A 121,896-nucleotide genomic window follows, 5' to 3' on the forward strand; every position below is an offset into this window, starting at 1 on the left:
AGAAGTGTGTGAAGTTTCAATCCATTCCCATCAGTGGGTACTGAGCTAGCAGCTTACATACAAAATTAAATAAAAATGCAAAGTCGAAAAAGGGGCATAACTTTGTAAAAATGCAAAGTAGAGTTATGGAATTTGTAGTTTAACATAGTGAATAAGTGGGTGAAGTTTAAATCAATTCCCACAAGTTGGTACTGAGATTCCAGCTTACATACAAAAACTTAACGCAATCGGAATGCCGACGCACGGGTTAGTCCAAATTCGAAAAGTCGAGCTAAAAATTGACAAAGCTTGATCCAGAGCCCGTGTGTGTGATGCATGCTCAGCCAACTAAAATAGCGAATGGTGGTCTAATGGTAACACACTTTATTGTCAATCCAGAGGTTCAGGGTTCGAAACCAGGTCCAAGCAATGGGAATTTCTGGGATACTTTGGAACGTCTCATACCCAGCTAAGAGATAATTACTGGTTCTTCCCAGGAAAGAGGGCACCGTGTGTATCGGTGCGTGAAGGAATACGATCGTCTATGCTAAGTTAGTATGTCTTGAATTTCTCTCTGTTATTGGTCTGTGGTATTTGACTCTCTACGTCTCAGGCCAGATCACTCTATACCTTCAGTGATACAGGATAAAGGAGAAGGTTCACTTCTGCACCAAAATGGCCTAAAAACAGAAATCTCTAAATGGAGTAAACATTGTCAACATGTTTTCTTTCATCAAGAAATATTGTTTTATCAAAATGCACAAAATATTTTACAATATATTCATTATAGAAGAAAATATCGGACGTAACTGAAAATACTTTTAACATTATGGGTATGGGAAACATTCAGTTTTTAACCGAATTTTTAACAAATCTGAAATTTTCGCTACGAGCACAGCTGTCGACCACAATCAAAAAATGACCATAAATTCTGTGAAAGAAGCTGGACCTATGGTCAAAATATGTTTGTGGACCTTGAGTGTGCTCACTACTAAAAACACTCCCATACGACCTGATTATGGTAACAAATGCCCGTTTCCCCAAAATTATGCGATTTCAGCATTATTCAGTGACATTTTTTGAACAAAATAATAAACAACTAAATTCCTTATAGTAGATAAACATTCTGGTAGCAAACAATATATAGTTTTTCAAATTATAGCCTATTAGAAAATTTTCAAAATTGCATAGGCCATATAAGGCTTAAGTGAACTTTGTCCTTTGTGCGGTGAGTAGCTGCCTATGTCTGAACGTGTTTGGGACTTACAGGGGAAGGAAGTATAATATACTACAGTCTTTCGGATGTGACTATAAATCGAGGTGCACATACGTTACAGAACCGAAAAAATCGTCGGCAATGTGAGTATCTTCGCTTCGAACTATCCTTCAAAACTTAAAATGACTAAAAGTCTCGCAGAGGAGTCGACTTATTTGAGTTTTTTAGTGATTTTGCTCTGCATTAAAATTTTCGAAAACAACTTTTCATCAAATTTTGACTTGAAACTTATCTTCGGATAGAGACTGATCTAAGTAAACCAGTGCTCACATGTTTCGTTCAGAAAAAAGACTTATCGGTGAACAAAATGATAGATGTGTGATCGTCTCGGATAAACCAATCAGCTTGCTTGAATTAATAGATATTGGAATTATTGGTATGTGAACTTTAATTTGGCACGTGATTGTAACTATGGAACCGTCTTCTACCAATGCAGATAACAAGTCATTCTCTCGCTGGATCCATGCATTGTATACATTTTTTGTATGCAATCTTTTTATTGAAACAATTGTGAAAAGAAAAATAAAAAGCGTTAAGTTCAGAAAACTCATTTGCAGTTATGGCGTCAGTTACGCTAAAGACGTCAGTCTTGACGCAAATAACGTTGGTACGTCAGAGTATTGGCGTCTTGTTGCTAACGAAGACCAACATGACGAGATGGAGGACAGAGACAGAAACGGTTTGAAATTATATTGTTAATAAATAGTTTGTTTAATTTATTTTCATTTCATTGTATCAATTTGAGCAAAGTTAACTCGTCGAGGCCATTATCAGCATGTAAAACCGTAGCATTAATAATACACTCTGTACCTCTCCGTACAAACTTCACAAGAAAAGTACGTATTGGCATTCAACAGAAATTTTAGAAGAATTTCAAAAACATTTTTTGCTTTTAAAAAACAGATAAAAGTATGAACTCTACTTGACACAGTGACTTTGTTTTTCAAGGAAGTGTTCGGTTTTGTGCCATGAAAGCCATCGCAGTCCCCGTTCGACGATTTCTCTTGATTGTGATATGTAATTATATACGCCATTGATCAAGAGCGTTTCGAATAAAAACCAAACTAAGTTCGTTGACTTTTTTTGCAGGAATACAAATTGGACTACTACATAAGAGTATTTGAACGGTTTCTTATTAGAATTAACGAAGAGTGGGGGATGGGGGCGGGAGGTGAATGTATGACGGGTTAATCTGCAATAGATTTTGTTTGGATATTTTATGTACTATCCTCTTTTTTTGCATTTCAGGTTGGGGTTCTTTTTTAAAAATGTTCAGGAGAAAAAAGAAGACGAAAGCTCACCTGCTTCGTAAGTTTACATTGAAATTATTGGAGTGCCGCAAACCCAGGAGTTTCAAACCATAGTTTTAACAACGCCAGGTGTATGTAATATGGACGTATTTCGAGTCTACTGCCAAGGAGCATATTTCGGATCGCTGTCACTTTTTATAAACTATGTTAAATTTGAACAATATGTTTTATTTAACTTTAGAGTATACAAAAATATTAGTACATGTAACTTAAAATTTCCAACATTAATAATTTGCCAAGGAGTGATTTGCCTCATAACGCGCAATTTGTAACATACGTTGCAAAGTCGGCGATACTGTAAGGGCTTTATTTAAGGAATAACTGATAAAAAAAATAACTGCGGATATAAATCTTTTTTAGTTTTTCAAAATACCTTGATTAAATTTATTTTGAATTTAAGATGAAAAAAGAAAGATTGTGGTGGCGGTATTTTCGATTTGTAAATTTCGGCTATTTTGGTCACCTTTTTTAAATTTAGATTTTAGCTTCATTTGTTAATTATTCAGTACATCTTTGTTATAGGCAACAAATCCATTCAAAATTTTTGTTTCAATAAAAAACAACTATTATTTCGAAATTTTGATAATGTCCGATTTTTACAATTGGGAAATATAGACATTCTTAAAGATATTATGAAAATTAAAAATACCTAAATAGTACTTTACCCTCGGACACCTTTAGAATGATACATAGAATTATATCTGGATCATAAAATAAAGCTTCATTTCGCGAAAAAAAAAATAAAGCTTCATTTCGTGAAAAAAATAAAGCTTCATTACGCGAAAAAAATTCTTTAACGGAATAGACGGAACAGACAGTAATTCGCGATATCTGTAAGAACTTCCGGAAGGTGGCAAAGACTTATGAAATAGTGACATACCATGTAAGTTATACAAACGATGCAAACCTTAACATACCTAGCTGGAATTGATCTAATTTTCTGTATTACATTATCAGATTCTTTGAAACAGTTGTCATTGACAACAGAAGAACAGATTTCTGTAATCCAAGCGCTCACGGAACAAAACAAACAATATCAAGATGTGAGGCAGATGCAAGAAACAATACTAAACATGACACCAGAGCTTCAGAAATTAAAAGGTAGCTGCCGTTGTCTTAAAGCCCTGCTCCGCGTCTATTCAAATTCCATTGTGTGCATGATTACAATAGGTAACAGTTGACGGCCACGCGCCACACTTTAGCACGCAAAACCACAGGTATTTTATATAGAATTTTATATAAAATAGACTCTATTATATAGTCACTGTTCATAGTCAGGATTTTCATGCTTTTTCAGTGACAATTTAAGGTTAAAAGGTAGGACTGGATCAGGTCTTTAAAGGGACGAGTCTCCAAATCTGTGCCTGTTTCGAAATTGCGCCACAACTCATCATGAAAATTTTATATGGAGTTTTATTGACTTTAAACGTTATGAGTGAGCCCGAAAAACAGTTTATGAACATGTACGGGAATAGTGTGCAGTGTAAGTTGCAACCCTGCCTGTGACTTTGACTTCTCGAGGCACAGACCAGAATCTTCCTCGCGACACACCTTTTGATTATTTTTTAACATTTAGTCGGACACATGAAATACTGCAGTACTGTATTAGATTTCGTTTGAAAACTAGAAATGCCCTTGTCTGAGACATAGACTGAAGCAAAAGGAATGGCTCTTGCGTGCAACACATCTAAGCATGCTTAACATTTATGTCAAGTTTCATTTGAACCCTATCATTATTTAAAAGTTATATTCGATACAGCTGACAGATAATTTAAAGTAAATGAAAATTCAAATTAAAAACAAATACTACGGACCTTCCCTCGGGGGCGTAAAAACTGTTCTCAGAACTGATAAATCAAACAGTAGTATAAAAGGAATTGTACACTAGGCATATCGAGCCCACAGATAGAAATGGGCAGAATTTCCTTCATGGCTGTTTTTATTTTTTGTTTTCTGATATGTCTTCAGACCAGAATGCAGTTCTTCAAGAAAAACTAGAAACTACTATGAGGCAGTTAATGAAAACCGAACAGAACTTAGAATTAAGAGAAGAAAAAGAAGATTGGTTAGTGGAAATTAACGATAAACTCTCACGTGACCTGAGAAAATTAGAGAGAAACGTTGGGGAGTTGCAAACACATGCTGCTGTATATCAAGGTATCTAAGTTTTGTACGAATTTCCTATTTTCCAGGAACCGCAGGGTCGCGCAATATTTCCAATGTGTGGCGTGAATTTCCTATTTTCAGGTACCATAGTATCGCGTGAGTTCCAAATAGCTTCCTAAAAACAACAGATTGCTTTCGTCAGCTAAGTCATTTTCACTTGCTAGTAGACAGTCGTTTCGGCAAGACTACTCCGTGCACTACGCAATGCTTTATAATTGAGCATATACTTCTGCTATGGTGCCAACACAGGAAAAAGCTGCTTGCTTTTATTCAACTATACCAACAATTAACGTAGTAAAATATTCTGAACATTGGTAATTAAACAGGAACATTTTTTTTATAATCTGATACATTAAGCCTAGCCGCTACGTTTTCCGAAGTAATGCACACTGAATAATATTTTACTGTCAAATAGCGTCGCTGTATATACACGAGTCACCTGCTGTCTTTCAGAAAGATTAAGACATATCGACGAACAGAATAAAACTCTCCGGGCATCATCCGAAAAGTTTAAGGACGAGCTGGAAGCGACAAAATCAAAATACGACGAGGTGAACTTAAAATCAAAGTTGCTGGAACAGGAGTTCGCATATAACACAGGTAATCACATTTTGTCGCGTTTTATTATTACTTTGAACAGGACGTCGCGTTGCGCGTAGGAAACATGACGTAACACCAAAACTTAGAATTAAGAAATATACCACCTTGCATGTCAATTACTGTGAAATCATTATTATTCGTGGATTTCGTGGGTCAGCCCAACCACAAAATTAAGTCCCAAACGAACAAATTGTGCCCAAGATAATATAAATTAATCGTACTCAATGTCGCCAAAAAAGACACCATAGCCGTCCAATCCGGTCCGTGGTTGAGTGTACTGACCTGCAGCTTTCCTAACTGTCTTTCAAGGTGAATGCATACATAAGGTGGCTGCTTAAGATAGTAGATCGTAACGGAAATCGGCACTTTCCGTTTGATTACATAATCTCCGTATGCGCTTTCGGCATTCTCCGGCGGGTACGGAAATTGAACTGCAGTAACGACCAAAAAATACCGAAATAAGATTCGGAGATGACCGATAATTGCGTGGAAATTGCCGGGTATCATTACGGATCCGATACGAGGATCTTGATTAGCTCTTTAACCGTGTTACGATATTAGAGACAATTCGTTAGTATTTTGTACTTGTTACGGATGTATAGCCAGATCGGCACAAAATGCTTGTAGTTGGAGTTTTTTTTCCAGAAATCATTGAATTCGGGAACAAAGCTCGTGCAGAATTAGAGCACCAACTTGAAGATTTACGTGAAACTCTGAGCGAAGAAAGAACCAGGGCATGTAAAGTGGAGCTCAGCTTAGACGCTGAAAATGAATGTCTCAAGTTTGAAGTTATTTCATTGTCAAGTATGTTTTCTTAAATTAGGTTAATGGACTGATGTATTAAGGAGATAATTAGATTGAAATATTTTTTACAAAACAAAAACAACACTATAAAGTATCTATAAATCTAAACAAGTGATCACGGAGTGATCTTGGTGCCCACCATTGAGCCATTTTTGAATGTTCCAAATTTCAAAACTAGCTTAGGTCAAAATTAAGGTCAAAGTTCATTTCGATACACAAACCAGTGCATGTGGTCCAAATCTGAAAGCTGTAGCTTAAGAAATATGAAAGTAGGTCACTAGATCAATTTCAAGATCAAAGTTCATTTCAGTACACAAAACTAAGCATGTTGTCCAAACTTGAAGGCTGTAGCTTGAGAATGTGAAAGTAGGTCACTAGGTCAAAATCAAGGTCAAATTTTATTTCGGAAAACAAAATTATCCATGTGGTCTACATTGGAAGCCTTTACCTTCAAAAATGTGAAAGTAGGTCACTAGGTCAATGTCAGAGTCAAAGTTCATTTCGGTACACAGAACTAAGCATGTTGTCCAAACTTGAAGGTTGTAGCTTGATAAATGTGAAAGTAGGTCACTAGGTCAAGATCAAGATCAAAGTACATTTCGGAACACAAAGTTGCATGTGGTCCGAATCTGAAGCCTTTACCTTCAAAAATGTGAAAGTAGGTCACTAGGTCAATGTCAAGGTCAAAGTTCATTTTGGTACACAAAACTATGCATGTGGTCTAAATTTAAGGCTGTAGCTTGAGAAATGTGAAAGTAGGTCACTAGGTCAAAATCAAGGTCAAATTTCATTTCGGAATACAAAACTATTTATGTGATCCAAATTTGAAGCCTGTACCTTTAAAAATGTGAAAGTAGGTCACTAGGTCAGTGTCAAGGTCAAAGTTTATTTCGGAACACAAACCTATGCATGTGGTCCAAATATGAAGGCTGTAGCTACAGAAATGTGAAAGTAGGTCACTAGGTCAAGATCAAGGTCAACTCATGCCAAGATTAATCTAGCCACTCAAAACTATACATGTGGTCCAAATTTGAATGTTGTAGGTTAAAGACAAAAATATTTTTAAAGCTTTTCCCTATATAAGTCTATAAAAACAATGTGACCCCCGGGGCGGGGCCATATTTGACACTAGCGAAATAATTTGAAAGAGATCTTGGTAGCTAGAGGACCACTAGATGATGCTACATACCAAATATCAAAGCCCTAGGCCCTGTGGTTTTGGACAATAAGACTTTCAAAGTTTTTCCCTATATAAATCTATGTGAATTATAAAAATAAATAAACCCAGAAATTTGAGTACTAAACAAATTAATAATCAATCTACTAGGCTAGTCCATCCACTGCTGAGGTGTAATAGGAAAATAATGAACAACTTGAATCATTATCTCATAGTGTCTGCACACTTTATGACCCTTCTACAAGTAAGGCCATAAAAAAACAATTAACTACTTGGAGGGCCACTAGATATAAAATTATATTAGAAATCAAAATAAACAAAGGGCCATAACTCATTCAAAAATTGTTGAACCAGTCTGATTTTCAGGGGGACACAACTAGGGTACCAATGCATCATTCTGACAAAGTTTGGTCAAAATCCACTCAGTAGTTTCTAAGGAGATGCGATAACGAGAAATTGTTAACGGACGGACGGACCACGGACGCAGACTGATTTGAATAGCCATCATCATCAGATGGTGGGCTAAAAAACCCACACATACACCAGTATGTCACTTCTGTCATTAAAGAACTTAGAAGAGTACATGTACTTGTGCAAATACGACCCAGCAAACACACCACGTTGTTACAACGTTGTTATGACGTCTTTTCCTGACGTTGTAACAACGTTGTTTTTTGGTTGATAATGAAAGGTGCGTTGACGTCTTGTCACAACGTTGGAAAGACTCTTTTTGCAACATTGGAAAGACGTCTTGTCCACAACGTTTGGAAAGACGTTGTTTTTTGGTTGATAATGAAAGGTGTGTTTGAACGTTTTTTTCACAACGTTTGGAAAGGCGTTTTTTTTCAAAACTTGGACAAACGTTGTTTTTTGGTTGATAAAAAAAGGGTGCGTTGACGTCTTTTTTGCCACCTTGGAAAGACGTCTTTTTCACAACGTTGAAAGACATAGTTTTTTTCTTTGATTGTAAAAGGCGTTTTGACGTCTTCTGCAGTGTTGGAACGACATATTTTTAAAAACTTTTGAAAGATGTATTTTTACATTTGAATGACATCTTTTCTAAATGTTTTTTTCGTCTAAAAGCACAAAAAAAACCCCCAACAGTCTGTGGTTTTTAAACAAAAGTGTACTGAATAATAGAATAGTCACAAGACGTATCTTAACATACTGGGTCTAGTAAGAAAACATACTAAATATGATTCAACTGAAATGTTTTATTAAAAAGTACATATACCATTCAATCAAAAATAAATTTGTTGATGCATTAATCTGTAAAAAGAGCGTTTCAGGGACAGCAACAGTCAATCGACTATTAAATACTTTTTTAACAAAATATTTCATAAATGAATACAACGATAAACACTTGTGGAAATGGCAACCATTTTGCTTGAATGTAATAAAGTGTCCATAGCATATAAAACAAGAGCTGTCATAGAAGCAGCATGTTTAACTATTTTAAACTTGATACTAAGTGAAGAAACATTATCTTGAATTCTAGCATAAAACTGCTGTTATTGTCACTTTTCGGGGTGGTCTTAACAGAGAGAAAACGTGTATTAACAGAGAGATTCTCGCGCTCACATGCTGTTGTAACACCTTTTTATTTATGCGCGTTCCGTGGCAAAGCGTAAACGATTACGGCCCGAAAACGAATAATTCAAAAGGAAATACGTGAACGTGATAAAACAAACTTTACCCCGCATTTCATGAAATTTAATGACGTTGAGGACAATATATTCATTTACTTGGTTTTGCGTTTAAATGCCAGAATAGCATTAACGCATGTTTTTTTTCGTGTTATAACATCAACAGAATCCCTTGGGAATCATTGGTACCGGGCTTGGGTACCACCCAACCCCCGGGATTCTTGGAGATGTTGTAGCACAAAAACATGCGTTATCCCTACAAAATTATTTTAAATTTTGAACAAAAGCACTGAATAATAGCCAAAAATGAGTGAAACTGCCTAAAATTCCTTTAAATAATTAAAGAAATACTGGTTCGATACCACACTTTGGTCCTGTAAAAATCTGATCTTAGATGCGACAGAAAACAAGTGGGATAGCTCTGCATATAGTTTGTACAGTCTAGCTAAATTTTAAAGTTACTCACCCACAGTTTGGGTAAAATTTTTTCAACATCTTCCTTTCAAAAAGTTTAGCAGAGAATGTGTATTTGACCCAGAAATGTGATCTAAAACGGTTGAGAAAAATTTAGATATTGGTAAAAATGCAACAGAATGTAAATTTTCCTGAAAATATTTCAAATTTAGTATACTACATTCTGCACAAATTATTGTTATTTAAGGGAATGTCTTGCTTAATCATTCCAAAAAGTTTGACTGAACCAATTTCCAACTCCAAAAAAGACCATAATTATCCAAACTCTTTGACAGAGTTATCTCTCTTGCCTACAGATGGAAATCAATGATAATAAGTAAGTAATGTTCAAATTTCAAACCATAGTCAAATAGTTTGACAAAAAACTACTTGTACCAAACTGAACCAATTTCTAAGTACAAAAAGGCCATAATTCAGCCAAAATAGTTGACAGAGTTATGAACACTTACTTACAGATGGCGATCATATAAAAAACAAGTGTTAAAAGTTTCAAAGCCACACACAAACAGTTTTCACAAAACATGGACTGGTAAGAAATTGTACCAATTTCCAAGCCCAAAAAAAGATCAAAATTTTTAGCCAAAATACTTGTAACATTTTATGTACTTCTACCTACAGATACAGACTATGGTATATATAATTCAAGTGATAAAAGTTTCAATGCCCATATGCCCAAACAGTTTACACAAAAATATGAACTAGAAAGGAATAAAAGGTACCCTAATTCAGAAAAAGCCCTTTTGATAGAGTTAGGTGCCCTTGCCTAAAATTGGATAATGGTGATGATAACAAGTGTTTGAAATTTTTTAAACACAAAGGTTTTGCAAAAAGTAAACTGGTACCAAGAACTTAACCAAGGTGTGACGCAAAGCTGATGCCGTACCCGATAGGATAGCTATTCTTATAGTTTCAAATAGTAAAGTTATAAAGGCCCCAATTGCGGCATCTTTTATGCAGTTTCCGAAAATGTTTTTAATAAAAAATCTTGCAAAAAGTTCTATGTAGAACAATCTGAACAAAATACATTTTTTTTCATATATAATTTTTCAGCCAGGTCATTTAATATTGATTTATGTGACAAATTATTTAATTATTCTCAAAATCACTACAAATGGATAAAGTCTGCCATCACTTAGTTTGAGACAACATTAACCTTAACCAACAAATTCTTGTTTTTGCCATGGAATGAGTAATTTTAATCCATTCAAAAAAATATTAAGAATAAATAAAGTAAAGTTTAAGTGAAAATGGACTGGCAAAACAATGAACAAACAACTGCAAATTTTTGAAAAACAATTCATTGTGCAAACTTTTTTTTCTTTAGATACTATTTGAAATTTCTTCACCTTCTAAAATTTTTTAAATTACTGAAAAAAATTCCAATAACACTGTGCATCCAGAAAATAAATTTTGGATACAATTTTCTTCATTTTTTGTATACAACAAAAATCAAACTTAACTTGCACTTTTTTTCACACATTTCATGTATATCACTTTTCAGCTGCATTTAGAATTTACTGAAAAGATTCATTTTGTAAGTAGACGTTTTGCATTTAACACATTTAAATTCAAATGTTTGTTTTTTTAGAGCAGATTACACAGTATGTAAGTCATGATTCTGCTATTTCACTATTTCAGATTTCCTTTTGAACTGGATTTCTATCTGATTTCGTGATAGTGCATATATCAGTCACAGGCACTTCTCCCCCCTCCTAGCTCCCCCTTTCCCGGGCCTATGTCTACGCAGGCTGAAAATATACATTTTAAAAAACACATTGTAAACTTAAACGTTTTGTTAAAAAATAGAAGATGATCACAAAATTAGAATTATGTAATAAGTTAAATGTATGGTAAGGTGACGGGGTATCATTTTTAATGCATGACATACTAATTCTTTACTTTATCACAAAGTTTATACGGTAAAACAGTGGGTGGGATGCGCGATGTCGTGAATTCATTTTGGACATACTGAGTTTTCAAAATTTCTGGAGCCCTGAATACATTGGGCAGGTTCATTCAAAAGCTAAATTTTCTATTCTTACTAACACCATTCTCACGTAAGTATGATCAAATATCATTCTTAAATATTACCCTTCAAATCGAAAACAATGTTGTCCTTTCTTCTCCCATTTGCGTTTCCTCTGATGTTAACATGGTCATTAGTTTCACTGTCCCTCAACCTGTGAAACAAAAGAATTTGGTGATAAAAAGTTAATAAAAAAGGTAAAAATTTTAATCTATATCACTAAAAATTAAAACAATAAACAAGTATGCCAAGGAGCAGAGTGTTTTAGCCCGCCAGCTGTCAAGTGGACCTTGGACCTAGGGACCTGGTTCTTGCGCATGAACACTCCGTCCATAATGGAAACATTCATGCCAAGTTTTCATCAAAATCCCACCCCTGCATGAAGAAGAAATGCTCTGGGGAAACTTCAGTATGACCGTAGGCCTCTTACTGTGCCTTGACCTTTTTAGACAGGAACTGGGTTTACCATGGCCCACCTTTTCATTTAGGTAAACATTCCCTGCCAAAAATAAACAAGATTGGTTCATGCAGTATAAGTTATGGTCCGGAAAAAAAACAACAACACACCACATACATCGAAAGTGGCGACTATATCGAGCTTACCGTAAGTGGGGTTTAACAAAAACTTGACACAAACAAATACAACTCTTGCATAATTATTATTTTTCATTCTCTTAAAGTATTCTTCTAAAAATTTTAAAAAATGCACAAAAAATGCTTGTGAAACACGATTCAGGTGAGTTTTAGTTAAGTTCACCGCATATTTTTTAAATTTAAGAGGAAGTAAAAACAGGTAATAAATTTATGGAAACTTTATTCCAATATTACTTACTTATCAAACACCATGATATCCTTGTACAGCTAGAAATTGTAAACCCCTGGCCCATGATAAGTTTGTATATAAGCAGAAAATAAAGATTCTATTCACAGTCCCTCATAGATGTTCTTCCAACAGCAGACAACATGGAAACCTGTCAAAAGCAAAAAATTTCAAATTAGAGCTACTTTGTAATAATCTACATTTTAAGCACACACAACAGTAGTACACCCATGCATAAAATAAATTTTGAGAATTTACTGTCTTGCATTTTAGATGTAAAAAAACCTTGAATCAGTTTCACAACTAGTTTACATTAAACCTTTAGCCTACTACAACAGTGATTCTTTTGCGCCAGTGCAACCAAGATCACCTGCACATCTGTGCAGCTGATCAAGGTCTGCACTGTTCGCTATTCAGTCCCGTAAATTTTCCGTGAACACCCCTTCGAAAAATAGATGTACTGTCCAAACTGAACGATGGATCATTCATTTAGAAACTTAGCAGGTAAAGGTTAATGAAAACTTATGCCTGACTAAACTCGACATACCAAAGTCTTTGTAAAACAGATCCTAGGTTTTTTTGCACGAGGCATATATGTTACTATCAAAATAATTCGCCGTTCAGATTGTTTTATATTTGTGACGGCAAGCTAAACGTCAAAAATTTGAAGGACCAAAATAATGGAATATAAATCACAGTACACATCATGTAAAGTTATTTTGGTTTTTTTCGTTTTCCCCATATTTGCATGTAGAGACACGGTAAACTTTAATCGTTTACAGTACATCCCTACATTTAAATCACCAAAAATAAGTAATTTTGGGTATTTTTTGATAATTTTGGCATAAATCATTGAGAAATTGCAGAGCCCCCAATAAGATTTTAGGTTAAAGGGTATTTTACCCCCCCATTTTTTTTTCAAAGGGTATTTTCTCCTAGATGTTTTTCCAAAGGGTATTTTAGAATTCTAAATGGTTTTTCAGAATTCGAAATCATTTAAAAGGGTAATAATAATAACTGTTCGTTTGATAATTTTCTGATATTCATGTGCTCCGCTGAAGTGCCTTTGTCGACCAATGCTGTTTTCCTGAATATTTTTTAGCCTTCATTTAAATAGTTTTAAACATTTTTTTTACGCATACATTACAACTTACACTACATCTTAATTTCAGTTACTGACCACTGCGATATATCAACAGCCATGATACTTTGACTGTCAATGTTTTTCTCAGAACACCAACATGTATGGTGCTTCGGCTTTTTCAACAGTTACCCATTAATATCATAGATCACGTGCTTAGCGATAGGCATTGTCCGAGTCATCTCTTGTCACACACTAAATACTTGAAGAAGAAAATGGCATTACTTTACGATATCTTTACGTTTTTCTTTTATGAGACAACCATTTTTTGTTTGTTGTACTCGATTACAAAAGGTGTGCTTGATTTACATAAATTGGATTACGCACTTAAATCGAGTAAAATACGTATCCCTTTTTTTCAATGCGTATCAGTACGCGTAGGTTTGATTTTAAATGCGTTTTTTGTAAATTTCAAAACGTATTTACGCAAATACGCATCTTATCTGGAGCTCTGAATTGAATCCCCGTTCAATACATGTAAGTTTATTTGAATTTATGACTAATGTTTGAAAATAATCGGCATTTAAACCTATAGCATGTAAAGCGTTGGCAGCGATGAAAATTTCATTGGAAATTGCTTCAACTATTTTTGGTCTTTCGAGTGTTTGACGCAAGTGGGGATACTGCCCATATGAAAAGATTATCCCAACATTCCTAGGATCGCATCAAAATCATTTTGGGCTATTATGTTACTTCTGAAGAGAATCAACAGGGATCAAACGTATGTTAAGCAGTATAATAAATATATATTATATGGAGATGTCCAAATACAACGTAACAGATGTTTCGGGACAGTGTGATAACTTGACTGTCGCTGTCTCAACATGTCTAAACTTATTTGGCACGTTTTCGTTCAGGAAATCTCTAAAACATGTGACGTCATGCAATGGCTTTGACTACAAACAAAATGTTAAAACTGTTGATTTTATGTTAGTCAATATGGTGACAGCGACAAGTAAGCATAGTTCCGGCTATATTTCTGTTGCCTTTAGATAATGGAACAACCTGTTCACACTGGCACTTCTGTTAAATTTTCTTGTTGTATGGTGGATGGCATGTGAATGCATTGCACATTATTATGCAGAAGGGGGGATGGGCAGGGACTTTTTTCATATACAGACTTTTAGTGGCTTGATAGAATTTTGATCAGAATTGATAAAAAAAAATATTGATAGAATCTGTGTTTTAAGAATATTGATGCAGTTAGAAAAACATCACTGTTTACAAAAAAACATGGACGTCTAGCCGCTCACTGTCTTATCAGTTCTAAAAATAGAAACTACAATGGATTTGTTTACAAACACCATCTAGTCTAGTCCTATATCATGACCCGCATGAAATTAGTTTGACTACCACACCCCTAGCCGCTTCGAACAAGTAATGCTGTTTGGTGACAGATATCAACATACAAATGGCATGTAACTGTTAGACACTAAGCATACGTGAATTTATAAACTAAAAACCCTTTGTCAAAACCTTTATAATTTATGGAAAGTTCTAACTATTTTTTGCACTGTAAACAGTAAAAGACTGCAAAATGTTGACAGTCTGATCTTCATCGCATGCAAGATATTTTAAGTAAGTCCATTTCTAGCCTAAAATGCATAATTAATTTATCCTCATGCAGCACAACAATGTCAACATACAAATTACCGGTAATAGGCCTACCGCGAAAATATATGACAATATAAGTTATAGCTATAACTTCAACAGTTTTAAAAACGTCATGACAAAAAATAACTGCTGTAAAAACTAACAACATACTTACAGGTGGAGAAGCCATGATTTGACATATAATCTGTACAGGGCGCTTTTTAAATACTTCCACGAATTTTCAAAACTCCGATCAACAACATGAACGAGCGCAAAAAGGCACGTGAGCTAGACCTGTTTTGATTGGTCAATTTCGAATACATGTCGGAAATCATGGGACGGAACTCTTTCGAGTTAATGTTTGATGGTTAATGTTACTAACCTCACGACATGACGAATAGCGCTAAACGACAAAAATGCAATAAAGTATTCACGCAATGAAATTATTTTTGCAGCTTGAAATATTTTAAAGTTTCAGTAGATCTAATGACGTTGTTCCAACGTTTTTACAACGTCGGAATAGCGATCGATGTCGGATTTTGGTCGCTGTAAAGCCGTTGGAACAACGTCGGAATTAGCGACGTCGGATTTTGGTCGCTGTAAAGCCGTTGGAACAACGTCGGGATAGCGACGTCGGACTTTGGTCGGTGTAAAGTCGTTGGAACAACGTCGGATTCTGGTCACCGACGTCGCGACCCCAAAACAACTATAAAAAGACGTCTTTGCGACGTCGTGTGTTTGCTGGGGACATATTCTAAATTTCAAAAACTATGTGACGGAACATACTTTTGTATGTGCTTTGTTTTATCTAATAATTGCACATACATGAAACAGTCTAATGCTTCATTTTTAGAGATATAGGGTAAAATGGGGTAACTGGGACAATGGGGAAACTGGGACACTTTACACTTTTCATTAAATTGGGGTAAATATTGGTTACGTTCCCTAAATAAGATCATATGTTGAAAAAGGACATTCAGTGTTAAAGCCTAATATGACAAAACTTTTCTGCCGATGGATTGGAAAATATTTTAAGAATCGATTTTCTTAGACATATGTTGAGGGTATTACTAATTAAATAAAAATAAGAAAACATAAAATTACACGCTGTAAATAATTATGCCTATTTTTTCAGATGGTGCATTAAAATATTCTCGTTATGTTCCTGTCTAGTGAAACGCACAGTAGAAATAGTCGTCTGACTTTATAGATGTATTTGCTTATATGTGGTCGGTATATCAATAAGATCTTAAAGATATTTAATTTCGGTACCGTAACGGCTTGATCATAAATGTGACGTCAATTTTGACGCAAGAAGCTGGTTCTCGTATACACAAAATATCGCATTTAACTTGTTTGAAATATTGAAGCGTATTATGTATCATTGCAAATCAAGGACATGGCATTATTTTTTTAAAATTCTATAAAAAAAAGTATAATGATTTTGTTTTATTGACTTTCATTTTGAAAAATAAAGTGGCCTGTCATGAACCGTTGCGTTGACGTCAGACAACGACGTTATAAAACAGGTGCTTGTTTGTGAAATATGGCATGTCCAAAATACTTATATTAGTATGTGTTGATACCTTCAGTTATGGGAAGAGTTGCAAAACTGTAGGTATCACATTACTATTTTATACAATGGGATTTGTTTTTGAGAAATTACAACACACTTTATTTTTGAACGTTCCTTTTCAGAAGTGTCCCACTTACCCTAATGTGTTGGGGCAAGTTGGACACTGTCGTTAAGAACAAAGTTCTCCATGATTTTATTTTTGAACAAACTGGATGCTGGAAGAAAATGGGGATATGCTCCAATGGACAGTACATAAAATGTTGTACATAACTGGACATAACCACTATAAATTGTCAACTTTTAATCTTTTTCCACAAATGAAATGAAAATAGGAAAGAAAGTCTAGTTATGACGAAACTCTGATATTTTGTAAGTATACCACTAGTTCACAGGCGTGGTCATAATATACATTAGCTTAACTCTGGTGCAACTTCTGAATTTTCTACCCGATACCAAGTTTACATGATCTAAGTCACTGTTTAGTCACATACGTTTATTTAAAGGGAGATCGTTCCGTGAACCCCTCCCACTCATTCCGCGTAAAATCTGGTGAGTTTAGAATTTTTGATAGTCTAATAGGCTAATACTGATATTTCTTTCATGTTTAAAGAAACTGTCGGCAAATCTTATATTAATAAGTAGTATTTATACTAGGTGAAGCGCAGAAACCAACAGACAGTCTAGCCAACATATTAGTTCTTTTAGTTAATTACTCCTTTAAAAGATGACGTTGTGTCAAATATTCAGGCTAAAGCAAACACCAAATATTGGCCAGACAACACATTTTAGGTACAGTTGCCAATAGTTTCCGAGAGCGTATGCCCATGTGTCCGCCTAGATCTCCTTAACCCTGCCTTCATTCCCCTCACATTTCATCCCCTCCTCCCCGAGTCTTCCTGTATGCAAAAAGCTAGTTAATGTCCTTATTTCTTTGTGAAAAAAGACTCACGTTTTAATTGTCCCGTTAATATATGATAAAATCTATGTTTTAAGACTGTTTAAAATTTTGATCAGTTTCAAGTGTAAAAATCACATATATAAGTACATAATGGATTATGTCAAGTTTATGTTTAATTCATACATAGTTATTTACACTTATAACATTTTTCTATTTTAAACGATTTATATAATAAGCATATATTGAAACAAATAATGACATAATTTAGGCAAAACTTGGACATATTGATTTCTTTATGCATCCTTGTTTTACAAAACAGTCATAAATTGTAATTAATACGGAGCTATATTTTCAGTTTAGAATTCGTTTTTGATCTGTGGACATGAATGGTTTCATTTGTCATAAATGCGACTGTAATATACATAAATTCTAATAAAACTAAAATGTCCCAAGTTACCCCACTGGGTGGGGTAACTTGGGACACTTGACCAATGTTTAATTAATTTATAGTTTATCACAGGTTATCAGGTATTTGTAAAAGTTTATATTCGTCATATATTATATAGGTTGCGCATACTGAAATATCAATAAATCAAGTATATATTTTGTCTTTCTAAAATATTACTCAACAGTGTTTCTTTAAGTGTCCCAGTTACCCCATTTTACCCTAAATTAGATTTTTTTTCGTATTTCAGAAAAATTGCACAAAATGACAGATCAGGTGAACAACTTGCAAAAAGACAAACTACTTATCATGGTAAAAGAAGTTAATTACCGTATTACTGTTATACATAATAATTATATGTATTTTTTGGTGTATATTCTACGTTATATAAGTTATATAATTGCCACCATAGGCACACTTCATTTTGCACACCACCTTCGTTTTTGCCTATAAAACACTTTGCTCTTGTATATATATGCATTATGTTTTATCCAAAGCCTGCAAACACTCTACCGATGTCTGCGTTCATGTATGTCTTTATACTTGTCTTCGTTGCGTTGTGTTTTATCTAATACAGTCACATGCCTCGCCCATGTAAAGACGTTATCTGTTACAGTCATATTATACGAAACAGCTATCTGAAAATAGTCCAGCATCAAAACCATGGGTTGCTTGCCCTGCAAATCAAGGGCCAAAACATGCGTTAACTGTAGATACAACAGGTAAGAAAGTTGCAGATCATAATCTGCTTACCTCCAGATTTATGGCAATACAATCACCCGTGCAGTCTTTGCTGTAAATTAGGACTTTAGCGTATTCTGTATGAAGTTAAATAATGCAGATTAATGATACTTTACTCTGAGTGCGACATATAGCTTGTGTTATGAAAACGATTTCCAAATTAGGAAAACATTATTATCACTAGAAGTTCAAAATGTAAAAAACAATGCCATATGAAAATGAAAGTTTCTTTTCTTATTACAGATATTATCTAAAGATTTAAATGAGGAAAAATATAATAAAAAGCTAAAAATCCACATATGTTTGATTTAAATAACATTCCTTTCCCAGATGGCCGTCTCATTTTAAACAATGGGCAAGTGGCAGACGAAATTCATCCAGATGCGTTAGAAAATATAACTCAGAAAAACAAGGTATGGAACTCAAGCTTCATTTCTTTAAGGTGGACTCAGTAAACAGTGTTTTCACCTTAAGTGATTTTGGCTTTCTTCGGAGTTTACAGTCATGTGGACGTTGAATTTGAATGCCAATTTACCAAAATGTTAATACGTAAAAACAGGGAAATTGCCGAGTGTCATTACGGATCCAATACGTTAATTACCAAACAGTTTCCCATTTCCAACGTTGTTCACCAACGGTAAATTTTACCGTCGCTTAGCGAACTAATGATCATAAGCTAACTCTTTAGAGCTTTTGAGTGACCCTATTATAACTCACTAACACATGCAGTCAAACCTGTACAAACACCACATCTGCGTCAAGACAACAATTTCTACGACCTGGCTTTAGATTTTGCAGAAGTAGGTTTTTTTTTATTGAAGCTAAACTTTTTATCAGTCAATATAAACTATAAATTCAACTCATACGAGGGTTTATCCAAAAGTAATGTCACTGCGTCCATGGTGCGCTTATTCCTTTGAGTATAATAATAAAAATATATCAAAATGTACAAAAATTCATTTCTGATAATATGGCAAAATATTTGTTTCCGGCGTTTTTTCGTTTAAAATGCACATGAATTAAAAAAATACCACTGACGCTATGTCGCCGCACGCTAAAAATATTACTGGTTCATTAATAAAACTGTCAAATGCAGCCACTGATCCTTATCAAGTTAACGCGCTGAATCATATGAAATTATTACAACGTGACATCACGTATCTCCGACGTTTGCTGTTGAAATTTTATTAACGTCACCGCTCATTGAAAATATCTGTGCAGTGTTAACGCTTGTTTATGCTGAGAGCAAATATGTCGATTTCTGACAAAACACCGCAGCGCGCTGTTCTGCGTTTTTGTTTTAACTTAGGAAAATCGCCGTTAGAGGCCATGCAGACGACAAGTAACACATATGGACCAAAAACAGTGATAAGGAGAGTAGTATACAGGTGGTATGAGCGTTTCAGAAACAGCGATGAGTCACCAGAGGATCGCCAGAGAATCGGGAGACCAGTGATTTTGGCGCCGTGTCATTTTGCGCTTTTTCCTCATCTGAAAGATAAACTCCGAGGGGTCTATTTCCAGGACCTTGATCATTTGAATTTTTTTGTAAAAAATATATTTTTATCTCTTTCAAAGGACTGGTGTGTTGCTGCTTTCCGTAAATGGGTGAACAGACATGAGCGCTGTACAGAAAATCAAGGACGATACTTTGAATAGGAATGAATATTGATAGCAGTCAGTAAGAAACGTCGTCTCGGACGTCAATAACGTCAGTGACGTGCGGCGATCGCAGCAAATATGCCTTCCGTATATGTCGATACGGACAGTATCGTTAAAACTATGCAACATATCTCATCGATATTTTCAGACAATATTGCATATATTATTAGTAGATAAAGGTACTTCGATATACAGGTTTGTTTATTTCCTTTCATTATACACGATTTTACAGCTACAGTGACATTACTTTTTGGATCAACCCTCGTAATCAAGGAACTTTAGCAATCATACTGCTTGTGTTTCATTTACCAACTAAATTTACTTAACTCTTTTCCCCTTATTTTTCGGAAAATTGGGACTGGGTGTGGTCATTAGTGGGAAGGCGTTTTCAACAATATTTTTAAAAATGACTTTCTAGAGGGTAGTGTACAACTTTAATAAATTTCCTTTTTTAAATCTTTCAGTTGATGAACTTGGAAAACAAACTCTTCCGGAAGGAGCAGTTGATTGACGAACTGCTCACTGTAATCAAAGAACATGATCCAGAATTCAATATTCAAGACCATCCTAGCCTGAAAATTTACCTTGATACAGAATTACCTCATAGCGAGTAAGATATAGAACAAAAAATGGCAAAGATGTTCCCGTTTGTGAAGAAAGCACCAAATTGTGCATGAAATTACTTTAAGGTATCCCAAATCCTACAAGAGTAGGAGACACGCTATATCTGCCCCGGAACCTCCTTTTAAATCAATTTAAAAAAGGAAGGTAAAAATGTCTTGAAAAAAAAATTTTTTCCTTTAAATTGAAATTTATCTATAAAGTCATGTTTCATATGATCTAAACATGGATAACATATCGCTAGCATAGACAAACAACCATTTGGTATTGACAAATATACGAAGTTTACTACAAAATACTATTATTTCTCAAGATACATACTAAAAAGGGAGGTAATCAGATTTTACTGTAATGTTTAATTTCAAACTGCGTGTGAAAAGATGTTTCTTATGAAGAAAGCATGAAAGTTTGTATTTAAATATTATAAAGTACACTGGATCAGAAATGGACTACATACACGATTTGTTGGCTTGAATAGACCAAAACATGAGGCCCCAAAGAGGAACTACCTTTTATTTATTTCAAATAAATATATCTAGAACAATTTCAAAAATGTTAATTCATTACCTTAACCAATTATAACCCTTGTTAAAAATCACATTTTAAGGGCAAATTAATTTATTTCAATCGTTAAAATATCATATTACTGAACTAAACATAAGTAAAGAAACAGAATTCATGGATCTTATGTATAAAATATCAAAAAAGTAAAAAATATTCACATGTTTAGGTCCATGAGGTAACCTATATATCTGTATTAATCAGGACAATAGATTTATATCAAACAGAGAGGCCCTTCAATGGATCATTTTTGTATGTTACATAACAGTATATGACATAATCATGTTTTCAAATCAAATGACTCATCCAAAGACCCATAAAATAAAAGAAACTGATATTTACACCCTTGCAGTAGATATCTAAGAATTGTAATAGGTTTCCCAGTACTTCTGTAATACATTTGTTTGACAAATTTATATTTCTTATACATGAATGTGTCATTGCATTGGCATTTAATTGGTTCTATGAAGTGTACATAGTAATGAAAGTCAAGTGTCATTACTGGTCAAACTTGGTTCAACAGAATTAAGCAATGCAAGGGTCACAATTAAGATATACAGACACTAAATAGAAAATCCTTCTTTGCTCTGTAGATTTTTAAACATTCTGTTTTAACATATTTTTTTGCTGAAATCACATAACAGATCTCTCCATGACATATAGGAAGCATTTTCGCAATAATATGATAGAATGACAGTTTTATTATGGAAATGTAGGTCATACAATTTGGGGTATCATTTTTAGTTGATATTGTAGTTTGTTTGACTGAAGTACATGACCCCCAATTTTCTTTTGATGTTTTTTTTCAGCACTGACAATATTCTTTAAGAAAATGTAAAAATGTAAGCTACAGACATTTAAAACGGGTCCTGCTCTGTGCTGTAGCCATTTGAAATCTGTCAATTTTATCTAGAATAAAGAAGGCCAGCTATTTAGTATGTTCATACCTTAATGTCTCTCCTCAAACATGGCTTCATTTATAAATATTAGAAATGTGAACATCAGGTAGTTTAGATGTTTTCATGCTGTCTATTTCCTTTAGGAACTAGAAATTTATCTGGCACCATTTACTGACTTACAGCTTGATACTTTTGTTTATAACATGACCATGTATTGTTCCAAAAGTTTGAAGTCACAACATGTGGTGCACTAACTAGTTTGCGACATGGTACACATTTGTTTGTCGCAGATGCATAAAAACAAAACCACAAAGGGATAATGTTACGAGCAACCAATACTGATACACACTGTTTTTGGTTGCGGGTTTATCCCGCTACCAAAGTTAAGTGTATTTCTGACAATCATGTAGCATCTTTATTTGATTCCAAATCACATCCAAAGGAATTTGTTCATGTGCTACACAAAGTAGTCCCATTCATGAACAATGCGGATGAATTATCAATAATCAAGCAGTTTTTATTCATCCTCTATCCATTCACACTGGCCATTTAGATTATATAAGATCTGTCAATGATTAGGTATTCCAGCCCATGGTTACATCACTGACTTCCAGCTGTTCATGTAAGGTCAGGCAGAGTTTATCTTAGATATGAGGCACATTAGTATTTGTTTCTTATACATGTATATTTGTAGATTGGCATTTAAAATGAAAATAACTCTAGCAAAACCCACAACCACCAGACATCTCAAGGCTTTGATTTTCTATAGTAAAACAGATTGTAGTTGTTAGCTGTAGCTTCATTTGGCCGTTCCAAACAGTTCTGGTACATGCTGACTGATACCGTAGTAAGCCGTCTTTTTTGCATAAAAACAAGGACAAAAATCCAACAGGAAAAGACACATCAAAGAAAGTAGACTTTGACTTAAAGCTAACATTCTTTATTATGCATTATCTGGTTGTGATTCTGTCTCAATACGTTTGCAAGGCATAGGATATCTTTACTTATGGTTATGCCGTGTTAAAAGATTCAAGAAGCGCACATGCCAACTGGAAGGATAGGTTGTTCTATCATGCAAAGAAATATCAAAATGAAGCCAGAGAATATATTTTCTTAATCAATTAGACCTACTGAAAGCAACCCCATAAGAGGTGTTCACGTATGTAGCAAATAACATTGTATCAAGCAGGTAACTGACCGTTGTAGACAGGCATTTATAGCATACATTGACATTGCTAATCCTGTCAACTGGAAATGGTCAAGAGAACAGGTACTTGGCTTTAATTATGTAATACACTTCATAATAAGCTGCTGTAAGTTGGAGGAAACTCATCAACAAAGAATACATACAAAGGCAGATATAAATGTATCAAGCCAATCCTGTGTACTTAGACATTTTGAAGACATGTGTGCTAGAGAGTGAAATACTGGCAAATCTATTACAGTTTTAGTTAAATATTGAAAGTGTTGTTACGCCTAAAATTAAAAGTTGTTTGTTTAGGGTAACCTGATCGTAACTTTTCTTTCAACTTTTGTAAGTTCACGAAAAATGCTTGGGGCATTTACCCTAAACAAGCAATTATTCTAGGACTTATAATTGCGCTACTGAGAGGTATTCCTAACACTGTATTGGACAAAGAGCACATATCAGCTATGATTATAACTAGGATGGCCTGCAATAGTCATTTTACCCGTGCTGAATGAGCTCCATTGGCTATACCGAGATGCAGAGTATACTCAACTCTGACCCACAAGTACAATGTTCTGAATGATCATTTCTTTATCAGATACATGATATCATTATATAGGCCGATTTGGAACCTAAGACAGAAAATACACTATTTCGTTATTTGTCAAAGGCTTAATATGCAAGATAACTGTAGCTCAGTATATTTTAAGGAGACATTGTTTATAAACTAATCGATTTATCTTTACCTTCAAAAATTTACATCTAACCCTATTTGGCATGACTTTCTTTATTTCTGTATCATATTTCCTTCTTAAACAATTTTTTTTCAAATGTAACTATTTGCGTTCTTTGGTGTCTGCAGTAAATCACAGCACTTATGTTTATAGTTATAAGCTCTGTGGAGGGGTTCAGTGAGAGAGACCGTCTAGTGGTAAAGGTGTTGTCAGATCAATAGGAAGGTCGTTGGTTCAAACCGTACAAAGGTTAATCTATCATACAATACCAGTGCTCTTTTCAAGAATGCGAAATTTAGACTGATTCTAAAATTTGAAATCGTAATCAAATTCAAATAAATTAGTATCATTGAATATAGTATAAATTAGCAATAATAAATACAACAATACATTTAGTTCACATTCCATTTTTTGTTGTTGTAAAGAAAGCATTAGGATGATCGTATGCTTTAGCTTGAAGTCATTAATTGTGTTGAAAAACATAAATTATGTTTTGTATAATAATTTTACATGAATTTAAATTATATATTGAATTACAAAAAAAATACAAAATTACCCCTTCTTTAGCTGCTCTTTTGAATGCTTAATAATAATATTCATAGGGAAATCGAACTGTCGGTACCCCATGTATAGTGTAAGTATTGTAAAATCAGTTATATGAATTACAGTATGTACGTATATGTAAACTTGTTTTATAAAATACCCTTAATGAACATCAAAATGTAAAGAATGTTTAAATAATATTTTGATATAATTAAATACTAAAGTTAGTTTTGTTTACTGGAGTGATATAATATTCACACTTAAAAATAAAGTCATCCTGTAAATGAAATTTTTAAACATTTTCCCCCTTTTATTATGTCTATAATATTTACTTATTTAGGTTATAAATTAACCTTTTGGACATTGCTTTCAAAAATATATGATTAAAATAAATAAAATATAGGTCCCTTTTTGGGCCTCATTTTAAGCTAATTGAGGTAAGCGAACTGCGTGTCTCCTCCTTTTTTTAGCTCACCTGAGCACAAAGTGCTCGGGGTGAGCTATTGTGATCGCTCACCGTCCGGCGTCCGTCCGTCCGTCGTCCGTCCGTCCGTCCGTCCACACTTTCCTTTAAACAACATCTCCTCATAAACCACTAAGCCAATTTCATCCAAACTTCACAGGAATGTTCCTTGGGTGAAGCTCTACAAAAATTGTTCAAAGAATTGAATTCCATGCAGAACTCTGGTTGCCATGGCAACCGAAAGGAAAAACTTCAAAAATCTTCTTCTCAAAAACCAGAAGCCCTAGAGCTTAGATATTTGGTGTGAAGCATTGCCTAGTGGACCTCTACCAAGTTTGTTCAAATCATGACCCCGGGGTCAAAATTGACCCCGCCCCAGGGGTCACTTGATTTTACATAGGAAAATCTTAAAAAATTTTCTTCTCAAAAACCAGAAGCCTTAGAGCTTAGATATTTGACATGTAGCATTGCCTAGTGGACCTCTACTAAAATTGTTCAAATCATGACCCCGGGGTCAAAATTGACCCCGCCCCAGGGGTCACTTGATTTTACATAGGAAAATCTTCAAAAAATTTCTAAAAATAAACCAGAAGGCCTAGAGCTTAGATATTTGACATGTAGCATTGCCTAGTGGACCTCTACAAAATTTGTTCAAATCATGGCCCCGGGGTCAAAATTGACCCTGCCCCAGGGGTCACTTGATTTTACATAGGAAAATATTTAAAAAATCTTCTTCTCAAAAACCAGAAGCCCTAGAGCTTAGATATTTGACATGTAGCATTGCCTAGTGGACCTCTACTAAAGTTGTTCAAATTATGACCCGGGGGTCAAAATTGACCCCGCCCTAGGGGTCACTTGACTTTACATAGGAAAATCTTCAAAAGTTTTCTAAAAATAAACCAGAAGGCCTAGAGCTTAGATATTTCACATGTGGCATTACCTAGTGGACCTCTACAAAGTTTGTTCATATCATGACCCCCTGGGTCAAAATTGACCCCGCCCCAGGGGTCACTTGATTTTACATAGGAAAATCTTCAAAAAATTTCTAAAAATAAACTAGAAGGCCTAGAGACTAGATATTTGACATGTAGCATTGCCTAGTGGACCTCTACAAAATTTGTTCAAACCTTTTCCCCCGGGATCAAAATTGACTCCGCCCTAGGGGTCACTTGATTTTACATAGGAAAATCTTAAAAAAAAATTCTAAAAATAAACCAGAAGGCCTAGATCTTAGATATTTGACATGTAGCATTGCCTAATAGACTTTTACAAAGTTTATTCAAATCATGACCCCTGGGGTCAAACTGACCCAGGCCCCATGGGGTTACTTGATTGTACATAGAAAAATCTTCAAACTTTTCTAAAAATAAACCAGAAGAGCTTAGATATTTGACATGTAGCATTGCCTAGTGGATATCTACAAAAAGTTTTCAAATCTTGTTTTTAAAGTTACTTAAAGAAAATTTCAACTATATTTTCTCATAATTCTTTTGATTGATTTCTATTATGATCTTTTGACCTTGAAGACTTGTCCTTAAGTGCAATGATAACAGGTGAGCGATATAGGGCCATCATGGCCCTCTTGTTTAGATTCAGCATACTTCAAAATAGTTACATAAGAAGTTTGGTGCTTTCTTCACAAAAGGAAACATCTTTTTCCTATAACCTACTCACTATACTCAGAAAATTCAGGTAAAATATCTCAAAGAACTGCATCTAAAGGTAAAGTTTTTATAAAGGTTTTGAAAAACAATAAAAAGCAAAGAGTGAGTCACCATGTTAGTCAGTCCATATGTCCATCTTGTCCTCTCTCTATCTTCTTTATCACAGAAAGGATTTTCATTAAGCTGGCATCAACTGTTAATGTCATCAAGATGACGTGCCCAGTGCACAACCTAGGTCATTAGGTCCAAGTCAAAAAGCTTAACTTCATGTCTGCTCCATATTGTGCAAACTGCTTGAAATATTTGTGCCATGTATTTAGAAATGATAATTTGTAGAAGAGTACAAGATACTTGTTTTGATAACCTGCAATTTTGTCGGTTTGTCCACAATTTTGCCTTAAAACTGTCAAACCAAATACTAAAGGGATTTCTGTAAAATTTGTTTGAAAACAATCGTTTTCACATAGGTTCCCCTCATATGTTATGTTACGAAGTGAAAACCAGTATTATTCTCAAATATCTTAACTGATAACATGTTCCTTGTGAACGTTTTACAAACATTTAAGAAATTGCTGGTCAGCCAGTTGTATATAAATATTGTTTTCTTATTGCAGACACCGGTCTGAACAACCTTTGACTGCAGTTACCAGCACACAGATTAACTAAACATCTGCCATTTGTTAATTATCAAATAAAACAGAGATATATAAATCAGAAGCCTTGAATTCTTTCTTAAACCTGTATATTCGGAGTTTTTCCTGTTCCACAGCTACAAATTTATACTGTATTTAAAACTGACAAACATTTCTTCCAAGTCTCATGAAGATCATGTAGAAAATTTGGCATTTTATTAGTGTTAACAATGTCTTTCTCTCGACTTGACCAAGTGACCTTGTATTTGACTTTGATAATCTAGTTTCAAACCTAACCCAGATTGGAAAAAGATTGGAACTAGGAATTCTTAAAGAAAATACAAAAATATCGGCTGAGTTTTGTGTTATTCCCCCCCCCCCCCCCCCATCAAACATAACTGTGAACGACGTATCTTTAATTGCTTTTCTATAGATTTCTATGTTTTCTGTTAGAATCCCTGGTTCTAATTTATCACTTCCAAAAGCATTTATTGATGGTCAAAGCCACGCATGAATCTGACAAATTGTCCTCCCTATAATCTCTAGCCTGTCCAAAAGAATTCTTTATTTTCTTCGGAATAAATCATTGCAGTAATCGTTTTGCAGTCCTACCATTGTCAGGTATCTTTAAACAACTGACATGAATATTTGATGTAGAATATTTCCCATCCAATCGTTTAGTTTCCACTGTTTCCTCTTTATTAATACCACTTAATTTTTGGACAGTCCATCGTACATTATTTGTAAAACATTTTCATTTACGAGTTTTTAATGGCAAAAAGGCCATGGTACTCTTAGACGAAAATCTGCACTTTACGAATCTTGGAGTGGAAATAGTATCTCTTTTTTTAAGATATACATGTCCGGCACCACTTCATTCGCCGTTTATTGCATTTTCTAACATTTCGTTTGCTAAATGTAAGGACCGTTTATAGCTTGGCATGATGGAAACGCGTTTTCAACCTAATATGGACATGCATTAAAGTAGTTTTCAAATAATTATTTTTTAATGAGATCGTTTTACACTTCAACAAAATCAATATTGTAAGTACCGCAATACTTCCTACCAAGCTTCATAAAATATGACAAGGCTTTTATCAAACAAGCTGTTCTTTTAAAACATCAAATGATGCTGCACAAAATGTACAGCCCTGATCAGGACACAGTTTGTACATGTAACACAATCGACATGTTCCAATAGTTGGACATTTTTTACAAGTAAAGGTTTGCGTCCGGAATTGCTTGCAACAAAAAGAGCTTGAAGAAAATTTATTTGGGTGTATATAGAATCATTTGTGAAACATGCAGAGCCAAAACAGGCTAATTTGATCATAATTTTTAACAAACTGGCCAGGAACGACACCATTCAAATATCAAAATATGCAAGTGACCATTTTATACTTTCAATAACTTCAATAATTCGAAATCTACTTCGCTGAAACGCAAATCCGAGTGTGACGTAGACATAGAACCGATGCATGCACATATCCGTAGAGATCAAAATACAATAGAAACCCACTTACCTGATGAAAAAAAAAGAAGCGAACGTGCGATAATTTTAGCAAATATCCGCCATATTGCAAGTTTGCAATCATTTCGATCACTTGAAGTGTCACCGCAGCAACCACTTCACGTCCTGCCTCTTGATAACCTAGAATTCGTAGACAAACATTAAGAACAAGTTTTATGAAGATAAAGTCAAAAATGTTGCCTCTTGAGTGGTAACAAGTTGTTTCTATGATTTGACAAAGTTTTATGAAGATAAGCAAAGAACTATAAAATACATATTTTATAGCTCTTTGAGATGAGGTAGAAAGTGTGACCTCTAGAGTGCTAACAGGGTTTTCCTATTAATTGTACACTGACCTAGTTTTTTACCCCAGATGACCCAGTATTATAGTAATAAACTTGTAAGACATTTTATTGAGGATAACATTCTGACCAAGTTTCATTAAGACTTGGAGAAAACTGTGACCTCTAGTGTTAACAGTCAAATTGTTGACGACGGCAATGCAGGATGCCGGACACAGAGTGATCACAACAGCTTACATTGAGCACTTTGTGCTCAGGCGAGCTAACAAGATATTTTAGTAATGCCAAGTCTGCTAAATTGGCTTTGGTTCATATGGTTATCTGTGATACATGACCACCTTGACTATCCACATAATTGTAGGACTGCCTATCTATAAAATAAATAGCATTTTCATTTGTAAAAACATCTGCTTTTACAGTATTCAAACTCCTGTATTTTTTCGTAATAAAAACCAAGGTAATAATTCCCTCTTACAATTTATTTAAAGGAATAGTACACCAAATAACACGTACATTAAGAATAATCAAAGACCCAGTTCTAATACAGTAATTAAAATAATTATTCTGTAACGACTATATATTCAACAAAAAACTTTATATCCATTCAAAAGAAAACTGTACATCGACCTATTCTAGTCATGTACTGGTAAGACATTTTTGTTCGTTTTAATGTCACAATGACATAATTATGGATCACATGTCAACTATCTTAATCCAGCTTTTGACAAAGGGAAACACCAGGTGCCCCTCCAGGTTTATTAGTTTATCATAGACTGACACCTGTGTAAATCCACCAACTTCCGGCAAGTCAGCTGGATGCTTTCCTCACATGAGAGTTCTACAATATGAACAGTTTTTAAACCCACTGCTGTGTGGGGCAAATGATCTAAAGTCGGTGACCATAGCCATTCAGCAAAGGAGGCCCCCATTAGCGTGTTCTGGCCCAATGTATGGGAAGACCTAATATACCAAAACAACAGCATATAATTATGTATGTCACAGAATATAATGTATGTGACAATGTATAAAGTCCTAAGTATTTTCTTAAAACTTTCTACAGTTAGATGGTGAATATGCAGACTGATTTTGCAAATCATAGTGTCACTGTTGTATTTATTGTTTTTCACGCAACAACTGCTTTTCGCTTTTTGAGTAAACAATACACAGTATTTGTGTATGCAGTCAGCATTGTTGGAGCTCTTCATTCATCCATGCCCATTTCCAGACTTTCTTTCAAACCAGATTTCGTGAACTTCTTTTTACCACCATCTGTAAAGACATGAAGATTGACATAACTAGAGTACACAAATGTCAGGTATGTTTGAACTGACTTTTCTATCACAACTACATGGCAGCATTTGGAGACTGCCATACGACTCCAACATTTAACCCTTACCCTGCTAAATTTCTATGATGAACTTGTCCATCTTTCAATTTGGACTGTAACATTAACTGTTTAAAAGGGGTGCATACCAAAAGTTACTGATTGAACGGCGAACAGTGCAGATCACGATCAGACAGGACGGATGTGCAGGCTGATTATGATCTGCACTGGTCACAAAGGCAGAATCAGTCGTGTTCAGCATGATAAGCATTAAATGGTTGATTCCAAATGACCAATATCGAGAAAACATTCTGAGAGAGGTATCAAAATCCTGGAACCAGTAGAAATGTGTTCAATCAATATAAATGGAGCTAGTTACTGCCATCATTTATAAAACGAAGAATATCTTGATAAGTGAACTTATAAATTATAGTAACCTTCTTTTCTAGGTGTAAATGCAAGTCCTACACCGATTTTAAAAACTTAAAAGGTCTTTTTACATAAAAGTCCCAGAATCTAAGATATTGAGTATACAAAAAACATAAAGATAATTAATAAATAAGTAAAAATAAAAAAATATATGAAATGGACAAATTTTGTCTACGTGTGTAAAAGCCTTCCTTACATTCAGCATCTGGATGAAAGTGTTCTGCTGTACGTTTCCTGATGTCATCAATGTCCTCTGCACTATCCGCCCACTCCAGCACCAGTCTACGACCGTACAAGTGAGTACTGTGACACAGTGACTCAAAAGCTCTCTGCAAATATGCTTCAATTTCATTAATATAAACACAACAATATACCTGTATAATCCAAATATTCTTATTGGGGGAACTGAAGCAAAATAGAACTGAAGAAAGATAGGGTTAACTGAAAACTCTGCATTATACAGTCTTGATTTAAAATCTGACTTCAACCTTTGATAAAGGAAAGAGGAAAAATACTGTAATCCAAGTGAAATTGCACGTCTACATTAACATAATACAGACACTGACTTCTCTAGATTGATTACACTAATTTTATATATCTTATATTATATTCATAATTAGTTATGGCATAAAAAGTACTGACCTTGGCATCTGGTCTGGTAAGAAAGTCAACAAAACCAAACCCTCGGTGTGAACCAGTTCCTCCCATCTTCTTGGGTAATCTTACACTCTTCAACTCTCCAAATACTCTGTAACACAAAATATTCATATTTTTATAAACTTCTCTAAACTCTGCACGTTCAGGTTTGTTTTCTAAAATGTAGAATTTGATTTAACCCTGATTTTTCAAAACTTTAGGATATACAAGAATATTCGGCAAATATAAAAAAAGATTGGGTCAGATGCTTGATTTTTTGTTAAAATTTTGACCTGAGTCAAGTTTTCATACAGAGAGCCAATTGGAAAATCACGATTTTGATCAGAAATTTTTCTATAATGTAGATTTTAATGAAATTTTTCGCAGTTGTAAACAAACATATTGTTTACCATATATCAAATTCCCCACTAATAACTGACAACTTTCTTCCAAGAATCAATGGTGGAGTTCCAGCGACTTCAAACATGTTCAAATCAGCAAATAAATTATTCTGTTCACCCTCGCATAGAAGTAGTGGCTTTTTAAGAATACTGCCTCCATCCATTCAGCAAACTGGCTGGGCAGCCAATAAGGTACAAACAGATATCTACATATGTTAACAAAAACTGTGCAAATGAAAACACTATAGCTTACTTAAACAACTCGCGAACCTCATGCTGTTTTGCCTCAAATGGTATGTTCCGCACTAAAATTTTAGTACTTTTTTGTTTCTTCTCTTTTTGCTTCTTCTTTCCTGACTTCTCACCAGTTGCACTAAAATAGATCATAACAGCTCAAAGAAATTACAGTTATTTAAAGTTCAGAAGTGGTATTTTAAACTATTTTTCACATCTAACCATTTTAAGTATAACACAAGAGATTTAAAAATTGTTTGTTTTGTTGGGTTTAACGTCGCAGGGACAAAATCATAAGTCATATGGCGACATACCAGCTTTGATTGTGGATGAAAACCCCAGGTGCCCCTCCATGCACTGTTTCATCAAGGACAGGCACCTGGGTAGAACCATCAACCTTCCGTAAGCCAGCTGGATGGCTTCCTCACATGGAGAATTCAATGCCCCAAGTGAGGCTTGAATCCACATTGGTGAGGGGCAAGTGATTCCAAGTCAGTGACCTTAACCACTTGGCCACGGAGGCCCCCTGTCTTTTTTATAGTTTCATTTTCCATTGTAAATTTTTCTTTCTTTTGGGTTTAATGCCGTTTTTCAACAGTATTTCAGTTATGTAACAGCGGGCAGTTAACCTAACCAGTGTTCCTGGATTCTGTACCAGTACAAACCTGTTCTCCACAAGTAACTGCCAACTTCCCCACATGAATTATCAGAGGTGGAGGACGAATGATTTCAGACACAGTGTCTTTTATCAAATTGTCAAGGAGAACATACTTCCCGCCTGGGGATCAAACTCATTACCCCACCATCTGTAGATCTACGCTCTCCCTATTGAGCTAAGTGTGCGGGCATTTTCCATTGTAAAATATTATAAGAATCTTTCACTGGTTGAAGGTGAGAATGGAAACATCTGACTCGAGGGTTAGGCTCTGCCGAAATATCGCAAAACAACTATCCGAGAACCAGATATTTCCATCTGCACCTTCAACTAGTGACAGATTCTTATTCTTGCATGGCATATTCTTCTACAAATAAAAGAAATAAGGTAAAGCAAATACTTTTCTTTTAAGCACTATTCAATTATAGTAACATATGAATTTACGCATTCATTCAGAAATTAGGTTTTACAACACCAGCAAAAACACAGGAAAACAAGAGCTCGTTGAACACGAAATGCCCCCCTTGATGCATTCAGTAATTGCACAAGGAACAGAAATTATATGCTCACTGTAAACAAGAGTTCTACCATTCTGGTTTAATCTGACCTTGACCTTTAACCTAACAAGAGATTACAGAGTGATCTTGGCACCATCCACTGAGCCATTTTTGAATGTTCCAAATTTCAAGACTTGTTCAAGGTCAAAATCAAGGTCAAATTTCATTTCGGTACAAAACAGTGAGTATGTGGTCCAAATTTGAAAGCTGTGGCTTGAGAAATGTGAAAGTAGGTCACTAGGTCAATCTCAAGATCAAAGTTCATTTCGGTACACAAAACTATGCATGTGGTTCAAATTTGAAGGCTGTAGCTTGAGAAATGTGAAAGTAGGTCACTAGGTCAAAATCAAGGTCAAATTTGATTTTGGAACACAAAACTATGCAAGTGGTCCAAATTTGAAGCCTGTACCTTCAGAAATGTGAAAGTAGGTCACTAGGTCAATCTCAAGATCAAAGTTCATTTCTGTACACAAAACTATGCAAGTGGTTAAAATTTGAAGGCTGTAGCTTGAGAAATATGAACGTAGGTCACTAGGTCAAAATCCAGGTCAAATTTTATTTTGGAACACAAAACTATGCATGTGGTTCAAATTTGAAGCCTGTACCTTCAAAAATGTGAAAGTAGGTCACTAGGTCAATAACAATCTCAAAGTTTTTTTCGGTACATAAACCTATGCATGTGGTCCAAATCTGAAGGCTGTAGCTACAGAAATGTGAAAGTAGGTCACTAGGTCAAGATCAAAGTCAACTCGTGTCAAGGTTCATCTTGCCACTCAAAACTATACATGTGGTCCAAATTTGAATGATGTAAGTTATGGACATGAAGATTCTAAGTTTTTCCCTATATAAGTCTATATGAACCATATGACCCCTGGGGCGAGGCCATATTTGACCCTAGAGGGATAATTTGAACAAACTTGGTAGAGAACCACTAAATGATGCTACATAACAAAATATCAAAGCCATAGTCTTTGTGGTTTGGACAAGAAGATTTTCAAAGTTTTTCCCTATATAAGTCAATGTAAACCATGTGAACCCCAGGGTGGGGCCATATTTGACCCCAGGGAAATAATCTGAACAATCTTGGTAGAGGACCACTAGATTATGCTACATACCAAATATCAAAGCCCTAGGCCCTATGATTTTGGACAAGAAGATCAGAAACCGTTTAACTGTTCCTGGCCAATGTGAGCTTGACCTTTGACCTAATGACATCAAAATCAATAGGGGTCATCTGCTGGTCATGGCCAACCTAACTATCAATTTTCCTGACATTAGGCCCAAGCGTTCTTGAGTTATTGCCTGGAAACCATTTTACTGTTCCTGGTCACTGTGACCCTGACCTTTGACATACTGACCTCAAAATCAATAGGTGTCATCTGCTGGTCATGACCAACCTCCCTATTAACTTTCATGACCCTAGGCCTAAGCGTTCTTCAGTTATCACCCGGAAACGGTTTTACTGTTCAGGGTCACTGTGACCTTGACCTTTAACATACTGACCTCAAAATCAATAGTGGTCATCTGCTGGCCATTACCAACCTCCCTATCAACTTTCATGATCCTAGGCCCAAGTGTTCTTTAGTTATCATCCGGAAACCATTTTACTATTCAGGGTCACTGTGACCTTGACCTTTGACATACAGACCTCAAAATCAATAGGGGTCATCTGCTGGTGATGATCAACCTCCCTATCAACTTTCATGATCCTAGGCCCAAGCGTTCTTGAGTTATCATCCGGAAACGGATTGGTCTACATTCCGACCGACATCTGCAAAACAATATACCCCTCCTTCTTCGAAGGGGGGCATAACTAGCGATGCTTTTGAGAAAAGCGCATGTCTCCCACAACTGCCCCTATGAAAAATGTCTAGTGTCTCTATATGGCTTAGATGAGTAGATCCAATTAGATGGTCTTGACGAGTGGATCCAATCAGTAATTCAAGGGCCATAAATCAAAAAAGTCCTGGCGGATTTGGCTAGTTATCGAACTTGGCTAAGGTCTTATGGCCAAGCACATGTTGTTCAAGTTTGGTGAAGCTCGGATAAGAAATGTTTGACGCAGAGAGCGGACAAGAGCAAAAAGGCAGATTTTTCAGTAATTCAAGGGCCGTAACTCCAAAATGCCTGGACCGATTTGGCTAGTTATCGAACCTGGCCGAGATCTCATGGTCAAACACATTTTGTTAAAGTTTGGTGAAGATCGGATGAGAAATGTTCGACTTAGGGTGCGGACAAGAGTAAAACAGCAGATTTTTCGATAATTCAAGGGCCGTAACTCCAAAATGCCTAAAACCGATTTGGCTAATTATCGAACTTGGCTGAGGTCTTATGGTCAAACACATTTTGTTCAAGTTTGGTGAGGATTGGATGAGAAATGTTTGAATTAGAGTGCGGACAAGAGTAAAAAGGCTGATTTTTGCTAATTCAAGGGCCATAACTCCAAGACGCCTGGACCGATTTGGCTAGTTATTGAACTTGGCCGAGGTCTCATGGTCAAACACATTTTGTTCAAGTTTGGTGAAAATCGGATGAGAAATGTTTGAATTAGAGTGCGGACAAGCTTTGTGACAGACACACATACACACAGACACACACACAGACTGGAGTAAATCAATATGTCTCCCACACCACTGTGTGGTGGGAGACATAATTCTGTCCAGCATACAAGAAGCAGTGTTGTCTACAGTAGAATGGACAATATTCTCAGTGTTTTTATTTTCTCTAACATTCAGGAATAATGCCATCACAAATCCAATACATTTATAAATAGCAATCTGCATCACATCCTAAAACCCAAACACTAACTTTCACGAAAATTTAAAACTCGATTAAAATCCCTCAATACAGCTTACGCCAAAATTAGGCAATCTACAGTAACCAGTAAATGAAGCCCATCTGCAAATAACTTTTTTTCCTAATCCTAGTCTACATGTACATATACAGGCTGGACTGTATTTCTGTTTGATGATACGAGTGTCTAATTCTAATGCTGTCAAACCTGTTTATAAAGACCATGCTGTGGTCTTTACTGGCAGGTAATCTTTATTCTCAGGTTAAAATATACTGTCAATATTTAAATTGTAAATCAAACTAGTGGTCTTTAAAACCAAGTTGTTTCTGTTCACAGGCGGTCATTAGCACAGGTTTATCTGTATATTACTGCTATGTCATCTTATCAGTCCTGTATGTCCTCTTCAGAATCAGCAAGCAAGAAAACTCTTTCTTTCTGATAGATTCACTGCTTTTATTAATGGTATTTTATTTCCTAATTTTATATTTGCCTTCACATTGTATCAGAAAACAAAGTACTCTATCACAGAATCAAAAGCAGGAATTCTTAGACTAATGCTCTGAGCTGACTGGCTTGTGCCAGATGCAATGATGAACAAGAGCTCGTAGAACACGAAATGCCCCCCTTGATGCATTCAGTAATTGCACAAGGAATAAAAATTATTTGGTCACTTTGCACAAAAGTTCTACTGTTCTTGGTCAAAGTGACCTTGACCTTTGACCTATTGACCTCAAAATCAATAGAGGTTATCTGCTGATCATGATAAACCTTCCTATTAAATTTCTTGATCCTAGGCCCAAGCATTCTCAGGTTATCGTCTGGACACATTTTAACTGTTCTGGGTCACTGTGACTTTGACCTCTGACCTACTGACCTCAAAATCAATAGGTAGCTGGTCATGATCAACCTCCCTATTAGGTTTTGTGATCTTAGGCCCAAACGTTCTCAAGTTATCGTCTGGAAACTGTTTTACTGTTATGGGTCACTGTGTCCTTGACCTTTGGCCTACTTACCTCATAATCAATAGAGGTCATCTGCTGGTCATGACCAACCTCCCTATCAAATTTCGTGATCCTAGGCCCAATGGTTCTTCAGATATAAATCTGGTATAATAATTATCATCCAGAAACTATTTAACTCTTCCTGGTCACTGTGACTTTGACCTTTGACCTACTGACCTCAAAATCATTAGGGGTCATTTGCTGGTCATGACCAACCTCCCTATCAACTTTTATGATCCTAAACCCAAGCGTTCTCGAGTTATCATCCGGAAACTGTTAACTGTTCTGGGCCACAGTGACCTTGACCTTTGACCTACTGACCTCAAAATCAATAGTAGTCATCTGTTGGTCATGACCAACCACCCTATCAAATTCCATTGTTCTAGGCCCAAGCATGAGTTATCATCCGAAAACTGTTTCACTGTTCTGGGTAACTGTGACCTTGACCTTTGACCTACTGACCTCAAAATCAATAGGGGTCATCTGCTGGTCATGACCAACCAACCTATCAACTTTCATGATCCTAGGCACAAGCATTTTTGAGTTATCATCCAGAAACCATTTAACTGTTTTGGGTCACAGTGACCTTGACCTTTGACCCACTGATTTCAAAATCAATAGGGGTCATCTGCTGGTTAAGACCAACAACCCTATCAACTTTCATGATCCTAGGCCCAAGCACTCTTGAGTTATCATCCAGAAACGGATTGGTCTACATACAGACCGACCGACAGACATCTGCAAAACAATATACTAATAATGTACCCTTAATAATTAACAGCAGAAAAAGCTGTAAAATAATAAATGTTAAGTAAGAATGCACAGATGCAAATACAAAACGATTAAAGACTTTCTTATCATGACTGCCTACCAGTACAGCAGTAAAATGATAAAGAACGGATAACATACCTAGCAGTTGTACGATTTGAAACTTTCAGTTCGAGAGTATGACCATCTAGGTCAGTATGCTGCATATGTTTCATTGTCTCCTGCGCACCATCAGGACTTTTGAACTCTACAAAACCGTAACCCATTGACAACATCTGTCCTGGGTTCTTCATGTCTTTCTTCTTGGCGACATTAGCTGTTTTAAACCCCTTGCACTGACTAAAATGCTACAAAATACACATATTCATTTATGTAAATGTCTGAAGACTGGTAAAGTTCATTAGGGTTTGGGCATCTAACTGCCAATTTTACCCTCAACACAGCTACTGAATCAGCAGCATCTGCAATTCTGCTTAGGATGAAATACAGGTTACCTATTTATGATATTAAATTTGAAGACTAGTCGAAAAAAACAAGCATTTTATTGGTCGATTCTAAGCTTTATCTTGAAAGTGACCAATAGCGAGGTTACTTTTGAACACATTAAGTTATACAACCTTAGAACCAGGTACCAGCCATTGTGCGTACCTTTTTCTTTTCAAAAATACAATACAAATATTTCTTTTTAAGCTTGTGTGCTTAAGTCCAAAACGACCATGAAAACTGGTGAATTAGTTCCTGCTTTATGACATAACATGTAGGGACAATTTCTTGTCTTAATGAATTAAATGATCTAAACTTACTTGCTTTAAATTTTCATCAGTAGTATCAAAGTTAAGATTTTTCACAAATAAAACACTGCCGACTGTTTCTTCCTCGTCATCATCATCACTATCTTCTGTCCCTGCTTTCTCCTTTTTAGTTTCCTCCTACAAACAAATGTAAAATAGTTCTAATGCTACAACCTTTCCATTTTTTCTTAATATCTTTACAATACATCAGAATGAATTATCATACAATTAAGAAATGATTTTTTTTTCGGTGTTCATGCGAAATGAACGACAGAATAGGATCAGCAAATCCATGAATCGCCGCATTCGCGCAAGCCACGTTTTATTTGCCGATCCTATTCTGTCGTGCATTTTGCATGAACACAGAAAAAAATGTTTCATTTCTTATATTTACATTATATTTCCTTTCCATTTGTAAACAAGATTATATTATAAATTGCACACATTTTGTTGCATTTAACATTAAAATCAGCTTCCCTGTCATTCTGTTCACCAGACGGAACAACTGCGATGTGATCTCAGGAACGTTCTCCCTAACTATATGTGAACTATACGTGGACATTGTAAAACAGCCGCCCGTTATCACTAAGCAGCGTTGACGTAATTTTTGCGCTTTTCCTTTTGCTGTTCATACGAAATGAACGTCATGATTTTCAATGGAAAAGAATAGGGCGAATGTAAATATTCAAACCTGAATCAAGCGGTTGGCAAAGGGAGCAACACAATATGCCTGTTTGAGGCAAGTTGCTGCTAAAGACAAGTTGAAATTACAACAAGGCAGTCTGAAAGACAGCTAAATCCCCCGCCACTGCTATGGATAGTGAAAGGGTAAACCTTTGATTTTAGCTGTGACATTGACCTTGAACTGACATGGCTGACTCATGAATTCTGCACAACGTCTTGATGAGGTGATCATTTGACCCAAGTTTTATGAAAATCCTTCAAGGGGTTTAGGAGATACAGAGCTGAAACCTTTGACCTTCAGTTGTGACCTTGACCTTCAGTTGACATGGCTGACTCATGAGTTCTTGATGAGGTGATCAGTTGACCCAAGTTTGATGAAAATCATTCAAGGGGTTTAGGAGATCTACAGAGTGGATACCAAATGGAAGGCTCAAACCTTCGACCCTTAGCTGTGACCTTGACCTTGAGCTGGCATGGTTGACTCATAATTTCTGCACATCGTTCTGATGAGGTAATCATTTGACCCAAGTTTTATAAAATTCCTTCAAGGGGTTTAGGAGATATAGAGCTGACACGAAATGGAAGGCTCAAACCTTTGACCTTCAGTTGTGACCTTGACCTTGAGCCGACATGGCTGACTCATAAGTTCTGCACATCGCCTTGATGAGGTGATCGTTTGACCTAAGTTTGATGAAAATCCTTCAAGGGGTTTAAGAGATATAGAGCGGACACAAAATGGAAGGCTCAAACCTTTGACCCTAAGTTGTGACCTTGACCTTGAGCCAGCATGACTGACTCATGGGTTCTGCACATTGTCTTGATGAGGTGATCATTTGACCCAAGTTTTATAAAATTCCTTCAAGGGGTTTAAGAGATATAGAGCAGACACAAAATGGAAGGCTCAAACCTTTGACCTAGAGTTGTTACCTTGACCTTGAGCCGGCATGGCTGACTCATGGGTTCTGCACATCGTCTTGATGAGGTGATCATTTGACCCAAGTTTCATGAAAATCCTTCAAGGGGTTTAGGAGATATGGACCGGACACGATTTTGTTACGGACGGAAGGACGGACGCAGACCATTCCTATAATCTCTCCGCCACGGCGGGGGATTAACAAAAAGTGAACCTGGGAAGTTAGCTGACCGACTGCTTAAGACTCAAGACTACTGGTTGCTTAAGACTACTGGCTGCTTAACACTGGTGGCCACTAAAGCAGGTTAAACAGTATTAATATGAAATATACTCTTCTTTTTATGTGATGGGAATACATATGTTACAAGTACTGGATTTGGTGTTTCTGGAATGAATTTGACTTGTCTCAATAAAGATAAATAGACTAATCACCTAAAGGTTGTCAACATGGACTTGTTAAAATACAAAATATTTCTTGTAGCATATTTTCATATATTTAAACAACTCAAACCTTTAAGTCTTCTTTATCATCAATCGTCTCTTCTGTTCCTTCTTTCTCTGTATTCTTGTCCTTTGATTTGTCTTTAGATTTTTCTGGAGCAGGAGATGTAAACACTTCCATTGGAGCCCATTCCAAGAACAATGGAACATGATGGAACTACAGAGATTAAATAAATATATATAATCAAGACCTTCTTTGCACTGTTTTGTTGTTTCTAAAATATTACTGTCAAACAATGAGAGACAAAAAAACTTCAAGTGTGCACCCAGACATTACTAAATGCACATTTGACAGAACAAACATCATTCAGCAAGGCACATGGCTTCTTCACAACAAAGATTTTTTCTTTAAGAGGGTAAAATCAAACAGCTATTAGCAGCAAGTGCTTCTGTGTTAATGTCGTAAGCTAAAGTGTTATTTGAATGACTGGTACTACTTAATATGTTCTTTAAAACAGCCATGTGTTTAAACTGCCATTAGATTCCTAACTGCTGTATTTTCATGTATGAATAAAATCAAAAATCTTAAAAATTATCATCTTAAAAGTGAACTTATGAGTTTAGGAAATATGAGGTACAATTCTTAACAAGTAGAACCAAAATTATTAAAATGATCATACCTTTCTGTAAGCCAGTTTAGTGAAGGCAGCCTTAGCTTCAGTCGGAATAAGGAATTCAACAATGGCAGATATACCAGACGGTGGCAGCAAAACTCGTCCTAAACTTCCAAATGGTGAAAATACTGTCTCGATTTCTGTTACATCAGTTTTAGCAGGAAGGTTTTTGACAAGTATCACTGTTTTACTTCTTGGCGCATTTGGCTGAAAATATTTATAGAGTAAGTGTATTGGAACAACATGCAAAGTATAATTCTAAAGCATTGAAATATGGTAAGTTTATATGAAAAGCAATGCTTCATGTACGGTACATAACATGATTGTCTTAACCTATTACATTTGTTGAATAAAATCTCTTTTATCAATAGCATATCAATGCAATGAAGTTTTTTTAACAGAAAAAGATATCATACAAGTTAACTTCTAACAGTTACCAATTTGTTCTTATGAATAAATTGATGTTTTCATCAATCAATGAGAACACTCTTAAATTTAGGTGGGAGATGAATGACTTTAGCCCTTACCATGCTGGACACGACTGATTCTGCCTTTGTGACCAGTGTAGATCATGATCAGCCTGCACATCCATGCAGTCTGATCATGATCTGCACTGTTACAGTTCGCCAATCAGCTGGTATCTTTTTGGTAAGCACTCCTTTTAACAGTTAATGGCACTGTCCAAATTGGAAGACGGACAAGTTCATTATAAAAATTTAGCAGGGTAAGGGTTAAATTCCGAATTGCTAAATTGAACCAAAACCACAAAATTTCGTGCCCATGAAATTACATGATTTGACAGTACCTGACTAAAACTATCCAATGCCACTCCATTATCTGTAAGAAAGTCTCTGGTTTCCTGTACAACTTGTGTTTCACCAAGAGCCAGTCTTACACCAAGACTTCCCTTCAGCTCCTGAAGAAGAAAAACAAGAGGGTCATGATCGCCTGGCCTTTTAAAATTGGACCAGCAGTTTCATACAGGAAATTTTTTAAGTTTCCACTATATACTGGTACATAATAGAAAGGTGACAACACCCCTTGGCGGCCATTTCTTTTTTGATGAATTGGAATAATTTGAACAATCTTGGTAGAGGTTCACACAAGGACCATTTAAGTGAAATCATTTTAAATCAGGCCAGTAGTTTCATACAAGAAGACTTTTAAAGTTTCCAAGTAACCTTGCCCCCTGGCGGCCATATTTTTTGACAAATCGGAATAATATGAACAAGCAAATTCGATGAAATGGTATTCCCCGCCGAATGGGTTTGTGTTGAGGAATGGCAAAGGGCAAAAAGTTAATGATGTTACTAAGACGCAAATAATTTAATTACATTTGAACTTAATTTCTTAAAAGAACAGAAGTCGTTAAGAGAGCACAATCAAGTAAGAAATCTGGGGTTGGGGTTTACAATTTCACACACTGATAAATATTCATAGAAGGTTTGAAAAATGAAAAAAAAATTGTAGGGGGGAGGTGACCGGGTGAGGGTACAAAACTTCACATGTTCATAATAAATGTTGATGGAAAATAAAAATGAAAAAAAAAATGAAAAAATTGGGGGGGGGGGGGGGGCGGCGGTGACCGGGTAAGGGTATAAAACTTCAAATGTTGATAATAAATATTGATGGAAAATAAAAAATGAAAAAAAAAATTTGGGAGGCGGGTGTGTGCATGATCGGGGTGGTGGGGGGTGACTGGTGGGGGGAGGGTACAACTTTGCATGTTGATTAATATTCATGGAAGGTTTAAGATTTAAAAAAAAAAAAAAAAAATTGTGGGGATGGGGGGGGGGGGGGGGGGGGTGGGGGAGGGAGACGGGGTGTGACCAGGGCAGTGGGGGTGACTGAGTGTGGGTACACGACTTCACATGTGGATAATAAATATTCATTGAAAAAATGAAACAAGTGCAATGAAATTCTACCAATTGGTTAGTTTGTATTGTACAAATAATTTATGTGGATTTTTAAACAATTATAGGGCAATAACTCTGAAGTTACTACAGAGATCCTGACGAAATGTGTGTGCACTACCACATTATGGTAATCTAAATTTAATTCAAGTTTCATAGTTCTAGGTCAAATATGTCACAAGTTATGAAGCAGAAATTGCCATATTTATAGTACCCTATATAGTTAACACTAGAAACTACTAAGTGCAATAACTCTGGTGTTACTTGGGCAATCTGACTGAAATTTGACAGGCCGCATTTCCCCATAGTGGTGAACATGTACATGAAGTTTTATTTAAATATTCCAAACCACTTCCTAGATATGGCTCCGAATGGACGGATTGACAGAAAGACGGACAGAAGGACGACGCCAAAACTAGATCCCTCCGCCTTCGGCGGGGGATAATAATCTTGGTAGAGGGTCACACAAGTACTATTTGTGTGAAATTATTTCAAAATTGGTCTAGTGGTTTCTGAGATGTCATTTGAAGATTATTCTATTTTTTAGCTCTGGCAGCCCGTATGTGCAACAAAGCAGAAGTGTTTGAACAACTTCGGAAGAAGACCATGCAAGGAACATCAGGCCAAGTTTCATCAACTTCCACTACATGGTTTAAGAGATGTTGTTTGAAGAAAAGTGGACAGATGGATAGACAGGCCGACAGACGGACGGTTAGTTATCATAATAGCTCACACTTTATGCTCAGGTGAGCTAAAAAGAGCTGTAAATTATTCAGCTTACATATGAACAAATACTGTTATTTTAGTGCTTTAAAGTCTATTTGAGAAGATTATTCATGTCAATTTAACATGCATCTACATTTAATTAAATTTTTAGAATCAGCAAAGAAGCAGAAACCTAAATACATAACATATAACAAGAGCTGTCAGTGGACAGCGCGCTCGACTATTCTCAGTGCTTGATAGTATAATATAAGCAATGTGAATGAGTTAAACTTTAACATTACAATAAGCATATTCTAAGTCGAAAAGGGGCCATAATTCAGTCAAAATGCTTGATAGAGTTGCCTCCTCCTTTTTACAGACTGGGGTCATGATGGTAAACAAGTATGCAAAATATGAAAGCAAAATCTCAATGGACTTTGAAAATATTTGGGGTGGTACGCAAACTTTAACATTTATTCTTTAACATTTATTCTAAGTCGAAAAGGGGCCATAATTCAGTCAAAATGCTTGATAGAGTTGCCTCCTCTTTTTTACAGACTGGGGTCATGATGGTAAACAAGTATGCAAAATATAAAAGCAATATCTCAATGGACTTTGAAAATATTTGGGGTGGTACGCAAACTTTAACATTTATTCTAAGTCGAAAAGGGGCCATAATTCAGTCAAAATGCTTGATAGAGTTGCCTCCTCCTGTTTACAGACTGGGGTCATGATGGTAAACAAGTATGCAAAATATAAAAGCAATATCTCAATGGACTTTGAAAATATTTGGGGTGGTACGCAAACTTTAACATTTATTCTAAGTTGAAAAGGGGCCATAAATCAGTCAAAATGCTTGACAGAGTTGCCTCCTCCTTTTTACAGACTGGAGTCATGATGGTAAACAAGTATGCAAATTATGAAAGCAATATCTCAATGGACTTTGAAAATATTTGGGGTGGTACGCAAACTTTAACATTTATTCTAAGTCGAAAAGGGGCCATAATTCAGTCAAAATGCTTGATAGAGTTGCCTCCTCCTTTTTACAGACTGGGGTCATGATGGTAAACAAGTATGCAAAATATGAAAGCAATATCTCAATGGACTTTGAAAATATTTGGGGTGGTACACAAATTTTAACATTTATTCTAAGTCGAAAAGGGGCCATAATTCAGTCAAAATGCTTGATAGAGTTGCCTCCTCCTTTTTACAGACTGGGGTCATGATGGTAAACAAGTATGCAAAATATGAAAGCAATATCTCAATGGACTTTGAAAATATTTGGGGTGGTACACAAACTTTAACATTTGTGTGACGCTAACGCTCACGCCGACGCCGGGGCGAGTAGGATAGCTCCCCTATTCTTCGAATAGTCGAGCTAATAACCATCAAAATTGCACCTGGAAACTTATCTCAACTAGACAGTTTTTTTTAGGTTATAAAACTGAAATTGGTGACCAGTCTTTAAACTCTTGCATCTGATTGGTTGTCGCTAATCACAATATATTGAAATTAACCAATGGCAATGTTTTATCCAGACTGAGACTGGTCTGCAAAATCAAGATTTGTTAACTTTGAAACCAGTTCTACAAACCATCCTTTTGTTCGTTTGATTTGCTGAGTTTTAAATGAGACTAACAGAATTCAGGTCATATGGTCACTTTCCAGCTTCAGTGGTGGAGGAAAATCCAAACTGGCCCTCAAAATCATTTTAGGCACCAGAAAGCACACTGACCTTCTAAACTCCTTCTCCATGTTCTCCACATATGAAGACTAAAGCCAGGCTCGAATCCACAAAGGTGAGCAAAAAATAGTCCTTTTAATAATGTGATGGCACATAATAGCATTTTAAATTTTGACACTTACAGTATCCAATATATCACTTTTACTGGTCTTGTATTTTTCTGCTAGGACATCAGCTACTGCATTGGCACCCAGGAATAGCGAGTTCCAATTGTAGGATCTAAAATCGAGTAAATATCATTTAAATCTCAAAGTCTAGAGTGACTTATAAAACAGGAAGTTTTTTCTTTTTATGTGAAAGCAAAAGACTATCCAAACAAATGTACAGTCCAAAACCGTTATCTTGACTTTGGTTATTTCGATATCTCGAGTGGATTTTCCCGGTCCCGATTTTTTTCCTTCTTATTTCATATAAATCAACTACGGATATCTCAATTTGGATATTTATTTCCATTTTTTCGATATCTCGACTAAATTCTCAATCCCCGACTTTGAAATTTACTCTATTTTGACATCGGTTATCACGAGTGGACATTAATCGTCTGCCTAACGCAGGTGCGTAAGCTGCACCCGCTTGTATTCACTCAACTGTCGTCTGCTGCCGTAGGTGCGAACAACAACACGCACAGTTATTCACTCAAAGGTCCTGCTAATATGACCCGAAGCCAATTAACTGGCACTCATGTGTCATGCGACGCAAGCTGTGTGCAACGCAGGCTGTGTGCAACGCTAATTGAGTAATTTATATTGAAATTCGAAACTGAGTGAATTTAATTGCAATTATAAACAAAAAGAAATGAAGATTCTGTGCAATTTACATCGTATTTAGGTTTAAACCTAAGAGTGAATTTCACATCATGTGCATTGCACAAAGCACAAGATGGTGGAAAGAGGTATTAGAAACCAGGAAGTAGGTTCAAAAATTATTATTATTTCAACAAGTAATGACCAATTAATATGTAAAACATAATATTTATGTACAAATATACATATTTTGTCTAAAAAAAAAATCCCGTCTTTTTATGAACACAACACTACATTATACCACCTACCAACCAAAGTTGACCTAACTTCGGATATCTCGATATTTCGATATGTTGACTTTTTCCCTTGGTCCAGACGTCTGACGAAGTCGAGATATTGAGATTTGACTGTATATAGAATGGGCTTCTTTTCTAATGACAGCCATTCATGTAAGAAACACACATTCAAAAGCAAATATGCCAGTTCTGTTAGCTCAGTAGGTATAGCGAACAAGAGGCCAGGAGTTTATCCCTTGCATGATAAACTAAGTAACATATCTGAACTGTAAACTAAAATGCTCCACTTTCATGATTAATTGGTAAACAAATTTCAAGAAGCAATTTTTGATTTCTTACTTTAAAGCACTTGCTTTCTCTTTCGCACTTTTTTTCTTTTTGTAGGATGATCCTTCTGTAGGAAGAAAAAAAAGTGAAATTAAATTTATCCACAGAAAAAAAATATTCAAACAATGTTTATGCAAAGAGTTTGATTATTCTTCAGCAAGTTTTGTCTAGTTTGTTGTGAACAGGAGTTAAATTACACATTTTTTGAGGGAATTTTGAAGGGACTTTAAAATTTCTTCCACAAAGGCAGAATTTCGAGAGAAACAACTTTGAGATTCATAGTTAAGACTGTATTTAAAACATTTTAACAATTTTATCTATCTATTTTGTTGGGTTTAACGTCGCACCGACACAATTATTGGTCATATGACGACTTTCCAGCTTTGATGTAGGAGGAAGACCCCAGGTGCCCCTCTATGCATTATTTCAACCACCGACCTTCTGTAAGCCAGCTGGATGGTTTCCTCACATGAAGAATTCAACGCCCCGAGTGAGGCTCGAACCCACATCGATGAGGGGCAAGTGATTTGAAGTCAGCGACCTCAACCACTCGGCCACGGAGGCCCCTAAACATTTTAACAAAGAAACAAAGAGCTACCTGTACTTTCTTCTTCTGTATCTTTCATTTCTTTGGCTGGTAAAATATGCAACATTCTCCCCTGTCATGTAAAATGTACAAAAATTCAAAAAAGTGCTGTATAATTTACAAGTTTATGAATGAAACTGTTAGTGTTAAACAGTTGAAAATTTTTAAGTATTTGTTCATCCAAAAAAATAATACGTAATAGCATAAAAGCCCCCTTCAGAACAGCAAATCTGTCTTTGAAATATTGTAACCCCAAATGAGCACTTTAAAGCTTTCACATATAAATAAGGCACCAACATTTCTTTTTTTTTACTGCTTCAGCTACCCATGTTTCTATACAGTAAAACTTGCTTTAGCGGTCACCTCTATTAAACAGCCAACCTGTCTCAAGCAGCCAGTGTCTCATATCCCAAATTATTCATTCATTCTGTAAATTACCTGCATTAAGCAGCCACCTGGTGTAAGCAGCCACTTTTTCCCACTCCCTTGGCTGGCTGCTTAAGACAGGTTTTACTGTATATTTAGAACTTTCTAGTCCCAAGTAAGTAAATTCTAGAAGCTAATACAGTCAACAGAAAACTTTCCCATCCACTCCACCATCACTCCCCATCTGTATTTGTAGCCTCAGGCACAGTAATTTTACAAAGCTCTTGTAAAACAGTATGTCAGATAAACACAGGGTTTCCACTCTTTACAAACTTAATAATGCAAGTACTTTTCAAAAATATTTTTCAAAATTCAATTTTAAATAGTAAGAACTGAAATTGATCACTGGGCGTGGCGAATTTCCTTTGTGACCATTTGATAAAAGATATTGCTTCCGGAACCATTCATCCTCCACCTTTGATTTATGCACGTGGGGAAGTTGGCAGTTATAAGTTTATACTAGGTTTTACACAAGCAAATTCGATGAATTGGTATCCCCCACCGAAAGGGTTTGTGGTGAGGAATGGCAAAAAAATATATCCGGCAAAAAGTTAAGGATGTTACTAAGAAGCAAATAATTTCATTAGTCAAAATCAATTTAACAGAAAATGAATGCTATTTTTTGGTTGGTGGGGGGCGGGGGGGCAGCGGGGGTGACCGGGTGAGGGTACAAAACATCACATGTTGATTATAAATATTGATGGTAAATTAAAAAAATTAAAAATTAAAAAAAATGGGGGGGGGGGGGGGGGGGGGGGGGTGATGCATGATCGGGGTGGTGGACATGACTGGGTGGAGGAGTGAGGTGGGGGGCGGTACAACTATGCATGTTGATAAATATTCATTGAAGGTTTGAAAAAAAAAAAATAACGAGCTTGTAGAACACGAAATGCCCCCCTTGATGCATTCAGTAATTGCACAAGGAACAGAAATTATTTGGTCACTGTACACAAATGTTTCACTGTTCTGGGTCAATGTGACCTTGACCTTTGACCTATTGACCTCAAAATTAATAGGGGTCATCTGCTGGTCATGATCAACTTCCCTATTAAGTTTCGTGATCCTAGGCCAAAGCGTTCTCAAGTTGTCGTCTGGAAACCGTTTAACTGTTCCCGGTCAATGTGACCTTGACATTTGGCATACTGACCTCAAAATCAACAGGGGTCATCTGCTGGTCATAATCAACCTCCATATCAACTTTCATGATCCTAGGCCAAAGCGTTTTTGAGTTATCATCCGGAAACCGTTTAACTGTTCCGGGTCACTGTCACCTTGACCTTTGACCAACTGACCTCAAAATCTATAGGGGTCATCTGCTGATCATGATCAACCTCCCTATCAAGTTTCGTGATCCTAGGCCCAAGTGTTCTCAAGTTATCATCCGGAAACGGTTTAACTGTTCCGGGTCACTGTGACGTTGACCTTTGACCTCAAAATTAATAGGGATCATCTGCTGGTCATGATTAACCTCCCTATCAACTTTCATGATCCTAGGCCCAAGCGTTCTTAAGTTATCATCCGGAAACCGTTTAACTGTTCTGGGTCAATGAGACCTTGACCTTTAACCTATTGACATCAAAATCAATAGGGGTCATTTGCTGGTCATGACCAACCTCCATATAAACTTTCACGAGCCTAGGCCCAAGCATTCTTGAGTTACCATCTGGAAACCGTTTAACTGTTCCAGGTCACTGTGACCTTGAACTTTGACCTACTGACTCAAAATCAATAGGGGTCATCTGCTGGTGATGACCAACCTCCCTATCAAATTTTATGATCCTAGGCCCAAGTGTTCTTGAGATATCATCCGGAAACCGTTTAACTGTTTCGGGTCACTGTGACCTTGACCTTTGACCTACTGATATCAAAATCAATAGGGGTCATCTGCTGGTCATGACCAACCTCCCTATCAACTTTCATGATCCTAGGCCAAAGTGTTCTTGAGTTATCATCCGGAAACGGTTTAACTGTTTCAGGTCACTGTGACCTTGACCTTTGACCTACTGATCTCAAAATCAATAGGGGTCATCTGCTAGTTATAACCAACCTCCCTATCAACTTTCATGATCCCAGGCCCAAGCGTTCTTGAGTTATCATCCGGAAAGGGATTGATCTACATACCGACTGACCGACAGACAGACCGACATCTGCAAAACAATATACCCCTCCTTCTTCAAAGGGGGGGCATAATAAAAAGGAGAGGAGAAGAGGGTGTGACCAAGGCAAGGTGGTGACCAGGTGTGGGTACACAACTTCACATGTTTATAATAAATGTTCATGGAAAAGAATGAAAGAAGTTTAATGAAATTCTACCAATTGGTTGGTTTGTTATGTACAAATCGGTAGATTTTTAAACAATTAAAGGGCAATAACTCTAAGGAAAATTGACCAATTAAAAAAAAAATTGACAGGCATCATCGAAGTATGTTGGTTCATATTTATTTCAAGTTTCATGAAATTTTACCAGCTTGTTACTGAGAAATGGCTGCAGACATGGATTTTTCATTTAATCAAGGGCAATAACTCTTAGGGAAATGGACCAATAAAACAAAATACTTGACGGGCATCATCGCAGTATGTTGGTGCATGTTTATTTCAAGTTTTATGAAATTCTACCCGAAGTTACTGAGAAATGGCTGCGGACAGACATTTTTGGGCATTTTTCATTAAATCAAGGGCAATAGCTCTAAGGGAAATTGACCAATCAAAAAAAAACTTGATGGGCATCATCGCAGTATGTTGGTTCATGTTTATTTTAAGTTTCATGAAATTCTACCTGCTAGTTACTGAGAAATGGCTGAGGACGGACATTTTTGGGCATTTTTCATTAAATCAAGGGCAATAACTGTAAGGGAAATTGACCAATCAAAAAAAAACTTGAAGGGCATCATCGCAGTATGTTGGTTCATGTTTATTTTAAGTTTCATGAAATTCTACCTGCTAGTTACTGAGAAATGGCTGCGGACGGACGCACTGATGGACGTGACGGACGGACAACACCATTTCAATACCCCCCTCCCGATTTCATCGGCGGGGGATAATAACTGAAATACTGTCAAAAATGCTGTTAAACTCAAATCAAGACCAAAAAAAAACAAAAGAAAATGACCATAATAAATTTTCAAGATTTTTTCCACTGAACAAAGAACTATCTCATTATATTTTGCTCTTACCTGGAACACTTTGCCATCTAGAGCACTGTATGCTCTGACAGCATGCTCCGGCATCATGTACGTAATAAAAGCAAATCCTTTCACCTTCTTTGTTAGAGAGTCTACAGGACATTTCACCTCAGTTAAAGGACCTAAAAACACAATAAATATATCACCGTATGCATACCAGTAGTTTTACATAGTTCATACAGAACTTCCTATACTTTGGATCTCAGGCAATAGTTTCAACTGTTGACCGGCAAGTCAGCAATAGTTTCAACTGTTGACCGGCAAGTCAGCAATAGTTTCAACTGTTGACCGGCAAGTCACTCAATAATTATTTTATTACTTAACATCAGAAATTAATTTTCACAGTTTCTGTCTTTCAATTTTTGACTTAACAGCCCAGTAAACGGTTGAGCTGTGGTCTAATGGTTAAGGTGTCGGCCGCTTAACCCGGGAGTCGTAGGTTGGAGCTAAACTACAGTCATGACTACGCCTTCTCATATGACACCAGTACTGGATTTTTCAGGAAGCAGACTCGATAGTGGTTCATATAAGCTTGACGCTTTCACCACAATCAAGCTAAAATAAATCAGTATAAACTAAACATGCGTTGAACATAGACCGATCATACAGCACAAACTATAGATTGGTGATTTATATCAGGAGTTATGTAATAATAATTTACAGTTACTGTAATAATAAATCAAAGACTGAGTGAATAACTTATGACCAGTTTCTTCACTGTGCCCAAGATGTACACTTCAATCAACATTTTTCGATCAAGAACTATTAGAAATTAATTTTCTTACCAAACTGCTTAAATTCTGCTTCCAAATCTTCCTCTGTACAAGAATATGCCAGATTTCGAACAAACAGTCTGCCCGTCTGCAATACATAATACAATATATTTATGTAGTTATAATATTTTCATTTTTTTTGGTCTGTTTTGGGTTTAACGCCATTTTTCAAAGGTATTTCAGTTATATAACAGTGGGCAGTTAACCCAACCAGTGTTCCTGGATTTTGTACCAGGATAAACCTGTTCTCCGCAAGTAAATGCCAACTTCCCCACATGAATCTGAGGTGGAGGACAAATGATGTCAGTCACAATGTCTTTTTATCAAATCGCCATGGAAACCATACGCCCAGCCGGGGATCGAACTCACAATCCCGCGATCCCTAGATTGCACTCTCCCTATTCAGCTAAGCAGGCAGGCTATGATTTTCATTTTACTTCTACTTTTCAAGAAGTTCATATGAATGGCATTTAGTTAAGTTTACTTGCTGCTTCTTTAATTTTTGTCCAGATTAAATCCTTGCATGTTTGACAGGGCTTTTGAACACCACATTCCAATAATGCTCCCAGCTCATTCTTTGTTTCTTTGATTGGATTTAATTTCCTAAGTATTTCACATGTGTAATGTCCACCATTTAAGCTATCCAGTGTTCCTGGATTCTAAAAACTACCAAACCCAAACATAGCACCACTACTCACACGTTCTCCGCATGTAATTGACAACTTCTCCATATTAATCAGAGGTGAACATCAGGCGACTTCAAACACACAGCTTTTTGTCAAATCATCAAAAGGAACTTACGCCATGCTCAGGGATCAAACTCATAACCTCTTGATTCACAGTCTTGTTAATACAAATGTAACTGGACAATCGTCTCTACCTGAATCAGGGCCATTCAATGATTCTGCCTGTACTCAAACCCGCAACCTCTGGCTTGGAAGTCAGACCTTTTACCTATTTGGTACTCTACTTCCCAGATGAACTAGAATACTATGCATTTACCAGTACATCTTCTACTACCCATTAACTGTATACATGTCTGAAGAACAACCTAAAGCCCCTACCCCAGTTTCTTTACAAGCAGCAGCTGTAACACACATCTTTATACTTCTGTCTTGTAAGTATACTGTATAGAAATAGCACATTTGATCCATGAGATCTGAATGCTCTCTTTATTGAAAACTGGAATTTAAAAATAACTTTTCTATTAACTTTCTGTAAAAATATCTGTCATACCTCAGCAATTCCTTCACATTCTTCTGAATCATTCTGAAAAGTAAATAGACAGCTTTAGAATTAACACTGAAACAAACATTCCATAATACTAACCAACTTTCTCAATCCTTCTTATACTGTATTGTTAACCTAGAAATTTTGCACTTTTTAAGTTAGAGAAAGTAGTGAGGACATTATATTTGCAAACTTAATAGTCGCAAAATTTTTGCTAGTTAAATATAATACTGTAATATCATTGTCAGGATTACAATGTTAAAAAGAACAAGCAAATTCAATGAATTTATATCCCCTGCCGAATAAGTTGTTTTGTGAATGAGTGGATTATGTTTTGAAAGATATTTAATTTCCAGATATAATTATGAATTTGAAAACAATTAAATGGTAATAACTCTGCAGTTACTGAAGAGATCCTGATTAAAGACGTGCATGCACCACTGCCCTAAAGTGATCTATATTTGTGTTTCATGAAGATCCATCAATGGATTACTTTCACATAATTATGGGAAATCAGACACACAGAAGCATGGATGTACTGATGAACAACGTTAAATCTATTTCGCTCCACATTTGGCAGGGGATATTAAAATATCACCTGACGGCGAAATGCAAAATATTGTTGCCATGAACATTTCTTGGTTAACAAAACTTATATCTTTCTACAGTCATTGGCATTACAAAGTTCAAGTTATAGCTTAAAAAAACCTACTTTAATTTCCCACGGCCTTGGTTTCTCTGGCTCTGGTATGTCCACCTGATCATTGTCACATTTCTTCAGAAATATCCTTTTGCCTCCGATAAAGTTTTTATTTCTTCTTAACCCTTGCTCCAGGTCGTTTTCTGTTTCAAATCCAACATAAGCTATACCTGGAACAAAAGTAAAATATAATGAGTAAAAGTTTACACCTGTCATGGCTGTATCTAAAGTCTTCTCTCTCTGCTTTGGGAACTTTCTTTCGCTATGGTCAGATCGCTGTGTTTCTGTACTGGTAGAGGATGAGTTTGGAGCTCCCAAGTGGCTCCCTTTGTATGTAAAGCACCTTTGCATGTGTTTATCATGAAATGGGTGCTATATATCTGGTATAATATAATATAACATAATGCAATAATATATAACATGATATAATAATATGATACCATATAATATAACATGGTGTTTCAAAATGAAATGTAAACAAGTATCTGAGTTAACTCTTTTTTCAAATAAATCATGCTTCTTCCTCTAGCCAATCTAACTAAATCATCAGTCTCTCAACATCTAGATTCATAGTCTTGTGTTTTTGGGGTTTTTTTCTGCTTGTTCTAACTCTGCTGAATGTTCACAGTACTACAGTTTTGTAACCTATTCAGTTAACCTTTCCAGCGTTCCTCAATTCTGTACCAGTACAGACTTGTTCCCAGAAAGTAACTGACAACTTTCCCACATGAATTAGAGGTACAGAAACAATGACTTTAGATACAAAGATACAATGTCTTCTGTCAAATTCACAGGGAATACAATGTCATGCCAAGTCAATGAATCAAAATTGCAACCACTTGATTCCTAGTCCTATCCTTAACCTATAAACAATCAGAGCTGCTTTATCTATTGATAGTTGTTTTAAAAAAAAGATACATGTGACATGTTTTCTTTATTGCAGCCATAATGAACTGACATTATTACAGTGTAACCTCCCTGGAGTGAACACCACTAGGAAGACTGAAATACTGTACGGTGATTAATGCCCTTGTGTTGGAGGTTATTAATTAAGAAATCATCATATGAGAAAGTATATATAACTTATATTCCTTTAACAGTGCCCACAAGGGTATTACCTTTTGCAAAAGGAGGATGTTTATTAAGGCCCTAAAACTTGAGATAGTATTACATTTTTAGAAAATATAAACTATAAATGCAACTTATAATGAAGGAACTTTCACAATTATAGGTCTGCTGTACTGCTGGTATCCACTTATCTAAATCAACTTTTAAAACAAGGAGCTGCGTTCAATAAACGCTTGATGCCCCCGGTGGCATCCTTGTTGATACATAGCAACCTAAGTCCAAAACGAGGTCAAGGTCAAACTGAGGTCAGGTGATGTTTGAAGATGAGGAATGGTCACAGGTTACATCTGTATTAGTATCAATTCATTCTTGTAAGTGGTATTAATGCTAGACGAAACAGTCCCATTTGGTTAACCAAGAGATGGCCCATATAAAGCAACCTAAGTCCAAAATGAGGTCAAGGTCAAGGTCAAACTGAGGTCAGGTGATGTTTGAAGATGAAGAATGGTCACAGGTTACATATGTATTAGTATCAATTCATTCTTGTAAGCGGTATTGATGCTAGACGAAATGGTCCCATTTGGTTAACCAAGAGATGACCCATATAAAGCAACCTAAGTCCAAAATGAGGTCAAGGTCAAGGTCAAATTGAGGTCAGGTGATGTCTGATGATGAGGAATGGTCACAGGTTACATCTGCATTAGTATCAAGTCATTCCAGTAAGGGGTATTGATGCTAGGCGTAACGGTCCCATTTGGTTAACCTCGTATGGACGGACGAACGGACGACAGGATGATCACTATATGCCTCCCGCATCAGTAGATGCCGGAAGAATAAAAATTTTAATGTTGGGGGTTGGGCATTTTTCACGGGGAGCCTGTTGATTAAAGAATATACAGTATAAAGGTAAATGTAAAGGTCTTGTTTATTATAGTGCCACCCCTATTGAAAGGGCCAGCCAATTTGGCTTATGAGACACCTTTATTGTGCGTACCAATTACCTCCAAACTCCTACCACTATGCCCGGTGGATAGAAGTTGGTAACCATTCATTTAACTAGCTCGCGGCTCACAAACCGGCCTTTTCGGAATGAGTCCCATGACAAACATCCCCCAGACGAACGCTCCCCATGAGGCTCGAACCTTCAACCTTCCAATCCCGAGGCAGACGCCTTAATCACTGGGCCACGGTATATGTATTTGAAGAAATGTATTTGCTTCAAGGAGTGTCTTTAACAACAGGTTATACTGTTTTGTCAGTTGTTATTGATGATTTTTCAAAACTTCTTGAGTATAGGCTATTACATACCTATTGGTCTTTTTGCAGCATTTTTCGCTACATGCAGCTTTGCTAATTTCAAAGGGTTGAAGAATTCTTTCACGGCTTTCTAAAATTATAACACAAAAGTAAGTTAACACATGTCCAATGTGTCTGCAAACTGCTTTAATACAGAAATGTGATGAAAATGCAAAATTAAGTAGACAGAAATTTTACTTCAAGGAGATATTTAATTACCCTCTGTAATACTAAATATTTAAAAAGCAGAGTATTGATTTCATATCAATATAATTTCTAGTTTTACATTTGCATTTGACAGATACTGGGATATTTCAACAATCTGAACCATATGACAATTTTAAAACAGCATGTTACTTGCTAATTCTTCTATTTCCAGTCTACCCTGGTTGTACAACCAAACAAAGAGAGATAATAATAATTTTACAAACTTGCATTTCTAATATATTTCAGCAAAATACTGGTATTGAACTGTCCATTGACATATTTGTCAAATATAATACAATACTGTAAAATCATTTATTTTCGTGGGCATGAAATTTCGTGGTTTTGGTCAAAACGGCAATTTCGTGGGGATTTGAATTCGTGGATTTCAACATTTGAACATAATATGAATAGGCATTTTACTTGTTCGTTAGGATTAAATTTCAAAGATTGATCTAACCACGAAATCCACGAAAGTTAGTCCCCTACGAATATTAATGATTTGACTTAATGACCTAGTTTTTGAAGGCATGTGACCCACTTTTTAACTTGACCTAGATATCATCAAGGTGAACATTCTCACCAAATTTCATGAAGATCTCATGAAAAATATGGCCTCTATAGAGGTCACAAGGTTTTTCTATTTTTAGACCTACTGATCTAGTTTTTGACCGCACATGACCCAGTTTCGAACTTGACTAGATATCATCAAGCTGAACACTCTCACCAATTTTTATGAAGATCCATGGAGAAATATGGCCTCTAGAGAGGTCACAAGGTTTTTCTATTTTTAGACCTACAGACCTAGTTTATGAAGGCACGTGACCCACTTTTGAACTTGACCTAGATATCATCAAGGTGAACATTCTCACCAGTTTTCATGAAGATCTCATGAAAAATATGGCCTCTAGAGAGGTCACAAGGTTTTTCTATTTTTCAACCTACTGACCTAGTTTTTGACCGCAGTGACCCAGTTATAAACTTGACCTAGATATCATCAAGCTGAACACTCTCACCAATTTTCATGAAGATCCATTGAGAAATATGGCCTCTAGAGACGTCACAAGGTTTTTCTATTTTTAGACCTACTGACCTAGTTTTTGATCGCACGTGACCCAGTTTCGAACTTGACCTAGATATCACCAAGATGAACATTCTGATCAATTTTCATGAAGATCTTTTGAAAAATATGGCCTCTAGAGAGGTCACAAGATTTTTCTATTTTTAGATCTACTGACCTAGTTATTGACCGCACGTGATCCAGTTTAAAACTTGACCTAGAAATCATCAAGGTGAACATTCTGACTAATTTTCATAAAGATCCCATGAAAAATATGGCCTCTAGAGAGGTCACAAGGTTTTTCTAATTTCAGATCTACTGACCTAGTTTTTGACCGCACGTGACCCAGTTTCCAACTTGCCCTAGATATCATCAAGGTGAACATTCTGACCAATTTTCATGAAGATCCATTGAGAAATATGGCCTCTAGCGAGGTCACAAGGTTTTTCTATTTTTAGACCTACTGACCTAGTTTTTGACCACACGTGACCCAGTTTCGAACTTGACCTAGATATCATCAAGGTGAACATTCTGACCCATTTTCATGAAGATCCATTGAGAAATATGGCCTCTAGAGAGGTCATATGGTTTTTCTATTTTTAGACCTACTGACCTAGTTTTTGACCAAACGTGACCCAGTTTCAAACTTGACCTAGATATCATCAAGATGAACATTCTGACCAACTTTCATAAAGATCCCATGAAAAATGTGACCTCTAGAGTGGTCACAAGCAAAAGTTTACGCACGGATGGACGGACGCACGGACGGACGCTGCACGATCACAAAAGCTCACCTTGTCACAAAGTGACAGGTGAGCTAAAAATAGTTCTCATGTTCAGAAGAAAATTGGATTAAATGTAACACTGTCAACTTACCTCTCCACATTTTGCAGGAATGCCTTTCAGCTTCAACATGTACAGGGTTTTCTTCTCTTCCTGCAAGTAAAATAGAAGAGTCTGCAATTTTAACCTTTAGCCTGCTGCCGGCATATGTGTCTGCCTTTGCGACCATTGCAGACAAAAATCAGCCTGCACTTCCGTGCAGGCTGATCATAGTCTGCACTGTTTGCTATTCAGTCAGTAAATTTTCAGTAAACACCCCTTTGAATAATAAATGGTACTGCCCAAATTGAATGAAATTTAGAAATTTAGCAGGGTAAAGGTTAAGGAATCTTTTTAATTCAATTTTTACTAGTCCATTCTGGCTTGACTGTGATGAAAACTAGTCTCTGGATAAAATAGTCATGTAAAACTAAGTTTGCTTTAATATAAATGTGCCAAATTGAAAAGGTGGAAATAGCCATGAAAAAGTAATTAAGGGAATGATTATTCTAAATCTGAGCCATGCCATGAGAAAACCAACATAGTGGGTTTGCGACCAGCATGGATCCAGACCAGCCTGCGCATCCTCGCAGTCTGGTCAGGATCCATGCTGTTTGCTTTCAAGGCCTATTGGAATTAGAGAAACCATTAGCGAACAGCATGGATCCTGACCAGACTGTGCGGATGCACAGGCTGGTCTGGATCCATACTGGTCGCAAACCCACTATGTTGGTTTTCTCATGGCACGGCTCATCTTATGTTTTTAGAAAATGTAAAACTGCCTCAAAATCTTTGTAATGCATCAAAATCTAAAAAAGCATGTAAAAAGGAACTGTTGCTTAAACTCATTCACATGTTTAAATATTCAAAATCAAACATTCTCAGAAAGACTAATATAGCTATTTTAGAAGCAATTAAGACAATACCTCTATATAACAACTGATATGCTCATGTTTGTATGGTCAAACCAAAAGTAATCCAATACTTACTTGATTTTTCTTGTCTTTCAGTTTCTTAGCAGAGACTGGATTATCACTGCTGTCTTGCTCATCATCTGAATCACCCACCTCTCCTTTATCTTTACTCGAAACTTTTGACTTCAAGTACTGAAATATTTCAAAATAGAATAACTGTTTTAATGAGAGCCAAGACCAAAATCTCATTTGAAAACTCAGCTTAATATAAAAATCATTGAGAAAAACAAGTTAAATCAATATTATCCCTACTGCCTTCTTTTCACTATATACAAAAGTATAGCCTTAAACACACTCCCAGATATTCATGCCTGGCAATTCTTTTTCTTAAATAATGCTTCATTGTTTTGATCTCTATACTGGTTTAATATAATCTTAATTCTACATTATACTTACATCTAAATCTGATAGCCCCTTTAATACAGCTGTCTTATTCTTCTCTTCAGCTACATCTTCTACAACAAAAGAATACTACTTCATACAAATTTAAATCTCAAAGAAACAATTTCCATTCATTTAATCTTCCAAACTTGAAATCCACAAATTCATATTCCCAAGAAATTCCCACGAAATAGTTATTTCAACCAGAATCAAGAAATTTCGTTCCCACAAAAATAAATAATAATACAGTAAATATTTATTTTTCATGACCCCAATTTTTCTTGGTGTTTTTTGGTGGTTTATAGGTCATTTAAAACATAAGGCTAGTAATTCATTTTTAAAATGGGCCTGGTTATGTGTTATGTAGCTCTCAGAAGTTTGTAGTTTGTAAATTTACTATGATATAGAACACAGAGCAAATTTATTTACTACTGTACAGCCTATAACTACTAAATACCACAAAACAAAAGCATTCCTAAACCTACCATCGGAGTCCTGCTCTTTTTCACTGTAGTCTGCTTCCTCATGTGATTCAGACATTTGGTGGTCACTGACCTTACTTTTTTCATCTGCAGGTCTCACACCATCATTGGTCCAGACTGGTTTAACACTAACATTCTGATGAACCTCAAGAAATTCAGTAAACTTTGGATCATCCTTCACCTGAAATGAAGACATGAAATGAAGAGTATTCAATGATTTTAAAACCATTCCTTTCAAACAATACCGGAATATCAGTAATCAGATCAAATCAACAGTGTTCCCTGATTTACCTCCAAATATATTCCTGTAAACAAAACACAGTCGATCAAACATGTCCATAAATAATTATACAGAGGATATTACTGAGTGTCTTCTTATACTGAATTTATCAAAAAATTGAATAAATTGCCACTCCCTGTACAGAATTTTATCGCTTTATTTAACAACTTTGGTAAGTTCACTGTGGAAACAACACAAATGTAATATTGTTTTTATCACATGCTAGCTGTTTATGTTGAAGCGTGTTGATTAACATTATTGAAATACTGTTGATTCTGTTCAATTTTTAGGGTAAAATGTCTGAAGCAGACAGGAGACCGAGCTAAAATTAATGTTCTTAATTCTTGACATATAAAGAAATAAACAAGAGCTGTCTGTAAGACAGCACGCTTGACACTTCTCAGTACTTGACTCTTCTCAGTACTTGACTCTCAATTAGAGCTTTGCCAGTAAAAACTTTAACCAAAACTAGATGTGTGTCCATAGGACACAGGTGCCCCCTCCTCCATCCCCGTAACATAAACTTTTAAGAACCTTATGTGTATTTTTCACTTAGTTAGCTATAACTCTGGCCTAGCTGAGTAAAATCCTAAAGAGTACACTTCACAGGCTATAAAACAATCCTCTAATGTTTTATGATTCTAGGTCAAGTACATTTTAACATACATGTTTCACAAACTTTTTTTTTTTTTTTTTTTTTTTTGAGTAAGTCTGGACAAGAAGTCTGGTCTTGTGTAATGAAAAAACTTAAAAAAAACAAGATAAGTCAGGGGCCATAACTCCTACAGGACTGAATGAATCCAGACGCGAAACCCCAGGTGCACAACTACACAATGTGCTGACCAACATTCCTGTAAAGTTTTGTGACTCTAGGTCAAATACTTTTGGAGCTAGGCGCGACACAGCATTCTCGGAAGGAAGGACGGACGGACAAGAGCAAATCTATATGCTCCCACCACTCATGAGGGGGCACAAAAATTCTAAGAGCTTAACTCTGTCAAAATTCAATCAGTTATGTGGACTGTTTCCCCAGGTGTAGACTTTGTCAATAGCTTTGATAGTAACAGAAATATTTGACTTCATTGAAAAACTCCAACCAATGGTGATGGCAATGCCATGGAGAGTGAGTGCAATAGCTCAACATTTTCTTCGAAAAGTTAAGCAAACAAGACAGCAAAGATGGCCCTAAGTCGCTAACCTGAGAATCACATCATGACAGTGTAAACATGTTTGACCTAGTAATTTCATGACAACAATTATTCTGGTCAATTTTCATTAAGATTGGACCAAAAATCTAGTCTCTTAAGTGTTAACAAGTTTTTTCTTCAATTTGACCTAGTGACCTAGTTTCTGAGCCAAAATGACCTACATTTGAACTTTACTTATATTTGATCAAGGCAATCATTCTGACTAAATTTCATAAACCTCAATTGAAAAATACAGCCTCTATTGCATACAAAATGTCTTCCTTTGTTCTAGAGACCTAGTTTTTGACCTCAGATGACCAATATTCAAACTTGACCTTAATTGCATCAAGGCTCTCATTCTTTCCAATTTTCATGAAAATCAATTGATTAATTCAGTCTCTACTGCATACATAATATTTTTCTTTGATTTGACCTAATGACCTAGTTTTTTTCCACAGATGACCCATATCCTACCTTGACCTAGATTTCATCAAGGCAATCATTCTGACTACATTTTAAGAATATCCAGTGTAAAATGCAGCCCCTATTGTGTACACAAGGTTTTTCTTTAATGTCCGGGTGACCTAGTTTTCGACCCCAGATGACCCTTATTCAAACTTTACCAAGATTTAAGCCAGGCAAACATTCTGATTAGTTTTCATGACGATCCGGTGTAAAATGCAGCCCCTATTGCATACTTGAATTTTTCTTTGATTTGACCTATTGACACAGTTTTTGACTCCAGATGATCCATATTCAAACTTGACCTAGATTTCATCAAGGCAATTATTCTGACCAAAATGCATGAAGATCTACTGAAAAATACAGCCTCATTCGCATACACAAGATTTTTCTTTGATTTGACCTAGTGACCTAGTTTTTGACCCTAGATGACCCATTTTCAAACTTGGCCTAGATTTCAACAAGGTAATCATTCTGACCAAATATCATTCTGACCAAATTTCATGAAGATAGTTGAAAAATACAGCCTTTATCACATATACAAGGTTTTTCTTTGATTTGACTTAGTGACGTAGTTTTTGAACCTAGATGACCCTTTTTCGAGCCTGGCCTATATTTCATCAAGTTAATCATTCTGACCAAATTTCATGAAGATCAGTTGAAAAATACAGCCTCTATTGCTTACACAAGGTTTTTCTCTGATTTGACCTAGTGACCTAGTTTTCGACCCATTTCCATGCTTTGCCTAGATTTCATCAAGGTAACCATCCTGACAAAATTTACAATCAGTTGAAAAATACAGCCTCTGTCGCATACACAAGCTAAATGTTTACATACGACAGACAGACAGACAGACGTCGGACATTGTGCAATCACAACTAGACAGCTAAAAACAAACAACAGCTGTCCGTAAGACAGCCGATGCTCGATTATTCGAAATACTGTCCAGAAGCAGGAAAGTTTTTACCCTAAATGTTAAAATATCTATAGACTTTCAATCCAGTATCTGCACATGTGAAATCAATAGCCAAATAAAGTCACTATTGTGTTCACAAGAAATTGTGGATGGTTGAAAGAGGAAGCTCACCTTGTCACTATGCAGTGAACAGGCAGTGGAACATGGGGTCCTGAAAAGATTTATTTATGTTTGAGAGTATGAAAAGGCAATTAATACAGATTCTGAAGGCAATGAATAGTTTGGTGGTTTTAAAGAAAGCTGTTGATGTACAGGGAAAACTGTAAAAGTAAACATAAAATTTCATATAAATCACTATATCTAGCCTATAATAATATAGGATCATTAATGTAAGGGACTGAATGCCAAATCATATACTAAAACACTGATATCAGAGTTACTTCCCTTGGAAAAATTAGTTTTTGAAACCAAAAGAGGAAGTTATATTGTTTGGAAAAAATATATAATCACCAACTACGTAGACATTTAAAGTTTAGTTTTCTGTAAATTTACCAGGTCAGTTATTCCATTTTCTTATCTTTATCAACTTCTTGCCACATTTTAGTACTTATGTTATTAAAAACTGATCAAATTAAAAAATGTAAAAAAAATATAATGTATACAAATCTTGGGCATAAAAAAAATGAAAATTACATAACACAATCATGAAAATGTTTTATGAAGTCTGTCATGTTTAAAATTATATTTCAGGATGTTTCATACACCAGATTACTATCACAATATATCCATGAGACTGTCTGAGGTCCTGGATGATATTGGAGTAAATGAAAATATTGTAATGAAGAGGAGGAGGACAGCTTTACTGGGAGAAACTATGGATATAATCTCATACAGAGCAATTGGTGAACAAGGTACTGTTTATAATTTAGGCAGTCAATCAGAAGGCACCACAACAGTAGGACTGCAATCAGATACTGACATATTTGTCTGTGCAAATGATCTGATTGTGATACAGGACTGGTCTGAATGGACTCCAGGTGAACATAACATCCTGATGATCCAGAATGAAAAAACACCACCTGGTTATTGTCTTCTACAGGTACTTAGAGATGATGCTCCACTTCCTATTACAGATGAAGTAGGTAATGACTTTGTAAATGATACACAAGGAAGGACCTTGATCAAGAACACAATAATTGATATTGCACTGCAAGAAGGACGTCGGAGACAAGGACCATCACATGCATCAGCTGCACAACAAGGTCTTCTTGCAAGTGATATTGTGTTAGCACATCCTTGTAAATCATGGCCCCAGTCATCAAGAGCTTGGTTGCACCAGCAAGAAACAAACAAATGGCCAACAGCAGAAATGAAGAGATATGCAAAATCAACAAAGTGTTATGTTGTTGGTGTTGGCAGCACAGCAAGTGAAAATGTAGCCTTTGAATGGAGACTTTCTACCTCATTAGCTGAACGCTGCTTGATGTTCAATTTGAATATAACTCAGATAAAATGTTATGTCTTAATGAAAATGATTCTTAAATCATACATTAATGTTGAAAATGTTGACAATGAAAGTTACATTTCAAGTTTCATGTGTAAAACTGTTTTATTTCACTGTATAGCAAGTAAACCTTCATGTGTATGGAAGGAGTGTAATATATTAAATTGTTTAAATTACTGTCTATTTACACTGAACAATTGTTTATTAAATGAACACTGTCCCCACTTCATTGTTCATGAAAACAATTTAATGGCAGGAAAATTTTCTGCAGAAGTCAAACAGCAGTTACTTGAAAGAATGTCAACTTTGATACCATTTGATGACATTTCTCTTTTTGGAATTCAAATTGACAACCTTGGTGAAAGACTTCAGATTAAGCTCAATATGATAAATGAAGTACATCATGATATACCACAGCCAGATGAGTGCACAATGGATGTAACAAGTAATTTATTAGAATATACAGCTACAACTGTTTTATACATAGAGAAGATAGGAGATGGAAGTTTAGAAACACTATTACAGAAAGTGATACAACTAAAAAGATACTACAGAACTGGTGACATGTTAGAAAAAACAGCATGCAAACTTCTAGCACCTCTACTTTGTACATCAACAGGATCTCTGATAGCCTCACAGAACATTCAAATTAACAACACAGTTTCTCCTCAAGCACTTACATGGATTGAAGCTGGACTGGACTCAGATGTTGCTTCAAGCAGACTAAAACTTGCATCTATAATGTACTGTGTAGGCAATGCAGAAATAGCTGCTTTAATTCTTTCTCATATAGAAGAACAATATAAAATAGAAGTTACCGAGCCTAAATGTAACTGCTATGCCTTCTATAAATATGCTAAGAGAGGATTTGGTCAACTTTCTAGACAATATGGTGTAGAGGCTTTAAAATATATTGTTGCATTTTGTGTAAAATTTTTCACTTCAGAAATAAACTGTGTACCACATGAACTTCAGTATGAAATGTTTAGGTCAACACAAGAGGACCTGCTACATAGAGGTGAAGATGATGACTGGATGGACTGTGCTGTAGTAGACTCACTTCCATACCTTTACTTTCTACAATACAAGACATACAGTTTCCTACAGAGACCTGAGGAACAGCAACAAGCACTGAACAAACTTGGGTTGGTCATTAGAACAGAGCTCAACCTTGCACACAGAGAAACAGCACTGAATTTACTAGGACAGTGCATGGAACAGGAGAACAGACCTGTTGATGCTCTACAATGTTACACGTCATCTTTACACCTCAGAGAAAGAAACAATGCTGCTAGATTTCATATATGCAGGTGTTTGGCTAATACAATCTCATAAAGATCTACCTACCTGAACTGACTGGACATTCTGATTTTCAACTGACACAATGACAGAATTATGTCATATTTTAAAAAAGCTCTAATTCTTGCTATGAGCTAGTGAGCTTGTTATGAACTTATGAGCCAAGGACCCCACTGGAAATTAGTTGGAAAATTCAATTGGTTATCATGTGGTGTATATATGTCTCTAAATTTATATACGTGAAGACATGTTGGGTTTTTTCTTATTTTGTTTTTTTAATCGATTAAGAGATGTAACATGTAGCTATTTCTGTGATACAATTGAATGTTTGCTTGTATTGGAGTTGTTCTTAATGTGATATGTGTAATGTTTGTAATCATGACATATATATTCACGAATAAATCTATCTATCTATCTATCTATATTATCTACATTTATCAGGAATAGTTCTCAATGAGAGTGAATATCAATAAAACTTTGTCACATATTTTACCCACTCTACAGAAAAGGTTATCATACTTGCAATAGGCACATCAAATTTCACAAATACTGTGTACATAACTATCTAATTTGAGATAAAAATAATCATACTTTAAAAATATTCACCAACACTGTAAATGTGTAGCTTTAAATGTACTGATTCTGCATACTGTGAATGTACTGACTACTTTCACCCTTTGCACACTAAGAATGTACTGACTTGAATTTCAATATTGCACATCAAGAATGTACTTATACAGGGAAAAATGACCACACCCTCTGGCAGCCATGTTTTTTTGATGAATCAAAATAATTTGAACAATCTTGGTAGAGGGTCATACAAGGACTGTTAGTGTAAAATTATTTTAAAACCCGGTAAGCAGTTTCACACAAGATTATTTTAATTTCCACTATAATACATATAGGGAAAAGTGACCATGTCCTCTTGCAGTCATGTTTATTTGACGAATCAGAAAACAATATTTGTGGAAGGTCACATGAGAACCATTTGTGTAAAATTATTTGAAAATTTGGCTAGCAGTTTCACACAAAAAGATTTTATAAGTTTCCACTATATATACGGAAATGTGACCAAGCCCTCTGGGGGCCATGTTTTTTGATGAATCAAAATAATTTGAACAATCTTGGTAGAGGTTTACACAAGGACCATTTGTGTAAAATTATTTTGAAACTTGCCCAGCAGTTTCACACAAGAAGATTTTTTGAATTTCCACTATATACATAATAGGGAAAAGTGACCATGCTCCCTTGCGGCCATATTTTTTGACGAAATGGTATAATTTGAACAATCTTGGTAGAGGGTGACTATTTATGTGAAATTATTTCAAAATCAGACCAATGGTTTAGGAGGAGATGCTGTTTGAAGATTTTTCTATTTTTAGCTCTGGTGGCCCATATCTGTAATCAAGCGGAACCGTTGGAACAACTTTGGTAGCGGACCATATAAGGAACATCCATGCCAAGTTTCATCAAAATCCATTCAGTGGTTTTGGACAAGATGTCTTTTAAACACAACTGTTGATGACGGACGGACGCACGACGGATCACAATAGCTCACCCTGAGCATCGCTCAGATGAGCTAACAAGAGTGTCATGATGACCCTGGATCGCTCACCTGAGTAATATGAGCTACATGTTTCAAATGTCAAACTGATGATAAAATATTAAGAAAGTCAGTAGGTCACATTCATGGTCAATGAAATTCAGTTTTACGATTTCTGTGCAAAACTGTGTATGTCATCAATATTTCAAGGCTGTATCTTAAAAAACAAGAAAGTAGGTCAGTAGGTCAAGGTCACAGTCAAGTGACATCATATTACTTGGGGTCATCAGGTAATTATAATTAAACAGTCTTGGAAATAGGATCAGATGATTTTATAAGTATTTTTCCTATATAACTCATATAATAACTAAGTGACCCCAGGGCGGAGCCTTTTGGTAGAGGACTACTAGACAATGCATCATACCAAATATCAAAAGCCTAGGTCCTATGGTTTCAGACAAGAAGATTTTTAGAGCCTTTTCATATATAAGTCTATATAAAACTTGAGACCCCCAGGGCAGGTCCTCTTTTCACCCAAGGGATACAATTTGAACAATTTTGGTTGAGGACCATAAGACAATGCTACAAACCAAATATCAAAGGTCTAAGTGTTGTGGTTTCAAACAAGAAGATTTTTAAACTTTTTTCCCTATATAAGTCTATGTAAAACTTGGGACCCCCGGGGCGGGGCCATATTTGACCCTAGGGGGATAATTTGAACAGTCTTGGTAGAGGACCACTAGATGATGCTACATACCAAATATCAAAGCCCTAGGCCATGTGGTTTTGTACAAGAAGATTTTCAAAGTTTTCCCTATATAAGTCTATATAAACCATGTGACCCCCGGGGCGGGCCATATTTGACCCTAGGGGGATAATTTGAATAATTTTGGTAGAGGACCACTAGATGATGCTACACACCAGATATCAAAGTCCTAGGCCATGTGGTTTTGGACAAGAAGATTTTAAAAGTTTTTCCTTTCGGTTGCCATGGCAACCAAAGTTCTGCATGGAATTCAATTCTTTGAATAATTTTGAAGTGGGGCCACCCAAGGATCATTCCTGTGAAGTTTGGTGTAATTCTGCACAGTGGTTTTCAAGAAGAAGATTTTTTTAGAAATTGTTGACGGACGACTGACAACGCACGACTGACGACGGACATCAAGCGGTCACAATAGCTCACCTAGTAAGTTTTAAGTCTATATGCCTTTTAGTAATTATAAATTTCAAGTCTATATGCCTTTTAGTAATAACTGTATGTACTTGCATGCAAAACTTTAACCAGGATTTTCTAAGTCCAAAAGGGGGCATAATTTGGCCAAAATGCAGATCAGATTTATGGGACTTGATGCTATCAACTAGTTTTATAACCCTGAAGACACTTGAAGTTTCAATTCAATATCTACATTAGTTTTGGAGATAGTAACTTGCATGTAAACTTTAACCAGGATTTTCTTAGTCCAAAAGGGGGCATAATTTGCTCAAATTACATGACAGAGTTATGGAACTTGACCCAGTTAGGTTGGTAATTGACCTTAAAAAAATTTCAAAGCTATATGCCTTTAAATGATAGCTGTATGCACTTAACCAAGGTGTGACGCCGACGCCAGGGTGAGTAGAATAGCTAGACTAGTCGAGCTAAATTTTATTTGTAGTAAATCCACATTAAATTTTGTGCTTTACATGTGTTGATATTGTACTTACATCATCCAGTAATTCATCAACAATACTGTGGTCAGTTTTCTTCTTCTTTTTCTTCTTGTCTTCCTACAACAGGATAGGACAGCAATGAACATACAAAACTTCCAACTCATATCTATACAAGAAATATCTTTAAAAATGATGGTCGGCGAATTGTAATAAGGAAAGAAGTTTATGAATTTTTCATCTAACATTCATCTTTCATCTAACATTTTTCAAATTGCAAAACTAAACACCGCACTTTAACAATTTAAATGGTTCTCTTTTAATTTTTCGCAAAGGTTTCGTAGGGTTGCAATTTTGTTTCATTTATCCTTAGACGAATAATTACAGCAGTAGTTTAATGAAGATTCATGAAGTGGTTCATGAGAAGAGGTCATTAAACGTGTTTATATTTTTAGCTAAATTGGTCCCTATCCCCATTTGTAACAAAATAGCAGGAGACCTTACGATATTATTACACATCGAGTATGATAAAAATCCATTACATTTTAGTGGTTAATGCGAAGTAAGGCATATCTACTTTTAGCTATAGTGGTCCCTAATAATGCCCAAGTTCCTATATAACTAAATTTTGAAGAGGACCTTATAATGATGCTCCAGATCAAGTATGACAAAGATCCACCAAGCTGTTCATGAGACGCTGTATAAAGGCATTTCTAGTTTTAGCTCTAGCAGCCCCTAAAAGGGGTCAAATGTCCCAGCTGAACAAAGTTGGCTGCGGGCCTAATAAAGATGCTACAAATCAAGTTTGATTAGAGTCCATGAGAAAAAAATCAAAGGATTTTTTATTTATTATTTTTATTTATTTCTAAAATAGGCCAACTGATCCCGCTTTAACAAATGCATATTCGCTATTCATGAATTTTTGGACAATGACGTCACACCTATAAAAAAAGTGAAGGTCAAGCAAAACATACAATTGTAATTATTTCAATATTTCTGTTTCATAAGCAAAGTTGACCGTAGTCATATCACAAAGCAAAGTTTGACCGTAGTCATATCACAGAGATAAACTGTATGCAGCGTACCTTCATTTCAGTGTAATGAGATTCAGTCATTATATAGCATATATATAATAAAACAGATTTCAACTGAGTTCAATATTTGCATACAATACTAAAGAAAAATATTCATATATAGAATAAATCAGTTAAATAATTTATAACAAATATATCAAAGCAAACAAGTACTCATTTAAATATGCAATCTGAATAAGTCACAAAAGCAAGAAACCTTTTCATATACAGACGACAATTGTAACAAGGCAAATCTTTTAAAAAGCACTTCTCTACATAAAAGACTCTTATCACACCCTTATTCATGTGATACGCAGACCGTATTCAGCTCTTTCTTTAATTTGATATATGTTGGTATTTGAACAGGTTTTTATCATATTTATTAAACTTACTTATCATTTTGAAATATATCAATATTCTTGCTAAATATACTGAGCCAAAGTTAGCTTTAAAACTGTGAACAGCGTCGTTTAGAATAAACGCTTTGTCTACATTTCACTCAGCGTAGCACAATCAACAGAGTGAAAGTAATTGACACTCTCGTCCAATCAGGCAGAGTGTTGCATAAATCTTCCATTTTGATAAATTATCTATAATGCGTTATCAAGTAGTTTGATTTGCAAACTGAAGTCACGTGGCATAGGTAACGAAAACGAATTAAGACGGCGTTCGCCGAAAAACTTGAAGAAAATGTGTCTTATTAGGCCTTTGTCATTAAACCTGTACCCTGCTAAATTTCTATAATGGACTGGTCCATCATTCAATTCGGGCAATACCATTTATTTTTCGAAGGCGTGTTTATTGAAAATTTTCTGACCGAAAAGCAAAAAGTGAAGACCATGATTAACCTGCAGTGATGTGCAGTGCACTGGTGGCAAAGGCATAATCACTTGCCGGCAGCAAGCTTAAGGCGAAACCACTCAATTTTGTTGGTATACATTTGTGTTTCCTGTCAAAGTGAATAGACTTCTTATTTCTAAGATTAAGATAAACCTTAATTCTACATGTTTGTTGAGATTTAAGGTAGTTATGCACTTTTGGATCAAAATTTTTTCTACAATGTAGAATTTGATTAAACTCTGATTTTTCAAAACTTCGGAATATCTTAAGAAAATTCAGCAAATAAAAAAGATAGGGTCGTGTGCTTGATTTTTTGCTAGTCTGATTTGAAATATATTTGAATATAAGCAATTTTTCATAATGGGAGTCTATGGGAAAACGCAACTTTTGTAACATTTTCACAAATAGAAATTTTTCTAAAACGTAGATTTTAATGAAACTTCTCAGAGTGGTAAATAAACATATGGCCTATGATATGGTGAAATAAAATTAATGTATAGGTCCGTGTGCTTACTTTTGAGATATTTGGCCATGATTGAAGTGAACTGCCCATTTCAAGCAATTTTGAATGTGTCACATGTTTTTATATGATATTTTAACTTTTGAAAGATAGTAACAGTGCCATTTTAATGAATTGACTCACATATTACCATTAATTCATAAACTGATTTTCATTTCCGTACGCCGAATCCAGGTTTTATTCTATGTTTTCCGGATAAATGACGTTACGCCATCACTTCCGGTTTACCAAACATGCAGAACTACCTTAGTAGTTCTGTTTGTTTGATAAACCGGAAGTAATGGCGTAACGTCATTTAGGCCATAATAAATTAATTCCTAGATTATCATCCATATTTTGTTTAAAAAGGGGGCAGAGGGTAGAATTTTATTTTCTATTTTTAAAACAACTGTACATAGGGGTTCCACTTGACCTGGGAGTAGGGATTTTGACTCTTGATTTACATACAGACTCCTAGGATTTCAGCTGAAGGGTCCTTTTTTTCAACATGAGGAGATATATTTCAGTTTAAACTCACAAAATCAAGCCTTTTATATTCACAATGACAGCTGTTTATATATAAATTATACATTTTGGTTCCTTTTTTTTTTAAGAGAGCGAGATAAAAAAAGGTTGGGGCGGCATAAAAATGAGGGGGCGAGTGGGGATGATAATCTAGGAATTAATTTATTATGGCCTTATCCAGGTAACTTAGAAAAAGCCTTCTTTCTGCGTACGGAAACGAAGATCATTTTATAAATTAATGGCAACCCGTAAATTTATTACAATGGCAATGTTACTCTCTTTCTAAAGTTAAAATATGATATTAAAACATCTGACATGTAAAATAACTCAAAATAATATTATAAAAACCAGTTTGAAATGTGAGGATTACATTAATCATGCCATTGGGCAATTATCTCAAAAACACATGGACATATACATTTTATTTTTCCATGTCATAGGACATGTTTATTTACGACAGTGATTTTTTTTATTTCAATCTACATAAAAAATTCTATTTGCAACAATGTTATGAAAATTGTGATTTTCCCATAGACTCCCATTATGAAGACTTGCATGAAATTTATCCACATTTTTCAAATCAGCCTTACAAAAATTCAAGCACACCTCCCTATCTTTTTTTTATTCTTTTTTATTTGCGGAATTTTCTAAGCATATTCTGAAGTTCTGAAAAATCATGGTTTGATTAAATTCTATATTGTAGCAAAAATTTTCATCTGAATGTGCAGACCTTAACTTGATGTATACACAACATTTAGTCCCGGAAATCATTAGTCCTCCACCTCTGATTCATGTTGGGAAGTTGGAAGTTACTTGCGGAGAACAGGTTTGTACTGGTACAAAATCCAGGATAACTGGTAAGGTTAACTGCCCGCCGTCACATGACTGAAATACTGTTGAAAAACAGCGTTAAACCCCAAACAAACAAATTTATGGTTGAAGAACGTGAGAATATGTAATGGCAAGGTAATTGCCAACTGTAATATGGGTCTAATACCTTCACCTGCTAAATTTCTTTAATTAACTTGTCCATCTTCCAATTTAGACAGTATCATTAACTGTTAAAGGGGTGCTTACCAAAAAGATACCGAGTGGCAAACAGCGCAGGTTTTGATGTGCTTTTTGTTTGTTTGTTTTGGGTTTAACGCCGTTTTTCAACAGTATTTCAGTCATGTAATGGCGGGCAGTTAACCTAACCAGTATTCCTGGATTCTGTACCAGTACAAACCTGTTCTCCGCACATAACTGCCAACTTCCCCACATGAATCAGAGGTGGAGGACTAATGATTTCAGACACAATGTCATTTATCAAATAGTCACGGAGAACATACGCACCGCCCGAGGATTGAACTCGCGGCCCCGATATCCGTAGACCAACACTCTTACCTACTGAGCTAAGCGGGCGGGCTGTCTTGATGTGCAGTTTGATTATTAACTGCATTGGCCGCAAAGGCAGAATCAATTGTGTCCAGCATGATAAGGTTTGAATCATTTTATTGCCGCTAAATGGCTTATGCCAAAGCGTAGTTATTATGTGGTTGCAGGATCTTGTACTTTACAATTTTAATTATATATTTTTACTTCATGGTAAAGTATATTATAACAGAATATGTAAGTGTAAAGGGTATGATAAATACCTTATTTGATGTACCATCTTTTGAGGCCTTTATATTTGCCTGTCCGGCCGAACTGTCTTTTGCATATTTGCTCCAGGCTCGTGGTTTGTTTGTGTCTCCAAAATCTTTTGCGACTTCTATCTAAAAAAAGATAATTTGTTAAATGACAAAAACAGAATCCAACTAGAATGTGTCTGTAGGACACAGGGTGTGCATCCCCACCCCCCCACATCCCCCTGGTACATTTGTCACAAATAAGGGGAAATAATTCAAATGTTTGCAGTCTTCATGGGGTATAGCCTCATGAAAAGGATTCATTATTCTATACCATATACTTTTTGAGCTATGAGCATCACAAACAAAAAATCCACTTTTTTGGCTATTTCAAGGGCCATAACTCTGAAATAAACGCTTACATTCTCAAGAAGAATGCCAAGTGTGCAAGGTCACATTATGATAAAGACTCAAGCAAGGTTTCATGAATTTACATTAAATACTTTCTGAGTAAGGCACATAATTAGGTGAAAATATGCATTATTTTACTATTTCAGGGGCCATAACTCTGGAAATAAGGGTGGACCTAGATGAAAAATAGTAGGTGCACAAGTTCATATCATGATAAAGACTCATGCAAGGTTTCTTCAATTTATATCAAATACTTTTTGAGCTAGGCATGTCACAAGGTACAAATGTGCATTTTTGACTATTTCAGGGGCTATAACTCTAAAATTAGGGGGCGGAGCCAAACAAAAAATAGAAGGTGCGCAAGTTCATATCATGATAAAGACTCATGCAAGGTTACATCAATTTCTATCAAATACTTTTTGAGCTAGGCGCGTCAAACTTCGGGCGGACGGACAAGAGCAAATCTATATGCCCCCACCATGGGGGGGGGAGGCACAAAAATACATAACCTTATACAAGTTTATATTTAAATGACATGTTTAATTTTTTTCAAAACATTAAATATCAAAATTAACATGCTAATTTCATCCAGTATTTTTTATCTAAATCTTAAAACTCAATGCTCACACTTCATAAGTTTTCTTGATCATGTTGATGTTTTTGTTTTGTTTTTCAGTTATACCAATTTATTTCTGCTTAAGTAAGACCAAAGTTTGAGGCTTCTAGGAATCACCCATATTAGGTGTGGTAATGCCAATCTACATCCTCCTGACCAACACTCTCATCACTAAACAGCCACTCTTTTCAAACTTTGTTACAAACAAGAAATGTATGCCATCCAAAATGGGATTCTTGGGATAAGTTGGATTCTCTAACTGAACAAGGTCAAAACCTGAAGTATATAACAGGAGCACTGTTTCCATTCATGACAGTGTACAAACAATCTTTAACCCTTACCATGCTGGACATGATTGATCCTGCCTTTACATCCATGCAGTCTGATCATGATCTGCACTTTAGCTATTCAGTCAGTATCTTTTTGGTAAGCACCCCTTTTAACAGTTAATGGTACTGTCCAAATTGAAAGATGGACAAATTCAGCATAGAAACTTATCAAGGTAAGGGTTAAGAAATCCAGCAGTCATTGAATATAGATAACATTATTAGGTTGCAAGAGCTGTCTCTACAATCACTGTTCATAATATATAGGATATAACTTACAAAAAAAAACTTACCACAATTTTAGAAGCATCTATGAAGGTTTTATTAAACTGTTTTAAAGCTGCCTGGGCCTCTTGTTCTGTCTTGAATCCAATGAATGCAAATTTTCTGAACACCCCACTCTTTGTGTACTTCAAACTACAATCTGTCACAGAACCAATTTTTCCAAAATGATTTCTCAGCTTGTCTTCTTTGATCTGAAAAATAAAGCTGATTAAATGTAGTTCACATAGGAAATGTATGTAGTTCACATAGGAAATGTGTGGTATTGATTCTCTTCATATAATCATTAAACAAGAGGGACATGATGGCCCTATATCGCTCACCTGTTATCATTGCACTTGAGGACAAGAAGGCCCTATCTTAAGTCCAAAGGACAGGAACAACAAAGGGAAGAAATTTAACCAAAAAGAAAAAAAAATTCTTACAAGGTATAGATATGTCAAAATACACCTAAAAATTGGAGGTACCATCCATGTTGTACCACAGAAAAGTGGTCTCGTTCTCGGCCAATAATAAAAAAGTTACTAAAAATAAGCTATTTATAGTAATGTAAAAGGGAAGTAATTAAAAAAAAATTGTAAGTGAACAAAAGAAGGGTCTGCCAAATAAATCTGTTGACATAAATGAAATTTCAGATCAGTATCTTCATTAGTTACGGAGATATACCCATTTTAATTTGAAATAAAGGGAGGTAATCTGACATAAAATCAGTCCATAGTTATCTACCCTGATTGTCTCAGTCCAACTAATAACAATAATGAAATTTCAAATTAGTCCTATAAGTACTTACTGATATAAATCCATTTTGATGACAATCCGGGGAGGTAATCAGATATAAAATAACTCTGGAACCTACGATTTGATCTGATTTGTCATGGAATCCAAGATTTATTGTTGCTGAAGATAATTTGGAAGTTTGTATCAAATTAAACCATAAATGAAGTCTCTATATGGCTGCAAAAGGCAAAATAGCCAATTTTGGACCTTTAAGGGGTCATAACTCTGGAACCCATGAAGGAATCTGGCCAATTCAAGAAAGGAAGCAAGATCTTGTGGTGATACAAGTTGTGTGCAAGTTTGGTTAAAATCAAATCATAAATGAAGCTGCTATTGTACAGACAAGGTCAAAATAGCTAATTTTGGCCCTTTCAGGGGCCATAACTCTGGAACCCATAATGGGATCTGGCCAGTTCAAGAAAGGAACCAAGATCTTATGGTGACACAAGTTTTGTGCAAGTTTGATTAAATTCAAATCATAAATGAAGCTGCTGTTGTGCAGACAAGGTCAAAATAGCTAATTCTGGCCCTTTCAGGGGCCATAACTCTGGAATCCATAAGGGAATCTGGCCAGTTCAAGAAAGGAACCAAGATCTTATGGTGATACAAGTTGTGTGCCAGTTTGGTAAAAATCAAATCATAAATAAAGCTGCTATTGTGCAGACAAGGTCAAAATAGCTAATTTTGGCCCTTTCAGGGGCCATAACTCTGGAACCCATAATGGGATCTGGCCAGTTCAAGAAAGGAACTGTGACCTTATGGTGATACAAGTTGTGTGCAAGTTTGGTTAAAATAAAATCATAAATGAAACCGCTATTGTGCAGACAAGAAATTGTTGACGCACGGACGGATGCACGGACTGAAGACGGACGACGGACGAAGGGTGATCACATAAGCTCACCTTGTCACTATGTGACAGGTGAGCTAAAAACAAGGTCTTCACAATTAGATAGGATTTGAACCAGATGGGTGATAGCCAGGGTGGAACCAAGCAGGCATTAGCCACTGGGTGAATAAATACCCAAGTACCTGAATGATCACTAATGGTAGATCAGATGCTAAACAACATAAAGACCTTGATAAATTTTATTCTAGCTTGCTCAGTCACTCACATAATATTACAAAAAAATGTGTTGACCTTTTTTCATCCAGTTAGTAAATAAGTGGATGTCATGTGGCAGACTGATGTCATAAATGACATTATAATTATTTGTTCTTGCAATGGTCCACATGTCTTTGTCACTAACTTCTAAATTCTTTTTTTTTTCAATTTTTCTAAATAGATAAAGTCCTATAGTACATTTTAATTATTTTCCTAACTCATTTGTCAAGTCAAAAAGTTACTGATATATCCTGACATTTTTTTTTTATAATGAGTAACACTAAGTCTTGCCTATATATCAAATAAAATAATCACTTATATATTATGTATGGTGGGATGATTATATTCCGTTACTATTTAACTCTTTACAGGAAAGTAGACACTTTCATTCACGTCAAGAGACAATTGGTCCAAAATAACAGGGAAAGGAAAATTGTGATTTAAAAGATAAAAACAGGGGGAAGAACAAGGTTCTGGTGAAGTGTGTCCAATGTTGCAAACAGTAGCATTGAACTGATCAATGGTTGGAAGAAAGGGAATGTCAGGCAGACTAAAGTCCTGGGAAAAAGGAGTATTTATAATAGTCAGTGGTTGCAGAGATTAACCTTAAAACAGTGGATGATAATGGCGTGAATGCCTAGTTAGGGGGGATCAGATTTATAACCTTCCATGGGGATTGCAACCAGCTGATTTGAGATTTTATATATAAGAGTCGGGAGTCAATGCAATGTGCCGGAGATCTAGCCTACACCATATTAGACTGTATAGCAAGTCAGTGACACTGAATTTGGGTTTGTGTGTATGGAAGCCAGACTTCAGACATTTTCTATCCTAGTCCAAATAATACGACGTTTCAGGACTGCATGATAACTACTGACAGTCGCTGTCTCCGTAACGTCCAAACTTCTTCTGCATATTTCTGTTAGAAAATCCCCAATTAAAATCCACTGGGAACGTTTTCTGGTACATGTACAAAGTATTTGTAACGATTACATCTCTAATAATGGATATATGCATAAACTTGCCTTGCTGACATTTTATGTATGTATATATTGTGTTTAATTTCTGTAACTTAGTATCACATTGGAAATTTGCTGTAACTAGTGTCAGGACAGATTTCTCCTGACACCTGTCACATCATATTTTTGAAGATATGATTCTCCTATTTAAACAGTTAAAATTATGGATTAAATTTTGCCCATATGAAGTTTCTACATGAATATTAATGTTTAATTTATTAAAGCAAGTAAGTGTGACAAGTATATTATAACTTTTCTTGATTTTTTTTAAAGTCTTTTTTTTCCTAACAGTAAAATGCAGATATGGGTAAGGCTCTGAGAGATGACAACTATAAAATATCAGATCATAAATCATCCAAATAAGCCAAATTCCTGTACCATATCAACATTATAGGCTAAATCCTATCCTTTGGTATTTCCGTAAATAGGGTCAGGGGGCTGGCGAGATTAACCGATATAAAGACCATGTACAATATTAGCAATTATTTTCTCCAGAAGATAAGGATTTAGGAAAGTTCTTACTTTCCCACAATGAAAATATAATATTACGACCTCGGCAACAAAATTTTTGCAAAATTAATTTGTTAACCTTGAAAAATGCAAATAATTTCACACCTTCAGCATACATGCCATATTTTCAGATGATCTGTAAATGAGATTTGCCTCAACAGGGCTTTTTTTAAAGGGAGATTTGGGTAAAAATAAGGGAGACTTTTATTTGCTAATTTTTATGTGCGAAATAGCCGTTTCATGACAAAATCAACAAGTCTTCTATATTGAATTGATGAGTGGAACCAACAGTTGTGTACAGAATGCATGATTATTACTTACAGCACTTTAATTAATCCAAGGAAATTCAGAATTCCATGAAAGATTGAACCAGGAACTTTTTACTTTATGTGATGCTTCTGCATCTGGAGAGAGTGATCTTTTTGACATGTTTAAGCATACAATATTCAAAAGACTGCGGAGATATCATGTCAAAACAGTCTTTTAAGGGCAGTCATTTCTTTTCAGAAATGAAGTTTGAAACAAAAATGAAAGTCGTTCTACTGCTGGATTGTCCATATTTAGATTAAAACTACATGTATTTAAACTGGGAATTCTTCTCCCGTTAATTATTGCAACATGACAATATCACAAAGGAATGGCAGTCAATTCTTTGGGCAGTATGAACTGCAATTTATTTCATAAAATTCACTTATCCCAATTCATGTTTGTCCGAAATTCTGTGTAGTCTGACATTAACTCGCCAATTTTTGTTAAATCGTGGTTGATTTTTTGCATGTTGTGCAAGTATTTAAATTGAGAAGCATGAACTTGGTGTTAGCACTAACCTGTCTCATCTTCCGATGGCTCGATAAGTACTGAGGTCAGCAAAAACGAAAGTACACTTTGGCAGGTGGAGGTAAAATGACGTAATTTTAACAGGGATATAAATTAACACTCAGACCCTATTAGCCAACTGGGCTCATTACAGGCAAATTCTAGGGGCCCAGCCTAAAAGTTAGGGGCCCAGCTATTATTAGCGGGTAAATATACTAACAGCAGTTTAGATCGACATAATTAATGATAAGTCTTGTAATTTGCTTCCTGCCAAAATACATCAATTTCTTAAATATAATTACAGAACACTCATCAAACTCAAACATTCGGACACAGCCTCTCAAACACAGACGCACTTAAAGTTTGAATGATTTTTGCAGCACTAGAGGATTTGGGTTGTTTATGGGCATTTTGATAGAGGCTGCACGCTTATGGACATCTGAATTGTAGTATTTTGTTACATTGTCGTGTTACAGGTCACTCACAAGTACGAAATTATTACTTGTACAAAAAGTACACACCATGTTGCGGTCGGTGTTCTATGCAGCCGCGGTCTGTTAACAGCCCATTTTTCATTAAAGTCCTCATTGGCCTTTAGGTCTTTAAATAATCCTGATAATATTTCCATTTGTCCCCGCGACCGGCCGTTCTAAGCTCTTTAACAACCTTCAATAAACCTCTACTTTCTAGTGCCGTATTTCTATGGGCGCAGCCATTGTTAGTGTCAGAGTAAATGATCCGCCTATTCCGATTGGTCGTAGTATATATCGGTAATTTTGATTGGTCGATTTAAGTGACGTAGTGCATATTAATAAGACAGTCTCGGAAAAACCCAGAATATTGACATTAATAGGTGAATCCAAAGCCATTCGCCGGCTGGGCGACTATTTTGGAAAATTGACTCGACCAGCTTCAAATCTGGACTGGGCGAGTGTTAATTTATATCCCTGATTTTAAGACTGGTTTTCATATTGTTTTGAAAACTACGAATCAGCGACTTTGATGTTATTGAATCAGTCTAAAATCTCAAAATGCACATGTTTACAATTGCCTACGGGTAAGATAAAATGGTTAATTAGTTGCAGATGGTGACAGCAGGTGGAAAGATAATTAATGCCTCAGGCGTGTATCTCTCGATAAACAGACAACTATCAAAATATGTTTGAAGAGTATTTCCAGACTACTCGATATTGAATTTCAAGTATTTTCTAAAGGACAACACTGGGTCCGAGATACGATTTTTCGACAGAGGACTTTTTTCTGACTTTATTTTTTTACGGGAGATTTTCATGTCCCCGCGGGAGACCAGGAGATATATTGAAAATACGGGAGAAAAAGTCTCACGGCGGGAGATATGGCATGTATGCTTCGGTCTTGAGCCATGGAACCGGCAGTGTAGAATAAAAGATAAAATTTAAAAAATAAAGTAAACTTTGAGGATATTTTTGCTATATCCAGCTATATCTTAATTACAACAATGTTTTATGATAATCTGCAATACCTTTTTTTTTTAATACATTTTCTTTGTTTAAACTTTGAAAAAAAGGATAATCTTAAACACTACCGCTATATAGCATAATGGCCAATACCCCCCTCACCGTAAAACTGGGAATGGGTGTTTTTTGGTGGCTTATACCGGAAAATGGGATCATCATCTTTAGTGAATGGGGTATATTCGCAGTTGGATAAAACTCTATTCATTTTATTAGTGTTTACACATTTATCCTATGATGATATCGAGAATATGTTAACCATATTTTAGTGTTTTTCCTTATACAAGTTTTACATCATAATAATGGACATTATTGAACTGCTTATAAATGTAGATTATACTGGTATAAATTATAATATCCGAAAGGCCTATCCGAAAATTCTACTTCTACATCAAGAGCCAAATTGAACCAGTCATCAAATCACAACGCCTGATTCATTAACTATTGTGAAAATTACTATGGAAAAGGTATAGGAGAGGAAAACTTACCCCACTTGGGAGATTCTTTACAATTAAACGTGACATTTTGACATAAAATTGTTTTCACCTATGTGAGAAACATGGTTCCGGTTATATCTAAATTTAAAGCACCCATGGAAATTATATCGTTGTCGTCTTGAAGTTTAGAAATTTACTTTATAACAACATTTCTTTATTTTCTTTATATAATATGAAGTTTAAATGAAAACGCACATTTTCATTTTTCTTTCTCGTTTTTCTTCAAGCAAGAAATAAAATTGTTTTAACGGTTTAATGCAGAATTAACAAAGGAGTAGCTGAAGTTACCTCCCTTAAAATCAATAACGCCATTTGCAACTAAATTTGACCAAAGTCCAATTTCATTAGTAAACTGTTAATAAAATGTGAAATATTTAAAGTCATCATAATTTAACCGTTAGACTGATAAACAAACACCTCTCGAAAAAGGTACCTTGGTAATCGGAATAGTTGGTTCATTGTTTATTGGTGTTTAATCCAACAAAAAAGCACATATCGTACAGTGACCTTGACACCTAGTGTCAACAAAGCTTTTGAAAGAGGCACACACACACACATTGCGCGTGTGTCACATACATTTCATCCCTAGATCACGCCCACATATGTACTATTCCAAGTCACATGCATTTTGAAAAATAGAACGGCATACATGTGATAAGTTCAGAATCCCAAAACTGGAGGTTTGCCAATTTTCAGCTGGAGTTGGGGTCTCAGAACTGGAGGTTTTTTATCGACATAAATTAAGCGCGCGGACACATAACTTAGAGGCAAAATCCAACATTTTTGGCCACACAATAATGTATATAAGTCTACACCAGAAGAAACAATCCTCATAACTCTTGATTTGAATTTTGACAGAGTTATGCCACTTTTTAACTTCATTTTTTTGTTAAAGTTTTATATAATGTCTAATATCTCTGTTACATACAAAGCTATTGCCTATTATGCCCCTTTTACTGGCAAAGCTTTAATTCAGAGTCAATCACAGAAAAGTCGAGCATGCTGTCTTACAGAAGCTCCCTTTTGTTCTAACTTAAAACTTTCTTAACAGATTAAATTTGTAGAAACAAAGTCTCAATTTAGATCTGAAATGAAGGTGAACATGCATTAACATTATTCTACTCGAGGACTTAAAAAAAACGAAGCTCTAAATTGGTCTGAATACAACTCATATATTATGTAAATTCCTTACCCCACCCCCACTTTCGTATAAAAATACTGATGATTTTGACATGAAAAATAGAAAACAGAAATGCATCAACATGTATTTACCCTTACCAAAATAATGTAGACTGATGTTATCAAATAAATGAGTGTGTGTTTTCATCCAACTTTCAATGAAATAAGTTCGATTTAGTAGCAAATTAATTTGGTAAACATTGGAAGAAAATGGCGTAACTCCGTAAAGGGAAATAACACTCCTGTTCTAAAAATAGTAATGGGTTGGTTTTTCCAACAATTATTTATGTGATTTTACCAAGCAAAATTTTTCTTTGAATAATCAAAATTCATTTCTGTTGGGAATTATTTCTTATGACTGGGAGTTTTCTGCTTCAAATTGGTAAAAATTGGAGCTTAATTGGCATTGGGAATGGGCAGATATTCGGCCCCGTGAAACAGGTGGAAAAGGCCATGCTTGTCTAATCCCTTATCAAAACAAACAATTAATAATTCACCTGTGAAAAACAACTCTTTCCTCCAGCTATATGTGTGTCAAACAAGTATAATACACAACAGTCCATGACACTTTGATTTACCGTGTAAACATGTTTGACACTCCTCGGTAATTATCAACCCAATCATTGATTTTTTTTTTTTTTTTTGAAAAGCGGGAGAAATATGGTTTTGGTCGGGAGACGGGAGGCAAGGTGAAAAAATCGGGATTTTGACCCTCCCGCGCGGGAGATCACATGTATGAGAACAGTCTTTTATTCTAAGAAAATCTTTAAATCGAACTTGCCCGGCGACGTTGACACTGTGTTTTCACACCATTTTATACCATATAATAGAGTTTTTACATTCACCAGTGATATGTGTAATTTCTACAGCATAAATAAACGTGACAAAAAGTAAACCTGCAGGGAGACAATTCAAAACCAGGTCTATTTTGTGTTGAAAAAGAAAAAAAACTAAATTTTCCATGTGATGGTGTTTTGACAGCTTCTGGAGGGCTTTGCCCCTCAGATCTTCCAATAGGGGCTACCATCCCCTCAGACTTGAATCACACTTGTGGCCTTTGCAGAGCCTTGACATTTATGAAGAAAATACTGTTTTTAACTTGGTCATTAATGGATAAATTAAGAGCTGACACTTGACTTATTAATCTTAATAACATTTGGAATTATATCTAAAAAATTCAGCTTCAGAGATGTCTGTATACAGTTAGGGACAAATTCCATATTGAAACCTTACCAGAAAGTACCTAGTAAATCATAGCTTTCAAAGTTTAAGCATTTTCACTTGGGACCAGTAATGCAGTCTAAATGGAATATTGCTGCATTCATTTTTTTAGCTTGTCTGATTATGCTGATTGTGGGAAAAAAATCTACTAAGTATTGTGATCACTTGATTGTTGGTGTCAGCATTGGTTGAAATTTTTGTTTTGGTCCACCTTTTCTCAAAAAAAATACAAGAGCTACAGATTTAATACTTTCCAAACTTGTTTATCATCATTAGATGACTATGTAGACCAAGAACCATAACTCTGATACCTATTTGACAGAATTATGGCCCTTTTTGGACTAAGAAAATTAGTATATTTTGGTTGTCTTTTGTTGAAAACTTACCTTAGCTTAGAGTAAGAAGGCCAAGAACTATAAATCTTTTCTTACATATTGTCCAGCACTTGCCGACGTGCCAATGCACCCACAGTTGGTGCTCTTGTTGTAGAATGCATAAATAAAGGTCATTATTTTCAGCCATTTTTGTTGACTTTGAGTTTTTGACATTTTCAGAAAAATGGAAGTCAACAGAATTGAGTGAAACTCAACAATATTAATGACTTTTATTTATACTTAAAAAAGTAAAACAGTTATGTACAAGCTGTAATACTGAGGTTTTTATTCAATTACTGTGTAAATTTAGAGATTGAAAAATCTGTTAATTTATCCATTATCAGTAAATTTACATGTTAATGAAAATACCACTTTCTTAGACCTGCAGAACTCTTGCCAATATTAGAAATAATCATTTAATTGTAAGCGGATGCATATATTGATTTACTAAGCTATATTTGGTAATTTTTCAGGTAAGAATATCAACCAACACAACCCTTACAAAAAAAACAAAAAAAAAAACAAAACAAGACATGATTGAAATCCATAGAAAAGTTGTCCATTCAAAAGCTCAGATGAGCTGCATTGTATTTGCTCACTGTAATGTTGACTTTATTTTTGTCTAAATGTGTTTTTTATATTTTTTACAAGGTGTAATTATTTAAAAAAAAAAAATGAATAAAGCCATTTTGTATGTTTTACTTTTTAACTTCAGAAACACTTTCATTTTTTAAAATGCAGACTTCACATTATGTATTCGCAATCATTTGTATTTCAGAAAACAAAAGATTTGTTTTTACCCTGTCCGTCCCTCCATCTGTCCCACTTCATTTCCATCAATAACTGGAGAACCATTTGACCTAGAACCTTCAAACTTCATAGGTTGGTAGGGCCTATGGAGTAGACGACCCTTATAGATTTTGGGGTAGCTCCATCAGTCATTTCTGATCAATAACTTGTGAACCACTTGACCCAGAATGTTGAAACTTCATAGGATGATTGGACATGCAGAGTAGATGATCCCTATAGATTTGGGGGTCACTCTGTTAAAGGTCAAGGTCACAGGGGCCTGAACATGGAGAACCATTACCAATCATTTGCCTGTCACATTTCATTTTTGATCAAAAACTGGAGAACTGTTTGACCTAGAATCTTCAAACTTCATTGGGTGATAGGGCTACAAAGTAGATGACCCCTATTTTTTGGGGAAGGGGGAGTTATTGGATCAAAGGTAAGGCCATGACCCCTATAATTTTTGGGGTAACTCCATTAAAGGTCAAGGTCACAGGGGCCTAAACATTGAAAGCCATTTCTGATTAATAACTTGAGAACCACTTGACCCAAAATGTTGAAACTTCATAAGATGATTGGAAATGTAGAGTAGATGATTCCTATAGTTTTTTGGGTCACTTGATCAAAGTTCAAGGTCACAGAGGCCAGAAATAGGAAAACCGTTTCTGATCAATAACTTGAGAATCATTTGACTCAGAACCTTCAAACTTCATAGGGTGATAGGACTTACAGAGTAGACCCCCCTGTAGATTTTGGGATCATTTGAGCAAAGGTCACGGTCGCAGTGGCCTGAACCTGATCAATATCTTGAGAACCACTTGACCCTGAATGTTGAAACCTCACAGGATGATTAGACATGGAGATCAGATGGCTGCTATTGATTTTGGGGTGACTTGATCAAAGGTCAAGGTCACAAGGGCCAGAACATGGAAAACCATTTCCAATCCATAACTTGAGAACCGCTAGGCTAAGATAATTGAAAGTTCTTGGGATGATTGGACATGCTAAGTTGATGATCCCTATTGCAGCCAACCTTTGATGTCTATTGGACTTTTGCTTCTGTCCCCTATTGACTTCTTGCCTATTACTGCTATGCATTGGGAGAAATGTGCGCTTTTCTACTCTTTTCTACAAAAGCATCTTCTAGTTCTTTTAATCTTGCACTTTTGTAAGATCTGTCTCACTTTTAAAAACTGTCACATGACTTGCGCCTCTGCCGTATTATTTTGACTGACCGTTTGGATTATTAACTAGATATAGACATAATTTTTTTACCTATAAGCCTACATTTTGACCTTTTCTGTTGCATTATCCATGTAATATCTAGCACTATTTATTTCTATATGATAAACTTTGAAAGGTGTATTTAAGTTCCAAGCTGAAACTTAGTCTTACCTATTTGGCTTAATTGGGATAGCATATTTTATGATCCAGTATTTCAGAGTTGCCGTCTTGCACAATACTGTGAAATCATTAATATTTATGGGGGACTAATTTTTCATGGATTTCATTGTTGAGTCAGTCAGTGAAATTTAATCCAAACGAACAAGTAAAATTCCCATTCATATTATGTTCAAAACTTCAAATCCACAAATTTATATCTCCACGAAATTGCCGTTTTGACCAAAACCATGAAATTTCATGCCAACGAATTTAAATGATTTTTCTGTAACAAGTGAAAAAATTACCATTTTATCCTAAATTTTCTATCATTTGGACTAAAATTAAAGGATACAAAGCTAAGATGTATTTTTCTTTATTACAGGTGAGACAGTGACTATGGGTGTGTTTGGACTGTCGTGGACTAGTGTTGTACTGAGTATAGCAGCTGGTTATCTGCTTATAGTTCTAATTCAGCGGTACTTGAAATTCCGTCGCAAAGCTCTAATCTTGTGCAAAATACCAGGTCTGAAAACAGAATTTCTCTTCGGGAACTCTAGACAGGTATGAGCAATTTACAGCTTGACCACACAAGGTATATGGAGAGCTCTTCTACTCACAGTTGTGTCAGTGTCCATGTCTGCTTCCACAACTTTGTTGAACTTTTAGTTAATGGTGGCAAATAATTCCAATGATTCCACCTTTGAGACCAGTGCAGACCAAGATCAGCCTGCACATCTGTCCAAATTATCTCTGATAGATTTTTTTTTTTCAAAAATTAAATTTTATAGATATTATTTTGAGAAACTAAAAACAGTTGTTTCTCATTATCACGACTTTATATTAAACTGTGAAATCATTTAATTTCGTGGGCATGAAATGTCGTGGGTTTGGTCAATTTTGGGGATTTGAATTCGTGGATTTCAACTTTTGATCATAAAATGAATGGGAATTTTACTTATTCGTTGGGATTAAATTTCATGGATTGACAACCACGAAATCCACAAAAATTAGTCGCCCACGAATAATAATGATTTCACAATATAACACAAGGGCCATAACACTAGCACCAGGATTTCATGCCAGTTAATGCCCCCTGTTACATAGAATTCCAGGCTAAGCTTATGATGCACTTTTTCTCTGTTATTACTGAATAGATTTGATTTAAACTGAAACTAATAGTTCCTTCACTCATTTTTATGCCCCTGAAGGGAGGCATATAGTTTTTGAACCGTCTGTCTGTCGGTCTGTCCGCATTTTTCGTGTCCGGTCCATATCTTTGTCATCGATGGATGGATTTTCAAATAACTTGGCATGAATGTGTACCACAGTAAGACGACATGTCGCACGCAAGACCCAGGTCTGTAGCTCAAAGGTCAAGGTCACACTTAGACATTAAAGGTTATTGCATTGATGGGCGTGTCCGGTCCATATCTTTGTCATCGATGGATGGATTTTCAAATAACTTGGCATGAATGTGTACCACAGTAAGACGACATGTCGCGCGCAAGACCCAGGTCCGTAGCTCAAAGGTCAAGGTCACACTTAGACATTAAAGGTTATTGCATTGATGGGCGTGTCCGGTCCATATCTTTGTCATCGATGGATGGATTTTCAAATAACTTGGCATGAATGTGTACCACAGTAAGACGACATGTCGTGCGCAAGACCCAGGTCCGTACCTCAAAGGTTAAGGTCACACTTAGACATTAAGGGATAGTGCATTGATGGGCGTGTCCGGTCCATATCTTTGTCATCGATGGATGGATTTTCAAATAACTTGGCATGAATGTGTACCACAGTAAGACGACGTGTCCTGCGCAAGACCCAGGTCCGTAGCTCAAATGTCAAGGTCACACTTAGATGTTAAAGGTCTTTTTTCATGATAGTGCATTGATGGGCGTGTCCGGTCCATATCTTTGTCATTCATGCATGGATTTTAAAATAACTACGCATAAATGTGTGAAACAGTAAGACGACGTGTTTCGCGCAAGACCCAGCTCCGTAGGTCAAAGGTCCTAAACTCGAACATCGGCCATAACTATTCATTTAAAGTGCCATCGGGGGCATGTGTCATCCTATGGAGACAGCCCTTGTTTTTATTTAATTCAAACTTAAAAGAAAGATACTTGTTCCACGTCACCACATCACATTTAGTGCAGATATCTGTATTAGAGATGTATCAATCACTCAAGTTATGTCAGATATATGCTTAACTTTACTCTCAGCATTGATATAGTCAAGTGCTCTGTCTCTACTGACAGCTTTAAATTTGTTTTACCAGACCTGTAAGGTAGGCTCTACCTCCATTTATCTACTGCGGCCTTTGTCGCCAAGTAGTTAAAAGTCGCTGACTTCAGATCACTTGCCACTCATTAATGTGGGCTCGAGCCTCAATCGGGGCATTTGAATTTTTAATGTAAGGAAGATATCCAGCTGGCTTATGGAAAGTCGGCGGTTCTACAAAGGTGTATGCCTGTTATGAAGTAATGCATGGAGGGGAAACTGGGGTCTTTCTCCATCACCAAAGCTAGAGTCCCTGTTATTGTGTTGGTTCGACATTAAACACAACAAAAAAATCCATTTATCTATATCACAATTATTTTCAGAGAATTTATGATGTCTCCCCCCCCCCCCACCCTCTGGGGGAGACATATTGTTTTTGCCCTGTCCGTCCGTCCGTACGTACGTACGTCACACTTCATTTCCGAGCAATAACTGGAGAACCATTTGACCTAGAACCTTCAGACTTGATAGGGTTGTAGGGCTGCTGGAGTAGACGACCCCTATTGTTTTTGGGGTCACTCTGTCAAAGGTCAAGGTCACAGGGGCCTGAACATTGAAAACAATTTCCGATCAATAACTAGAGAGTCACTTGACCCAGAATGTTGAAACTTAACAGGATGATTGGTCATGAAGAGTAGATGATCCCTATTGATTTTGGGGTCACTCCATCAAAGGTCAAGGTCCAAGGGGCCTGAACATTGAAAACCATTTCCGATCAATAACTAGAGAACCACTTGACCCAGAATGTTGAAACTTCATAGGATGATTGGTCATGAAGAGTAGATGACCCCTATTGATTTTGGGGTCACTCGGTCAAAGGTCAAGGTCACAGGGGCCTGAACATTGAAAACCATTTCTGATCAATAACTAGAGAACCACTTGACCCAGAATGTTGAACAGGGGCCTGAACATTTAAAAACCATTTCCGATCAATAACTAGAGAACCACTTGACCCAGAATGTTGAAACTTCATAGGATAATTGGTCATGAAGAGTAGATGACCACTATTGATTTTGGGGTCACTCGGTCCAAGGTCAAGGTCACAGGGGCCTGAACATTGAAAACCATTTCTGATCAATAACTAGAGAACCACTTGACCCAGAATGTTGAAACTTCATAGGATGATTGGTCATGAAGAATAGATGACCCCTATTGTTTTTGATGTCACTTCGTCAAAGGTCAAGGTCACAGGGGCCTGAACATTGAAAACCATTCCGATCAATAACTAGAGAACCACTTGACCCAAAATGTTGAAACTTCATAGGATGATTGGTCATGTAGTGTAGATGACCCCTATTGTTTTTGGGGTCATTCCATTAAAGGTCAAGGTCACAGGGGCCTGAACATTGAAAACCATTTCCAATCAATAACTTGAGTACCACTTGACCCAGAATGTTGAAACTTCATAGGATGATTGTACATGCGAAGTAGATGACCCCTATCGATTTTGGGGTCATTCTGTGAAAGGTCAAGGTCACAGGGGCCTGAACATTGAAAAACATTTCCAGTCAATAACTTGAGAACAGCATGACCCAGAATGTTGAAACTTAATAGAATGATTGGTCATGCAGAGTAGATGACTCCTTTCAATTTTGGGATCACTCTGTCAAAGGTCAAGGTCACAGGGGCCTGAACATGGAAAACCGTTTCCTATCAATAACTTGAGAACCTCTTGACCCAGAATGTTAAAACTTTATAGGATAATTGGACACGCAGAGTAAATGACCCCAATTAATTTTGGGGTCACTCTATTAAAGGTCAAGGTCACAGGGGCCTGAACATGGAAAATTATTTCCGGTCAGTAACTTGAGAACCACTCAACCCAGAATGTTGAAACTTCATAGGATGATTGTTCATGCAGAGTAGATGACCCCTATCGATTTTGGGGTCACTCCATTAAAGGTCAAGGTCACAGGGGCCTGAACATTGATAACCATTTCCGATCAGTAACTTGAGAACCTCTTGATCCAGAATGTTGAAACTTCATAGGATAATTGAACATGCAGAGTAGATGACCCCTATTGATTTTTGGGTCAGTCTATTAAAGGTCAAGGTCACAGGGGCTTGGTCATATGAAATAATTTCCAGAAAATAACTTGAGAACCACTTGACCTAGAATGTTGAAACTTAATAGGATGATTGGACATGCAGAGTAGATGACCCCTATTTATTTTGGTGTCACTTGATCAAAGGTCAAGGTCACAGGAGCCTGAACAGTGACTTGAGAACCACTAGGCCAAGAGTGTTGAAACTTAGCAGGATGACTGGACATGCCAAGTAGATGATCCCTATTGCAGCCAACCATCAGTGTCTCTTTGACTTTTGCTCTTGACCCCTACTGACTTCTTGCCTATACCACTTTGCATTGGGGGACCATGCGCTTTTTTGCAAAAGCATCTTCTAGTTACAATTTTTTTTAACATAGATTTTGTTTGTAATTATGTGTCTAACATAGATATACACTGAATAAAGTTGAATAGTCATGGTCCATGTTATCAGCAAAATACAAAGGTGTTGGTGTGTTTTTTAGATGCCAGGTCTGAATGAGGAAGCTCTGAAATGGATGCATGACAACTGTACTGAGAGACCGAAGATTTCCTCGGGTTGGCTGGGCCCTTTTATTCCAATGGTAAACATAGTGCATGCTGATACTATCAAAGACATCTTAAAATCTTCAGGTACGTGAAAATAACCATGTTAATTGTTTATTATACAATCTAATATGCATTGTGAGTAGCAGTTTCAGTACTGATGCACTGACGTCATACTCTATGTTATGATCTAATATAACAAATTCTTGTGAGTGCCAACAAAGAAATATTCAATCTGTAAATTTTCAGTGAACACCCCTTTGAATAATAAATGGTATTGCCCAAACTGAATGATGGACAAGGTCATTTTAGAAATTTAGCAGGGAAAAAGTTGAGTAGAGGAATTTAACTGTTCACTTTATCATACTTTCTGATATGAAAAGAAAATCAAGTAAATTTTCATTACAACATGGCAATATTGACGTCACATCAACATACTGTTTTGCACCATACAAGTGCTGAGAAAGAGTACTACCACATTCAATCTACTACATTGTATAAAAGACATTTCAACACCATAATGATATAACAGAGTGGTGTTATGCGTAATTTTCAAACACAGTCTTTGGATATTGTTAAATCAGAGTTACACGTTGATGTCGTGTTGACCTACTGTATTTTTCGCACCATGAATATGGTATGAAATAGTGCTTCCCTATTGCATCAACTTGTGTACATAAAGGACATATTGTAATTAAAATAAAATATAGCAAATCATGCGTAATATGTCTAACAGTCCAAATTTGTTACACACCTACATGTGATCATTCACACTGTCTATGCCCTTGTGAAATTGTTTCGAGGACATATAACCTCTTCGTTACATTAAATGTATTAAATTGTAGTTCTGCTATACATGTATATTATTTCTAAAGTCTATATTTCAGCACCAAAGAGCAGAAGCCTGTATGGCTTGGTGATGTCTTGGCTCGGAGAAGGCTTGTTGGTCAGTAATGGTGAAAAATGGCTGCGGAGTCGACGACTGCTGACACCAGCATTTCATTTTGATATTCTCAAATCCTACCTGGAGGTGAAAAACAGAGCATCAGATGTTCTTGTAGTAAGTGTTTTACTTATCACATTTATATGTATTCTATCCTACATTTGATTACAACATTTTGGTTGGATAAAACCTTTCAAAGGAGCTAAGAGGGCAGAGTAAAAATTGAAGCGACATTTGTTTACTACTAGTTTACCATACTTCTCCAGCCAGTCACATACCAGACATTTTAAAAATTTTCCAACATTTATTTATGTAAAGAGAGATATAACTAGAGACCTGTGTGGGGGAGTTGTTACAGTCGCTGACTTCAAATCACTTGACTCTCACTGCTGTTTGTTCCGAGCCTCATTTGGAATGTAAAATATTTCATGTGAGGAAGCTATTAAGCAGAATTAAGGAAGGTTGATGGTGCTCTTCATGCTTAAAATAGTGCACTGAGGGTCATCTGGGGTCTTCCTCTGCTTGCAAAAGTCATAGTCACCATATGACCTACAGTTTTGTAGGTGTGTCTTTGATAAGTTAATCAACAGTTTAAGTCTGAAATTTTATGACCAAGTTTTCATTTTTCTATGTTATTAGATTAAGTGCTTTCACATGCTACAGAAAGCTCATCAAAATTGGAGTTAGCTCTATATGAATTTATCATGAAAGAAAGTAAGAGCAAATTGAACTTTTTTCATTTCTAAATCTAAGTTTCAGACTTCAAATTTGATGAATATTGGTCCAGATCATTAGTTCAATCTTTATCATGCTGGACACGATTGATTCTGCCTTTGCGACCAGTGCAGATCATGGTCAGCCTGCACATCCGTGCAATCTGATCATGACCTGCACTGTTTGTCATTCAGACAGTATCTTTTGGTTTGCACCCCTTTTAACAGTTAAATTAAATGTTACTGTCCAAATTGAAAGATGGACAAGTTCATTATAGAAATTTAGCAGGGTAAGGGTTAAGATTGTGGAGGTTGTGTGTTTCAGACCTGCAACCTCTGAGTCAGATGTCTGACCCTGTACCACTCCACCAATTTGCCTGTCCTCTTATAGTCTTAAAATATTATGATCGCTGGCGGTTTTTACCCTTCAGTCTGTTTTATATATTTCAGGGCAAAATACAGGCATATGCAGACAAGAATCAATATTTTGAAGTTTTTGAAAATACTTGTATGTTTTCACTGGATGTAATTTTACAATGTGCATTTTCCTACAAGAGTGATTGCCAAACATCAAAGTACGTACCATGTTAATTTTCTATTATAGATATTGATAAAGATCTTGTTCAAAGTTCTTTTCATTCTACTATGAGATTTTTATATAAAACCATGGGATTTTAAATTCTCTGCACTCAACTTTACTTTTTTTCCTTTCTTTTAACTTAAGGGGCCTCTGTTGATGAGTGGTTAAGGTTGCTGGCCTCAAATCACTTACCCCTCATAGATGTGGGTTCGAGCCTCACTCGGGGCAAGAATTCTTCATGTGAGGAAGCCATCAAGCTGGCTTACGGAAGGTTGGTGGTTCTACCCCCTTTAACAGTTAAAGGTACTGTCCAAATCGGAAGATGGACAAGTTCATTATAGAGATTTAGCATGGTCATGATGAAATAATGCACGGAGGGGCACCTTGGGTCTTCTTCCACCATAAAAGCTGGAAAGTCGCCATATGACTTGTAATTGTGTCGGTGCGACCTTAAACCCAACAAAATAAATGAATTCTTTTAAATTTAACACAGTAAAATTTTCAATAATTCAGTAATTTTGCCTTTTTCAAACTCTACATAGAAGCTGATTAAAGCATATTAGCTTTGTCTCGAGAAATATGTTTAAGTTTTGCAGCGGAAATATATTGCTTAACTTTATTAGCGTAATATTATTCCAATGAACAAGTGTATTTTTCTCGATGTAAGGTAATATTTTTATTACATACATGTGTACACAAATAATCATTGATTCATTACATAGATGTTGTGAAATTTTGTTCCTTAGCCTGAATGAAATTGACAATACTGACGAAAATAAAAACAATTATGGTACGCAAGGACACTCATTAAAACAAGCACCCAACATGAAATGTTTGTATGGAAAATTATTGATGTTTCAAGTTCCATTGTAATTTGACAGCGAGAAAAAAAATTATTGTGTAATAATATAAGTTACATAGTAAAGGGAGTGATTGTATTTTGATTTCAGAACAAATCAGCCCTATGTTCAGGCAGTGTCTGAATTAAATGAACTTCTGGCAGATAGATTCTTGTAAGTATATTTACTAATAGAAAAAGAAGTATATTTGCTCTATAAAAAAGAAATGATAATTTTAACATGCCATAATAGATAGATTGTACATAAGATGATAGCTTGCCATTCTGTTTTTTCTTCTTAATATTAATCATATCTTGTTGAAATGTCTCTATTACATTTGCAGTCTGTTGATTCATCATTATTTGATATTAATCATATCTGGTTGATATGTCTTTTTTACATTTGCAGTCTGTTGATTCATCATTATTTGAATTTAATCATATCTTGTTGATATGTCTTTTATTATGTTTGTAGTCTGTCTATTAATCATTATTTGATATTAATCATATCTTGTTGATAAGTTTTTATTAGCTCACCAGAGCCAAAGGCTCAGGGTGAGCTATTAGGATGGGTCACCGTCCGTCGTCCGGTGTCCATTGTCCGTAAACTTTTACTTCAAACGACATCTCCTCATAAACCGCTAGGCAAACTTCATCCAAACTTCACAGGAATGTTCCTCAGGTGAAGCTCTACAAAAATTGTTCAAAGAATTGAATTCCATGCAGAACTCTGGTTGTCATGGCAACCGAAAGGAAAAACTTTAAAAATCTTCTTTTCAAAAGCCAGAAGCCCTAGAGCTTAGATATTTGGTGTGAAGCATTGCCTGGTGGACCTCTACCAATTTTGTTCAAATCATGACCCCGGGGTCAAAATTGACCCCGCCCCAGGGGTCACTTGATTTTACATAGAAAAATCTTAAAAAATCTTCTTCTCAAAAACCAGAAGCCCTAGAGCTTAGATATTTGACATGTAGCATTGTCTAGTGGACTTCATCCAGTCATGTAGGAGTTACGGTCACCAAAGTTTACAGGAATGTTGGTCAGCATGTGCAGTTGTGCCCCTGGGGTTTCGCGTCCAGATTCATTCAGTCTTGTAGGACTTATAGCCCCTGACTTAGTTAAAAATTGGTCATTTTAATGTTGTGTCGTGCGTAGCTCAAAAAGTATATGACCTAGAGTCACCAAAATTTACAGGAATGTTGGTCAGCATGTGCAGTTGTGCACCTGGGGTTTCGCATCAGGATTCATTCAGTCGTGTAGGAGTTATGGCCCCTGACCTGGGAAAAAATTGTCATTTTAATGTCATGTAGTGGGGGCATCTGTGTCCCATGGACACATTTCTAGTTTTTATTATATTCATGAATGTGGGATGATATTTTGATAATTCTTCAACAGTGTAATAAATCTGTTGTTTACTCAACCTATATACATGCAAAAAGGAGCAAAACTATTATAAAACATTAAAAAAAAACTGTTAACAATCATCTGGGAATTTTCATTTTAGCATTGCAAAACAAGATTCTTCTTTGCTTTGGGACAACTTCCATTTAAGAGGGTAGCTTTATTTAGGAAAAAGCACTGGTTGAAAAGTGATACAAAATCAAAACTCACATTACAAGTTTCACCCAAGCCTTTTAAGTTAGATAAACATTCTCTGCAATGATTTGACTGAACCTATGTTTGTATTCCACCAATTTTGATGTGAGGAAATTTTCAGAACCTTTTGAAAACAAGTAAGCTGTCAATTTATGACTGGTGGCTTGTGAAATTTCTGTTAAAGCAAGTCAAATGTAAATTCTGCAGTTCCTGTTCACAACGATATACTTACACTGAAAAGTTTTATTTCAGTAAATTTTGGCTGTACCCTGATTTTATTTATTATCTCACATCAAATGGAAGGCGATGGAAAAGAGCTTGTGATCTTGTTCATAAAGTTGCCGAAAATATCATAGAAGAGAGAAAACATACACTGGTACAATTTCCTTTATTTTTTGCTTATTGACTAGGTTTTGAAACATTCTGCAATTTTTCAGTCATAGTAAGTTTATAGTATAACCAATACCATTTGAGTGTGCATGTCTGATTGTCTTGTATCAAACTTCTGCCATTGTACTCTTTTGACAAAATTCTCCCATGAAGTTTCCTTATTATTATTTGTTTTTGCATGATGTATTTGAATTAAGAGCATATATGAGCCGTGCCATGAGAAAACCAACATAGTGGGTATGCGACCAGCAAGGATCCAGACCAGCCTGCGCATCCGCGCAGTCTGGTCAGGCTCCATGCTGTTTGCTTTTAAAGCCTATTGGAATTGGAGACACTATTAGCGAACAGCATGGATCCTGACCAGACTGCGCAGATACGCAGACTGGTCTGGATCCATGCTGGTCGCATACCCACTATGTTGGTTTTCCCATGGCATGGCTCATATTGGTTTTAATATAATGGGCAAAGATTTTCATCCAGGTTTGTTGAGTTCTTGATAAAGTTTTGACTGGGAAAGGCCTCCATTGTCCCTATTAGTAATTTAATATTTCTCTTTAATATCAAATATGTCACCATTATTAAGTCTGCCATAAATTAAGTTCGGCTTTCAAATTATATCTATAAAAATATACTTGTTTAAGGTGTCAGACACTAAAAAGGGCAAAGAAACAAAATGCAAAGATTTTCTAGGGATTTTATTAACAGCTCGGGATGAAGAAGGAATTGGATTGTCGTCTGCTGAAATACGGAATGAAGTGGATACATTTCTGTTTGAAGGTGAGATGTAATACTAAAGTCTTTATTTACCCTGACTGCTTAGTCTTTTGTCAAGGCACATTAAATCAAGTGTAATTATAAAGTTATTTTCCTGATTTCCCTGTCATCAGAACAAATAATATTGATGGAACTGTTCAAGGACAGGACTATTCTGACTGTCAATAGCTGATCAAAAAGTTGTAATAAAGCAGGTGCATTTTGTTAAAGACAACAACAGTATATATGCCTGCTATCAGTAGATGACCCCTGTTATTTTAGAGGTCAGTATGTCAAAGGTCAAAGTCACATTAACCTTGACACTGATAATAGTTAAAAAATGGTTTTGTGGATCATTAGGCCAAAAGTCAAGGTCACATTCACCGGCTTGCCTTTGTCAAACTTGGTTGGGTGATTGCCTGTAGTCAGTAGTTGACCCTTGTTGTCTCTAAGCCGAAGGTCAAGTTACAGCATACATAACCCTTACCCTGCTAAATTTCTACAATCAACTTGTCCATCTTTCAATTTTGACAGTAACATTAACTGTTAAAAGGGGTGCTCACCAAAAAGATACAGACTGAGTGGTGAACATTGCAGATCTTGATCAGACTGCATGGATGTGCTGGCTGATCATGATGTACACTGGTCGCAAAGGCAAAATCAATCGTGTCCAGCATGATAAGGGTTAAGACAAAAAACTACATACCAATTTACTTGTGACAGGTCATTATTGGGGTCATACATGTTTTATGAATAGCTCATATTTACTGAAACAATTAAACTGGAACTAAAGATCAGCCCAGAATATAGACCTCTGCTATAAAACTGATTTTGAAAGGACACCATTTGCTCTATTCCCTATTCAACCAGATTTTTATTTTACCTATTTACTTTTTCTTAAGGGGGTCTTTAAAGAAAATTTTGACTGTGATTAGAATGGTATGTATGAGGTACACTAGGGTTCAAGGATATAAAAAGTTTGAAGACCAGTCTCAGAATGCTACTGTGCCATTGGTCAATTTCAAAAATATGCTAATATACATCTAATCAAAAGTCAGAGTTATTACAGACTGGTCTTCAGCTGGGCATATGGTCTACAAGCTTGGGGTTATATCCATAAGACCTTGATTTTTGTATTACAGGACATGACACAACAACAAGTGGCACATCTTGGACACTATATGAAATAGCAAGGCATCCAGAGGTACAAAGTGCACTGTACAAAGAGATAAATGAAGTGTTAGAGGGCAGAGACAATGACAACATACTGTGGTAGGTGTTTATTGTGAAACTGTATTATTGAAGACCATCATCTTCAGCACCATTTGCGCTTTAAGTATTGGTGGATGGTCGGTCATCCTGCATCAATATTTTTTCTTAAGCATCTTCTCTAAAACTACTGGCCAAAATTTCAGTAAACTTGGTCTGTAGCATTCTGTCATAGACCTCTCTTAGTTTTGTTCAAATGGTTCCGCTTGGTCACTTTTATGGTCCACAAGAGCTAAAAATAGAAAAAAAAACTTAAAACAATTCTTTCCTTATGGATCTTCACCATCCTTGTTTGGTCCTCCCTTAAATCTTTCCAGATTTTAGGGGTGTCCAGAGAAGTTTGTTCAAATGGTTACACATGTTGGAACAAAATAATGCAACAAATATTATACATTCACCCAATTTGGTCAGAAGCAAGGTTAAAAGGTCAATGTCCCCCTGAGGTGAGTGAGCCAGACACATTAGGGCCTCGTGTTAGATTTCAGATTTAAAACAAATGTAGTAATTAGAAAAGAATGTGTCCTCAATTTCTGTTTTAAGAGTTTCAAGTGTTTCAGTGAAATGCTTATAACCAGTTAGCACTGGTAAGAAATCCTTAACAGATTTTTTTTTTACAAATTTTGACTTTAGTTTACTTTATCCAGCTTTTAGACATAAGCTTTTGACGCAGTCCAGATTTAATTTACTAGTATACAGTCATCATTCTCAAGATCTCCAGTGGTAGTAGGAACTTTAAAAGTTCTAAAATATCATTAATAATGTCAGTTTTATGGCAAAAACTATTTTTGCTTATTTCCGTGAACACTTTTTTTCTTTTTCAGAATCTTACATTTTTAGCTCATCTGATTTTTGGGGAAAAAAATGATGAGTTATTGTCATCACTTGATCGGCGTCAGCGTCGGCGTTGCCTGGTTAAGATTTATATTTAGGTCAGCTTTTCTCCAGTTATTCGCCATTAAAAGCTGACTCTGCACAGCAAGTACTGTAACTCTACATTGCTTTTTGCAAGAATTGTGGCCCCATTTGGACTTAGAAAATCAGATTTCTTGGTTAAGTTTTATGTTTAGGTCAGATTTTCTCATAAACTATCAAAGCTATTGCTTTAAGACTTGCAACAGTTGTTCACCATCAAAAGCTTACTCTGTACATCAAGAAACATAACTCCATCCTGCTTTTTGCAAGGATTATGGCCACTTTTGGAATTAAAACATATCATAAAAACATACAGGTAGAACAATATGTCTATTATACAGAGACAAAAAAATCAGATGAGCGTCTGCACCTGCAAGGCGGTGCTCTTGATTAAAGAAATGTTACTTTTATGTTAACTAAGATAACCTGAAATATTTATTATAATCCATCAACAAATAAAGTCAAAATTAAAAATTGTCTGGTGTCCAGAGTGGCTGTTTATGTCACCTTATAAATTAATACTTATTCTGTTTATCTGCTATATGTACGTTCTTGAAATAATTTACTTTCCCCACACATGTCATTTCAGGGAGGATTTGCCAAAATTAACATACCTGACACAAGTGATCAAAGAATCATTACGCCTAAACCCTCCTGTCACCTTTATACAGAGAGTGACAAACGAACCAATGGTCATAGAGGGATACGAGATACCAGAAGGAACAAACATGAACATTGTGATAATTAATATTCTCAGTAATCCAACCATGTGGGAGGATCCGCTGGTAGGTTTAGAAAGCACTTTAGTACGAAATAAGATAAATAAACCACTGGTCATAGAGAGATATAGTACAAGTTACCAGTTTGGACAATCGTGAACATTCCAATGTATTATATATTTCGGTTTGTAACCAACAAGCTGCAAAATTGTTTTTTTTTAAATAGTGCATGTAGTTGGCTTTTACAAGAATTCTGATACATTGTTGGTTGTTTTGCAAACGCAGATTTGTACTTGGCAGTTGTGTAGCCCTCGTAACCCTCATACCCTTTGTCTATTCAAAGACACCGAAACGGAATGATAATTTAGTACACATGGAATCTGAAATATGATAAGGAGGTACTTAATGGCAAGTCAAATACTGATACTTTTTAATGTATTGTTCAGGTGCTACATGTATGACCACATATCCAATTAATGTGTCTCTGAGGACTTCAATTTTTAGCTCGACTATTCGAAGAATAGGGGAGCTATCCTACTCGCCCCGGCATGAGCGTGAGCGTTAGCATTAACGTTAGCGTGAGCGTCACACAAATGTTAAAGTTTGCGTACCACCCCAAATATTTTCAAAGTCCATTGAGATATTGCTTTGATATTTTGCATACTTGTTTACCATCATGACCCCAGTCTGTAAAAAGGAGGAGGCAACTCTATGAAGCATTTTGACTGAATTATGGCCCCTTTTCGTCTTAGAATAAATGTTAAAGTTTGTGTATCACCCCAAATATTTTCAAAGTCCATTGAGATATAGCTTTCATATTTTGCATACTTGTTTACCATCATGACCCCAGTCTGTGAAAAGGAGGAAGCAACTCTATCAAGCATTTTGACTGAATTATGGCCCCTTTTCGGCTTAGAATAAATGTTTAAGTTTGCATACCACCCCAAATATTTTCAAAGTCCATTGAGATATTGCTTTTATATTTTGCATGCTTGTTTACCATCATGACCCCAGTCTGTGAAAAGCAGGAGGCAACTCTATCAAGCATTTTGACTGAATTATGACCCCTTTTCGACTTAAAATATGCTTATTGTAATGTTAAAGTTTTACTCATTGCTTATATTATACTATCAAGCACTGAGAATAGTTGAGCGCGCTGTCCACTGACAGCTCTTGTTTCTGAAATATAGCCCTAGAAATTTTCTGTAATTCTCTTAAAAAAAAAGAACTTTTGGCAATGGTGACAAGAAATCAACATCTGTGATTTGACTTAAAGAAAATAAAAGTCAGTTGCACATGAAAACCAGACTGTTACAGAAATTCTTGGAATTTTAGGATGTGACTTTTTTTGTCCAAGAAATAAGATTCATGTCCCTGGGATGAGACAGACTATAGAAATGTCACTGGATGTGCTGATGGCACACATTTTTTATATGTGTTGCAATTCAGTGCAAGGTATGCCTTTAGTAAGCAATAAAAGTTTATTGTACAAAATAGGGTTATACAATTCTATTTGTATTTGATAAAGAAAATGAAAATGTTTTTTTTTATTTCAGACATTCAAACCAGAAAGATTTTCACCAGAACACAATGATGAAAGAGATCCTTTTAGTTATGTTCCTTTCTCAGCAGGACCAAGAAATTGTATTGGACAGAATTTTGCAATGAATGAAATGAAAACTGTTATAGCAAGGATTTTACATAGGTAAGAAATACTCAAATACATTTATAAATAAGAAACCACTCAAGTTTGCAGATGATGAATTTATACTTATGTTTTTACAGATAAATAGAAAACATATATTTTATTCAGAAGCATACAGAGTTATGGCTCTGTTCCACTGAAACATTAGTCCTCTATAAAAGCAAGTTATCAGGAAGAAGACATATTTTAATGCAGTTTTGTGTAAAAGTGTCTTTGCTTTAAGAAATTTTATGTTGACATCGATGCATGCTTTTTGGAAACTTATTTTTGGATGTATAAGTTCTTTAAAGGCATCTTTTCTTATCTATGTACATTCAGATTAACCATATGTCATCTTTAAAAAGATTGTATTTGAGAATGGAGTCCTTAAAACCAAATACTTACCTGAAGCATCTTTTCAGATTTCACCTGGAATTAGATCCCACACACAAGGTAGAACGGCAGCTGGCAGCAGTTCTAAAGTCTAAGGATGGGATCATGATGAAAGCCATTCCCAGAGAGAAGCTTTGAACAATATTTTCACACACCATAATACACTGCTGGTGTCAAACACGGATGAAATTGTATTCAGATTATAGAACTGTACACGGCAACACTTTCTACAATTATGAAATATATTATTTCCTCTTAAAATATGTGAATTGTAAGTCAATGCTTGTCCATATGACCTGAAAATTGTGTGTTGAATTCAAATCATGTTGTTTTATAATGTTGCTAGTTCGAATTATTTCATATGAGTGCTCTTGGAAGAATAGTGGTTCAAATGAGGTGCCAACATGCCTCAAAGCGAAGTAGGTTCTTCCTCCAGCACCAAAAGTGGTAAATCGCAATATGACCTGTGCTTAAATTGACAAAAACCTAAATCCCCGAATCGAGCATCAGTAACTCTGGGAGTTATAGGTGTTTTTGTTTGCAATGTATACTATTTTGTAAATTTATACTGTGGAGATACTTAGCCGTGTGTTATAAACACATAGCGAATAAGGAGGGCTATTGTACTCGCCTTGTGTCGGCTTTGGCATTGCAGTTGCATTCGGAGTAAAGTTTTACGGCAAGCTTCCCAATTTCACTCTGTCTTTTGAATTACTGCCCTAATTTCATCGAAGTTTTGGCCTTGGTATGGGGCATAGGGTCAGATCACTTTAATTGTTTTACAATCCATAAATTCCCACATAACAAAGTTATCCATTGATGGATCTTCATCAACTGTGGATCACTATGGGCAAGGTTTTTCCCTTGATTTGGTAAAAGCTAGGAACCAACAACCTGCATGGTCCTTTTGTACATAACTTGTGTATATCTGGAAATTAGGTAAAATTCAAAATACAGTACACAACCTATTTAGCGGGGGATATAAATTCATTGAATTTGCCAGTTACTTTGAATTCAGCACTGTCAATAAACACATATTCAATATCTGCATTTTCCTGAAAAAATGTTGTTAACACTATAGGTGTACACGTAAATCCAGAATGATTCCATGTTCTACATTTAAAGCACTTTTCCCACTTTGATGGTCAGAACTCGGTAATTCTGTGTTTTTACCACAGTTTAGACGGCTGTCCAGCGTCAATTTGTCATCTTTTCCTTGTTCTTAATGATTTAAATAAAAATTGCAGTCTTTCGCTGGCAGTCATAACTTTGTTCTGAATTCCTAAAGAGTATTTGCCCCTTGCACTTCATTGTAGAATCTGTGCCAGACAAACACTTCGTTTTATTTTTTATTGTATGTGCTCCTCAGCCACCTCACATACTGCTGTTTTGTCGTTGTCTGACGAACTTTCCATTTACGTCTAGACCCATTCGCCTATCCTTAGGGACGCATACGTATGTGCAGTTCCGTCTTTTTAGTTAGATGCCCTTTTACATATAAGTTCAAATTGTTATTGGAATTTTAGTCTACTAGTATTAGGTTGCGTTGAATTACCACCGAGATCCATCTTGCCACAAATTGATTCATATAGAAAAACATGTAATATACATTTCCTATTAATTTATACCTTATTTGGTTGTGATTAGCAGTCCTGGAAGGTTTCTAACGCGAGTCGCATGTTGTTAATGACGTGTTTTTAAAAAGGCAGTTTCCGCCATATATGGCTTGCAGTGGTTTAATTCATTCGTTCAAATCAATACACATTGTGTCTTCCATAGATGTAGCGTAAATACCTAGAACATAATAAATGCGTTCATCGGTTAAAGCATCCCTGTTTTAAAAGGTATTTCCTCATCACTTGTAAATTCATGAAAGATGACAGTATGCATTTTATCATTGACGTCTGGTGAATAAATGTTGGTCCGAAACACATCGGTTGGTCCCTGTTGACATGTTTTGTAGGAGTAACATGAAAGTCACGTACAAGATACAAGAAACCTATTAAAAGCGTGATTATCAATATTAAGTCACGCTTGCAACTTGTGTCATCAGTTTCTGAGGTAAAATGCAGATATAGTGTGTACGTTATCTATACGGTTAGTCATCGAAAAGCTGTTGAGCGGAGTGTTTGAGAAAGGTACTGAAAACTGATGGCAGGTGCTTTGTGTGGAGGAAAGCACTCACTTTGCTGTCATTGGCGCATTTTATGTAAGAAAATCCGCCGAGTAGTAAGGAAAATATAGGCAAAATGTTACCTGAATCAAAACTTCTCCATACGGATTCCAAAAGTCACGTAAGTTGGCCACCCTGTTCATGAAATATCTAAAATCCTCGCTGTTATAAAACAAGTATAATTATATAGATACCCATCTGTCAGCTTACCTAAATTGTCTGCACTCAGTACGAAATCAGTTGCCTAATGTCATTGTGTATACAATGTTTCCAGAAGGAAATTCATGCTGTTTACATTGGCACTCTTTAGTGATTTAAATCATTCGACAGTGACGATTCTACAATGTATTTTAAGGTCCAGTCGGGCCTTTAAATGATAATTTGTAATTCATCTTTCTCAATTGTTTCTCATTGCTTTACTTACGGTAATCACTTATATTTTTATTGCTTATCGATTTTAACATCCTCTATTGGTCTGTTTCCTACCTGACTTGTAATCGTCTCACAGACATTTTTCTGCTTCAGAATTGTAATTTTGTTAAATGTTAATTAATGAAATCTATAAGAATATCCTCTAGGAGCATAAATGGCAATTAAGGCAGAATAATAACTGTTAGATCAAGGCTGTTCATGAGAGGTAAAGCAAGATACAAATTACTGACGCCCCATGTGGTTCTGGGACGATCTGTGTATAAAAAGAATTGGAACCACTGCCTTACCCTTGCATGATCGTAAGAGGCGACAAATAGGGTCTTAACACTTGGTTTTGCAGTAACTCTGTGATTCCAGCAGGTGTTCAAATTTTGATTCCATACCTCATGTTTTTATTTCGATGTAAATGAGATGTGGAACCAAAATTTGTAGTCCTGTTTGGCGCCATATAACCTATACTGTGTTGGTGCGCCGTAAAACCCAAATAAATAAATAAATGAATTACTGACAAAAGTTCCAACATATTTTACAAATACTGACCTAAGGTATTTTTCTTTTTCAACTGTTCTGATTGGACCGATGAAGCAAAGTCCGATTATTAGATATGAGGTTGTTAGCAAATGGATATAAAATCATTTATGTTGTTCACTCGCTTAAATCTAGTGTTTTACAATGCTAATCAGTTTCCAGCCTCTTTCCATATTCGTTATTATAAAACCTTGGCACAGTCTCGGAATATAATTCGGCCGCTCAGACCAGAGTTCGTGGGTTTGAGATCCAATAAGGTCACGGTCATGCCTTCTCATTGAAATCAGTTCTTGTTTTTCCAGGAAGCAGACTCGAGGGTGATTTCAATAAGCTTCAAGCTTTTTTCACAATCAAGCTAAAACAGATTAGTATAAACTACCTAAAGTCTCGGCATATATAATGTGTTTGTATTGCCAGCTGTAATAATAAAATGGTTGTGACTTCATATGTGTATGCGTCCGTGAAGTAAATCTATATATGAGTAAGTAAGTGTCCGTTGACAGGTTGTTTGACAGGTACAGTTGAATGTGTAAGGCTATATTTTGTGAATAACATACTGTGTTCACCCAGTCCAATGAACAGAAAGTGAACCCAAACATAGCTGATTTTGGGTATATTACATTATGTTTTATGACCCCTTCATGTTCAAATGCAGAAATCCTCATCTAAACTGGCTCTATATTTTTGGGAGGCACAGAAAATCAGGAAAATGTACTTTATCAATTACATTAAGCATACATTAATTTAGTATGGCCTAAGATCCATGCTTTCCATGAGATTTCCATGCAAGTCAGTAAAGTTTTGACATTGAGGGTTATTCAAACAGTAGCAAACATATTTGAACTAGGACACAGATTGAAAAGATTGTAAACGTTTTATAAAATTAAAATACAATGTAGAATTACTAAGAAATTAACACATCACTCAAAACTTAATATGTGAGGATGTAAAGTCTCAGAAATAAGGAAAATGTAAACTTACATGTACTTTGAATTTTTTTAATGACCCTCATACTGCAGGCAGGTTTCAACTTTTTAGGGTGTAAAATATAGAAATTTATATTTTACTGATGAAATTCCAGAGCAAATAGCATAAAACTCAGTGGATAAGTTCTTTTGTTCATAGGTGGAGCACCTGAAGGGCATATTCAAAGATATGAGGATATAAATTATTTTCAGTTTGGATACATAACTTTTCCGCAAAATGCGCACAAAAATTGACTAGTTTTCATGGTGACTTTCAGAATATTTGATTTTATATTTTTATAAATAAAATGCATTTTTACAATTGTATATGTGTGTTTTAAATGATTAAAATGCATCTTTAGACCTCTGTAGCAGCATATCGTTCATAGGAGTAAATAATTTGACCAACCCTAATTTTGTGATGCCATCTTGGTTGTCCATGTCAAGTTACCTTAAATAAAAAAGGGAAGAGTACACGTAACCGTAAAACTGAAAACGTGCCCGAATAACTTGTATTGGCCAAAATCTTTTCAGAGCTTCTGACAGTTTTATCTCTGTTTATTTACCGTTGTAATGTCACATGAGGTGAAGCAGCTACTCAGTATGAAAACAGATTTTCTAGTCCTGTTTTTTTTTAATTTGCGCATACATTTCAGTTTGTTTTATTGTTGTAGGCAGTTTTGTCATTTTGTGTAGGATGAAAAGTATGTTTTACTAAAAATTAACCTGGTACATGCAGGTTTTGTTATTCCTATATTGTATTATACCGGTCATGTACATGGATGCGAATTTTTGTAAATATTGGAGGTGTAATATTTTTAAAATGTTAGCGCTGTCTACTTACATGTATATGTTAATTGTATAGGCATGCACATTTAATCATTTATTATGCCCCTGGTTTCGAAGACCCGGGAGGAGTATATAGTGTTTGAATTGTCCGTCTGGCGTTTTCTTGTGTGCATATATTGTCGTGACTGCCTATTCTGATTTGATGTCTTGAGTTATTCACGGTCCTTGTTGGACTTTAAAATGTTATATCTTTATGGAGTTTGTACACTCAGCTTCTCCCACAGTTTTTATCCAATTCAAACAAAACTTAATATTCATCGTTTGCAAAAATATTGCTTTATGTCACACGCGTATGTGTACTCAGCTCTACATTTTCTATCCAATTTAAATACAGCTTGCGATTCACCATCATCATCGAGCAGACGCGTGCCTTTGTTATGTCCCTTTTTTACTTTAATGTCAAATTTGTCTACCAAGACCATGCCTGGGAGACACAGTTAATGGTTTATAGAGCCAGGTCGTGCCAGTTCACAACTCCGGGGGTCTTAAGCACAGATTAGACTATTAAATCAGTCATTTTCAGTCGAGCATGTGCCATACAATGTTGACATGATCATAACTGTTATTTTATACTTATATCTTTTAAGGGGGCCTCCGTGGCCGAGTGGTTAGAGTCGTTGACTTCAAACCATTTGCCCCTCATCGATGTGGGTTCGAAACCTCATTTGGGGCGTAGAATTCTTCACGTGAGGAAGCCATCCAGCTGGCTTACGGAAGGTCGGTGGTTCTCTAGTGCGCTCGTGAAAGTAAATTTGTGCACGAGCGGGGCACATTGGTCTTACCATCGTCCATTAAAGCTGGAAGTCGCCATATTGACTAAAATTGTGTCGGTGCGACGTTAAACCCAACAAAATAAATAAACAAATATATCTTTTAAGTTAATTGATATTATTTAATGTTATTTGTGTACGAGGATACCAGTGCTTTCTTGCTTGTCTTTAAGCATCGCATCCGTGTACATATATGTTTTTGGAAGTAGTAGTGCGTAATGCTTTCACTACTCTAATGTGTATATTGTTAATTGTGTGTGATTATTTGCAAATAAAGCATGTTGAATAAGTTTAATAAAATTGCGATGTTCAAGTATGAAAAGTTTTAGTTCAAACATTGTTTACATACTTCAGGAATAGATCTACTTCAAGTGCAGACGGTCACTCCGGTCCTTTATTTCCATATATTGTTACAGTGTTTCTAGTACCCTGTATATCCCTACATGCAAGATACCGTGACTGTAAATTGTAAGGGGATATATACACTGTAAAGTGAAGAGAAATACAAGGGGTCCCAAAACATACTGCGAGGAAGCCTTCCAGCTGGCTTGCTGAAGGTCAGTGGTTCTACCCAGGCCAGTGCCCGCTCGAGATGAAGTAATGCACAGAAGGGCACCTTGGGTCTTCCACGGAGCTATAAGACATGGATCTATAACAACTCCCTGGGTTTTCAACCACCATGAAAGCTGGAAAGTTGCGATATGACCTTAAAAAAATGTTTGTGCGACGTTAAACCCAACAGAAACAAAAAGCAAAACAAAACATACTGTAAAATATAAGGAGTATAGGAGGATCCGATACTGTAAAATTCAGGGGAATAAAGTACGTTCAAGAATGATGTATGAAAGGGAAGTGTAGGAGGTCCCAAGAAATGTTGTAAACAGATAGGGAAATGTAGAAGGTCACATGATTAAACTATTAAAGATGTACGTAAATAATAAACCAAGAACTACTGTAAAATTTAGGGAAATATAAAATGTCCGAAGAAACATTGTAAAAATGTACAAAATGCTCATACGACTGTCGATAAATTAAAGAGAGCAATGAAACGCTTTATATGATCGTGTAGAATTATATGCTAGGCAAGCGGCGCCCAAAGTGTCTCTGCAGAACAAGAATCAGTGCGTGTATAGGGGAACATTTACGCGGGAGTAATGACGTTTGCAAACAATAGCCATCTGACACCTAATGAAGTATTAGAATACTATAGTGATAGTATTTGCAAATCATTTGATTAACTAAATAAGTCAAATATAATTTTACATGATAACTTGTAATTTTATTTCAATTCTTCATAAATGACATAGTTTCAGAAAAAAAATGTTATTTAGGTGCTGTTATGACGCTTAGCTCTGATTATTCCACTCAGTTCTTTGTGCCACATGGCGGTGAAGTATGTAATGGGAAGTCGCATGTTTGTAACATCGTGTTCCATACTAAACCTGAAAAGATAAAATGTTATTTAAAGAACATATGTGCATAATCTATTATATTTCAACACCCCACGTGTACCTAAGACAGATGTGTTTTCAAACTCCCTCATACGTCAAAAGCTGCACTTAGGTCCGCTCTTCGTGAACTTCATTTTACCAGGGTCCCAAACTGGTGTAAGGGGAGAAACGGTTTGCCTTCCGTCTGTCCACAATCACTCTGTCCATTACACAGTGTGATCCTGCGATAACTTTAAATGTACGAAACATTTTTTTATAAAACTTGGTACATGGATAGATAGCAATATGGAAAATATGCACGTCCTTCTATCATGTTTGATGTGGCAAAACATGCGGTTGCTACGGCAACAAATAGTAAAAAAAAAATACGACTTAAAGAGTGACAGAGTGGCATTCTGCGACAGTTTAAAAAGTATGAAACTTGATATGTACGTAGATATAACGCAATATGGAGAATATGCCTGTCTTGCTATGCAACAAATATAGTTGCAATGGCAACAAAAAAGTACAAAGATAAAAAGTAAAAAGTTCAGGAAATTTCCCATGAAAATCGGAAAATAAGCAGAGGACACTGGAGAAATGCATATATGTATTATTTTCTCAATTTATCCATCTGTTCGTACATCTGTCTGTCCTTTCAGTAAAAAATGGTGGATTCTATCGTAACTTTAAAAGTACAAGTGTTGTTGTTGTTTTTTCATGAAACCGGGGATAGATCTATAGAGGGAAAGCAAGTTGTGGAATATACTGATCATTTTATTTTGTGTTCAGCTGTCTGTCTATCCGTCAGTAACAAAAGATTTTTTTTAAATTTCAGAGTACATTTTTTCATGAAACGTGACTTACAGATGATAAGTTATTTTGAGAATATACAGGTTCTTCAGTTAATTTAGAGCCCACCCGCTTAGCTCAACAGGGAGATAGCGGACCGCAGGTCGTGAGTGCGATTCCTGGGTGCGGCGCATGTTCTCAGTGACGATTTGATAAAAGACATTATGTCTGAAATAATTCGTCTTCCACCTCTGAATCATGTGTGAAAGTTCCAGGAACATTGGATATGTTAACTGCCTGCCGTGAAATAACTGAAATACTGTTGAAAAACGTTTAACACCAAACAAAGGAACAAACAAATCGGTTAAGTTTCAATACGAAAAATATAGTTTCTATACCGGTATCATCAAATATGACAAATGCCCCTTCTAGTAGGGAACTGTTATTTCTTGGCAATAGTCTTGTTTTAAATCGTTAAAGCTATATGCAAAACGAAATGAAGTTTTCTATCCACACGTTTGAATTTAGCAAAGCAATTTGTTTTGCAAAGTTCTGTGGCAGCCTAAAGTTGTTTCTCGTTCAGATTATTATGCAGGTCTGCCTACAAATCATGTGACGAGGGCTGTTCAAAATAACGTAGAGTATGTCTCTAGCTTTTATATACTTTAATGAAGTAAAACAAGAAATACGCTATCATGATTCGCATGTTTTCTTCTAAGTTCACTGCAAATTTGACGTAATTATGGTCTTAGAATCAAGAGTTACGCCTTCTCGAAAACAATCACTTATACCAACCCCGCCGCACTTTAATTAATCATATTACACGCTTTTAATAACGACGTTTCAAACTTTCTCTTTTGTTATATATTAGGTATCTGTGTTCTGAACATTTACCTTTTGCACATTTATGGTGCCCGTACAAAATACCGTACGAACACATGTAGTACCACTGGCATTTTGTTTCCAAGTCTGGATAACCTCCGTCATTCCTCACCGAACAGTCCCGAAAAGTTCCACAAGGTGAGTTCACATTAAGAGCACTGTCAATAAATAACACAGTACCATAATAAAAATACGTGTAAAGCGTCTATAATAGGAGTTTGGTCATTCGTAAACAACTGGTATAAAATCATGTTAACTTAAATGTTCGATCTCTCCGTGTTAAGCTTAAATGCGCCGAAGATTTGTCCTGCATATAATATAGCACAGGCGCTTGAAGCTCTATCAATATAATGAGCCGTGCCATGAGAAAACCAACATAGTGGGTTTGCGACCAGCATGGATCCAGACCAGCCTGCGCATCCGCGCAGTCTGGTCAGGCTCCATGCTGTTCGCTTTTAAAGCCTATTGGAATTGGAGAAACTGTTAGCGAACAGCATGGATCCTGACCAGACTGCGCGGATGCGCAGGTTGGTCTGGATCCATGCTGGTCGCAAACCCACTATGTTGGTTTTCTCATGGCACGGCTCATATATGTATGCATTTATTTATCATATCCCATCCACTTAATATACTAACCTGCATTATTATGCTTCAAACACCTGTGAATATAGCATATGCTATTCGCTGCATATTATGTTTTTATATTTTTGATTGAAGTTCATATTTGTATCTATGACTTTTGATTTAAATTTAATAAAATAATTTAATGAATAAAGGAGCCGCGCCATGTGAAAACCAACATAGTGCATTTGCGACCAGCATGGATCCAGACCAGCCTGCTGTTCGCTAACAGTTTCTCTAATTGCAATAGGCTTTCAAAGCGAACAGCATGGATCCTGACCAGACTGCGCGGATGCGCAGGCTGGTCTGGATCCATGCTGGTCGCCAACGCACTATGTTGGTTTTCTCATGGCGCGGATCAAATATGAAATGCCTTCGCAGTACCATCTGTTACGGTCTGTATAATTTCTTACTTGTCGCAATCTCGAGTCTCTTCGTTGACAACTTGCGGTATGGTACAGTCTAGCCTACTGGCAGTTCCGTTAGTACACTTGACTGCTGACTGGCAACTCGATTCATACACTCCATCGGGCTTTCCAGCACAATCAAAGCAACATGCCGTATCTAATATACAAAAAAAAATGCTCAGTTATTTTACTTATGTAATAGTTAACCAACGCTTCAAGTAAATTTTAAGCCTTTCTAAGCCAACTCTGATAACCTCGCCATTTTAATATTTCTGCTAAATTTACCATGATTGGTGTGAAAAATGATTTGTTTGCATACACAAAAAACCCAAGTGGTGCGAAACAATGGCAATTGCACATCTTTGTTGTTGTTGTTGTTGTTGTTGTTTTATTTGTTATTGTTGAGTATTTTCCCTTAATTACATCGCCATTTCTTTCGGAGATAACTTGAAAGATCTGTGCTTGATATTTTTGGTTAGAGTTTGGTCACAGCGCCGTAGCCACACTGAGGCAAACCGAGGCAGGTGCCTCGGTTAAAATTTGAGGAGCCAAAAAAAAAAGAGTAAAAAGTAGGCCTATCACACTGATGAAAAATTCAGTTACAAAAATTCAGAAAAGTATATAAGTATGAATAGAATATATTAGAATATCATTTGCCTCATTACATCTTTGAGGCAAGGTGAGGTAGAAATCCTAGCAGTCATATTAATAGCCTTGCCAGGCCCTTGCCCCACCCCCAGTTTGCTTACAAGTGACTTATACTCATCAAAGTCAAACCCAATTGTTTATTATCATTATCACATTTAAACCCCAAAACGCACCAGAGGCCACTATTTCATACCGATATTAAAAATTTTTCCAGGGGAAGAATCACCGTGACCCCACTAAAATGAGGGTACCCCCATACTTGAAACTTAAGACCATAAAATGCACAAGAAGCCACCACTTTATATCTGTATTTCATTTTTTCCATTGAGAGAGCCCATTAACACCCCTAACACGAGAGGCTTTCCCATTCAGTACCTAAACATTTACACCAAACAATGCACCATAGGCCACCATTTCGAGAGAGAGGCCCCTAAAATGCCCTGCCCCCCTCACACAGTACCTCATAATCAAGACAAAACAATAAATATCTTTAAAAATGATGGTCGGCGAATTGTAATAAGGAAAGAAGTTTATGAATTTTTCATCTAACATTCATCTTTCATCTAACATTTTGCAAATCTAAACACCGCACTTTAACAATTTAAATGGTTCTCTTTTAATTTTTCGCAAAGGTTTCGTAGAGTTGCAATTTTGTTTCGTTTATCCTTAGACGAATAATTACAGCAGTAGTTTGATGAAGATTCATGAAGCGGTTCATGAGAATAGGTCATTAAACGTGTTTATATTTTTAGCTAAATTGGTCCCTACCCCCATTTGTAACAAAATATCAAGAGACCTTACGATATTGTTACACATCGAGTTTGATAAAAATTCATTACATTTTAGCGGTTAATGCGAAGAAAGGCATATCTACTTTTAGTTATAGTGGTCCCTAATAGGGCCCAAGTTCCTATATAAATTAATAAGGAAGAGGACCTTATAATGATGCTCCAGACCAAGTATGACAAAGATCCACCAAGCTGTTCATGAGATGCTGTATAAAGGCATTTCTAGTTTTAGCTCTAGCAGCCCCTAAAAGGGGTTAAATGTCCCAGCTGAACAAAGTTGGCTGCGGGCCTAATAAAGATGCTACAAATCAAGTTTGATTAGAATACATGAGAAAAAATCAATTAAAGGATTTTTTTATTTATTATTTTTATTTATTTCTAAAATGGGCCAACTGATCCCGCTTTAACAAATGCATATTCGCTATTCATGAATCTTTGGACAATGACGTCACACCTATAAAAAACAAAGCATACAATTGTAATTATTTCAATATTTCTGTTTCATAAGCAAAGTTTGACCGTAGTCATATCACATAGATAAACTGTATGCAGCGTACCTTCATGTCAGTGTAATGAGATTCAGTCATTATATAGCATATATATAATAAAACAGATTTCAACTGAGTTCAATATTTGCATACCATACTAAAGAAAGATATTCATATATAATAAATCAGTTAAATAATTTATAACAAATATATCAAAGCAAACAAGTATTCATTTTAATATGCAAATTGAATAAGTCACAAAAGCAAGAAACTTTTTCATATACAGATGACAATTGTAACAAGGAAAATCTTTTTAAAAGCTCTTCTCTACATAAAAGACTCTTATCACACCCTTATTCATGTGATACGCAGACCGTATTCAGCTCTTTCTTTAATTTGATATATGTTGGTATTTGAACAGATTTTTATCATATTTATTAAACTTACTTATCATTTTGAGATATATCAATATTCTTGCTAAATATACTGAGCCAAAGTTAGCTTTAAAACTGTGAACAGCGTCGTTTAGGATAAACGCTTTTTCTACATTTCACTCAGCGTAGCACAATTAACAGAGTGAAAGAAATTGACACTCTCGTCCAATCAGGCAGAGTGTTGCATAAATCTTCCATTTTGATAAATTATCTATAATGCGTTATCAAGTAGTTTGATTTGCTGACTGAAGTCACGTGGCATAGGTGACGAAAACGAATTTAAACGGCGTCGCCGAAAAAATACACCATAGGCCACCATTTCGAATCTGTATTTCAAAATTTTCCAGGAAGAAAGCCCACTGGCCCCACTAAAATGAGGGGGAAATCCCCGCCATACCTTAAAATTTAAACCGAAAAATGCACCAGAGGCCACCATTTCCTACTTGTATTTCAAAAATTTCTACTGGGAGATCCCCTGACCCCCCACCCCCACAACACGGACAGAGCTCCCTCCCGTACCTTCCCTATCTCGGCCTATATAAACTAATAAACTACTAGTAAACTGATGAATAGCATGTTCTTGTATGTCTTTATTGGTGGCTTTCTGATTTTACTGCCTTTTAGTTACAAAAATGATTGTATCCGACCATATAAATCCCCAAATATCATTGTTATCAATATATTTCTTTCTTAAAATATGAAAGTAGAACTCTGATAAATAGGGCTAAAAAGACGATTTTTATTGTTATATAACACAATCTGAGAGGGCTCCGGAACGCACCAGAGCCTTCCTGAGAACAAATATTTGAGGGGGAGGGGGTATGCCCACGGACCCCCTAGATTGCCTCGGTTAAAATTTGTGTCTGGCTACGGCACTGGGTCATGAAATGAGTATGGCACTTCAGAGTTCTTAATGGGAAACATTGTGTCACACACCAATCCACAACTACAATCCACAACTACAATTTGGAATTTTGAGCTTCAAAGTATATATTTGTTCAAATGAAATATATTTCTTGCAAAACGTGATTCCAACTTTTATTAACATTCTTATTTAATATCACATCATTAGTGAAGAAAAAAAATAGATCACTGATGTTTAAAATAAAAAAGTCCAGACCTGTGTGAATTGCTGCCATTGGAACTTGGTTCGTTTTATAAAGAAAAGAATTTTAGTAGATCTATTCTATTCAGAGTTTTTATATCCCCAAACAACCTATTTCCGACCACCACCTACTTTCGACCATCTTGTATGATAAAAATCTTTACCAGCCTAATCTATCAATTGTAATTGTTTCATTGTTTACAGCAGAGACAGAACATGTTAGAAACCTATTCTCCCTCAGTTTTGATACTTGGAAATGTTTATAAATTCCTTTTATGTAGCAGTACAATGTTTTCAGGAGGTTTTTCTTATTACCAAAATACCTGCATGTTCCCTTGGCTACTACCTATCCTTACTTAAACCAATATTCATCATTTACATATCTTTTGCACTAAATGTATATTCCTTAACTTATGTTTCCTACCAAAATTGTGAAGCATATACCATACAAAATTATTATACCAATGCAATTCTGATGCGGCCTTACAACTGTTTTCTTCATTTTCTGATCATTTTGAAATAATTGAAGATTAAAAAGCTTAGCAGTAGAGTAATACATTGCATTTTTTTGACAGTTATCAATGTAGCAGATGTAACACCTAGGTTCTCTCGAGTTATTGTGCACATGATATAGCTCTTTAGATAATGCCTATTGCCTGCCATTTACTTCACCCTACCCCTTGTAGTCTAGCTGCCCCATGTGGTTCTGGGACGATCTGTGTATTAAAAGCATTGGAACCACTGTCTTACCCGTGCATGATCGTAAGAGGCGACTAATAGGGTCTTAACACTTGGTTTTGCTGTAACTCTGTATGCAATATTTGATTTCATACCTCATGTTTTTATTTCGATGTAAATGAGATGTGAAACCAAAATTTGTAGTCCTGTTTGGCGCCATATAACCTATATTGTGTTGGTGTGCCGTAAAACCAAAATAAATAAATAAATTTGTAGTCTAGCTGCCATTCAGGGAAGTGTACCTACAGTATATTGATCTACCATATTGGTTCTGATGTTTGTTACCAGACCTGATTTGTGGGTGTTCTATGTTTGCCATGGTGAAATGAAACTACAGTAAAAGTTAAGTGCCGTTTCTTTTTGTAAGAGCGAAAATACCACACATGGTCGGATTTAGGTTGTAAATTTCCAGTATGGCTTCCTGCTGACGACTTTCAAAATTAGAGATCATGCCAGGGATTCAGTAATAAACTTGAAACTTAAATGGTATGCTTTTATAGCATTTATGCTGAAAGAAAATGTTGAGGTATTAAACAAACGAGTTGGACATGTATGGGCGGCGGTTACCGCCAAAATTAGTAAATATACAATCCATTCATAAACAAGTCAGTCAGTGCAGTGCATTTCAACGCCATCTACTCTGAAACTCCATCCCGTCCATTAAATTTGCATTCAACGCATTGTATTTTGAAACCATTTAACACAAAACTTTATTCCATCCATCTAAACATGGAACGATGCATTGAAAAACTTGTTGAGATGCACCGTACTATGAAATCATCCAACAAAACATGATACCATCCAGCTCAATGTGAAGCCGTTTAACACAACATGAGTACGTGCAGTGTAAAATGAAATGATTTATTACAACTTGACGCCGTCTAATGCATATTGAAACCGATTTGTGTAATTAAGAGCGGTGTATAATAACTTGATGCCATGCAGTCCAATGTGAAGATGTTTAACGCAACATGAGTTCGTGTAGTGTAAAATGAAACGATTCGTTAAAGCTTGGCGCCGTCTAATGCACACTGAAACCGTGTTGTGTGATTTGGAGCGGCGTATCAAAATTTGATGCCATGCAGCCAAATGTGAAGCCGTTTAACGAAACTCGAGTACGTGCATTGTAAAGGGTTAATAAGACTATCAGTTCATAAGTTTGCCCTGTTATAAATATAGATTCTGGATCAGTTTTACATAAGAATATCTTAAAATTTGTCCTAAAAACCGACCTTGTGGTAAAATTCTAACATTTAATTTGACACTGTTCCTGCGATTTGTCTTACTTATTTTCGTGAAACACCTTTCTTCTTAGTTTAAGCTTTGTCAGAAGTATGATGAAACAGACTCAGTAATAGAAATAATAATGACAAAATTAACAAACACTAAAGATCTCCCGATTTAATTATTAATCATATAAAATAAATGTTAACATGTTTATGTTTTTAGACAGTATGTATAAATTACATGTACTTCACTGTGCAATGTTTTGTCAATTTTTGTTTGTTTGTTTGTTTTTTCGGTGATGGGTTGGGGCGGAAGATCTTATGCAGTTTCTAAACAGTATTTCATTTAAGTTAGACAGTCAGTTTCCTGGATTTCATACAAGTATTAACTTTATCTCCACAAGTATCTGCTACGCTCGCTCGGTTCACAAAGCCCCTTTCAGGTCGTATGAAATGCAGGAAACTGACTGTCCACCTAAAATGAAATACTGTTTAGAAATGGCATAAGATCTTCCCCCCCCCCCCCCCCCACCCCCATCCCCGAAAAAACAACAAACAAACAAACATGCACTGTACATTGAAGTATATGTAATTTTGACATACTGTCTAAAACATAAACATGCCTACATTGATATTATATGATTAATAATTAACTCGGGAGATTTTTAGTGTTTGTTAATTTTGTCATTATTATTTCTATTACTGAGTCTGTTTCACGAAGCATACTTCTGACAAAGCTTAAACTAAGAAGGAAGATGTTTCACGAAAATAAGTCAGATAAATCGCAGGAACAGTGTCAAATTAAATGTTAGAATTTTACCACAAGGTCGGTTTTTAGGACAAATTTTAAGATATTCTTATGTAAAACTGATCCAGAATCTATATCTATAACAGGGCAAACTTATGAACTGATAGTCTTATTAACCTTTTACAATGCACGTACTCGTGTTTCGTTAAACGGCTTCATATTTGGCTGCATGGCATCAAATTTTGATACGCCGCTCCAAATCACACAGCACGGTTTCAGTATCGTGGGCTGAGCGCGAAACTATTGTAACTGTATATAAATAAAGAACAAGATACAATAGTTTCGCGCTCAGCCCTCGGTATGCATCAGACGGCGCCAAGCTTTAATGAATCGTTTCTTTTTACACTGCACGAACTTATGTTGCGTTAAACGTCTTCACATTGGACTGCATGGCATCAAGTTATTATACACCGCTCTTAATTACACAAAGCGGTTTCAATATGCATTAGACGGCGTCAAGTTGTAATAAATCATTTCATTTTACATTGCACGTACTCATGTTGTGTTAAACGGCTTCACATTGAGCTGGATGGTATCGTGTTTTGTTGGATGATTTCATAGTACGGTGCATCGCAACAAGTTTTTCAATGCTTCGTTCCATGTTTAGATGGATGGGATGAAGTTTTGTGTTAAATGGTTTCAAAATACAATGCGTTGAATGCAAATTTATTGGACGGGATGGAGTTTTAGACTAGATGGCGTTGAAATGCACTGCACTGACTGACTTGTTTATGAATGGATTGTATATTTACTAATTTTGGCGGTAACCGCCGCCCATAGACATGTATGTGAACAAAACTGGACATAAAACTTGTTAAGAGGTCGGAAACTGGTTGTGCCGGGATATGTACATGTATATTGTCTATGTGTATGAATTTCTTATAAGAAGTCTTGGTGAAATTCAGGCCATTAATTTTGTTTTGTTTTGTTGGGTTTTAACGACACAATTATAGGCCATATGGCGACTTTCCAGGTTTGATGGTAGAGGAAGATCACAGGTGCCCCTCTATGCATTATTTCATCAAGGGCGGGTACCTGGGTAGAACCACCGACCTTCCGCAAGCCAGCTGGAAGGCTTCCTCACATGAAGAATCCAACGCCTCGAGTGAGGCTCGAACCCACATCGGTGAAGGGCAAATGATTCTAAGTCTGCGACCTTAACCACTCGGCCACGGAGGCCCCCATACTTAAAGTTCCGCTGATTTCAAAAATGTATTCATTATCAATGCAGTAATTTAAACGACATACCAAAAAGATTCAGGAAGAGTACAAGTAAGAGTGTTGTAGATTTCTGGAATATCATTTTGTTCAGTCCTCCCTTGATACAATCTGAAATTTGTAAAGAACTACAGAGATGTATAATGTAAGAACAATGTCTTGATAGGGGAGGTAATCGCTATGGGAAATTTGAAATTGTAGAATAGTCAAGAATATACATTATCGTATCGATGATATGATATGATTTCAAAGCTAGATATTATTGGAAAGACACCGTAATATGTAGACAGAGGTGGCAAGTTTGAATCACCGCTCCTCTGACTAAACACAAGGGCCATAGATCGTTCACCGTATATTAAGTTGGATTTAATTATTTTGGAGGAAGGAACGATGCTGTGAAATTACTGTAAAATCGGGCAAGCGGTTTCAGTGGTTCCAAATAGCTATATACTAAATATAAGGAAAACTAACCCCGGCCCGTGTCGACCATGTTTTTCTACGAAACAAAATGTTTTGAAGGAATTTAGTAGTGGGTCACCCAAGCATAATTATTTTGAAACTATGTTGAAATCGAGTCAGCAATTTCAGATAAGTTTTCAATAAAGCTTTACATGGAAAACTAGCCCCGCTACCTGGAGGCCATGTTTTAACGAAAAGGAATTTATTTGAGGGTATTTGATATAGGATCACCTGAGCAGTTTAAGAGAAGAGTTTCAGTTTTTCATATAGCCATATAGAAAGAAATAGTCGCGTTCCCTGGCGGTCGTTTTTAATGAAAATGTATGATTTCAAGGATTTATGTAGTCTCAAATAATAAACATTCGTGGAAAATTATTTTGAGATCGAGCAAGTACGGTTTCAGGGATGAGATTTTCAAAGTTTTCTATCCAGCCATAATAGAGAAAAGTAGTCACGCCCCCTCCCCCACTATCTTTGAACTAAAGTAATTTGGGAGAGGAGTCACCCAAGGAACATTTCTCTGAAGATGTGTCAAAATGATCGGGCTCACGGCTATTGATGAAAAGATTTTTCAACGATTTCTTTTTGTTTCGATGTCAACCAGAACTTTGCGCGGATGGCCAAGATTTGAAGGAATATGAAAGGGAACCACCCATGTTGTTCTTTGAAGAAATTGCGGACGACAACTACGGACGAGTGGCAGATACACAGCGCACATCCAACGATCCTAAAGCTCACAATGTGCAGTTCGTGCTCAAAACATACCAACGTTTCCAGTGAGACTTTGAATAAATCTTCGATGGCTGTGCGTTGGTTCTTTACACTTGGAGCGTTAAAACCTAGGGACATATGTGTCTTTCACCCATTGTCCACTCATTGTCTAGTACTGAAAATAGTCGTCCATGTGGGTCGCCGGTATTAACGTTTGATATATCACGCACTTGTTGCGCATGCAAAGGTAAATAGCCAAATGTAAAGGCGGGTAACAGGTATTGTCCCACGGCGGATAGAGTAGACGGAACAGAGCTGTCACAGTATAAGAAAATACATAGGATGCGTTTCTCCCTCCACCCACAAAACTGGCATTTGCATTACTAAACAACTGAAATTAAATTCAATATCAGTCATTGACACAAAAATGAATATTTAAACATAGAAATATATTAACAATAAAAATCGAGTGATTAAAAAATAAGTGTACCAGTTTTGTAGTTCCATAAAGTTTATTTAGTGCCTTACTCCAATGTTTCGCACATATTCATGTTGAGAGGTCATTAAGGTGCCTGAAATGTCGGCTGGACTTTAGATAAGAATTATCTATGCCACTGTAAACTTGTGTAAAAAATGTCATTTTAGTAAGGCATCTTGTTTATTCAAGAAATTCTCTGTCTGCATACCTTTTTCATTTCTAGTTTTATATGTTGAAACATAACTGAAATGAAGTAATATTTGATGTGATTTTTATAGTATTATGTCCTGAATAAATTCCACTTTAAGGGTAGGAGTGGGGTTGTGCGTTAGGGTTGAACTCTAGTGCTGCAAACTATTTCATTTCCACATTTTTTTATAACAAATACATGTATACATACCCTTCTCTTACCGTAGGTCATTCAATGTTCCAG

General features: G+C 36.0%; 5 protein-coding genes across 8 annotated transcripts; 3 read left to right on the forward strand and 2 right to left on the reverse strand.

Moving 5' to 3' along the window:
* Positions 1-1,844: 1,844 nt before the first annotated feature.
* LOC123534456 (putative surface cell antigen sca1) lies at positions 1,845-27,719 on the forward strand. 2 transcript variants are annotated; one of them, XM_045316719.2, is made up of 11 exons: positions 1,846-1,934; positions 2,504-2,563; positions 3,523-3,666; positions 4,534-4,722; positions 5,185-5,331; positions 5,977-6,135; positions 18,182-18,243; positions 18,548-18,653; positions 19,003-19,085; positions 20,799-20,944; positions 27,623-27,719. In XM_045316719.2, the coding sequence occupies exons 1-11, from the start codon at positions 1,913-1,915 to the stop codon at positions 27,672-27,674; spliced, it is 1,170 nt and encodes a 389-aa protein (XP_045172654.2). In that variant the 5' UTR covers positions 1,846-1,912; the 3' UTR covers positions 27,675-27,719. The 2 variants fall into 2 exon arrangements, with proteins under 2 accessions (XP_053375078.1, XP_045172654.2); XM_053519103.1 differs by lacking the exon at positions 5,977-6,135 and having other exon boundaries at positions 1,845-1,934.
* A 2,281-nt stretch (positions 27,720-30,000) lies between these two features.
* LOC123535463 (probable RNA-binding protein 19) lies at positions 30,001-82,035 on the reverse strand. Of its 2 annotated transcripts, XM_045318151.2 has the most exons (25): positions 81,892-82,034; positions 75,698-75,880; positions 74,079-74,198; positions 69,562-69,624; positions 60,670-60,847; positions 60,200-60,258; positions 59,819-59,935; positions 58,884-58,943; positions 56,756-56,834; positions 54,392-54,549; positions 53,686-53,718; positions 52,462-52,537; positions 51,668-51,798; positions 48,081-48,141; positions 47,495-47,549; positions 46,239-46,335; positions 42,560-42,670; positions 41,761-41,961; positions 41,151-41,297; positions 39,055-39,180; positions 38,393-38,598; positions 32,496-32,615; positions 31,848-31,953; positions 31,402-31,534; positions 30,001-30,721 (listed from the first exon to the last, which is right to left on the reverse strand). In XM_045318151.2, exons 1-25 carry the CDS (start codon positions 81,925-81,927, stop codon positions 30,654-30,656), a joined length of 2,724 nt encoding a protein of 907 aa, XP_045174086.2. In that variant the 5' UTR covers positions 81,928-82,034; the 3' UTR covers positions 30,001-30,653. The 2 variants fall into 2 exon arrangements, with proteins under 2 accessions (XP_045174086.2, XP_053375079.1); XM_053519104.1 differs by lacking the exons at positions 30,001-30,721; positions 31,402-31,534; positions 31,848-31,953; positions 32,496-32,615 and adding an exon at positions 36,390-36,917 and having other exon boundaries at positions 81,892-82,035.
* Positions 63,819-66,730, forward strand: LOC128547207 (uncharacterized). The gene is made up of 2 exons (XM_053519105.1): positions 63,819-64,066; positions 64,262-66,730. The coding sequence occupies exon 2, from the start codon at positions 64,263-64,265 to the stop codon at positions 66,348-66,350; it is 2,088 nt and encodes a 695-aa protein (XP_053375080.1). The 5' UTR covers positions 63,819-64,066; position 64,262; the 3' UTR covers positions 66,351-66,730.
* Positions 82,036-82,176: 141 nt separating the features above from the next.
* LOC123534682 (ultra-long-chain fatty acid omega-hydroxylase-like) lies at positions 82,177-107,812 on the forward strand. Of its 2 annotated transcripts, none has more exons than XM_053519106.1 (12): positions 82,177-82,329; positions 87,232-87,410; positions 91,663-91,810; positions 92,611-92,783; positions 93,830-93,954; positions 94,910-94,972; positions 96,646-96,769; positions 97,425-97,560; positions 98,679-98,808; positions 100,307-100,502; positions 101,993-102,141; positions 102,543-107,812. In XM_053519106.1, exons 2-12 carry the CDS (start codon positions 87,246-87,248, stop codon positions 102,649-102,651), a joined length of 1,518 nt encoding a protein of 505 aa, XP_053375081.1. In that variant the 5' UTR covers positions 82,177-82,329; positions 87,232-87,245; the 3' UTR covers positions 102,652-107,812. The 2 variants fall into 2 exon arrangements, with proteins under 2 accessions (XP_053375081.1, XP_053375082.1); XM_053519107.1 differs by having other exon boundaries at positions 82,224-82,337.
* A 1,756-nt stretch (positions 107,813-109,568) lies between these two features.
* LOC123534881 (uncharacterized) lies at positions 109,569-121,568 on the reverse strand. Its single transcript, XM_045317341.2, has 5 exons — positions 121,476-121,568; positions 119,846-119,926; positions 112,369-112,519; positions 111,347-111,492; positions 109,569-109,672 (listed from the first exon to the last, which is right to left on the reverse strand). Exons 2-5 carry the CDS (start codon positions 119,898-119,900, stop codon positions 109,596-109,598), a joined length of 429 nt encoding a protein of 142 aa, XP_045173276.2. The 5' UTR covers positions 119,901-119,926; positions 121,476-121,568; the 3' UTR covers positions 109,569-109,595.
* Positions 121,569-121,896: the final 328 nt, after the last annotated feature.

This window comes from Mercenaria mercenaria, chromosome 12 (genome assembly GCF_021730395.1).
Source record: "Mercenaria mercenaria strain notata chromosome 12, MADL_Memer_1, whole genome shotgun sequence".
NCBI classification, from domain to species: Eukaryota; Metazoa; Mollusca; class Bivalvia; order Venerida; family Veneridae; genus Mercenaria; species Mercenaria mercenaria.

Bases quoted from the DNA above. Each gene is read 5' to 3' on its own strand.
- LOC123534456 (XM_045316719.2), top strand. From the start codon at position 1,913: ATGGAGGACAGAGACAGAAACG. The intron at 6,136-18,181 runs GTATGTTTTCTT...TTCGTATTTCAG, and splicing joins TGAAGTTATTTCATTGTCAA to AAAAATTGCACAAAATGACA. The intron at 19,086-20,798 runs GTATGGAACTCA...TAAATCTTTCAG, and splicing joins ATATAACTCAGAAAAACAAG to TTGATGAACTTGGAAAACAA.
- LOC128547207 (XM_053519105.1), top strand. From the start codon at position 64,263: ATGTTTCATACACCAGATTACTATCACAATATATCCATGAGACTGTCT.
- LOC123535463 (XM_045318151.2), bottom strand. From the start codon at position 81,927: ATGTCACGTTTAATTGTAAAGAATCTCCCAAGTGGG. The intron at 41,962-42,559 runs GTACTGTCAAAT...AAATATTTTCAG, and splicing joins CATTGGATAGTTTTAGTCAG to CCAAATGCGCCAAGAAGTAA. The intron at 38,599-39,054 runs GTAAGTTTAGAT...TGTATTTTGTAG, and splicing joins CTGATGAAAATTTAAAGCAA to CATTTTAGTCAGTGCAAGGG.
- LOC123534682 (XM_053519106.1), top strand. From the start codon at position 87,246: ATGGGTGTGTTTGGACTGTCGTGGACTAGTGTTGTACTGAGTATAGCA. The intron at 87,411-91,662 runs GTATGAGCAATT...TGTGTTTTTTAG, and splicing joins TCTTCGGGAACTCTAGACAG to ATGCCAGGTCTGAATGAGGA. The intron at 91,811-92,610 runs GTACGTGAAAAT...TCTATATTTCAG, and splicing joins AGACATCTTAAAATCTTCAG to CACCAAAGAGCAGAAGCCTG.
- LOC123534881 (XM_045317341.2), bottom strand. From the start codon at position 119,900: ATGATATTCCAGAAATCTACAACACTCTTACTTGTACTCTTCCTGAAT. The intron at 112,520-119,845 runs GTATGTCGTTTA...TTTGTATATTAG, and splicing joins ACTCTTCCTGAATCTTTTTG to ATACGGCATGTTGCTTTGAT. The intron at 109,673-111,346 runs GTAAATGTTCAG...TTATCTTTTCAG, and splicing joins GCACCATAAATGTGCAAAAG to GTTTAGTATGGAACACGATG.